Consider the following 133,967-nt stretch of genomic DNA (forward strand, 5'->3'; position numbering starts at 1 on the left):
AATAAAGTGAATCGAGCACTCGACTGGGCTGCACCACTTGTTGGGAGGTGAGACGTTCGCAACATGATCGTGAGCAGGGTTGAAAGCTCTGATGGAACGCTTCCAGCTGACACACAAAATAAAAACCTTTCCAACTCAGTAAAAAACTAACCAAAATAAACAACACATATTAAAACAGATAGATCAAAATCATCAGGAGCGAAAATAAAGAAGACATCACGGACGATGATGTTGAGTGGAGCAGTTTGGTGAAATGATGAAAGTCGATACACACACACACATGCACACACACCATCTGGGTAGTTGTCTGAAAGGTCACGGCAGCTCTGGCCCATCATGACCTTGTCAATACTGCTGCACTTATGTGTAATGGAGGACGCTCTGTGAGGCTGGCAGTCAGGTGGGGGGGGGGGGGGGGGGGGGGGGGGGGGGTCGAACACTAGGCACTATGAGGGAGTGTGTTTATGTATTTGTCTTCATGTGTGCTAGCGGTGACCGTGTCTGGATGATTGAAGTGTCATATGCGGGGATCACAGCCAGGACCGTGCCCTTGAAATGCTCGCCGGTCAAGGGTGCATCTGTCAGCTGTGTGCCGGCGTGAGTGTTTGCGGATAAGCATGTTTGTCACCTGGTTCTGCGAACCATTACGATCCTGTGTCTTTGACACTCGAAGTAACATGATGTACATAGGAGTAAAGGAGCCTATAAAAAGCCTTTGTTGAAATGAAAACAGGGCCGTCCTCGCTGTAGCTCGCTGCGATAGCGGCGTTGTTCCCGCGCTGGAGCCAGATAATAATGAAATGCTGGTGTCAGACAGGAGACAGGAGGGGAAAATCAGGCCTGTGGAACAGAGGGCTAATAATAGCAGCTGAAACTGTGCTATTCCCACCACTCGCTGAGGAACCATCATCACACTTCCACACACGCACACACACACACATACACACACACAGAGCCTCAGACAGACACACACCGGCTTGGCAAAGAGTTTGAACAGTAACCTGATCAAGTCACCGCAGAAACCAGAGCAATCAAGAATCAAAGCAAATCCAGTATGCGTACAGTACGCGCATGTGCCGCACAAATGTGAAGGGAAGAGGGTGTGTGTGTGTGTGTGTGTGTGTGTGTGTGCACAGGGAGTAAGGCAAGCGGGGCAAAGATAAATGGAAGCAGAGTTTGGTGGAAACCACTTTTCCCTCCATAAAGCGAAGGAGCGCATGTCTCTGATGTGCCCCACCAGAGAGGAGAGAGGGCCTTTCATTCAGCACGGGGAGATCTGTCTCCGAACCCCCGAACCCCCCCCCCCCTCCCCCCCCCACCTCTCGTCCTCACTCCTAGAGAGCATCTGAAGCCCATTCTCTCCCTCCGCTCCACCTCTCCATCACCCGCAAATATAACAAAATCTTTCCCCCCCCCGCGACAAGACGAAAGGCTTTCTGCTCCTAATTGCACCCAGCCGTCAGAGAGACGAAAGAGGTGAGGAGATCCGCGGAGGAGAGGAGCGAAGAAAAAGGAGCGCGAGAGGAGAGGAGAGGAGAAAGCGGCCGGGGCAGGGAAGAAGAGTATGTAGCAGGGGAGAAGAAAGAAAGAAATGAAAGATGTGTTTGTTCAGTACCACAGGCTGACACATCCCTCTTATCTCTTGCCCAGCCAAACCATATGCCCCCAGGCCACAGAGGGAGGGGGGGGGGCGAGGTGTAAGTATGTGAGGGGAGGGCGGGGGGATCTTATAGTATGTCTTTGCAGGATGTAGAAAATGGTAAAAGATGCACATGCCATGCATATAGCAGGTCAGAGTTATTCAAGGTCAGCCAGGGATCGAGACTGAATTACTAAAGATGAGCTGGAATGAGAGCGTGGCGACGAGCAGGCGGCCGGCAGATACATGCGGGACACTGACTTGAACCGAAGCGGCTCCTGCCTTGACCCGCGGCCCTCTGCCGCTCCCCCGCCGACTCCCGCTCGCCCGTTGACCACACACGCCGCCTGGCACGGCGAGGACGCCAACGCCGCACGACACGGAGTCGCCGTCAAAGCCTCAGACAGTCCAGCAGCAGGAGCCATCAGGCCTGGCGAAAAAAACATTTTTGATTATACACAGGCTCTCAATCTGCAAACAAAAAGTGGACAGAAATTGCGAACGTCAAACACCATCTTGCCTGCTACTGTCTTGGGGAACTGTTCTGTTTGGTTAGTGTTGCGTTACGGGCCACAGTCCAGAGCTCTCACACACATTAACACACAGCTCGAGGTTTGATTTGCTAAGCTGAATAGTGGGTTTAATGTATACAGTAGTATCTTGACTGGACGGCCGGGGCATTGCATACATGTGTGAGTGTGTGTTCACGTGTTTGACTGGCCCCACATGTTCAACTCCCACTGAACCGTGCGTCCGATTCTCCTGTTTATTGACTGGAAACTGATATCTTTAAGGGCTTCATTCATGCTACATTACGTGAGGTAAATTCAATAGCTCAGCCATCACAGTTGGGTCACTCGCCGTCTTGCCCAGGGTGATTTTTACATGCTGGATGTCTGACTCTGTCTGCGTTTTATTTCACAGGAGCCTTTGTGTTTGCCGGCGCTCTGCTGCTCAGCCTCATTTCTCAGCAACACCTCCGATTCGGGACACTATACGCGCCCCGAGGGCCGGTGAAGTTGCCTTTATTTTATTCGGTGCGAGTTTTATGCGCTTTTAATAGGGCCAGAAATTTATGCGCGTGGGGAATTTATCTGTTAGATACCCCGACGTGTGAGTCCACATTACTGGAGCACCATTAAATGTAAACTCCTGGAAAGCGCGCTGCTTCTAGGAATAGATCCAAGTGTGCGTGCATGTGTGTGTGACCAGCTATCTGCAGCTCATGGTGTGGATTTACAGCGTGCCTCCTGAGTATACTTCCAACTCATCTTACTCACATACACAAACATGCACACACACACACACACACTCCTGGTTGCGGAAGGTACGCTCTTTATCACTGTGACATTTCCATTTAACACGCAGCCCAAGAGCTCTTACATTTACATCCATGTTTCCTGTGCCCCCATACTGGGGCACAATACCAACCACTTAACATTTAGCAATGGCAGATCAGCTCCAAAATTCCTCCACTTCCCACTGCTTCCATGGGAAAGCTCATTATTTATCACTGATTTGGAGGTATGAAGGGACCACAGCCTGCTGCCACAACACAGAGGAAGCACGGGCTGACTGCTGGTTTATAGCACACACTTAGGAGCAATTGTATCGGTTCTGAACTGCACCATTTAGCTGCAATGGATGCGAGTTATGAGGGAAACACAAAAGGCATATGTGACGACTGCGGCGCTCAACCCTGAGGTCAGGAACCCTCAAGAGGCCCGAGGATAAATCTCTGAGCGTCTCAGGATGATTAAAAGAATATTGCATATAAAAATGTCACTTTTTTTTTTCAAGCTGCTATATTAATTAGGTGAGGCTGCTTTTACCTGTTCAGGGACCATATGGCGGTGAAGTGGTTTACACTGTTGCCTCACAGCAAGAGGGTTCCTGGTTTCGACCACCTGGTTGGTTAATCAAATATAAGACATGTATGCCAGGTTAAATATGTGACCCTAACTGTGAAGGCAGGAGTGTGTTATTGTGGTTTTCTGTGAACTCATGTGTTTCAGATATGATAAGTTCCAGAGAGGGTAAATAGATTAACTTTTGGTCTGTTTTTGCCTGAAATTAATCAAGATGAGAGTGACAACTTATTTTGTTTTAGTACGAGGGATTCAAACCAGTACAATGTGTGCCTTTTTATTTTAAAGAAGCAGAAGTTTCCAGCTGATATCCATGTTAAGAAGGACCATTTTCCTTTATAATTCTGTTGCATGTGACTTTACATGGCTGTCAGGCATCCAGTCCGCCGCCGGGATGTGAAGCGGAGGTATGCGGGACTCCTGTTCGTGACTGTATCTCACCTCTTCGCCTTAACGCAGAACAGATGTGACAGATGATGACTTTTCTCCTCTCTTTCATTTGCAAACGGACGGATGCTGACCCGGGGCGTCCCGGCCTGCCCGGGGGTCCCCGGCGGCCCGAGGGACGCTGAGCTCCGGCGCTGGACGCGGTGATTAATCACCGGCGGCGGCGGACGTGCTGGGCTCGACGCGGCCAACCGCCTCCATTAAAAGCCGGGGGAGCCCCGGCAGAGCCCCGGCACAGAGAGCACTTTGTGCGGGGAGAACACAGGTCATTGTCTGCCGCGACGCCCGGCCCGGTGGAGGGACGTGAAGGTGGACTTTGTGCGCGTGTTTTGACAACCTCGGCGCGGCTTCCGAAAGCCGCACGTGCGCTACATTTCCTCTTTCACATCCCGGTTTGGTTTGTTGGAAGCGGGGGATTATGGGATCAAAACAACACATCAAACTTTTATCCTTTCCTTTTTTTTTCTCTCGTCTTTTTTTCTTTAATTTTACATCCTATTGCAAATAATAAAGCAGCAAAACTTTGCAAGAAAATTTTTAAAAAAGTTTAAAATTTTAATTGAGATGACACTGTAGGTGAGAGGTCTACCTGCTCTTCTTTTCCTGCAGCCATGAAACTTTATTTGTACAGCAAAGAGGTGTCAAACACATTTTACTTCAGTTTGTCCTTCTCAAGTGGGCCAGACTGCTAAAACAGTTTCTTAATAACTTTTAAATATAAACTTTAAAGTTTTTCTTTGAGTATACGTGATGAAAATGTCTATATTAAATCAATTGTTGCCAAATATTACTATAATCTCAACTTAAAGTTAATTTTAATGATAATTTCTTGTGCAGAATACAGTAAAAATCATGAGGTGGCTCATTTATACCTCAGTAGGTCTCAGTGTTGTGTTGTGTCCACAACTCTTAAGACATTTATTGTAAAAATCAAAGTTTTCTTTGAAATTTTCACAATTTGCTTGGTGGTTCTGCGACCGGATTGGAGCCTCTTGCAGACCGGCTTTGGCCCATGAGCCTTATGTTTGACATCCCTGGCACATTGCTCTTTCAGCACTGTGTGCACCCTGACCTTAACTAAAACAAAAACACATTTGAATTGTTTTCCTGATTTATGTAAAAGTTTTAAACATAAAAGAATTCTGAATCATTTTCCTTCTTCAGTCACTTTGAGATCACTGTGACCACTCTTTCCCCAAAACTCCAACTAATATCCTCACATTTGTTGAACTTTGATTTATATATTATTTATTTGACTCGTTCTACTCAAGTGAAATCACAGGTTCAGGTATGTGCTTATCTACAAGATTTGAAAACTGTGCTGAAAATGATCATATCGTCTTTGTAGTTTTAGTCTCAAATAAATAAATACTTTCACAGTGAGACTGAAAACCAACATCAGTTCCTTTGCGCTTCCTTTCCTGTGATCTGAGAATACAGCTGGGATGTTGGTGTCTTTCAGATGGCTGGCTAGACAGCCTAATTAGAACAACAGCATCCTTCCTCCCAGAGGTTATCATCAACCTCTTTCTTCTAAAGGAGGACTCCAGAGAGAAATCATGTGTACCTGCTGCCCATTGATCTTCTGCACATTTATGCCCCTAAGTGGTCTCCATCGCCTCCTACAGATTGCATCGCTTTTCTGTCGCCACTTAAGTACAAATAATATTTTTTAATGTCACATATGAGAGATATAAGGTCTGTAAACAAAATAATTAATCAGAAAGTAGCCAATTCAGAGACTCTCCATTTTATTGTAACCTCACAGAGAGGATCCGAAAGTCGTCCCAATAGGAAACCAAGTGTTGTTTTTATGAGATGAGAGGTCGTTACCGCCAAAGGTCATTGTGTTGGTTTTAAATCTGTGAAATTATTTAATAGCTGCAGAGTAAATTAGACAAATAAAATTTTGCAAGCAAGACTAACAGTGCATAAGGCAACAGAAGCAATCTCTTACTTTACTCACATTGTCCTAAAACATGCATTTGAGGTTGACTGGTGACTTTATGAAATGAGACGCAGTAAAGCTGCAGTTCAAAACTGCAAACCAACCAGTCAGTGTTTGTCAATGCATTGTACAAAAATATGCAGAAGCATGTTCCCGTCATCTGAATATCCTGAGGACAAAAGAGATGAAGAAAAAGTAGTTGTGTGTTCTGCACATGTGCAGATATTTTTGGTTTTCCTTGAACAGATACTCACAGACTGCAGGCTGTTCTGTGCTGCAGTCGACCTTCTTCTGATGCCTCAGTAATGTCAGTATTTGTCATGGATGTACTGATGTGGTCAATGCACAGAAAATTGATAACTGGCAGAACTAATGCTCCGGGAGCCGGGCCGATCAAGAGAGCTGTCAGAGAGGCTTTTCACCGGCGCAGCGTGAAGCCGAGCAGCAGCGTCCCCCTGCGAGGGCTCACCGGCCTGGCAGACATACAGGCGGGCAGAGCCGGGCGAGCCACTTGGCAATGGAAGTGGAGCCGGCATTCTGGTGGAGCGGTGCCTGGCACCAGGAGCAAGCTGGCCTCTCCCGTGGCAAAGAGGAAGATCACACACACACACACACACAGAGCCACACTCCTGCTGAGGAGCAAACAGAGGCTGGCAGGGAGGGCTGCTCTTCAAAAGCTGCTGTTGTCTGGAGATGGCTTTCATGTGAATGGGCGCCTTAATAGGCGTTGTGTGACGGCTCTCATTGCACGCTGGGCACCGAGTGATCCTCTTCTGTTGGGTTTTAATTAATAAGCAATGTTTGAAGGCTACAATGCACTTGGAGGGACAACACAGTGACTTCTTGGTGGCCTGGATGCTGTTTGTTTTTCAGTTGTACTCGAACTCCCACAGAGGTAACCACTTAAGCTGAGAGGTGCTGACATTTTTCATAAACCACTTTCACTCCATGTCTAAAAAAAATATGGTTATGATGCTTAAAATATGTATTGAATAAACCCCGTAAGTTTACTCAAAGCAGGTAATTGTTGCCATAAAATAGTACTCGTCTGAAAGTGTTGGTGGTAAAATTTAATAAGGCTGTGACGGGTTGAGAGTGTTCGTCTGTGCACTCTTCCTTTTACCTTGGGATCTTTTAGAGAATGAACCGAGATGATCTGCAGATCTGAGGTTTAAATCCCAGTTCACAGGTTACTGCTAAAAAAGCCCTTTGACCCCAACCACCCCTGGAAATTGGATGACTTAAATGAGAAATATGTTCCCTAAAAGGGGCCATTGAAGTTCACCAAAGCACTATAGCTTTACACCAATAGCATCAGTCTGTTCAGTTAAGTTGAAAAAAGTTCAAGCGCCCATGTATACACAGTATGGTGGACGTCATGCAGAACCAGCGGCTCAAACGCACATTAAATATCTAAACATAAATAGGTATATGAACACCTAACCAAAAAACAGTTTTACCATTAGGACCGCAAAAGTACAAGTGAAGAAATGCCCCAGACGGGCAAAGAGCTCATAGACCGAGGGCACCACCTGGTGGATCCAACTGACCTCCGCAACTTACAAAAATCAACACAAAATTGAAATGAACTCACACAGATAAGGCCAATTTGCAAACACTCAACCTTTTTGACTCCGTTTGAGGTGTTAAACCCGCAGTTTGACCACATAAAGCTGGGTTTCAGGTGTCAAAAGTTCTTTTCACAGGCTGCTCTTTGGTACTTTTTTAACACAACGGTGAAACTATTCCGAATCCATCTGGACTGTTCAAAGACAAAGGATTCCCCTCATGCAAGGAACCAGGAAAAAAACAGAGTTATCAAGACAAAAGGTAGTAGGACATATTACAGCAAAGATCATTTTAATGGTCCCAAATATTCTGAACAACTAAGTGTACACTCATGTAAAAGGAAAAAAAAAAAGAGAGAGAGAGAGAGAGAGAGAGAGAGAAGATATGACAAAATTCATCACATCTAGAATTCCACTCAATCTTTAATCAAGACGGGATTACAAATTCTCCAAAAAATCTGCAGTTTCAAAGGGCAAAAAGGGTAAAACTAGCTCACCTACTGAGGTCTTTAAAAACCTGTTCAAGTGTGACTGAAAACGTCCTGAACATTTAAAGGCAGGTCTTTTTTGTTGTCATTTACAAAAAAAACAGGAGAAAGATTTGAGACAATTCCGAGAACAAAACAAAGAAAACAATGAAGAAACTGCTGGCTTTTTTTTTTCTCTTCAGAGAAAGAACGACACTGATGACATCATCAAAGAACAACAAGGACAGCTCTTTGCAACATGCTGCCTCCCATCTGGTCCTATATACTAACTTAAACAGGGACAGAAAGCAACGGGGGGAGGAGGGGCCGAGAAAAGAAGAAGAAAGGAACAGGAAGTGGATTCTGAGGGGGAGGAGGAGGGGGTTGGGGGGAGGGGGAGTGAGTGGTGGTTCTGGGTCTGAATTGGCCGACCCGCGTGGGCCGCTGCGATGTCCTTTCCCTGAGTGGGGGGTGGGTGGAGGGGGGGTCGGTGGGGCGAGGAGGAGGAGGGGGGCAGTGGGTTATGGTCCGAGCCCGTGAGCTCTCTGGGATTTCAGTCTGCGCGTACGTGTTTTTAGGATGTGGTCTCTTCCTCCACCGTACTCCAGCGCATCTGACACGGTCCGAGTTCGCCGAGGAGCTTTTTTTTCCTCCCCCCAGTGAAATCTCTTTCCCCCCCCCAACTTTCAGTCATCTTGTGGCGCTGTCGCTCCTGGTCTGGATTGGCACTTGTATGAATTGGGCGAGTCTGAGGAGGCTTTTGTATCCGCTCCCAGTCGGCTCCTTGTTTTGGCCACCCGCTGACAGCGAGGGGCGATTTCATTCATCAGGTTTGTTTACAAGTTCGATCATTCCTTTGTTAAGTCTCAGCGCTGAAACTGAGCAGGGCACGAGCCGAGACGGCATTGTTTCTTTTAGGAGCTCAGCTTGGACTTCTTCGAGGGTGGCAGAGGGTCCTCTTTACTTTCCCCGTCGTCTTCCTCGTCATCCTCTTCGTCGTCGTCGTCTGGGTAATCCACCAGGCCCACTAAACCACCCTGCAGGAGAAGAGAGACACGTCTGATAACCCATCTGTCACTCAGATCAAGGAAGACGTAGGTTACAGAAACCTTCAGGCTGGTGATGCTGACCTTTGTGGTGACAGCCGTGGCGGAGGGTGAGCTCCGTGCGCCCGAGCCCGGAGAGCCCGGCGATCCCGGAGAGCCCGGGTTTAACGAGGCAGACGAGGGAGGACTGGAGAGGCCGGTTTTAGTTGAACCGGAGAAAGAAAGCTTGAAGCTGGGATTCTGCCTGCCCGACAGGCTCGACTTGCCCAACACTTCTTTGTCCTCTGCCGAGTCTTTCACTGGTGGTTGAGAAGGCGAGGAAATGAAATCATCAGACGTTCACATTTTCAATACCTTCACATCCCTTTAAAGACCAACATGACACTTAATTCTAGATCACCCCAGAAACTTCTCAAAGTGATACATTTGTCATTTTTAAAGCAACCATACGTACATTTCTTTCTCTCCATGAACTTGCTGATGGGCTCCATGAGGTCTTCCTCGCTCTTCATCTTATCAGAGGGAGGAACCACTGCTTCACCGTCCTCAAGGTCGTCTTCGTCTGTGTTGAACCACATCTCCTCTTCATCCTCCAGCGTCCGAGCGTCCCGACGGAAGCGGTGATTCCTCAGAATGGAGCGCATGCTGCACAAGGAAACACTGAGCTCAATGACGAACCAAACCACAAGATCAACACAAAACCCAAAAATGTACAATTTGGGGAAAAAAATCAATCTTTTTGAAAGAGGACGACTAATAAGACAGTAATACTTATTACATCTTTTTTTTTTATTGAATCTGCCACATTTAACTGAAGATTAAACAGTCTTAGTCCATCTCTGGGGTAGTATATGGTCAAAAGTACAATGTTAGTCATTAACGGTCACAATTTGCACTGCTTAAAAGAAAAAAATCTCCTGCACATCTCTGATAGTACTGCAAAGATGAAACAAGAGAAATAGGCACCACTTAAAACGCAATTTTACATTCATTTGACAAAAATGGCCATGTAAACAAAATCCAAAATCATTTTTGAGAATAAGAAGCCAATTGTCAGTTGTGAATATCTCACAGATCTTCATTTAAAGTCACATCGTCACAGTCCTCTCACAGGCAGAAATCAATATAGTCAACAACCGTTCAGTAATACACAGTACTGTGTCCTTGGTTTCCCCACCTGTCCAGCTTGGGGTTGTCTTGCCTCTCCCGCTGCTGCTCATATCTGAGCTTCAGGCCTTTGAATGTCTGGACGTAGTCCACGTCCTCCAGGGCCTTCCAGTAGTTCTCCACTATGTGAGCTGTGAGAGACTTCACATCCTCCTGGGAGCAATGGGAGGTGAGAGTGGAGGCGATAGACGGGAGGAAAAAGAGGGAAGAGGATGGAGAGAAAAAGAACGGGCAGTTTGGGACAGAGGTGAAGAGGAGGCATGGGTGAAAGGAGGCACAGCGAAGGAGAGAAGCAAGGAGGGCAGATTACTATAAACAAGTCAAATCAAACAGCAAAACACATCAGAGCAAGTGTGGCTAAGTAATTTTCCACATAGAAAACGAGAAATACTGTGAATGGCAACGCAATAATCCACTGCTCTGCATCAGTAAAGGTTTTATATTCTCTTATGTGTTTAAGGAAGAGCACGGTGATAAAATCATTTGGCAAAATATTGAAGAGGTGACTGGTTTTAGCCAAGCTTCTGTCAGATGGGACTTATGTGGAGAAATACTTACCACACGGACGTACTCGAACATCTCAATAATGGCTGAGTTCATGAGATTGTAGCGCGAGCCGTTATTAAGAAAGGCTTTGATGACGGGCTCAAAGAGGAAGTTCCTCATGATGTAGCGATTGTAGAATTCATCCTTCAGTCCAATAATCCTCCGCATGAAGCGCAGGGCACCTGTGCATTTAGAAGTACACATGCATATTCAACAACAATTTAATTTTGTTTGTTTAAAAAACAGGAATTCAATTTTCTTATAGGGCATTGTCAAAGCAGACAGCAGGCATACGACTAGATACATTTGACTCACATAGTGCCAGGAAGGCATGCTGAGAGGCAGTGAGCACCAGTACCCTCCTGAGAATATCTTTGTTGATGATGTAGTTTTTGATGTGATACGTGTGATGCTCAACACAGAACGTAAGCAGCTCCAAAATCAATGCCAGCAACTGCGATGTCTGAAAATCATCTGTGGTGGAGGAGGAGGACAGTAAACATTAGAAAGTGTTGACTGCGCTCCTTATGGATGAGCAGCAGCAGCTCTTGCACACACCCACAAACACACGCGTCTTTCGTACCTTTGCTAGGTTTTTCTTCTGTGGTGTTCGCCAGTAGTGGAGCTGACAGGACGTGCATACAGTGCTTGTAAAAGAAGCTCAGGAACTCAGTCTTTTCTGTTTTCTGGGGTGAAAAAGAAAAAAAACTAAAATCAAACAATATTTATGCAACAATATTTTTCATATTCCCAGCATTTAAAATCCTGACTGAAGGGACTGGCCTAACCTCATAAACTGAACAGCTAGTGTAGGATGTTCTTTTTAATTCAGATTTAACTAAAAATGCTAAATCCTGTTATATCACATAGCCATAAAGTGATGTTTAAAGAGGCCGCTTTCAAACTCACATTTGCAGTAGCCAACATGTTCTCTGGATCCACGAGGGTCCGCAGCAGCCCCATTAGCTGCACTGCTCCACCAAGCTCTGGGTCTGTGTCACAGATCATGTGCTCGATGATCAGGTTGATCAAGAGGATGTCCTGAAACGTCAGTATTCATGAGTTTGCATCCAACGGTACGATGAGCCTGTAAATGAACCTCCACTGATTTCAGACTGTTCGGTACAGATCATATACTCACGTCGTCATTCTGCTGAGATTCCTGCATGACAAACTCTCGTACCATGGAGGGGTTGTACTCCACCAGATAGGAGAAGATATCTGTGGCTGCCCCTCGCACCTGAACATCATCCATTCCCTGTTTCAAACACATTTTATTGTCATTTTTTAAATTCTCTTCAAAGATAGTCAATATCAAACAGTGTGATGATTCAAACATTAAATTAAACAGGCTCAATTCACATTTAGTCTCTTGTTAGTTAAAGATGATGAAAAACAGTAGGAACTATTTGATAATTCTCAATTATTTATAGAAAAATCTGCAGACACACCACGTCTATTGAGAACATATCACCATATGCCTGTGAGTGGGTGAGTTAGGCAATTTTAGTGATAGACTGCTTTTCACTGGAAGCTACAATAAAAGAAAAATACAATTTACACAACGCGACCTTGACTAGAGATTGGAAATCCTGTTATCTTTTTGGAGCGCAATGGCTATTTGGGTGTCTGATCTCTCTTCTTGTATCATATTAGCTCTAATTGGTTGTTTCCTACAGATGTTTGTGTAAAAAAAGGAAAAAGAAATATCTTACAAGGACGAGTAAAGACTCAATACAAAAACCGTTCACTTTAAAAAGTTAAAAAATTAGGAAATTTTCAGATATCTCCACATGTCATGACAATATTCTGAGTTTTTTTGTATTTCAGTAAATCACTGTTATGTTTTCATGTGCAATCAGGATAATAGGGAAAAAAGGTCTTCAGTCAAATTATATAACTGCATTATTTATGAATGGACATATGAGAAACACTGCATGTAAAAGCCTCTCCCTTTTTCCAGCAACAGAATCCCTGCCTCATGAGCACAAACACCAAAAAAATAAAATAAAATAAAATAAAAATAAAATAATCCAACTGTCTGAGCATCTTATGTCTTTTCTGTATGTACAGAATGGGCCTGCCACTCACCACCATGACTGAATCTATATAACAGATATTAAGCGTGACAAGGCCAGTTCTGAATGTACACAATAAGTCTAACTGAACCAATACTTGACCTTCAAGGCAAATTATAAAATTCTATCATTAGTTGTTCTTGTTCCAACGTATCTGACAAGACTCAGGAGGAGAATAAGCTGCTCCACAACCTAATAATACACGATGCTGCGCGGTTTACTTAATGACAGAAGCAACACGGTTCTTGTGTGTCCTTGAGCTCTGTGCATGTATTCAATAGTAAATCTTCTGTGCTTCATGCAAGTTCTTTTAAATTTGATTTGTTCATGTAATTCTGAGTCTTTGCACACATGCAAAGCCAAAACAGACAATACTGAAGCACTCTCGACCTAGCATTAAAACATTACATCCCACAAAACAACACAGATGAACAAAGACAAGGCAAGAAATAAAACTGTCATAAATCACAGCTTATTGTAGTGAAAACATTATTTGTATCATAAGCGCCACTCTGCTTCCTCAAGGTGTTCTTGTGGTGTAGTAAAATCCTTGGAAACCAAACAGTGTTGCTCAGCTGAGCTTGGTAATGAATACATAAACTGATAATACTCTCTTGGTTTTAGCCACATGTCTCTTGAATCAGCAAACAGGAGGAACATTTCAGTCTTCACACCATAATCAAAGCAACTGAAACCAAGCGCCAAATGTTTTCTGTGTCTGAGCAAACGCTGACGCCATCTTCTCAGCTCTGCTGTTCGACAGTGTCGCTGCACTCACCAGTATGACCTCCAGTGCAGGTAGAATGCCCATGTTTGACAATGTCTTGAAGAAGGCGTCTCTGTTTTGAGGTTGTAACGTTTGTGAGAATGCACAGAATTCTTTTAGGAAGTTAACCTGCAATACACAAACACACACACAACTCCATGAAACAAGTGCAGCGATGTAAAAAAGAAGTCATTGAATTTCTGAATGAATTGCAACGTACCAGTTCATGCCTTTTGTCATCCTCTGTAGCCTCATCTGTTAACTGTGCAAAGAGGTCTGTCAGGAACTTTTCATCATCCTGACGTCAAAAAGGGGAAGGTGAAACACAAAAAAGAGACGGATGTGACTTAAATCAGTCAATTAGGTGAGCACTGGCCTTCACAATTTCAACTATATGTCCACCGAGTTTGCTGAAGCTGAAAATGTGTAATACAAACTGAAAATGCTAATTTATAAATCTTGATAAGTATGACTCTTCCACATCTATTGATTCAATCTACAACCAGAAGTCAATAGTTAATAGTAATACTAATTCCCTCAGCTTAGTCTGAAGGAGTCTTTGATCACAAAACATATCAATAAAGTTTGTGTATAAAACGTTTGAGTTGCATACTGGGATTCCCAGTGATATCAACTCATAGTCAAAATAAAAAAACAGTAAGTGCAAAGAAAAAAAGTGCGTAAAGGAGTACGAATCCATGGTGTCACAATATAGTCTTTCAGAGTCAACAGCGTGCCCATTTCAGTTTGCCCCGAGTGCGGTCTAACTGATTTACACAACACGTCTCTATCTCTATGGAGACAACCATACATAAACTCTGCTGAGTTGACACAGCACCAAAACACAAAGGTCACATGACCATAAACTACTAACAGTATCAGCCAAGATAAGAGGACAGTCAAACAAAAAGCACAATCAATGCAGATGGCTCACAATTCATTCACTGAATGAAACTGTTATCTTATATGTGTGTGGATTTATTCAGGACACATATGTGCATCTTAATTTAGACAAGAGCATGTCTTTAAAAAAAAAACGACTAATAACATCAACATGTCTGCAGATCATACCTGTAGCATGCCCACAATCTCCACCTTGTTGAAAAAGATGAAGGAGTGCAGGGTGGACAGCATGTTCTCCTCGAAAACAGAGGGTGTGGGCAGCACCATATCCTGAATATACTGCACCCGGTACGTCTGGTGTATTTTCTGACGCAGTTCAGGGTCAGAAATGGGGATCACCTCCTTAAAGCGTGCTGTCTTAGTGAGAAACTCCCGATGCCGCCGTGGCTGAGGGAGCGCTGGATCAAACTCCAGACAGCCGATGATGTCCATGATGCACTCGTCAGAGAACATAACCTCAAACAGTGCAGTACGATTCAGCAGGAAGATGCCTTTAATTATCTCGTACAGGTGGTGTAGTCCCTCTCTGTTCTCCAAATCCTCGCAGACTCGAAACAGTTCCAGGAGCTTGCGGATATAGCCTTCGTTCTCCACTGCCAGTGCAAGTTTCTCACGACGCAGCGGTGATGGGAGTGAAGAGGCCACCAGCTCTGCCAGATCCTCTAAGCGATTCAGTTCACATGGCGGTAACTCCAGACCGGGTGATGACATGTCATCAAAGCGCTCCTCCTCAGACTCGTCCACAACATCCTGAGTGATGTCCACCGAAGGGTCCTTTCCCTGCACCTTAAAAATAACAGCAACACGTAACAGATCAGCATGAAAACAGCAGATAAATGCATGCACGGTTTGAGCAGACAAACACACACCCACACAAATACAAGTTCTATTACCTGGCATATTTTTTCCCAGATTTCATCACAGCCAGCCTTCTCCTGGAAGCTGAGCGCCAGATCATAGTTTTCAGCTTCCGACCAGACTATCAACGTATCCTTTAAGTAAGATAAACAATGTATATTTAAAAGCTGTGCACAATAGAAAGGAAATCCTTTTTCTGCCCGAGCATACTATGGCACGTTATATACAGACCTGTTGTTTCTGGTAGGCGGTGTTTGGGTTGATCTTGGACTCAAGCAGTAGGGAACCTGTCAAGTTGAGGGGAAAAAAAAAAATCACAATTAAGCCAGGTCAAAAAACTACAAAAATATGAACATACAAAGTTGTATTTCCATCGATTGAGCTTTATAATGACAAGTAAACACAGTAGATTATGTTAATATGTCTGTCAATAAAATTGCAAGAATTCCCAGATCACTGGTGTGGGGCTTTGATTGTTTACTTACCATCACTCTCTGCTCGCACCAGTAGAGACGTGCCTTTTAGGCGCTCCACATAGCCTGAGGAGACGTGCCCTGTCCCACGGTCATCCCACTGTCTGTCCTCATTGAGGGTGTAGACTTTGACTCGTCGACGAGTGTCCGTCATCCTGGCAGGTGCTTTCAACCAGTTTCCCCCTCTACCACTGTGCCCTCCTCACCCAGTAACGCTACAAGCGACAATTTACACCTGGTCACTTGTCCTGTATTGACTTAACTTTTTCTTATCAGGTGTGGAGTTTACATCTGGAGAATAACAACTCTTTGAATAAGCTTAAAATCGGAACCTCTAGATGTGCATCCAGTAGGTTCAGCAGTTTATTACGAGCTGCCTCGACACTTAACTACACGGCAATGTAAGCAAAGCGCCACGCAGAATTCGCGTACAGCTCATTGTAGCAAGCTAATGCTAGCCTAATTTACAGAGCGGAGAACGCGACAAAACAAGCGCTGACAGACATCGCAAAGTTGCTGCGTACAGCTGAGGGAGGACTGTACATAATAAGTCCGAGTGTTGGGAGCATTTGGTTAGTTTAACAGTCTCACGGCTTGTTAGTACAGTCTGTACGCAAGCCAAATACGTTCGAACCCAACGAGCCAACCAGCTAGCGGCAAGCTAACTGTCTAAGCGTCACATATCCAAACTCTCGCTATATTTTTAGGCAAATTTACAAGAGTGGTGCACCGATAACATTATTCCACACTTGCGATCGACAGACAACGTTTTCGGCCCTGGAATAATGTTGCTATTATCTTTAAATAATACGTCAGCTACCTAGCTTTAGCTGCTATTTCTTCCCCAAGTGTTCCGCCATGTTCTGGCTCGGGGCCGCGGAGAGACCACTCTCTCCTTAGTCTTATTCATGCATCCCAAAAACAATGCAAACCAACAAACTGGAGTCGTGTATTTACTTCGAGGTTACGGTTCACATTATACTGCTATTCGCCATTCATTCTCGACGTCTTGCTCAGATAACTGCTAAGTGCCCCCCGTGAGTATTCAGCCATCTTGGGTCCCTTCAGAGTCAGTACGGGGTTTCCAGCACGGCAACAACAGGGCAGCCCGCCACATTTAAAGAGACAGTACACCATTACAGCGTGGAGTGGCAGTTTACCGCACAATAAAGGCACTTCAGTAAAGTGGGTTAACCTCAATAATATGGTACGATTAATTATATGGAAGTATACAGATACCGCCTTAAAATTACCATCGCGTGGGGAGCTGTGCTCTCAAAGTTAGCAGAGTTTCAATTTTCTCAGGCAATCCCACAGCCAACAGGTTACCATGGCGACCCCTGACCCCCATCAGGTTAAGTACAGAGGAGGAATTTCCAAGGGGATTAATAGAGTATGTTTTTTTCAGCTTGATAATCTATTTTTTGAGTGGCTATAATACTGAGATGTCTTGATGTACTTTTATCCTGAAAAATTGCTTGATGCCACCAATGTTCCCAAAAATTAAATCATCCCCAAAAATGCTGATGTGAAGAGGCATGGATGCCTAATATGCACAATATATTGTACATATTTCCCAGTAACCTATCTACTGACCACTCTATTCAGTCAGACTTACCCTATATGAGGTTTTTGTCACATGACTATCTATAAACACCAGTCTGGCAGAAAACAATTGGTGCTTTTCCATATCAAACTTTAATGCAAGGGAAGCCAAAAGAAACTAATGTAACTTTTCCATGTGCACAGTTATGCTTTAAATACAAGGAATTGTCATTACAAAAAAGAAAAAAAACTTAAACAGAAATCCTTACCCCAAAGTGTTTCTCTCAAGAAATCAACAGTGGAGATCAGTCAGAAAACAATTCTTTATTGTGTTACCAAAGAAAACAGACCAAAATTGGGAGAATTTCAAAACAAGAATTGACAATCCACATTAAGAAAAGCAGGCAAAATGAAAAATAATAAAATGTGAACTTTTTGGGGTGAATTTAAGGTCTGCAAGATGGAGCAGAAGGCGGTGCTCTTGCCTCGCAGCGATGGTTTGAATACCAGCCAGTCTTTCAGCATTTGTACATTCACCCCATGTGTGTAGATTTCCTAACATGCACGAGAGGCTAATTGGTGACCCCTAAGTGTGAACGTTGTCTACGTTTGCCTTGTGATGGGCTGCAGATGTGTCCAGGGTATATCCTGTCATTTGCCCATAATTAGCTGGAATTGGCTCTTGTGCTCCACAAACCTCAACAGGATAAAGCAATGAGAAGATGGATGGATCGGCATTACTTAAAAAAAAAAAAAAGGAAATATCAGTCTACCCACAGTCACATTCAACAAACACCAGGCTGCAGTCAAAAGGTGAATTCTCAGCAAAAGTACTTTTTAATAGATATATAAAAAGACATCACATAACTTTTAGAGAACCTGAAAACTAACCAACAAAAAGACTGGAGGACTTCTCTAAACAGTGATCTCATACACGCAATCACTCTCAGCTATTTGCCCTCTTCTTGTTTAACCATAACAAATTGGAAACACTCCTTGATAAAGATGTCATTTCTTAATCTCACCAAATTTTCGAAACCCCTGCTTTACCCAAAGATATTACAAAATGAAAAATTCCCCACATGTTGTCTTCAACGTAAATTCTTCTGAACTGCATGTTGCAGGAGAACCTGTTACCAGTCTTTAGGACTTGGAGGCTTGCTGAGCCTGGCGCCGCAACAGCACATATATTTTCTCCTTTATCCAGTCTTTGTTGTATGGTTGGTATGTTTGCGTGTCGGACCTATACCTGAAAGAAAAAGAAAAATAAGTTTTAATTGAAAAGGTTGAAAACATAACTTTGCAGTGCACGGAGGAAAATCTTACACAAGACAGCTCAGATCTGCCAGGTCGTCAATGAAGTCAAACAGTTGACTGATGTCGTAAGTGATGGATGGACTGTTTGGATTCATCCTCTTTAAATGCTCTTCGTACATCTTACAGACACCTGGAACAGAGGTTTACAACATAGTGGCATAAGAAAAAAAAAGCTGAAATGCTACACAAATGATAAACAACTCATTTGGCATGTAAAAGAATGCAACAATCAAACCAAAAAAACAGGACATTTATAAAACGCTGAAAGTTTCTGGTGAATCTGACGAATGACAATCACTTAAGTGACAATTTATTTTGCTAATTACATTTAAAAATAAGAGGAAAAGTATACTGAACTGCAGCAGACTGCAAAAATCATTAGCAATGAAATAGAACATTTTTTTATTTATAGAAAAAAAACGTGGCAATATCCAATGACAATAAAACAATGCCTCAGATGCAACCTTTACCTCATATGATAATTTTTATTTTTTAACTTTTGAGGATGTAATCCATTTCAGAGACATTTAAAAACAACTTTCTTTATTGCACTTTCTCCACTCAAAACGTTAAAGGGAGGAGACATTCAGTTTAAGAAAAACCACGTTTTGGATATATATTGTTAGTTTGTCTTTTTTAGGGTGTTGATTTGGTAATTTATAGATCCTGTTTAAAATACACGAGCACCACGAAACACAGGTTTAAGTGTATATAGTTACATTAGAAATCTGGATCGCCTCACCTTCCATACATTCATTCACCGACTCGTAGTCGGCATACGTGCGGCCCTCGGGTCTCTTGGTTGGCTGGACAAGCAAAATTGTGTGCGACTGCAACGTGACCAATAATGTTTAGTAAACACAATTATGCATTTTAAAGGTGACAAACTACATAAGTAATACGTAACAAAGGGACAGTTGGTGGGATTTTCTTAAACAACTGATGCAAAGCATAAAACGCTGTAGTCAAGAAAAAAACCTTTACATCATGAAAACGTTATTTTAACTATTAATCCTCACTAATGAGTGCTTATTTTATATATATTATGAACGAGAACTATAACTACTGCCTTTGGTAACAGAAAGTGTATGAAATTCGTATTTAGCAGGAGGCGTGAATGCTAACCGAGCAGCCTTGTTAGCTTAGCAATCGATTAATACAAGTTAGCGTGCTTAAAATTGGCTGATATCTCACTTTAAAGAAAAACAAAACACGCTTTACCATGTTTGGGATCACCGGAGACTCCTTAGATGTATCTATGAAGCAAAACTAGCAAATAATTGCCTGCTAAACTCTTCTCGGAGAGCCGTGCGATGAGACTGCCGGAGCTACAACGTTTACCGGAAGTGAAACAACGCCACTTCCGGTTTCCCGAATGTCCTTTAGATTTTTAAGCGTTCCTGCTCTGTGTAAATAATAACTGAATTTCGATAAATATTTGCAAAGATTATTATGGCTGAAATGCTCTGGAATTTAATGATACGAAAATACATTCCAGTTTGAAAAGTCTGTTTTAATAAACTGGAAAAAGTTTTCATCGAAACGCACAACTTTAAAACTTAAAAAAAAAACACACACACACACACACACACACACACACACACACACACACACACACACACACACACACACACACACACACACACACACACACACCTCCAGCAAGACCAAATAAAGAAACTTGACAGCAGTTTTCACAGATCCCAGATAGACATTTTTATTTTTGTGAAGGTACATGTTTTATCAAAATTTAATGAACATATGAAAATTCATAACAGGGTTACTTATTAGATTAAAATACTCAAAAGAATACAACGAACATCAAAAAAGAGATTTGAAAGATCAAATTAGTACACTCAAATTCAAGCCATCAATCATCATGATCTCTATAAGTTTATTGGAAAAGCAGATGCTAAAATAAATCATGTTTATAGGCTATCCCATGTTTTGGAGTTATTAGCAGAAGATATGCTTAGGCTCTTGCTGCCCGGCCTCTCCTTGGTGTCACTCTCCTTGGGGTGCCTCTACTGGGCGTTGCTGCAGGCCGGCCCCTCACCACATCCCCACACTCTGCCTGGCATGCTGTCAGGGTCTCAAAGTTATTGGCATTTCCCTGGCAGCCTCCATACCAGAACTGAGTACATTTCCTAGTGCCTGAGTCATAATAGAACCGGACTTTCCAAGTGTCACAGGGGCCGTCATCGCGCGACAGGGAGCAAACATCCCCGGGAAAGGAGGGTGAGTGAGATGATGTGGATGAGGTAGATGATGGGAGCTGCTGAGTTGGAACAAACAAAAGAGTGAAACAGTAAATATTTGTGGGTGTTTGATAAATCTAGCAGTTGCAATTCCAAGATACTGGACATCTTACTAGTTATAGACAAAAGCAAAAATGCTGAGCATGTATCAAGCTGTTTTTCTGCTTTGATAGCTCAGAAGTATGCAATTTCTTCCAATAATGTATCTCAATAAAGATTCTCACTTACTGGAATGCACACACATCCCTAAAACCCTGCATCTCAATTTATTATTTTGTTTTAATATGTACTGCCGTGACTCACTGTCAATTTGTGTATATTCTAATATGCCGAAGAGCATCTACATGCGTGTAAAATCCATCAGTGATGTATAGGTTTCATCTTTTAATGAATTAAAAATATAGAAGCATTTCACCTACCACAGCTGTCTGAAACTCAGGACATCCAACTCTGCCAAATCCTCGAGCCACTGTCACCCCATCCAAGCAACATCCATACCTAAGAGTGAAAAGAGAATGAGGTAAATCAATGCATGTCTTGAGTTTATTTTAAGCCATTAGATGGGACTGAGTAACAGGTGTAACCTGGTGCGAATGCAATCAGTCTGTGAGCAGCCTTCATTCCTGGGTCCAGTTGCGGAGGTGTGTCCATCAGGGCAGCAGCCATACGTGGACTGTGTGCAGTGAACGTACTGCTCATTTCCATTGTTTGTATCTGGCCTCGACACTAAAGAATATCAAGGTGGGGGTGAGGGGTGGGGGGTTTTGAAAGCATTATTTGTCATTTATTCCTTATAATGCACAAGTGTCAGCACCTGCACCTAACTGCTTAACCATGCATCATTTCTAAAATTACTGGTTTCCGAGTGTTACAGCTGTTTACCTGGCACATGAGGGACATATCCCCTCACTGAGTTCCCAGTTGCTGTTGGGTTCTGCACACTTGGGACCACTAGAGAGAAACAATGTTTAAGATAAAAAATGTGCAAATAGTAAAAGAGCTTGCTGCTTGTTTGGATTATGCTCACATTGTGGTTGAGTGCAGGGCTGTGAATTGCATGCCTCCACAGAAATGGGCCTGTTGGCTGATGCACACTGGGCTTCTGGATAAAGATTCAAATTTGAATCAGAACAGGAAACCCTCCTCTCCCTCACGCCACCGCCACAGCTTCTAGTGCACTGCAGAGACAGGAGAGGACAGTGACGTGGAGATACAGCAGAACGCATTTTTAGCAGTCAAGAGGACTTTCCACTCTTCGCTTACCAGTCCGTACTCCGTCGCATGCCAGGATATGTGCGTGTGACAGGCAGGTCTGCGGCAGGTCTGCACTGAAGCAGGTCGCACCTGTCCGCTGCAGGCGTGGTCAGACAGGCGTTCGCCTCCTGATCCCACACAGAACACCTCCCTGGTCTGCTGCCCTTCCCCACAGGTAACTGAACACTGACCAACACACATGTTTGAATCTCATGAGCTCATAAAATCTTCATAATCTCCTAAAAATGGAACATACTAACTCAACATCTGTATTATTATTATTAAAAATCTCTGGTGTCGGATACAAACCACGCTGAAGCTGGAGACGCTGTACTCTGCAGGACATGCATGCATGTTGCAAGCCTGCTGACTCTGTGGCCTCTGCAGGTGTTGAGAAATGCAGTGCGTCTCATCCACCACGCGGGGGTTGGAGGGGTCCTGCACCCAGCACGTCACGCTGCGATACTGCATGCCCCCGTTGCAAGCGGCAGAGCACTGGCCGTAAACACCGATTTTGTAGAAGTATGTGTGATGCTCTCTGGGGCGAGGAGCGACGGCAACGGGGGCAGGGGACTGCACAGAGTTATTGTCTTCATCCAAACCCATGAATTCAGCATGGGTCAGTGTCTGAAAAGAGACAATGTTGGTATACAGAAGGAAAACAAGACGAGTTTATTCATGAAGCATCCCGATAGGTAATTCAAGGTACTCTACAAGAAGCTAGAAATGCACTGAAATGAAGCACTAACATCACATATATGACATCCTAAAACATAAAAACTAGATTTTGTAAATGCGTAGTATTTAGTGTGAACCCCAGGCCTCACCCTGCAGACGCCGTCCACACAGATATCACTGCGGCCAACGTAGCACTTTGTTCCATCCACTACTGCAGGCCTGTGTCTGTAGAAGAAGTTTTGTCCACTTGGGACGCAGTTCAGCTCACACGGGTTGGTCGCTAAAGAAGTAAAGGCACATAAATCACAGTTTTTATTGAATGAGTAAAGACTGACACCTCTTGCCCATGAAAGTTTATGTCTTCATACAGTCAATCAGTAAACACACCTCCATAATAAGGCACCCACGTTTGGTGTTTTCCTTGAAACAGGACACTGTTAAACTGGGAGCACTGCTCCTCCCTAAAATCCTTCGATCCCGCTGGGCACGCCTACCAGGACAGAAAATAATTATGTGTGTGCAACAAAGGATATGTGAAGAGCATTAAAAAAAAATATTCAAGTGTGTTCTTGCCTGTGTGTTGCAGGTTCGGAAAGATTTGGAGGATCCTAAGCAGTTGTGTCCTCCATCGGTCCTGCAGGACAAAATGAAGAATTCCACTTATATGTGAAAAAGACATTCTGTATTGTTATTGATGCATTTGGTTCCTGATATTTCAGCATCTTTTTGTCTTACCTCGAGGTGATGCATTTCCTGGTTCTCATTGCCACTCCGGTGCCACAGGTGCGACTGCAGGGCCCATAAGCCCCAAACTCCCCCCAGTAGTCATGGGTTGGCAGCGTCTTAAAAATAAAAAAAGGAGAAAAACAGTGTGACATCCGCTGGTTCAGCCCCTGGAACATATAGTTCTCACAGAAAAACCCCATCACAGCCCACCACGAACCACTAACACATACTAAGGGCTTGCTGGAGACGCCAAAATTGGAAGCGGAACATTTAACCGCAAAACCATCTTCCATATGTTGCATAATGTCTGGAAAAGGCTCCTCTGTGATCAACAAACAACTTCTCTTATGGTATATTTCAGACAGCAAATATTTGTTTGGGTGCTTTGCATTTGAAATCGAGTGTGTGTGTGTATCAGTGTGTGTAATTACTAAACAACATATTCAGACATGGATATGGTTCAGTTCCACAAATGAAGTTTAAAGTGAGACTCACGGTAAGAGCAGGTACAGCCAGCAGCTGCAGGAGCCCCAGGAGATGTAGCGAGTTCATGATGATCAGAAGGTAATGCTGAGAAAGTGGAAAGTAACTGAATAATTAGAACATCACTTCTGCTTAATGCAATCAATAAAATTGGAATAATAAGTCAAATCCCGCAGTGGCTTCTCTTTAACATGATGTATTTCATCACGTATACTTGCCAACGCATTCATATAACAGAGGCTTCATTAAAGTCTTACCTTCTCAGAGCTGGTCGTCCTGCAGCCCAGAGGGATCTGCTCCTCAGTGGGAAATGTAGGCGCGAACACCCAGCTTTCTACCTTCTCACCCCCTCTGCTCTCCAACACCACATCCCAGAAAGAGTCAGATTTCAACCACAAAGAAAAACACACAGAGAAAGCTTTCTCTTTTTTTCCCCCTGAAAAAATGCTTTTAATACTCTTCTGTTTTTGACCCTAAATATATTATGGGAATTTTACAGTTTGGGACAGGATGTATAAAAATGGGATGCACACATGTTTAGAACATGAAGTTATTTCCATGGCAAAACTGTTTTCTCACTTAACAGAAAATATCTCATTTCCACTTAGATTAAAAATGTTTGCTGTTGACGATGTTACATCTAAATAAGCTGAGAGGTGAACAATTCTAATGTAACTATATATTTATGAAGATTAAAATAATTCCATTAAATTGAGATTAGGGTGGAAAACTTCTTGTCCTGGTTGATCTTTTCTTGTCACGTTTAAAGCCATATGGTCTGTTTTCACCACAGAATATGGAGCCATAAGTCACCACGGTGGAGGCAACTGAAGGTAAACATTGCTTTAAGGGTCTATTTAGTTTTATTTTGGTAAGAAACCTCAGTGAGACATGGCCGGGACATGGGGGACATTCCAGTAGAAATCAATGAAGAGCAGAGTTTGCGTGCAGGAGCAGGAGGAGCCATCCTGGCTGTCAGGGATGAAATATATACTTACTATCACCACAGAATGCCTGGGCGTAGGAAAAAATAACTGATGTGTATGGTGACTGTATGTCTGTATGTCTGTGTGTGGTAGAGAGAAAATTATGACAGCAGGGGTGATAAATCTGTAGTTAACGCGCTGCATAGGCTGAAGGAAGGCTCCTGTCATCACCTCCGAGACATGCACGTGGAAATTTACATGAAAGAAACGCAGCAAATTACAGCCTTCTTGAGTTCATAATGTTCTAGTTTTATTAGAATGATACCAGCAAGGTGATGATTCAGCTATGCAGTGATTTTATTTAAGACTTGTGCTTTAATGCATGACATTCATTGGTTAAATTTAGGGACACGAGTTCAGTGTTATTACAGGTTTTAAAAGTGGTTGTTTGAAAAAAACACAAGCTGCAGCACAAAAGGTTAACATGATTCCAATGAAAAATCTCAAGAAAACATTTTCATGAAATTCACTCCCATCTTTCATGCAACACTTTTATCTTCATCTGACAATCACACAACCACTCAGTCTTGATTCCATCCCCGATCAGAAGAAAAGTCTGCCGCAAAGTCTTCCTGCTCCTCAAAGCTGCCGGTTCAGTTTCTGCGCCTGCTTCTCTTTGGCTTCAAAAGCACTCTTGGTGTTGAACAGATCGTCCACCGAGTCCATGATCTCCTGCATTTCCCGGGAGAGCTCGCTGAAGCTCTCCTTCAGACCCTCCTGCTGCTGCCTCAGCTCCACGGCCGCCCGCATCAGCTCGGTGGCCTGGTGGCTGCAGTGGCCCCGCAGCTCCTCCACGTCCGACAGCAGCACCTGCATGCTTTTCATGAGCTGGTCCAACCTGTCCGCGGTCACCTCGAACCCCGACTCGTTCCTGTTGCTGTCCCGGTTGTTGTCGGGCTCCTGAGCCTCGGCCTCCGGCTTTAGATGTGTCTCCATCCTGCTGACAGCCACCTAATGCTCAGAGTTCAGTCAGACAAATATCTGGAAGGAAGCACAGTCATTTAGCCGTGATCAAAGAATGTAAAAAAAATCCAAGGGATGAGAAGGAACAGAGAAATGACTGATAGAAATCGCAGGTATGGAGCTGCTCCTGCACGCTTTCAGCTGGTAAAGAGTTTAAGCTCCTTGCAGCGGGGAGGAAAATGCACTTCTGACTAATCTGCTTTTCTTGTGTACCTGAGTTGTGAACTGTCTGTGTGTGCAGGTGCCCTTTCACTGACATGTGCAGTCTTGTAATCCAGTTAGGGCATCTATTGCAAGCAGCACCCTCCCCGGTCCAGACCGAGCAGCAGGCGGGACACCAGATTACATGGCTCCTTCCCTCCTCCAAAACACTGCCCTGTCTGAGTAGACGGATTACCGTAACCTTGTCTCTGTAACCTCTGTTGGTGGCCTTTACGCGTACGCGCACAGCCGCACACACACTCATATAGGCCCACTATAATCTCTCCTCTCCTGTGTGCAGAGGTGAGTGTGTGGAGGAATTATGTACGATGGCACCAGTGGGTTTTAGTGTGGTGTTTGAACGAAAAGCTCATGTCCAGGTCTGACCCCACGTCCAGTCGCAGCTATCATCAACTTAAAGAAAAGCCCAAAGCATTTAAACTGAACCAGTAACCTCCGCCTGGTGAATGTGGAGTGAGTTTTAGGAAAATATTCTAAGCTGACGCCCGCCAACAGCTGTAAAGCATCCTCTTTCAGTGAGAAAACACAGTGAAACAAGGAAATATCACAGTTAAGAACAGAGCGATGCTCTGTTGTTATGTTGTATATTGACTTATGCGATAAAAGATGGAAACTCGTCAATAAAACATTGATTCAATAAAGAAAATTGACTGCTTGTTGAACGTATTTTATATGGATTGATGGGTTACAAGTTGAATGGGTGGAATAATGGTTTGTAATGTTGCATCAAATTATTTGGGTTTTAATGAGTTTTTGTCTCTCCAATAGCCAGCACTACACAAATTAAGCAGTCGCTCTAAATAGATTGTGAATGTGAATCCATGTGTGAGTTGTTAATTTGCTCCTTTGTTTAGGAATTGAAAAAGACTGACAACATGTCCAGGATGTGTTCCGTCTGGCATCTGCTGATAGGTGGACTACTGCTCCTCTGTGTTCGATAAAATCATGTTTAGAAAGTGGATGACAGTGGAGTAATGTATCATCATGTAGCCAGCGTTCACTTCTTTTGCCATTTATTTGACATGTGGTCATTTTTTCTAGAATCTCCCAAACCAACAGCAACATGATGACAGATGCAAAACACATTGAAACCAGTCAGCATTAAACCCGAGACTGGTGCCTCTCCTACCCTTGATACATCTGTAACTCCAGACTTAATCATAAAGATACTGCAGACATACAGCTGGAGACCACAATGTATATATATTTTTAAAGATTTCCATCAGTGTCCTTTATATTCTCACAGCAGAGAGACAAAAAACTGAGAAAACAATAACAAAAGCGATAAAACGCCACGTGGCTCAGAGCCGGCGAGGCACCAGCCCTTTAAATGGCTGTGAAGATAAGGGAGCTGACGGGGTGACCTCAACACCCATCATCGCTTATCTGAACCAGACAACTTGTTTCATGGAGGCCAATGTCAAGGGGAAGCTCATCTCACTCCGAGACAGGCTTCAAATGCTGCGATGCAAATGTGAGAAACTGAGAGGAAATATTCACTTTGGGCTTATGGAGCCGAGCTGCAAACATAAAACCTGCTAGAAAAGCAGATGGGTTAATCAGATGCACTGTCAATGCTGTTTTATATTTCATTATGTGAAAATATGAATGTAGTTTTTTTTTCCATCTCATAACAACAACCTATACTGTACATCACTATCAGCAATTAATTATGTGTTTTAAAATATTTTCAAAGTGTAAAAAAATAAAAGCTTTAAACAAAATAAAATGCCATAAAAAGCTGCCATGTTTTTTAAATTAGTAAAAAAAAAAAAAAAAAAAAAACTTTCCTGGAGAGAAATTTTGCCTCACATTAGATAATTTTGAAAATAAAAGTATACAGTTGATTAAGACCAAAACTGAAACAAAAGAGAAACCCAGAACAGTTAATTTATAGCTAAAAAAACAAAACAAAAAAAACATATTCTGAACTCCTTCCATAGCTGTTATATCACAATAATCAACACATGAACTGTTCCTGATAAAATAGCAAAAGTTATTATTAAAAGAAGACTGTCTTACGTGTTTGTTTCTTATTTGTTGTGGTAATTCTGTCTGATCATCCGGGAAGTTTCACCATGCAAGCTGAAGATGAGCAGGACCGTGTGAGACGCCTGCCTGCTGTCAGAGCTCGGTGGGTCTGCCCTCCTCACTGCAGTCATGCCCACTGAGGTGGAGGTCTGCTCTGTCAGCAAGTTAACTTATAAATCAAACTGCTGCTTTGTAGGAAGACATATACACATGCATTCAAATTGTTTTGCTGTACTTTATATTTTGGAATAAAATAATTTTCATGTGTAGATTTTTTTTTTTTTTTTTTTTTTTTTTTTGCTAAAGCTAATTTGTGGTTTGACCTTCACAAACCCAAAATCACTAAACAATGAGAAGTTACAAATGAATTGCCTCTTGTAGGATAGATGAAGTTGTCGAAACGGAACTGAAATATATATTAAAACAAAGATTTTTTTTTTAAAGTTGAATGAAAAAAATCCTTATACTTTGAAATGTTTCACTTTTATAGAAATTGGTAGTAAAATCTTTCTGGTTCCGGTTGTGATGAAACACGTTGTTGGAGTTTCAGCCAATATCTTGCTTCTATTTTAACTCTGGGTGGTATCGTACACCAGAGGGCAGCATGATGCTTCCTGTGTGGAATATGCAGGGATCCTGGGCTTTTCTTCAGGTGGAGGGTGTATAGATGAATGTGTTCCAGGACTAACAGCGATCAAGAAGGACACCTGTATATACCGATATTCTTCTGCCTGTTGCTGCTGTTCACAGTTACACAAGTTAGACTTGTACAGCTTGGTTGAGTTTGTTTACCAATTGGCAGAGTGAGATGAAACGTTGATAAATGTTTGTTGGCAATATTTTTTGGGTGTTACAAAAGGGAAGTGGTGCCACACTGTACTGTACATGTCTGTCATTTTCTTTGTGTGTATAGAGTATTCTTGATGAGCTCCCTTTCAGGATGGTTCGGGCTGCAGCTATAAGGGCATCCTACCATGCTTCATGTAAGACTGAAGCCAAATGTCTTGATTTTCTTAATTCTTTTTTGGTGATAGTTTGTGGAGTGTTGGATAAAGTTTGTGTATTTCTCAAATGCCTCCACGTGGGGGCAGCATCACAATTCCAAGTTTTCAGCCGTCTTGGGGGACCCATTCAGCTTCTGTGTCCCCTTTAGGTATGGATCCCTTTCCCTGCGGCTGTCTTTGCTTTTGTATTCTATATGTTTCTTTTAAGCATGTCATTTATCACCATTCAGTTCAGGTCTAGTAGCTGCAAGTTGTGAATTCTGCTGAGATGTCGTGTGTGTGTCTGTGAGTGTGTGTTTCAGTGAAATCCAACATGTGTGAGTATTTAAGTGGCAACATGTGTATTCATGTGAGTTTCTGTGTGTGTGTGTGTGTGTGTGTGTGTGTGTGTGTGTGCCGGGTGGGGGTTCAGAGGTATGGATTATTTCACCCTGGGCCGTATTCAGAGAGGTCAGCCGAGCGTGAGGCGGAGAGGAGAAAGGCAGCATTGTTGCGGTCCAGATGAGTGTCAGAGGTGCCTCGGAAAAGAGATTCACTCGCAGAGGGTTAAGCAGAGACAGGCCAGCCGGGCCCTTCAGACGATACTGCCGTGCTGGAACCCGTCTTACAACAGTGAATAAATGTATCAGTTCGCTTGGCCTGGCAGTTATATTGGTGCACTAATTAGCAGGGTTGCAACGTAAAATAAAAGAGAAGAACATGTAGCTCATGAAGGCTGATTTAGTTTTATTTAAAGCAACAGTCGGTTTATTAAATGAAGTTTCACTCCTTGTTTCTCTCACCTTCTCAATCCCACAATACAGACCAATGCTTGACCACTTTTCTGGTCTTGCTGGTTTGTGTAAACGGACAATAACTTGAAAGTTCATCTGTGTTCTTATCTGGGTTCTTCTTTTTTTTTTTTTTGACTCACACAAACAAGCTCCACCCAAACATGGTTTTTGTCAGACAACCCAGCAATGCTGCAGCTCATAACTGAAGAAAAAAGTTCACGGCACTGTTTCTCTTTCATGATTTACTCTCAGTGAGCGCATAATGAAGCTCTGTGTCACTGTAGGAACGGGAGAGTTATGGACCAGCGGCTCACATGCCGCCCGGGTCCCCGGGCCCTCGGGGGACCGGGGGGACCTGCCACAACGTTGTTACTCTCAGAACTGTTTGACTATTTATGGACTCTCCTGGGTGCACATGGGCTCGAGATTTATCGCTCTTCATCTGGGGTTGCGGGGGCATTGTTGTTGACACTTGAGACGCAGAGCTTTACATGGAGTCTTTCTGGTCATGGGAGGAATCATGGGGGATCCGCAGGCGGTTAAAGGGAGCAGAATGTATGAGGGATACAAAAAGGGGATTATGAGTTTGAATATTGAAGCAGTGCATTGAATCGAAGGACATGTGTGAGAAAAAAAACTCTTTTTTTAACGAAATTAATATATTTATATATGTATGCATGGATATATTTAACCATCAGTTATTATGTAAAGTAGTAATTTCATTGTTTTTGTCTATTACTACGAGTTGCAGAAATAGACTCACATCCATTTGAAGCCTCAGTTAATCTTGAACTTGTTTTTTTTTCAATGAAAATTATTGCTTGAAGAACCCATTGCTTCTGGAAAATACCAATTCATGCATAGGAAGAACATGCAAACACAACAAAATCCCACTCAACTGCAGTCAACCTGAAGATATTTTTTGCTTACTGCGAAGCCGCAATAACCCAGACTCATGTTAGGCTATATTAACAAACTATAAAGTCATATTTAGTTATTTTTAGCCATAAGGGAACCGAGTAAAACAAAAACCCATTCTTCAAATTCTATTTTCTCTTCTTCTTGCTGCCTCAAAGGAACATGTCTTTCAGAGGAAAGCATTGAAGAGATATCCCCACAGGTACTCACTTTTATAAAAAAAAGATAGAGAAAGTGAAGGAGCTGAGCGGAGCTCCACCCAGATCACTCAGATCTGGATCAGTTTCAGTAAGCTGTTGCCTTTTCTGGTAAATAGGTGGGATTCCCTGTCCCGTCCCTCCAGGGGAGTCCAAGTTGCATGAATAGCTAATGTTCCAATCAAAGCGCCCCCACTTTCATTCCTTTCCAGAGAATTTCCTCTCCCGCTGTCAGTAAAACAACAATGCGATGTCTCTCCTGTGTATCATTCAGAAACCTGATACTTAAAAGCTGTCTGAGTGCAGAACCTTTAAGTATGTTTCCAGAACAGACCCAGGTTGTGGAAAATGGGCGATTTCTGCTAAAACTGGCAGCTCTTGAAGTGGATGAAAAATGAGTCATCTCACCGGTATGTTGTCGGTTGTTGCAGCGGGACGGTTTGCCATAAATAGGAGCCATAAAACTGCCTCCCGCCATGTGACTCGATCAGTGGACCGTGCCAGAAGAAATCAGGCCAAACGGTGGTGATCCTGATCGGAGACCTTGGAAGATAAACAGGAGTATCCTTGTCAAATTGCAGGGATGTAATTTAAAGTGGAATGCATCAAGTTGACCTTCTCGTGACACGCGGCCATTATGCATGTCTAATGTGTCCAGAGTGTCTGTCGAGTGAAGCATTTGGGCCTGTTTCATGATAAGTGATACATCTGACACTGATCTGCTCACCGGCCCAGAGCACTCCATTGTTGGACTCTGCTGCACCTGATGTGAAATGCCTGCCAGCACTGCACTCCCCTAAACAAAGCTTTTATTGTTTTATATTCCTTCCACATTCTTGGAGTCTCGGTCTTGCCTCAGCGTACACTCACACACACACACACACACACACACACACACACACACACACACACACACACACACACACGTGTTCACAAACACAGTTACACACTGAACACAGACCACTCATCCTATTTGATGTTCTTCTTCTGTCGATGAAGTGTTACGCTTGGCTGACATTACTGAAAAATACAAGTGTGTGGGAATGTGGCTTTTCCACAGACCTTTAAGTTGATCCATGTTTAATCTGAGAAAAGTTGAGCTAAAAGGTTGGTTTAGGAAACAGATCTGATCTAAAACGCCAGTTCACTTGAATCTAATGAGACAAATTTCCAATCACACAGCGAGCTTTGGTTTTTTACAGACAGACTAGTGCAAAAAGTGCAAAGGTTGCAGAGCTATAAAGATTTATCTGACTTTTAACTGCGACAGGCTCGAGCAGGGATTTCACAGCTCATCATTTTATCTCAACAGATTTTACACCTACAGTAAAAACAAAGGTGTTCCACAGCCAAGCACGGTCTAACTTTGCCAATTTTTTAGCTCATCAATTTATTCCACAAAGCCTCGATTCAGACATTATCCACCAATATGCAGGAAAATATAAACAAAAAAAAACAACTGAAAAAAGTCATTTAAAGAAACAAATAAATACCTTTTATTGTCAAAACAATTATTCAATTTGCCACTGACTAGGTGCTATGATATATTTTTATCTCATCAGAAATAAGTTCAAATTTCCAACAACATTACTCGTGACTAAAGCACAGTTGCACATTCCTCTCTCTTTCTATTTTATTTCTTGTTACATGACGCCGTCTCTGCCAGGACCTCATTTACTTTTATCCAGGCTGGGAAACGGGTTTTGGTCACCGGGGAAATCTGGAGTGCCTCTGCTCCGCTCCGCTCGCTGCTAATTAGCGTCTGAACTAATTGCGCGGCTAACTTTAGCAAGGCGACAGCCTAGTTCCGTCTGTCCGCTCTCGATAAAGGAGGGACGCGGATTCAGTCGGGCCTACTGGTGACACCTTGGTGTCTTTTAGCATTTTCTAACCAGAAGTTTCTAAAATATTAGCAGCTTCTGAGATCCATAGGCAATCGGAAACATTATAATATGTTGTGTCTAGTAGGTCCTTGTATATAGTCTGCTACTGTTGTTACACTGACTTTTTAATGCATCTTTTATAACTTTATGTAAACTTTAATTAAACTTACAATAAACTAGGTGGTAAAACACTGGGAGGGCATCGCCTTGACTGCTGTATTTCCTCTGCCACTTCTGATCATCAGATCACACATTCTTATTTCACCAGTCTGATAATAACTCTTCCTGTTCAAATCAACAGATACTACTTTCTTTGTTGCGAACAAAACCCCAAGTTTATGTGAGATTCTTGCAGTTTGACGACAACAGACGCCAAATTCTGACAGACCGCCCCCCCCTCCCCCTCACCTGCCGCTCTCCCTCCTGCTGCTGAGAGGGTCTTGACAGCCAGAGTGCATGTGTTGAAGTCCGGAGGTGTGCTGGACTGACGACCATGATCTGCAATGCAACCAACATGAAGGGGGATGACAGGGGAGGGACAGGTGAAGCAGTGTTGTGAGTGATAGATGTAAAGTCAAGGTTTACAGGGTCCAGTGGATCAGATTTCTGACAACTGGACCACCAGGCCATTTAAAGGGTGGTTACTTGAAAAAAGACGAAAAGAACTACAGTGGGCTCCCGGATTGAACTACTTAGTCTATTAAAGTGAACATGGGAGTATAGAAGGAGAAAGTTGGCTGAAATATCCAAACCAAGTGTTAATAATGGCTTTTAAAGGAAGATCAGATGAGAAAAAATGTTGTTATTAATGAGACAAAGAGACAAACGGAACAAAAGATAAATTGCAGGACTCTCCAGAACTTTGTCTTTAAAAGCTCCTAATGGTGAACGAAGAGTCACAACAGGATGTCACTTTCAGAATCAATGACAAAATGTGCAGCAGCGTTTTGCTGTAAATGTTTTCTGTTGAATCGTCTTAGCAGTTATTGAATTTGTTTTTATATTTTGGTAAGTCTTAGATTTGATCTTTTCAGTGCCATACATGACTTTACCCACATGACTTCATCAGCTCCGGACAATTTGACACCAGGTAGTGAAGTAATGAAAAAGACAAAAATAAAAGACAGGGAGGGACACCTCACTTGATCCACTTCCCCTCTGTGAGCCGGCAGTGATTTATAGAAAAGGTGTTCTTGTGAAGGTCAGACGCTGAGGGATTGTGTGACTGCGGGTGTGTCCCTGCTCCCGTCATCCGGACAACCTTTACATAACATCCCACCAACCACAATCCAGTTTTCCTGATACAACCGGCACAAAAATATAATTAACACCTGATTGAATGAAAATGTGATGGAAAGTTCTGGATCATCAGGAAGGAAAAACTGACTAGAGAAATTGCTAAAACATGTTTTGAGTATTATCTGATCTACAGTGAAATCCAGTTCATCACGGGGTGGAGTGTTTCCTCAAACACCTGCCTCTCCACTGACTGGAGCCTTTCACAGTTTGCCTACCATGAAGAAAATACGTCTATTTCCATTCAGTGAACTTCATAAGATAATAAAATGTAGATAGGAAGAACTTCCTGAGAATTTTGTAGGAGCTCAAAGGTGGCAATGAGAGATGAGCCTACATTTATTCACTGGCTGATTAGATAAGAACGTGATGAGTTCTGCTCACGGTATTCATTTTGCTGATGAGTTCAAGTGGCAGGGTCAGACTGTAAGGAGCTATTAAAACGCATGAAATTGGGACTTAATAAAACCAATACTTCAAACGCATATTTTGGGATTTTGGAGTACCCATGGAGAACTCATGACGGCCCAGTTAGAACATGCAAACTCCAAACAAGAAAGGCCCCTAAGCCCAAAAATAATTCAGCTGGCTGTCTTAAATTAGCAACAATGCATTTTCTGAAATATCTCACATTTCTCAGTATATTTAGCATCCCTTTTATGTAGCAAAAGCACAAAAGCCCCCCAGTATTTTCCCACTGCATAATGAGCGTGCCACACGGGCAGCGATCAGAGATGGCATTACACACCCTCTGAGGCATTTCCTGCGGCGCTTCCTGTTCTCTTCATGACTTCATGTGCTAATGTCCATTAATCCTGGCAACTCGACAGCTTTTTCTGTCTCAGCGTCTAATATCACAAAAGGCGCTTTCTCTCTTTCTCGCGTTCCCACTTTCTTTCCGTCTCACAGCCGCCTGTGTGAGCACAGAGCGGCAGAGCGGGGCTCCTGGCATTTCACAGCCGATGGTGGAGATAAGATTTCTCCTGTGTGTGTGTGTGTGTGTAGGTGTACATGCACCCATGGCCTGTGTGTGCATGCGTGACAGGAAAAACAGTGTATACAGCTTGGCCCTGGGGAAAAACATCGTCTGGGAACTGTAAAACTGAGGCCGGGCCGTCTTGCCTCGGTGTCAAAAATGTGTGCAAAAAAGTAGTAATCAAATAGGAAGTAATAAAGTTTAAGATACAGGGTGTTGATCTGAGTACAGTGCTGAAACATGGGACTTATACTTAGTGTATTGTTGTGTCTAACACTGGATGAAAAGTTTTTTTGTTGAGCTATTGGATGTGTCATCTAATCACACAGCCTCAGAATGATCCATTATGGGTTTTATTATGACTGCTCTCATCTTTCTTTTAGTTACAGCCGCTATTGTCTGTGGGAGAGAAAAATCATCAAACCTATTTTTGGCTCCTCATCTGTCATATTGGCCTCCGACACCATAAACATCAGACATCATTTATCTCAGCGTGACTCAGATCGACAGCAGTTCTCGCCACAGTTCCTCCACAGTCTGCCGCAGATAAGCTTTAGCTAAACCTTCTCACGACAGACAGCAAGGGCGGGCAAATCGTTTTCTTGAGGGCGGCCATATGAGAAACTTTACTCAAGCCTGTTGATATGAATGTATTGTATGACATTGAAGTAAAAAGGAATATGTGTCATGATTGATCATTTCTAGCTTCTCGTCTGGTTCAGTCAAGGGATTTGAATTGTAATCTTTCTAAACAGTTCAGAGGGGGACAGAAAACTAAGTGCACATGGCCTGCAGGCATTGCTTTGGTCTTATTCAGAAAATTACATGAGTGAGCGGCAGCCGTGTGCGCAGTGGCTGAAACTCTTTAGTCATACAAAGAATTTATTCTTTTGAAGAACAAAAATCTGACAGTAAATGGCATATATTACACTGAGCTCAAACTTTCACCACTTCCTTTGGAGCAGTTTCGATCGAACGTGATTCATGCTTTTGTGTGTTTTTGTCTTCAGCAGAACATTCTAAGTGAAGAATTTACAAGAAGTCGTAAAAAAACTGCAAAAATAAAAAAAAATACAATGAACACTATTTCTGGAAATGATTTTAAAGTAAAAGTAATATATGCACATAATGGGACCTGCATAAACATAGTTAAACGCAGGAAATCTTTATCTGCAGGACAGGAAGTTATTTTGAGCACGGCCCGAGTCATCTGAGATAAATTGGTCATTTTGAAAAGCACAAAATTTCCTGGCACAGCAGACAGGCACATGATACCTCTGAAAACTCTAAGATGGCACAAAATAGGAAGTAATTTCATTTAATCAGACCCCACAATCTACTCTTAAAACCTTTTTTGTTTCCCCAAACTTTAGTAAACACCGTTGGTTTAAATTGTTTTCAGGTTTTTGCAGTAGTTGACTTCATGATGGAAAACTATTGGGACTATGGGCCTTCCACCACACTGACAGTGGTCCGGCAGGCCTCAACACGCACAGGGAAAAACTGTTATTAGCCAACAATAATTTCTTTCTCTGAAAACTCGGCTCTGACATGTTGAGAGGACAACGACAGCTCGGGCATTGTTTGTCTGTTGGGCTGCTACCTGAGGGGAAATCGTTATCGCTCTCAGGATTTCAGGGGTTTCGGTTGACAATGAAGTCATCCCACTGCGAGAAAGATGATATTATATAGAGAGGCTCTGAGGCTCAGCCGATCCCCTGTGGGATAATCAGTCAGCCCATGAGCTCATCGGCACGGAAGGCATAAATCGAAATGTGAAGGAAGGATTATTTCTAATCACAATAATGGTGCTTGGCTCTGAGTAAAACACAGCTACAAAACAGTGAGTGACATCCTCATTACTGTCTTCTTTGAAAAGAAAAAAGATGAACTATTCAACCCTGAGTATTGTATGGAGACAGTTTGACTATGGAGAAGAAAGAAACTAAAACAGCATCCATTCAGTCATCACAGACACGTCCTTCCCCTTCACTCTATTTTTATGGCCACATATTAAAGTTTTAATGCAGGAGAGAGGACAGGGGTTGGTTTAGGGTTTCCTTTACACTGGCTTTGCAGACACGGAGGTTATGGAGTCACGCAGGTCAAACTAACTGTAACTGAGAGAGTTCAAACTGTCGGGCAAGGTCTTCAATGACATTTAAAGCAGTAATATGGATGCATTTTTTTTTTCAACTTAACATTTCTGTGTTGTGTGATTTCTGGGACACATCATGGCTTAAAATGTGCAAACAAAACAAACCGTTTGATTTCCATGAAACTTCAAACCATGGGTCTCTATAGGTTTTAAAAAGTTACACACAATAAACCAAAATAGTGAAAAATTATTATATTGTGCACATTTCCTTCAAGGTCAAACCGGTGACCTTTCATAAATGAGAACAACAAGATCTCACCTTCGTATCACAGCTAATAAAAGTTCCTTCAGGGTTGTGAATTCCTCAAACTTTACCGGGAACACTTCAGGGAAGGTAAAGTTTTCTTACTCTGCAGAAAAAGTAAACAGTGAAGATGAAAGATTGTTAAACACATTAAATCATTGTTTGACAGAGTCTAAATAAATTCAGTCTCCGTCATCTTGCCAGTGTTGTGGTTTCTCTTCAAATTGCACAGCCAATTTTGGATTTTGATTTTGATTTTACATCAAGGGTCATTTATGTACATTATAATATGGTTGCGATATCGTAGGGGTCTAATAACACATAGTAGAGATTAAGTATGGGAGAAATGAAGTATTTGCCATTTTAGTCACTTCAATGCTTTTCCAAACTTTAATTGCACATGAGTGACACTTAAGTGCATTGATGACATTGTTTCAATACTCCAGGGTTTGAATTTGCAATTTTTCAGCCCAGTATATAAACCAGTGCCTTATAAAGGCTTAAAGGAATTAAAATAAATAGAAGAAGAAAAATCAACTGAACTCAATAAAGGTGTTTGCTGTGCTGAAACGCAAAGGTCTCACTTTCCAATTACCCCTGAACGCACCACATAAAAAATAATTGGATTAAATTATCGAATATTTATATTGAACGTTTTATGGCGGGTGTTTAATGCGAAATAACAGAGAACCACAATAGATGGATTATAATTAAAAAAAAACTTCACAAAACAAATTAGCTCAGGTGAGCTGAGAAAGAAGGTGAAATAAATCACCTGTGATGTCGCGGAGGTTTCTTCTTCAGTCGCGTGAACTACGGCGGAGCGAACGAACGTGATATCAATCACATCACGTGTTTAACTTATCCAAGAAGATTATTTGCAGCGTTGTGGAATTGGAGAGAGTCGACCCCTCCTGGTTTCTGCAGTTCCATCTTCAAAGAAAAACCGTGAGTGGAAAGTGCGTAATTGCGCGTTTTGGAGCAGGCCTCTGCTGATCCTCTTCTGCTTGGATTGTTAATTTGCGTTTCGGCAGAGTTTTTCCTCCTTTTTTTCCAGGTTCTCTCTGCCTGATAGTGTTCCTAGAAATAGGTGCGCTGTGCGGGTTTACTGTTAAATTGATGACAAATGGTTAAATGGAGAAAGTGATGGTGGAGCAGGTTGCGTCAGGGACGCTCACTCTTCACTCCTGATGGGTTTTGATGGACAGAAAGAACATGCGGTCACGCTTTCATTGGTGTTGTGCTACCGTGAGGAAACATGATTAACTCCGACACCAGGCCTCGTGAAATTGAGATTATATAACTGGAAATTTACGCACAAACTGACGGGTGTCTCTCTTTTTCTCTTCACCCAGTTATTATTTCTTTTCAAGTGGACCCAGACTGGAGACTTTTAGAAAGCAGCAGCAGATGGATGAGGATAGGTCTGCAGTGTTTTCACACTGACTCACATTATAAGTAATGATTTCTACTGAGCGTCACCTCCATTCACATATTAGTTTGATTTACAAGGTCCTTCCATCATCTTTCCAACCTGTTCTGCTGCAGCACGCCGAGCTAAACTGATGGTTAGATAAGAAAAACTGCTCCTGCTGCTGACATGTGTGGTTATGCCAGCACAGCCAGTTTTATTTTACAACAAAAAATGGCAATATGTGAGCAGCCAGAGGAGAATCCAGTGAGAAATGAGCCTAAAATATTGCTTTTATAAAAGAAGTAGTTGCATCTAAAAGAAATGGAATATCATGAAAGTGTTTGTTTTGTCATACTTGAGAGGCAAATTTCAACCATATTGGGTTAGAAAAGCTGAGAGGTCTGTCAAAAACATGCACAGGGAGGACATGCAAACTCTGCAAAGGAAAAACTCCCACATCTGGACTTGGACCAGTGTTATTCATCCAGTAAACTGAGAATATCTCTCATCAATATTGAAATAAAAAAATTAAACGTTTGAGCATTTTCAAATATTTCTTATATATTTTACAATATGGTAGATTGGATTTGCAGGACTTGTGAGCTAAAATGATTAAGAAAGAAACAAACTAGACATAATTATGAAAAACATGGAAAATATTGCTGTTTGACGTCGCTGTCTTGTGATTGACAAACATTCAGGGTCAAACTGATTCAAATTTGGTTCCTCCTCTCTTAAACTAATCTCTGCACTTTGTGCATGAATTTCAGGACATGAAGTCATTTGTAGTGTGGTTCTAGAAGAAGGTGTAGATTAGAACTAGATCTTTTATAATTATGGTGTATGGAAAATGTTTTTAAAGATCAACAGGGACAATTTGGCAGCAAAGCGTAATGTACCGTTTAACTTCAGTGTTGATTTAGCAATATTAAGATTAGAGATGTGTTTCTGGAGGTGAGTTATGTCCCATGAAGTCTTTCAAAGCTCACCGACTGCAGATGTATGCCTGCCAAATGGAACGATTTCACTCTTTAAATTCCACCGCTTAGTTTTGCATAGTCATGTTTAAATATTAGGCCAAGCTTTGTGTGTTGACCCTTTCTCACAGTTGGAGGAGACCGGCAGGTGCTGCGCTATTCTAAATCTCGTGAGAATGTAATCTGAGCTTGGACGACCTCGGTGCCTTCGCTGCCCCCCCTCGTGTGCCACTGTGTAATGTTAAACTGGGGACTGATCAGACGCCGTCTTCTCGTGTCCTGTCAGTAGTTTGGTCCCGGTGATTTACTGTCTTCCGCTTGTCTCCTGCGCACATTCTGACTTTGGGATTATATAGAGCAAAGTCAGTAAAGGCTCTGGTCACACTGGGGAGCGTTTTACTTGAAATAAACTGTGTATGCGCTAATTGGCAGAAAACTGCAATCAGAATCAGAAATTTTATAAAAGAAGAAAGTAGATGATGTACAGAATTTCATTTACATTGAATCCTGTTGAATTTCAGGTGCATTTCTCCCACGGTCATCTTTTTCTCGCAGCGTTTTTGTGGTTCTCCTGTGCGTCTGTTTGTCACGTGGAAACAAAACTCAAGCAGTGACTGTTGCAAAGTCACGTTTATTATGAGCCGCACCTGTCAAGTTTCTGCATCCGTGCTTGTCCTGATTGATGTTTTCAGTGGAGGAGCGTTCAGACAGATGGCTCCACAGGATGCCTTTGGTCTCAGGCCGTATCGCATTTCCCTCTCCTGGAGAATATCTTAAATCACTCCTCAACTTGTCCTTTTCATATTGAGGTCCAGGTGGCATGTGCCTGTTTGCAATGACCAATAGTTTATTGGACCAAAACCAGTTATTTTTCATTTTGTGTGTGTTTCCATGTCGGTGTTGAATGAAAACATGCACGTCTCCTTGATGTCCGCTGTAATGCTGCACTTTTATCTCCCGATATAGCATATAGAGTTCAAACACACTGCATGAGGAAAAAGCCCCGACTGTGCCTGCCTTGATAGCAGGCCTGGCCCATATTTAGAGTTTTTTTTTTTTTTTTTTTTTTTTTTTTTGAAGATAAAGCACTTTTTGGGAAGCTGATGCTGCAAACTGTGGATCGGAGTCGATAAGAAAATCCTGAATTATCAGATTTATTTTTAGAGAGGAACAGGAAATGTCCTGTTTTGGCCACTGTTTCCACGTCGCTTCCTCTGCTGCAGTTCACGGCAGGCTTGACATTAAAAGCACTTTCAGCAGTCAAAATTGCTGAGTTGTATTTGTGTTCTCAAGGCGATCTTTGTTAGTATTCTAAAATCTTTCCTGCTAAACCCTCCCGTCGGTGTAACCTCTGCTGCAGGCTGAGCTGGAGCCGAGGAGGACAGCCAGTCTTTGTGTTGAGGGGTCAGGATCTTTCACCTGTCGGTGGCGGCCCTCCCTGCCGAGAGGTCACATTTAGGCGCTCAGGCGTGAAGGAGCTGACAAGAGAGGGAGGAGCAGGGATGATGGGCAATAGGAGGCGGGGAAACAAAGATGGCAGAGGTTGAAGTTGACGGAAAAAGACAAAGAGTTCACCTCGGTTGCTCTTTCGCTGTGTTCCCTGTCAGGTCATGGATACATTTAGTTGTTTACCGTTCGGTGCATGGGTGGGTCAGTGCTGGCCCATAAGTTAGGGAAGCAAGGTTGTGACCAGAAGTTCATTGTTTGAACCGGGGTCACCGCTGTGTGATCCTGAGACATGTCCTTAACCCCGACTGCTCCGGCCGCCTCAGGAAGAGCATCCGGCGTGAAAGTAGCGCCAGAGTTGTGCAGCTCACGAACGTGAAAAGATGTCGCTGAAAAATAAAGATTTGCTACTTTTAGCATGTTTATGTTCCATACGCTGTCATATAAGTTGGACTTTTCACCCGAAATGGAAGCAGATGTGTTTATCAGCAGTGCAAGCCAAAGAAGACATTTCCTGCTTCCATCGTCACGTTGCTTTGTCTGGCACAACGAACCTCGGCTGCGCAGCTGAGTGACCTTTCTTGCTTGTCGCACAGGAAAAGGAAGAGAGCTGTGCTAACAAGCATCCCGATTTAAATTTAGCTTTTTCACAGATACACACTGCAAACCCCCTGCTCAAAATCCTGACGCTGTGCAAAGACTTTTTATTGAATGTTGTGACCTTTGGTGATGAAGCTTTAACTGCACTGCTGTTGTAAGCGTTTCATTTTATGGTGCTTAATGACGGGTAATGCAAAAAGTGTGTGGAAGCCACACATCTACTGGCTGGCACAGGCAGAATGATGCTCAATCTGTGAAAAGAGCTTTTAATACAGCAGGCATCTTGTGGTCTCCAGGCATGCTGGTTTATTTAGGTTATGATTACCTCTGTGCACATTTGTTTGATGAAATCTTAGTTGCCCTGAATGCTGCTTCCTGTTATATTTTTCAACATGTCTGTCGTTGCTTGTACGTCTGTGTGAATACTTGTCAGAGCACAAAAGCCTGATGGATATCGCCATGTGTTATCTGTTGGACTCAGGTGTGTAAATGTGTGTGCGTGTGTCTTTGCGGTTGCCGATTTGTCTCCACACACACAGCCCCTGTTTCTGCAGAGCGAAACTGGAGCAGCGGCCGGTAGCTACATGTAGAGACCTGCTTTCTGCTGAACGGGGATATTTTTGGACTGTTGTGCGTTACCGTGCGACAGGCTGCCAAGAAACTTCCTTTTCAAAAGCAAATGATTTTTTTTTCCCAGCTGTGGGTGGCTGGACTTTCTGTTTACTACCAGATTGATAACGTCTTTCTATTCACAATGGCGGACTTTGCATATTGCACACGTTGAGGGGAATAAGAATGACAAGGTGTTTACATGCAACACCTGCAGGAAGAGCGATCACGCCACACTGGAGATTGGATGATGGAAAATACTCTGGAATGAAAAGGACACTGGCCTCTGTCGAGGCACGATCCAGATTTATGGCTTGACCTAAACTTCTTATGTTCTCGCTAAATACAGATCACCCACATACACAACTATGCAATGTATAGAGCACAAACACACTCAGATCAAGCGCTCACTTTCCCAAGAGGCCATCAATTGAGTCATGTGTTTCGCACATTTAAAGACTTTTATTCATTGTAAGAAGAACAGAATGGTGTTGTCCGCACACGGCGTGCTTCCTCAGCACATGCTGAATGAAATGTTTGCAGGCATATTGACATGCACGCAGTGTGTCACAACCCACTCTGCGCATCAGATGACACACACCGGTGTCTATATTTGCTTAGTAGGAGAAGACATTCCAGGAGACATACCTCCAGGCTGTGATTTAAGTGCATGTGTCTGCTTGAAGGTTTTTTTTTTTTCTATACTGCAAACCACTATTTAAAGTACTTTACAGATCTGCTGTAAAAACATGTTTCACCTAATTACAAGGTTAGTGGCAGGGAGAGGGAAAGTTCAGCCCTCTGACATTCACATTGGGTGTCAGGTACACACACGGTAACCTGGGAAAAGTCTTTAATGTGCGCCTTCAGCGCTGCTCACAGGAGCTGCTCTTCACAGACAGATTACCAGGAATGTTGTTACACATGTAGTCGGAGGCCAGACGTCAGTGTTTTACACAGTGTCAGAATTCCCAGAATGTGGCTGGAATAATGTTTGTAGATATTAGGGCTGAACCCGAATATCCGAGCAGCGCTCCTCTCACTTCTTAACTTTCACTTTACTCTGAAATGGACCTGCTGCCTCTCCAGGGTGGAAACAAAACTATGACAGCCTCTCTGAACTTGGTGTTCCAAAGATATTCGATTAAATACCACAGACAAGGCAAAAAGTGTATCATTTATGACAGACTGCCTTCAGAATGATTCATAGTCACATATTCAGTAACTACATCCTCACATGATACACTTTGAATGACATGCTAGTGTGTGTGAAAAGTCCCTGGTTCCTGAAAACGCACAGACAGCAGTGGTTTGCCCATGCACTTGTCCGCCCCAGCCTGCTGCTCCCTGCAGGTCCTCGCTGTGTAATCTAAAGGCTAAAAGGTTACAGGTCAGGTGCAGGGTGAGACTGAAATACTTCGGGTCTAAAAGCAGTCGGCTAATTCCAGATTGCATGAAAGGAATCCTAACAGTAGTGTCTATATATGGGAATGCAGCTCTGTCGACCTGTTGGCTCATTGTACCGTGGTTTCAACCCACTCGGGGTCAATAAATATGATCGAGGGCTGAAATTGGTGCAATGCGTTTTGATGAGGCTGTCAATTGGTATCGGTGACCTCGTCTGCTCTCAATATGCGATTATGGAGAGTTAATGGTGCCTGATGACATATAAACGGGGAGAGAGAGACGGCACTTTGTTCTCTGTGTTCTTTACCCTGTTTGTTCAAGGTCCGTTTTATTTCCTGATACCAATGTGGAAACTACGTCATTGATATGATTTACCAACACATTGCACAACAGGTGTTTCAGATTAATATGCATCAATAAAAGATGTTCCACAATTAGGGCAGTTGTACTTTCACTGTGAACCAATTTGTTTTTATGAGAATTATCATATTGAAAAGTTCATTATCTTCAGTTGAATAGAGGTTGTCCAAAGGAAAAGTCATCCTTATGTAAAGTACAGATAAATTTATAAACAAAAGATGTTGTTATTGACTATGTTTTATCATTTACTCATTCCTAGCGTTGTTTTTTTTATGTGATATTATCCTACAATTTGAAAAAAAGAATTCAATGAAGTGATATTTTGGACCAAAATACTGGTGATTGCATGTAGAATTTAGTATTTTAAGGTTGTAACATCCCTTCATTCGAGATTAAAAAAAATTCTACATAAGTGACAGAATTATCTTTAATGTCCCTGCCTGTATTGATTTTGGACATTAGAAACTAATGTTGTGAACTCCTTGCTGGGAGTGGGTGTAACGAATGACCGCCTACCTTAGTATTCCTCCAGACTTCTTTCTGAGCTTTTTCATTCCAATGCCAACATTTTTGATTCGGTGAAATCAACAGTTTGTGTGACGGAACAGCGTTCGGCCAAGTTCCCATGCTCCACAGTGAGAAGACACCCTCATGGGGCTTTATCCTCTTACTTCATCAAGTTCATCTGTAAAGCGGTCCTGTAACCATCCATCGGATGTTTCCTGCTGGGGCAGACACAGAAGGGAGAGAGGGAGAGAATGCCCCGATGGGTCAGAGGTCGCCGGCCCACCAGACCCACAGAAAGTCCCATGACAGCCCGTTTTTATGCCAGTAACGCAGAGTCTTTGCTGAACTATCAGCTTGGCAAACTCTGAGGTGGGAAACTATTTGGTGATTAATCATGCGGTAGAAAATAAATCCTGTAGTTTTATTTAAATGCCCCCTGAGCCCCGGATTGGCAGTGAGAACCCGTTTATGAGGGATAAGCTGGAGAGGAAGGGAAGACCGACTCCCCTGAGGTCCGAGTTTTTGGTTTCGTGAAACCAAGTAACAGCGGACGTGATCAAGTTAAGCATGCAAAGAAATGTGCAACATGCAGCCATCAGCCTCGCTCTTACAATGTGAACTCAGATCCTTAAGATTGACCTGAAAATGCAACAGTTGGCAATAATTTTGTGGTTAATAGCTGTAAATTAGACATTTATGTCTTTCGGAATTATTTTCTCTTCTTTACTTCCTCATCTTTAACTGTAGGACTCAGTTTTCCTCTAATTTGCTGTCGTCTTTTTACACCTTCTACCTGAAAATAATAGAATTACTTGTTAATTCCCACAACTTCCCAGCGCTGAGGGCCGATCAGTCGGTGTTTTGCTTCTGAGCTCAGATGTCATCAGGTAAGAATTAAAAAGATTGCTATGCGATGACAGGATGTAAAACTATGCACGCTCCAGAGAGCGTTTCGATGAGAAAATTATGCTTTCTGTTTCACTAGTTTCCAACTGTCAAAATGAAAACTGGTCTTTTCTTGTAATTCATGATGTAACACAGTGATTAGATTTCCCAGAAGCACGCCACTCATTACATTAACTGCTTTTACTCGAGCCCAGATCCAAGAACTCGGCCGTTTAATTGCAAATAAATCACAAGAATATTTATCTGATCATTTTTATGAGAACATCAGTCTTCATGTAAATGGTATATTTACAGTAATTAAATACTGTATTGATATTTTTCTCCGATCCATTCATGAATGATGAAGTGTCTGATCATCAGGAAAAAATCTGATGTGTGAAAACGTGTGTGGCACTGGTAAAGGATGCAAGATAAACTTTGAAAAAATATTCAGACTGCTTATTCTCAGAATTGAGAAGTAATTATGGTAATTTAGAAGTAGGTGCAAGGATTAAGAGAAGAAAAAACTACATGACATTCAATAAATGAGTCGCCCATTAGGTGTTTATTGGATGTAACACGGTCTATTTAAAGGAGCTTTTTGAATTCAGGTTTTGGAGAAAAAGTATTTTATGTATTGGTTCCTTTTTCTTCCTTTTTGAGCCACACTGAAATCTTCATACCAGACTTTTTTTCCCCTTACATCTGCACAGTAATGAGGCCTCCTAAAAGGTGCAGGTTGAACCAGAATGTGAATATGTGCCATTGTTGGCCCGCGTGCTGTATTGCCCGAGGCGCTTTATATGTGGCTGCCTTCTTTCCTCTCTAATTTTGTTATGTCTAAACCCCCCCCAAAAAAAAAAAACAAAAAAAAAACTGCACTATTTCTGTCCTCATTCATTTGAATGTACTAGAGAAAAGCCCTGTCCAGGAAACAGGCCTGAGATCTGATCCGAGCAGCTTGTTAACAAGGACAAACACTTATAGCGATGAGGGTGTTGGACAATCAACAGTCTTTTTTTTGGGGGGGGGTGGGGGGGGGTTTGGAAGTAAAAGACATGACAGAAGGATGATTTTGCTTTTCCTAATCTATTCCTGAGAGTTGTTCTTTAGTAGTTGTTATAGCACCTGCTATCGAAAAGGGTAAAGGGCGACTGCTGACGGCAGCAGAAGAACCAAATAATCAGTAAATACAATGCAATAAATGTTTTATGTAATTTTATTAAGGGGTTGCTTAATTAATTTTTTTTAATGCAGTGGTAGTAGCAGGGTGAATAACAGGGTGCTTGATAAAATGTTTAAAAATCAAAAGCAATCTTCCTTATAGAAGGCAAAATTGAAATTTTGTTGTGTAGTGTTATCTTTATATGTGGAAGCCACCGAATAGTCTCGTAAAGGATTCATAGTTAATGAATTTTTATGATGGCACAGGAAAAGTTTCATCAGCGGTGTGGAAAAATCTCAGAAAAAGAAATATAACATATAATGTGAGTCCTTTTAACGTGTGGAATTGAACCAATCAATAAGTAGAAGGTTGTGGAAAATATTCCCACACTTTGATCTGCAAACCTCCAACCTCCCATGTGAGGGTGGAGAATGATCACTCTAGATTTTATTCACTGCAGCTGCTTGTTTCAGGTTTACAGTAATTAAAGGTTAAGCTGTGGTTCCATAATCGGCTTATTGCATCATTATTGACAATCTGTATCGGTTCGTTGGTCGATTCCATTGATTGAAACTCTTGGAAATCAAAATGATGAAACTGAGTCAAAAGATGATTAAAAACTTTTAAAGTTATAAATGTACAGTTACACATGCAGTTTAAGTCTGTGCTCTTCAATAATTTATCCTTGATATAAAACAAGGTGAAAGTTTTAATCCTGCCCTGTTGAGCCTTGTCCTGCACGCAACGAACACACACCTGGTCAACCTCCGGTTCTCAGCTTCACAGCAGCTTCTAGTCGTCGCCTCCATCGCTGTTTTTAGCAGGTCTGTCACCGCTTTACAAGTTCCACCACAGAACCTCCCAGAGACGGAGGTACGAGGGCGCCGCTGTGAAGCGGAACAGGAGCCGGCGCCCACTCCCAAGGCCGAGATGCATCTGTTAATACGCTGGACTTTTCATGCTGATTCAGTGTTCTGGGGGGAACAGTGTAGCTATACACTTTGGTCTTTGTGTACTTGTCAATTTGTGTATGTATGAAGAGAGCTGAGGGGGGCCGTGAAGTGTAGGGTGAAGGCGGGGGGGCCTCGCCCTAACGATAGCATGGCCTGAACAGGCTGCACACATAAAAGTAATTTATTTCACTGACAGAGAAAAGAGAGAAGTCCACCCCCCTTCCTCCAGCTTTCTTTTTCTCCTGTGCTCCCCCTCCATCCTGCTCACCCACTCAGCAGCTGTTCCTCTCACTTTCCGCCCTCCCTCCTCGCCACCCCCCCCCATCCCCTCGTCCTTGCCCCCCTCTCCTGCCGCAGTGTGATGGCTTTGTTTTATTGTTGAGCGGCGTTTGGCAGGGAAACCCCCGTCTGGCGGTGGGGCAGGGGTCCGACTCCCCGCGAGCGCCGGGGTGCCGCTGTGTGGATGCCCAGATCAGCAGAGGATTAGAGGGGACCGTTGGGCATTTGCTTTCTAAATGAGCTTTTTGATGATTTTAAGCTGTTAGTTTTGGCTCTTGCCTTTGTAACACCTGTTTCAGATCTGAAGTTAAACCCAAAGCTCATCTCAAGTGCGTTTTCTTTGGTTACAATGCGGATCTGCTGGTTTTCAATGCTTCCATTTGAATGTAGAGCTTCCGTGTTGATATATTTGAACTATACTCTTTAATACTCTGATGTTTAGCACTTCAGTATCTTCCGGACTGGTTGGTTTCTGCTGCTGATGGAGCATGTTGGGCATTTCCTCTAAATAAAAGCACTTTTCTCTGTTTTTATGGTTTCTTTGTTTAGAAAACCACATATTGTGCCAGCTGTGCTCCAGGATCCAACATATATAAAATAGTCTCCAAACAGACCAAAACCCCCCTGTCAACGACAGGAAGCAAACGGCGTTTATTTGCAGTGTTGACAAACGAGTTTCCTGTATGGAGGAGAAAATTAGGTAGACCAAGCCAAGAAAACAAACCAAGAAGAAGAAAAAAAATCTGCTCCTGTTGTGCGAGCTGTAAAGAACAGCATGAAAACATGTAGGATGTGTTTATTCTCTAACCCCCAATCATCCAGACTGCTGTCCTCTGGGACCAGGAAGAGCCCAAGGGTGTGTTTATGTGTATGTGAATGTTGTTGTTTTTGGGGTTTTTTTCTGACAGCCATTTGATTCGTATCTGTGTTTTGCTGCTGTTGTAAATCAGAGATTGATTGTCTTACATTAACTTCTTCGGTAATGTTTGAGTATATATTTGAAGATGATGGTCTTGTTTGTTTTCTAATAATTTTTTTCCCTTCACATTTCAGTAAATCATTTTAGAAGCACACTTCTAATTCCTGTTTCAGTGATCAAATATGCAAACCGTGTGAATTACCTTGGATTCCAGGTTTTTACTGTGTCCCTGGATCATGGTCCCTGGTGGGATGGTCGGTTTGTGGTTTGGACGTCGGCCCATCGTGGTTTCCTGAACCCCTGCTCCCTCCGACCGCGCTACCCCTGTGACTTGCTTGTTGGAGAGTCTTGGAGATAATGATCTGAGCTGTTTGTCCTACAGAGGCCAACTTAGGAAATAACCCACTGAAAGAGACTGCCAGGATTTTATAATTATTACACACGTGATGTATTTCCTCTTCTTTTGGAGCCTCTGTATTAATCCTCGACCAGATCTGTGCAGCTCCCAGACTTGCTGTCTGTCTGTGCATGTGGTTCTCTGTTTGACTCTTCAGCTGCTGTTATGAGTTGACAGCCTCTGGGCTGGAGAGGTTATGAGCTGTCCAGTGGGTTTTTTTTTTTTAAAGCCTGTGACTGACTTCCTGTTGTATTAAAGCTGACATGAAACAGACAGACTGTAATGAGCTGTCATCTCCAGCACTTAGCCAAATGTCCAACTGTGCCAGTAGGACTCACGGGCCGCGTGTGCCTGGTTTGCGCGCTGGAATGTGTGAATTAATGCAATGTTCGGATGTGACTTTGTTGGTTTGCGAGCTCGTGCGTGTATTTGTATGTGTGAGTGCAGGAATGTCTGCCTAACAGGTGGCATCGGCTTCTGCAGTTTGTCACTCGAATGCAGAACAAAAGCTGTAGATAACTCTGAATGCTGCCCTGTGTCTGGCTGCTGCCTTGCTCTTTGTGCTCCGTGTGCGCGAGCGTGCGCGAGCGTGTGTTTGTGTGTGTGCGTGCGTGCATGTATGTGTGTGGTCAGCTACATATATGGACTGCCCATTGTGCCCTTGGACCTCAGCAGATGTGGTCTGAACAATGAGCTGGGTAAATAAAAGGAAGTGGTGTATAAATAGGCTCTTACGTCTGCATGAGTGGAGATCATGAGTGTGTGTGTGTGTGTGTGTGTGTGTGTGATCCTGTTTGATGTGAAAGAATTGTACTTTAGGAAGTTACACTGTCTAACATTGTGTACTGTAAGAAAAAAAAATTAAAACCTTCTCAGTCCTTCAGAAGCACCTGCAGGCAGCTCTTAATGAGCCGAGCAGCTCGGTTTGAAACCCGTCTCTAAATCACATCCCTGTGATGAGTGCTCATGGGGACCACTGCTAAAAATAAAGGCGCCTCCTCCCGCTTCCATCTCTTTCTCTCCTTGGTGGCTCTCTTGTATCCAGGCCACACGGAGACCAGCGCTACTCTGGAGGTCATCTCACATATGTGCATACAACCTCTGTTTTCTTGCTCAGTCATTTTTCTTCCTTCTCATATCTGCCATGTGAGGATCGACTCGGCCACTGATGTGATTTAACTGTGCCCAGTAATAATGTGTCTTCCTGCAGATGTTATTTTCCTGTTTATTTATTTGCCTTGCATGTAATGCAGAGGGGTAAATGATTAAAAACAGCTGTATTTGGAAGAATTTTGAGAAAATAAAATTTACTGTAACATCACCTGAAAACAGGTTTGTTAGTGTATTTTAAGTAGGTCCAATAATCTGAAAGGTTTGTTAGTCAACAAAGACATAATGTTCTCATGTAATGCTATTTTAGACATGATGCTGCATTTTGAAATGTCAGTTTTCATGTAATTTCTTTCTGATGATTTCAGTTCAGCCATTCTCTCTCTCTCGCTCTCGTCCTAGATCCTCAGTTCTGTTACAGCTCCACAGGGATGTGTTTGTGGGTGTGTTTCTTGCAGACGGGGGCTCCGGCCTGGACTCGGGTGGCTGGGTGTTGTCATTGAAGTCGCTGATGGCCTATATTAGCAGCACACTTCACCGAAACACAATCCAGGTGGAGACCGCCGCAGCGAACCTCGAGACTGATAACAACAGAAAGAGGGCTGCGGAGAATTAAAGGTCGAGTTACAGCGACAAACCGAGACAAAACGGGGTGAAATCTCTTCAAGTATCTCACTGCAAGTTTATCATCATAATCTGTGACCTGGGTTTGAATACTGCTATGAGATAGCATCACATTTTTGGCATCAATTCGTAGAATTGTCTTTTTTTTTTTTCCAGTAAGTTTTCCCTTTTAATGTAGCGCAGACATATTATTTTCCAGTGTGTTGGCACAGAGGGAGTACTTGTGTATATCAGGTTCGGCTGCTTGCTCTGACCTCATGATAGCATCTTTCTGGATTTTATTGTGAACTCTCACAATACCAGTAAAACATAGGAGTTCCTCATGCAAGTTGATAAAAACCGGTAATGGAGTTTAACCTTTTCACTTGGTTAAGTTCCAGGTGTGCTCTCGCACTAAACATACACTCTAAATGGAAACGCTTTACAATACTGGACAGCATATGATTAGTGTAAGAGAAATTCCACACAGTGTCAGTCACATCTCCTGACCTCACCTGAAAACATGTTCAGCGAATGCTCCTTCGTATTTGTTTTGGGGGAAAAAAAACAAATCCTTTTTGTGCACTTTCTCAAGCTTAAAACCACAATTTTTCCTGTTTATTTGTGACTGTCTGCTGTGACATTTAAAAAACGCTCCAGTCATTATTGAAGTGGCCACGTCTGTCCTCAGCCGCTCGTCTCCCTCGTTTCTTCAGGGTGCAGAAAGTGCTGCGTGAGGATGTGTGTGGGTGCCGCCGTGTTTATGCGGCCCATCTTCCTTTCAGCCACATCTGGCTCCAGTTAAGACATGTCACTAAACATCTGTCCTCACTGTAAACACGCGGATTTTTCTGGCTCGCCAGCACTTTGAAAGCATTTTTCTCCACTGAACTGTGTGACACAGTTCTGGCCCGAGCGTTGAGCTGTTATTAGAGCCACACGTGAGCTCGTATTTCTTCATGTCAGCATGACGGCCGGTGACATTAAACTATCAGCTGGACTGTAATTTACAGCTCATACAGTAGTTTACAATAAACAGACTACAGCCACTTGGATGCCATAGCTATTGTTGCTGATCTTGAAATTTATTGTTATCTATCTCATGGTTAAAGTGCCACATTTCCTGCAGCATCTTTTTGAATGTTTTCACAGTTGTAGATGAGTTTTGGTAAGAGGCTGTCATGAAAGGCTTGTATTCATTTTTACCCAAGTTTCTCCTCTTAGAGGGACTTATTTGATCTGCATGGATTTTTTTCTGTCTGTTTTGAATGGCTCAGTAAAGATTGGCGAGGCCTTGGTTTGGGGCTTATCCCTAATTTTGGACTTACTGGTATCAGAACCCCACAATTTACGTCAGTCTGGTGGGAGGCAGGAGGGTCATGAAGAGGGAGCGACGGACATGGCTGAGTAAAGTTAAGGCAGTGAAAGAGAAAATTAAAGAAACGGAGTGGGAAAGGGTCAAACAGGGGAAGCATTACAAGGAAGCAGACGGCTGACGCTCGGAGTAGGGAAGGGGGGGGGGTTTCTGTTCAGGAGAAGAGCGATTTTCTTTTGGTACTGTAAATAATAGCCCCTGCTTGAGTTGGACGGCTTTCATGGCTCCTTTTGTGCATGGTGACATCTTAGGTTCCCTAAGAGAGGCGAGGGCTGGAGAGGGCTCGGCTTCCAGGGTTTTCACTGGCATGGGAAAGGCAGAGTATTAGCACAATATGAATATGAGGGAAAATAAAGCCTCCGCAGGTCAAAGGGAACCTGCCAACACGCACTCCTGGATCTTTATCCCCCTCAGACCCACATAAGCACACATGCAGGCACACACACACACATAGCCATAGAGTGTGAGGCGCCTGCACACACACCAGCACTTCCCCATCTAGTAGAGTCGAATGCAGACAGCATTACTCCCTCACTTTATCTCCGTCCGAGCAGTAATGCGCTTTGGCTCCTGCTTCTGAGGAGAGCAGTCCATGCAGCCTCTTCTTCTCCTGGTCTTACTGTAAAGGTTTCAATCCCGATGCCAGGCACATGCACTAAACCGCTCCATTCATGTTTATAGCAGGGCTGCTCGTATCAGTTACATGTTTTAAAGCTGCACCAAGAAATCATTTTTCAATCAAAGTGGTTCAGAACATTTCTTTGAAGCTGATAAGATTTTGTTTCTTCATTGATATTCCAACATTTTGATGTTTGCAGACAGCCGGGCATGCCAAGTATAACCTTCAATTGTAGGTAATCACTTTTCTAGAATGAGTGTTCGTTATATGTGATGAGCCAGTCTCTCAGGTCTAACAAATATTTTTGTGGAATTATGTCTTCGCGAGCCGGTGCATCTGGTTACCATGGTACCGGCCGGGGGGTCATGTGATGAGCGCTGAGGAAAAAAGTAGGGAACTGCGTGTCTGAATCGCCAGCAGATTCAGGGCACTATAAAGTTTAGCACTTTATAGGGCATAGTGTGGACATTTGGACACGCCCATGTCTCTCTGCTTCAACACACCTGAATCTCATGAAGATTAATGGCCAAGTCCAGCAGAAAGCCTGATAACGAGCCTCGTTGCAGTCAGCTGTCATGAGAAAAAAGCATCGTCATTGCAACAGATGAAATGGTGGATTAATGACATATTGTAAATAAACAATACAAAAAATATAGTCTATAAGTCTATACAGTCTATTTTTTTTATCATGTGAGAGCATTTACAGAATTTAAATGCTTCAAAACATCAAAAAGAATTAACCATGACAGCAGTTCTGATATAAATTCTTTCTTTAGTCTTTACAAAAACATTTGATTATGTCAACATAATGAAAGATGTATTATTTTTGACTGTTTATTTTTGGTGTTGCAATATGAAGTTGACTGCATGAAATACAGTTTCTCGTAATCTATCTGACCCTCTCATGTAAATTCAGTGCCCAGAATACGACGGCATTTTTGAACAACAGGTTGTACAAGTGCACGTTAAATTAGTTGGTGGAACTTTACTTTAAACCACAATGCTAATGATTTGTTTTAAACAAATCATGATTGAGACCCTGAAGGTGTTTCAAGGCGACTTTGGCAGAACCTCAAAATTACATCAACGTCTGGTATATGATCCACTCATGAACATTTCCTCCATCAGTGAGTCAACCTCAGGAAATATCTGTATCACGGAGATAAAAGCGTAATTTTCAGTCACGCTGGTATGACAGATCCGTCACATGAGCATGATTCACCTTCAACCTGACATCACTTCCTGTTTGGTCCCGCGATTCGTAAACAAGTCTGTGTAGATAGACAGGAAATGATGCTGCGTCAAAAAAGGTGGGGTCTTTCCTGTTGTTCCACTTGTTCTGTCGTTTCCCTTCCAAACTTTTATTCGGCCGTTCTTTGCTTTGATGCCGAGGAGAACATCACGTCTGTCAACACTTAAATGACCTCTTTCCATTTCCAAGGCACTGCAGACCAAAACACGCTGGCTCTGAGCATTTCCGCATTGCACGCAGCCTTTTAGTTCAGTTATTTTGGCCTTTGTGGCCCACCACTCTCATTTATTTGGAAGGGGATGTGACTGGTTTCCTTTCAATAATCATACTGATGAATGTGGTTGACGTCAGAACTGGCTTTGACTTCACCTACATCCTTTGACAAATGTGTGGGACTCATTATTGTCATTGGTTGTTTATGCTTACTTTTGCATGAATTGCTGTTGTGTAGAACATTAAAGAAAATAGAGCTCGGATAACTATTACAAAAAATGTAATTTCAGTTAAATTAGTAATTTCAGTTAAATTAGAATAAAGAAATTTTTATATATATTTTTATATTTTTATATAAATATTGTGTATGTATGTATATATGTATTCATTTTCAGATATTAAGTTTAACATAGTCAGCAGCCACTTTGGGTTGGACCTCTTTTGAATTCAGACATCCTTCTTTTTTTTTGTGGTTTAAACAAAGTGCTGAAATATTCCTCAGATTTTACTCCAAGTCAACATTCCACATCGCTGCAGGTTTGCCAGGTATGCATCCATGATGTTATTGTGCTATTCCACGGTACTCCACAGGTCCTTTATTGGATTTATATTGAATTACTATGGAGGCCATTGGAGTAATGAGAGATGTTTTAGTTTTGTGACATGTTGCTTTATACTTCTGAAAGTATAGAAGTTCTGAAATCAGATACGCTATGGTCCAAAAGGATTGATCTCCAACAGTACTCGGGTCAGCCATAGCATTTAATCAATACTCCCAAATTATGCTAATAAAGTAGCTTTGATATTACACCACCATCAGCAGCCTCAAAGGCTGATACAAGATAGAATGGATCTAAACTGTCTTGTTGTTTACTCCAAATTCTGTCTCTCCCGTCTGAATATTGCAGCAGAACTCAGAACCCATCAGACCAGGCATCATTTTCCTCATCTTATAGTGTTGAATTCTGGTGAGCCTGTGTGAACTGGAGTCTGTTTCCTCTTCTTATCTGACAGCAGTGGCATACAGTGACCCTCAGATACTGCAGGCCATCAGCCTCAAGGTTCAACATTGTTGTTACTGCAGCCTTTCTATTGTTTCAAATCGGTATAGCCGTTCTCCTCTGACCTGTGGCATCAACGAGGCGTTTTCACCTAGAGAACCGCCGCTCATTGGATAATTTCTCTTTCTCAGACCACAGAGAGGATTGAAAGGAGGAAAATCCCAGAAGATCAGTAGTTAAAGAAATATTCAGACGAGCCTGCCAATGACGAAGAACCATGCCACGTTCAAGAAAGAAAAAATACTTAGAGAAATGTTTCTTTCTGCATTAAGTATCCTATTTCTAGAATGCGATGAGCTGCCGTGTTGTTGCTCCTGATGACGAGGGGTCAAGGGTCTTGGGAACCACCTGTCTATTGTGGGATTCAAACCTGAAAGCTTTCAGTCCAAAGTCCTTGGTTCAAGTTCTTGAACCTTTAGGCCACCACCACTGTCCCCCAAATTCACCCACTTTATTTCTCATTCCCATGATCAGTTTAGTGTTCAGCAGGTCATCCTGCACATAGTCGTAATATATCGAGTTTCTGGCATCTCATTGGCTGATGAGATGGTTGAATTGATAGACATACCTAATTTTATTTGTTCTCATTGATACTTGAACAATAAAATGAAACATTGTTTGGTTCTTAATTGCTTTTATTTTTTTTAATGCTTATGCAGATTCAATTCAGGAATATTTGAACCGACTCAATATTTCCCTCAAGTTGATGGTTTTTTCCTCATTTTCAATGAAGACAAAGCCGTAAAAGAACATTTAAAGCTGTCAGATTTTAGCAAGTTTACTCTTGACTCGACTCTGTTGACACTATTGCAGTGTTTCACCAGCTACCTGACACTTGGAGTAAACTCCACCCATCTTATCCTCCAACTAGAATAAGAACAGTGATAACAGTGAGCAGTTGGCAGGAGGTTATCAGCTCGTGTTTTTCTCAGACACTGCGCTATTGTCTGTCACCGGCTCTGCATGTTTTGAAGTGCAAAGTGTGGTGTTTGGTTACAAAGACCCAGCAGTGTGTGTGTAGGGTTTTCAGCTTTTGCACATTCGCAGCCCGTCACTGACCCGAATCAGCCCTGTGTGTGTGTGTGTGTGTGTGGTCACTGCTGCAGTGGGTCACAGACGGCCGAGAGTCGATTCCTGCATCAGAAAAATCTTTGCATGCTTTCTTGTGCGTTCACAAATCATGCGTGTGTTTAGGATGTGGGTCATTGGAGTTAAGTGTGTTTTAGTTGGTCGCTTATCAAAGGTCAGTGTTTGCCACTTTTGGTGCCATTACTCCAGGACCGCGTGCAGATGTGTTTTCCCTGGAAAAACGTCAAACCGGCCAAAACGTGGAAGTGAGAAAGTGTGTGTGCGCGCTGAAAGGGGTCATGAGCCGCTTTATCAATCCCAGGAAGTCTTGCTACCGGGAGGCAGGAACAGCAGCCACTGGCTCCGAGAGCCGGGACTTTCCTCCATCCTGCTCGCTTAGGATGCAGAACAATGACCGAACTGCTTACACAAAGTCAGTGAGCAATGGCTTGGATATTTGCAGCGTGCGCTCAAACGGAGCGGTTCGCAGCAGGTTGCACTCGGAGCTCCAGGACTTGAAATTACTGATGTCTTGAAAGGCCAGAGCTCTCACCAGCACCTCTGACATTATGAGCGACGCTCGGGAGTCGGGAGCAAAAGCAGAGGCGATGTGACCCACTTGCTGGTGTGTTTTTTGGGGTTAGATGGAGCTGCTCTCCTCCTGCTGTCCTCTTTCTTCATCTATATCGGCCCGTCACTTTATCTCTGACCCGCCCACACACTCCTTTCTCAGCTGTTTACCGTAAATCTGACACTCGGTATTGATCACTGTCGCTCTTCTCCTGTTCAGACTCAGTGACGGATCCTCTTGGCTTTTTTTTTTTTTTTTTTTTCCCCTCTCCATTGTAATTTCTGTCACTTGTGTCATCTGCAGCGCTGGCCGCTCTCCAGCTGCGAGTCCGCCCGGCAAAGTGAGCGAGGGCCCAGCGGAGAGAGGGAGAGAGACTAGTCTTGCAGCAGTAATTGGTCAGGAAGTGGGCTGCTTACTTGATGTGCGAGCGCTTCTCTGGCTGTCTCTCTCCCCTCACCCTCCCTCCCCTCCCCTCCCCTCCCACTGGGCAGTCAGTTCCGTTGCGTTTGGCTTCCATCTGTTCCCCGTTTGCCTTCTCCCTCGCCTGTCTCAGTGCCTCTTCCTCTCTGAACTGACCTCGCACCGCGGAGGTGTGGACCGCGGACCAAGGCCATCAAGCCGTCTCTCTTTTTCCAAGAGAGTGTGAAACTCTCTCCGATCGCCTGGACATGGATCTAACCTGTAAAAGAAGGATATTGGGAAAGCGGGAGCTGAGGAAAGGCTGATCGTGGGAATGGTCTCTCGGAGGTGAGTGACAGGTTGTCATTGTCTTTGTGTGAAGCTGGAAGCTGCCAGAAGCCGGACCGTGGCCTCAATACAAACTACTGTAAAGGGGGGATTACCTCGGAGTGTCTGCTCTCACTGAACGCTCCTACATTACAGTGCAGACATTTTTTTTTCCCCCTCTTTAAAGACCAGGTCTTTATTTAATCGTAATTGCAGAGGTGGCTCCCGCCAAACCGAGTGCGACCCACAATTACGCCGCCCAGAGTTTCAATTCAGCGTGACTCTAATGGCAACTTTGCCCACTTGTCTCATCAGACAGTGTGACAGTCTGCTCTGGTTCGTTTCTCTTTAAGCTGGGAGACGCTGACGACTTCTTTTAGTTGATTACTGTGTGTGTTGTTTAAGTGTGTGTGTGTCTGTGGTGAATAGTGGACATCAGAGTAATTATGCTTTCACCTTGTGCGTCTTTTAAAAGCCTGTAGGTATGGATATATATAATTCGAAGATGATGGCTGAAAATACATGATTTTGACTTTGCGACAGCTCAATGGACATAGACTCGGTTTCATTTTAGGCCTAACATAGAAGACATTTTTCATTTCACACCTAAATCACTTTAGGAGTAGCTCTAATAAACACAAGCTGACTCTCATACCAAAGTCTGTCTCTGTGTATTTACACACACACACACACATGCACACACACACATGCACGGGTTGTCCTTTGTGGTGTGTCCTCGTTCGAGTGCTCCTAAGTGGAGCACCCAGCTTCAGAGGGGACACGGATATATAGATAATTATGGGATAGCCCTCCCAGGTTTATCATTGTGACTTTGCTTTTCTGACATGTTTTTTTTTTTTTTTGTGAATTAATGACGCATTGTTTATTTTCACTGAAGAGTTTGCTGCTTGAAATTCGTCTATGGTGTCTGTTTTTAGTTTGATGTCTATTTTTTTAATGTTTGAGTCATTCCTTAAGAAACCACAACCCAGAGTGTAAACTCAGGATGTTTCACTGCTTTAAAATCAGTGTAAAACACACCAGCATGCCAAATACTGAGGTCACACACATTTTTAACATCTCTATTTAAAAAAATTCTAAATTGAACTTTTTTTTCCACAACATTTGTGTAAAATATCAACTACATGCTCGTGAGTACCACTATCGGACCATATAATGTGTAAATAAACCCAAAAAGGGGATTTTTCTCTAGTTCACTCAGATTCCAATTGGAGATATTAAGCAAGAATGGAGCTTGAAAAATCTTTAAAAACTTGTTTTTCATGTTTTACCTTGATCTTATTGTATTGGATGCAAATGATCTGTCGAAAGCTGATTCTTGTTTTTCTCTACTTTGAAAAAGCCCTTGTGTCTCCAACTCCCTGCATTAATGAATTGTCATTAAAAGCAATAATTACTCTTAAAAAAAAAAAAAAAAACTTGTCAAACTTAGCTATGAAAGCATCAGGCAAGTCTTCAAAAACTTTAACTACTTTTGAGTATATAAAATGTTTTGGCAGGCGCATTTTTGTTGAGTTCATTTACTGCATTCTCAAGTTAAATGACGGGAAGGAAAAGACGCTTTGCCAGAACAAGAGTGCAAAACCTTGCAGAGGCAGATTAATCATGTGTAATACGGCTGTCATCACTGACAATTATTAGTCTGAAAGAAACATGAAAACACATGTACAGATGGCCAAATATGGCCGCAGGCCTGATGGAGGGTTTAAAAGGTGTTGATGAGACTGGAAGACAGTTCTGTAATAATTATAAGGGTCCAGTTATGAAACATGACTTTACTCAATCATGCAATCAGCTTTCACTTCTTGGATCAAGTGTTTTTATGGATATTTCATGTTAGGAAACCAAGTTTTGGCTATCAAACTGAATATATGAAAAGAATCAGTGTATTTTTTATGGGGTGTACGATCTGATAAGCGTGGTGTTTCTTTAATGGGGGAAAAAAGTCCCCGTCTCGTCTGTCTTCCTGGAGCGGGACCCCTGTCTTGCATTTTAATCTGAGGCCAAACACAGCTTCCTCCACACATCCGCCACTCAAGCTCGCATACTCACTCAGCACACAATGACCCCGTATGGATTCACTCACACACACACACACACACACACACACACATTAAAGCCCTGCGGGATGCCTTCTTTTTCAGCTTCGGAGCTTCGGTAATGTAACAGTTTGTTTTTTTTTCGGCGGCTGACATTTGCGACGTAATACCGGTACATCAAGTAGCGTTTAAACATTAAAAGAAAAAAAAAAAAAGAACTGGTCTGTTCACCACTCAACGCAAAATATTCAGTTATATAAAATGATAGTTACAAAACCTGAAGGCCACCTGTTTTTCTGCTCCTTCACAGCCTCTCCTCCTCCTCCTCCTCCTCCTCCTCAGCTGGCTTCTCGTCAGTATGCCGCCTCTGTCAATGTTGGAATCAGAAACTGACATTCTCTCCTACAGTAAATACTCTCGAAGACCTGCAGTGGCTCCAGCAGCATCTTTATCTGCGCTGGTCGGCATGAGCGTTGTTGATGCAGCAGCTGTGATTATTTTTCGTGCCGCCGCTGTTGTTTAAACTCCTGGAGAGGCGAGGACGCTCTCTCCAGCTCCTGTGGCCTGTTCTGAGGGAATCCTGTTCTTATATAAGCTTGAACCAGTGCCTCAGTCAGATTTCCTGGCCGCCAACACTCTGAAATTCCTGGACTTGTCCTGGCACTGCTGCGGCCCGAGGGAATATCGTCCGGGAATCTGGAAAACTCATAAATCTCTTGAAAGCTGGAGAAATCAATATAACATAATGAAGTTCATCAGGATTTTAGATTTAACTCCAGCACTTTGTGAAATGAGTCTCTGTGCTGTGGAGGTAAGAAATCTCCTGTCAAAGGTCTGCTGATGAATTATGGACTTTAATGAAGAAAAGGACAGACGGGGACTGTTTCTCCAGGTGCTGCACTGCATCACTTATATAGATGTGGATATTGGCTCCTTGTTTGTGTGACATGAGTCTCAGTCACCTGCAGGCGGCTCAGTTAAAATGCAAACTCATGTGTTTCAGCCACTTTTTAACTTTTAAATCAGTCGAAGAGGTGACCTCTATTTAATGAAACTTTAACTCAGTAATATTTAAAAGTGTGCAGTTTGTATTGTGTAGAATATTGATTGTCATCAACAATTGAAAATACAGTTGACCAGTCAGTGCTTTAAGGTGGAATTCAAAGTACTGCCTTTTTTCCACAGATGGCTCCAGAAAATAACACGTCAACAGAATTGTAAATATGTATGAAAATGATGCAGCGGTTCAAGTTGCCTGTAGTTGATTGACAGCTGGACAGTTCTGAACCCTGTGTGAGCTTCTGTTCATTCATGGGCCGATATGACTGTTGTTGGTTATATGTGACTCTTATTTTGCTCATATGTGTGAACGTGAATAAGTGTCATGACCTATTTCAGGTTTATCCTGCCAACAGCCAGACACAAGTTTCCAGACTGAGATGGAAAACTCTAAAATCGCTGTATGTGCAGGGAATAACTGCAACCTCCAAACAGAAAGGTCACAGAGCCCTGTGACATTCTAACCAGGATGAGACAGGAGCGCTAACTATTTAATTTTTTATGTTTTTATTTTAAATTTGCAATTAATAAATCAAAAATGATTTCAGCAGACTTCAAAAGTTGGGTGATAAAATGCAGAAAAATCAACTTTTGCTTTGTTTTAGACAAAATGTACTACAGTGATTTTGTAACAGTTGCTACTTTGGCCAGGACTGTCTTGCAGATTACCTTAATTATAACTGTCTTAAAGAAGTTAAACTTGGATTTAAATGCCTGCAACACTAGGTGAGGGAGCATGGAAAGTGGAGAACTGGCCAAATTTAATTTATCACAACATCAGCATACTCTGCTTGGGTAGCTTGAATACTCACATCATTTTCATGGTCATTAACAATTGTAGCTACAATCTCACACACACACGTTCACACACACACACACACACGCGTTTACATCTACAAACCATTTAGAACCACAAGTTGGGCTCAAATGTCATGTTTTTGGGCAGTGGAAAGAGACCAGAGTGCTTGGAGAAAGTCAATACATGCACTGAGCGAAGTGTAAACTCTGCACAGAAAGGCTGGAGATTCTTTCTGTGCAGAGCTGCAGGTTCAAAAACCCGGCAGTGCGGTGCAACACACCGCTTTGGGGCCTCCTGTATTTATTGCCAATAGGGAATTTCGAAGCCGAAGATGGAAAAAGTTGCATATGTAGCTTTACAATAAGACACAACAGTCAGTGCTTTATGACGACAATTGGAAGTTTCAGTTTTGACAACAGATTAGAGAAGAGAGACGTATCGTCAAACATTTAATTCCAAATTTTAGTTTAAGGTGTCACTTCTAATGAACAAATTCATTCCTTTAACGCTGCTTTCACACAACAAGGACCGTCTTATTTTCTAAGCTGTGGTATGCAGTAGTTTTGTGAAAGCTGTGACAAATGATGTGCTAAAGGGAGTATCGGATGAAGGCCGTTTCAAAGGCTGTCTGACAGCGTATGGGGCTTTCTCAACGTTCAGCCGGGAAATAGAGATCAAGCTGTCTGTTAAGGGGTTAATGAAGAGCTCAGGCGGGAAGAACAAAAGGTTTGAGTGTTGGTAACGCTGAATCTGTGTGAGGAGCGAGAGAGTCTGTATATCTGTATATCCATCTCAGCAGTGACAAAGACGGACTGGGTCACAGAGGGAGGGGGAAACTGTATATGAATGACCCCTCCACCCCACAAACTCCTGTCATTAGTCACACTCTCACTCTCTCTGAGTCCGTTTCTCTCCATATTCTCAGTTTACTCTGGTGTGTTACCACAGAAACACTCTGTCTTCTGCTGAAACTCTCAACAGCTGAGAAAATGAAGAAGCTGTCAGGCTGTCTGAGGTCTAGATGAGTCCTGATTTTACACACACACACACACACACACACACACACACACACACACACTCACTGACTGTCCCGCTGCAATAACAACCATTAAATTAGCTCTCCACCTCTTTCCGATCGCAACTCAACTCTTTGTAGAGCGACTTCAAGTGGTTTGTATTTCTGATTACACACACTCTTAACACACCAAAACATTCTCAAGAGGCTGCCGCCTATTATATTTGGAGTTTACGATGCCGTTGGAAAGCAAACGATTGTGTGTCTGCGTGTGCGTACGCGCTAGTAAACGTTGGGGAAAAAGCGTGCGTGAACTCCGTGACCCTCCCTCGCTGTTTGCACTGGCCGAGTGTTATGAGGAGTGGAGTGCTTTATTGACAATAAGCGTTTTCTTCCCCGGCTCGCTCCGTCTCCTCCGCTGCCTTTCCACATGCCACTTGGCCATGGAGATAAATGCCTCGCCGTTGTCATAGTGACCACTCGACCGCTGGCAAACTCACAAGCCATCAATTTTAACTCTTGGGCCAGTAGCGGGACGTTTGGGATGGGGTTTGTTTTTGCGTACCGTCCCGACTTTCACTGCTTGTCGTCAGCTTGGAAATCACTGAGAGGAGCGAGGATGGCCTGCTCAGAGGAAATGGTACTGGAGCTCAGCCAAGTGAGGGCCGCAGTGTGGAGAATGGAATCAGATATGCAGTGTTGACTGCTTTAACAACAGAGGAAAGTATTTAAATGATAGTAAATGAGCTAATTTTAATTTCTCTCAGATGAAATTTACTTTTACTCATCACAAAGTTTTTTTGTAAACTCAGTTTGAATATTTTCTAACTCACATCTGCATGTAGTGGAAATCACACCTAGTTGAAGAAGTCCAGTGTTGGTCGTGTCCTGCAGCGGTGGACCTGGAGGTCTGGGAGCACGCCGGGGCCATCAGATAAAAACCAACTGCTGCTGTAAGTTTCTGTCAACAGGTTGTGCTTGACTGATCCCACGAGTTTAGATGCTCCCTGTGTTTGCCAAGCTGGAGGCGCTCGTTACCGTGTGTGTGTTTGAAGGTTGGGGTGGCGGGTGGGCAGTTAGGAGTCAGAGTAGCCCCCAGAGGGGGCTTCATGGGTCAGTGGGCCCTCCGACCATTAGAGAGAGGGGCAGTGCTTCTCGGGCCTTATGTTGTCCAGGGGGTCTCTATTATTGCAGCATTGGGGGGGGGGGGCTGCATTAGCTGGACCTCATGCTGCTGGGACCAGTCCTTGTCTTTAAAGAACGACGACAAATAGTCGACACCTTGGCTTTAGTGCGTGAAACTGCGGGTTCACTGTGTCACGTGTTCTGCGCTGATGGGATTCGTGCTCTGTGATTATACTTATAATTATATGATGTGAATATGAGGCTCACTAAGAAGGCTTTAAAAGGAAAAAGTCTTTTTGTGTTCATTCAGCCTTCAAGTTAGCGTTCAATTAATCCTCATTACTATTTATACAGGTCACCTGAGTTTATTTTGATATTTTAGCTGCATCTTTTTTTTTTATAAATGTATGATTAGTGAGCTTATCAGCCTCTTTTCCAACCTTCTTTTTACTGTCAGTATCCGGCAGTTCTGTAGATCAATTTTTTCCTTTCACGTCCCTAAAATGTGTCTTGACTGATCATATGGTCAGTCTGCAGTAATCCTTGGGGCCACCATAATGACTAGTAGTGTATGAACACAATCGCACAAAGCTCGTCTCCTCCGCCTAGTCGAGTTTAAATGTTTGATGGACAACCTCATGAAATGAATTCACTAATTTTAAAGGATCCAAATACAAACACACACAACACAAGACATACAAACATTTGAAGGTAAATGTGTCACTTTAATTGTCAGGATAATGAAATAATTATCACATCTCTTGATTACTTTGGTCTTTTGGACGCGTTGCATTTGGGATGTCAAATATGGATCGATCCAGTCCAGCCGCTGGATTACCAAAAATGACAAAGAAAATGTTAACATGAAATTTGAAAGAGTATCTTCCATTTGACATTTGGTTTGAAAGAATTCACAGTAGACTGCAAGTATCCTGGACTTGTCTCAGGTCTGAGCTGAGAAGTCTCCTGTAGTCTGATGAGCAACGCAGATGACTTTATAGCAGCACGGCCGTCCACAACACAACAGGATTGTAGGGTGTATGCTGTGTTCAGTAAACTCGGTAAAAGAGGTTTTAATTGTGGCAAATAACAATCCAGCATTAATACGAAACCATTTTAGGTCTGTAACCACGTCACAAAGACACTTCGTGGGTCCTTATATCCAGAAATCATAGAAAAATGATGCTTGTATTACACACAAAAAAAAAGATAATTAAGGTTTCATCGGTTATATATAAAAAGAAACTAACATTTTTAAAACTGTATTCATAGTTTGTTGCACAGATCAACGCAAAGGACCATGAAGACGATGTAAACTTACTGAAGGTTTGGATTGATCAATAAAAAGAGACATTGACAAGCGATCTTTGCCACTTTGAGGAGAAATTTTAGTATCACCGTCTTCAATGCTGGTCATATAACGGCATGTAGCGGCATCTCTGTAGCAGCATGACGCTCCTCATCTGGATCATAACTTTACTAAATTTAGCCCGTCTTTATGAGTCCCTGTTTAGTGGTTTAGTAGAAACAAGGCTGTTTATATAATGGTGCTTCCATAAAACTGGAAAGCTTATTAGTGGCCAAGAAAAAAAACAAAGAGCATCATACAAATCAAAGCAAACAAACATTGTTACCGCAGCAAATCCTTGTTAATGAACCCCAAAAAGAGTTTTGTTTTGGAAAAGCTCCCCGAGAGACATGCTAGTAAAAGTTCTGTATTAAGAGTTTTAACTTTCCTGCACTGTTTTAATAAATATACACATAAGTTTGAGGCAGCGTTCCAAATTAGATACAGTAATGGTGCCAACCGATAAATCTGAAGCGCCGTCTCTAAATGCTTCTAAAATTTCATCCCTCTTTCATGTTCACTCAATTCTTTGCACTTTGCATTCTTTTTTCCTTTCTTTTTGCATGTTCAGCCTGTCTCTAATCTGGGACACAATGGGCTGTGCAGTGTCTCGCAGTGGACGAGGAGCTTTTGTCTGAGTCGGCTCGCGGCCTATTGATCAGCTGTAACCCCCCTCTCCTCCTTGTAAAGTATGCGAGTGTGTGTGTGTGTGATCTCTGGAGCTGTGCGCTGCCAGCAGCGGTTCAGCTGCATGCTGAGCGTGCAGCAGACGCACACACACAAAAGGTGTCGCCTGTCCCGTGAAGCGTCGCACACCAACTCAGAACGTTTGATTTTGGAGTGTAAGACTGAGCCAAGAGAGGAGAGTAAAAGCAGAAAAAGCAGAAAAAGACGGAGGGGGAAAAAATTGGAGAAGAAGTTTTTTAATGTGGAACTCCCTGTGTCTTGTAATTTGCTGCTGGAGAGAGGGAGGAGGAGTCAGGGGGAGGGGAATACTCAGCAGGGAGGGAGCAGGACCGAGCAGAGGCCATTCAGTCTGAATCACACACACATATACACACACACTCTCGTGCAAAACACACACATGAACACTATAGACACACACACACGCACACAGTGGATGTGTTGCCTCTGGAGCAAACGAGCGAGAGGCGTTCACAGAGCGGAGCAGATCCTCAGCAATCTGAAGTGAGAGAAAGAAAAGAGCAGATCAGAGGGAGGCAGAGTGTTTTCATCAGCATGTTTTGAAGAAGCAGACTTCACTACATCTCCGAAGAGAGAACATTCAGAATGACTAGAAGACTCTGAATTTAATGGACTTTATTTTTTTGTATTCTTGACTTTGCTGGGACTGCTGCTGGGAATACTCTGGATATGTGACTCTCTGGAAAGCTTTGTTTCAAACCTGCTCGCCACTTTTTAAAGCTGTTATTTCCTTGTACTGAAGAGGATCCCAGCTGCAATGCCTACTGGTAAGCTTTCATTCATTGAACTGTTTCTCCAAACTTTTCAGTGATGCTTCACAGAATGTAAAGATTCCACTTAAAGCTGCTGCATGAGAGAAAATAAATCCATAACTTCAGTGGAGTGGAATAATAGCTTTACAGAGTATTTTTGGTCTTGGAAATTGATCCTAACAGAGATTTAATTTATTAATCATTTCCAAAATGATCGAGAAAAAAAAAAAAAACTCAGTTGTTTTCAAGTGGCAACTGGTCAAACATCAGACAGCTCACTCGTCTTTCATGGTTTAGCTGTTTACCCTGTCGGCTCTTTTGTACGGCGTGTGATATTTTTTTTCCTCAGCTGACAGCGCCGTGTGAAGTGGCTTGGCTGCGTCCGTCTCTCGGCACTGCCGTTGTATGAACAGCGTCCCTCTGCTTGTTTTCTCACCCCCGGAGCTGAATGGGGTGTGTTTGCTTTCTCGTGGACGGTCCCGGGTTAAATTCCCAGTGATGCCGAGCTGATGGTGCGCTCAGCCCATTGCTGCCCTTTTACAGTGGATATAAATCTGACTTTGTTGGCGGTTGCAGACTCTGGAGCGTGGTGATAAAAGCAGGCGATGCATGAAGACTACCAAACTTAAGACATGTGTCTGTGTTTATTCAGTGATTTAAACTGTGTTGCTTTTCAAAATCTTTGCTTTAGATCAGATTCTTATTTATATGAATCCAGGAAATATTGGCTTTTACATATTTTAAGAAATTTCTCCTCTGTTTTTCTTGACTTTTCACTTGTACTTCATGAATTCCAGACATGTGTCAGTTACCTCTGTCTGGGGGTGGGTTCCGCTGAGTGTTGGGATGCCATTCTGCAGGCTGTGACCCAAATTAGAACCTGGAGGGCAGCAGTTGGGGGGGGCTGGCTACAAATGGGAATAGAGGAGAGAAGAGTGGAGGTGGAGGGGGGGAATAATTACTGTTTAGAGCAAACTCTTTGGTTAAGAGGTGCAGGAGACAATAGATCCCTCCGTCTTCCTCCTCCCACCCAGCTTGTCCAGTCTTATGGGAGGACATCTGCCCCCCGTCCCGAGCGCTCACGTGCGAGAAACTGCAGCCGCACAGAGGCTGCATGGATAGAAGGAGGGTGGGGGAGGTTCTTGCAGAGACTCTTTGACAAATTAAAAAAAACAAAAAAGTCCATTTCAGGGTTACACCTCATCTGGTGTTGGGTGTTTCTGGACCAGGAAGAAGCCCTCAGACAGTGAACCTTTCCAGAAAGTGACCGAGATGCATGCAGATAGTTCAGCAGTGAAGTTTTTCTGCGGGCTGAAATCCAGGCAGGTCAGAGAACGAGGCTAGTGTGTCACGCTGCGAGGAGGAGGCAGGGGTGTGTGCACGGCAAGGGCTGCACGGGTCTCCCAGGGGTGGGAGCCGGACTGTGTCTGAAAATAGGGACGTTTGCGTGGTGGACGCTTAACGCCGGTGCTGTCGGCTGCAAGCGTGCTGCTCATTCACACGTGCACGAATGGAAAAACCTCTGCTATGGAATTGGCTGCGGTCTCCATTTATAAACTCAACTGAAAGATAAGAGGTGTTAATCTGAACACACATGGGTGAATTGTGTCTTATTGAGTGAGTAAAGCCATTAGTTGGTAATTAGCCTTCCATCCGTGTGAGTTTATTTGCCCGTGCTTCGTGAGGCCATGATCACCCAGCAGAGATGTTTGGAGACATGCAGCTCGTTCTGCAACGGCACGTTCGCGAAGGAAGACTTGCCTTCTCTTTCCCGTCTTCTGAAGCCATTCATCCATCTGAATGTGTGCATTATGATGTTATGGGGCCGTGAAAGCGCTACGCTGGACAGTTGTTGAGAGGAAGCCGCTCTGTCTCCCCTGCTTCGCCCCCGACTACCCCACCTCTGCCCCCTCTCTTCTTCTTCTTCTTCTTCTGCTGCTGCTCTCCATGTGTGTTGGGCCGCACTGTGAAATCCAGAGTGACACTCGGAGGTCCTTAGCGTCAGTTGAGATCAGGCCTGTGTCTCTATCAGAAGCAGGAACTGACCTGAAGTGGACACAGTGGAAGACGATGGTGGACTTTGCAGCCCTGTGTTCAGTCCACCTGCAGGAAAGAGTCACTGTAAAAACAAAAGTGATGTTTTTCAAGCTCAAGCCCAAGGTTTGATGGGAGAGTTTGATATTAGGAGAATTGTAAGTGGTGAAATGGTACAAAAGACTGAATTTCAAATGAGACAGACCGAGCGGGAATTGGAAAAGAGAGAGGGGGAAAAAAAAAAAGCAAAAGGAGTGGGTGGTGTTTGACCTTTAGCCTTGCTTCTCATCTTTTCTTCCTACTTTCATTCCTCTGGGGTCTCTCCTCCTCATTTCTCACTCTCCCACTGACACGCACGTCCCTTCCAGCTTCAAATGTTTGCAAAGATGCCTGGGCTGTAAGTCACGGGCTGCTCTCGCTTCTGTTTCGCACTCGGATGAAAACAATGCATCCTCACTTATGTCACTCTCATGGAAACACACCCTGGCCGCAACCTGCGCGGCGCTGCGCTCAGTTGCTTATTGCAGGATCAACGAGAACACACATGTACAAAACAGCTTTGTCTTCTGGATCATGGATCATCCCCACGAGGAACGCTGCGAGCAGTTGAGCAGCAGTTGGTGTTTCCAACATGTTCACTGTATAGTGAACATTATGAACTGAACATGCACTCCATCCCTGCTAATGTGGGCCCCGGTGGTCCGACCATACGCCGTATACAGGCTGGTCAGTGTGTATTTTTATATAGTAAAGTATATGCTTGCGGAGGAACAGACTGAGCCCAAAGGAATGTCCTGTGGAGCTCATATATACACACAGGGATGTTGGCAGAGATACTTTTGCCAAATGTACGTTTATGAGAGTTGGATGCAAAATAGGAAGAGGAGGGAGAGAAAGAATGACAGGAAGGGAGGAAAGAAAAAAGGCCGGAAACATTTCAGTGGCAGGAACATTGTGAGAATTTGATGGAATTGACATTGATTTAAAAAAAATAAAGAAACGAATGGTGAGGTAGTGGAAGTTATAAAAACTGAATAGAAGAGGAAGAAAATATGTTGATGAAAGAAAGACAGGAAGAGAAATGATGGAAAGGTTTCGGTCTTCCATCTTAAAAAAATAAACCCTTTCCCCATATACTTAGTCTACTCCTGCTTTTAACCTTTGTCTTTGTGACATTTTTGCTGTTTATACAATATATTGGCAATTTCTTGGCGGCTACAGCTCAAACACAGTTGTGATCTTTTTGGGGGAAACCAATGTACCCTGCAGGGGGAAATAATAACATTCCTGCACAGGGAGAACATGCAAACTCCTCATAGAAAGTGTTTTCAAAACCGTCTCACCAGTTGTCGGCAAATTACTTTCTAATCTGTTTGCTTTGTTCTTGACGTATTGTTTCAGAATGTGCCCGTTTTTGTATCGCTTTTTGTTGCCTGAAGTCATACGAACCTGTTAGTCACATCCATGCAAGTCAGTACGAGGTATTGGAGATTTTTTTAAATCAATAGCCAAAAGTTACATATCAAGTCAAAATATGGCTCAGAATTCACGTCACCTTGTTTTTAATTCATGGAAAATAAAGATTATATTGATCAAATGAAACCTTGTTTTGAAGAGATAAGATTAAAAAACCGTGAGGTGTTTTTACTTAAGGTAATTACACCTGTGCGCCTATACATGAGGCCAGTTTTTCTTTTTTCATATTTATGTTTCTGTGAGAAGGATCACAGAGGATCAGTGCTTCAGAGGATCAGGGTTTTTTCCTAAAGCCCTGCTTCAAACCTGCGTTTCTTTTTAGAGATTCTTGTCCCTGTATCTGTTTGTTTAAATTGTGCATAAAACCCATACAGAAGATGAATGACTGGCTTTTGTCTTCATATGCTCGAAGGTGACTGATTTCTATGAAGCTTAAAATTATCGATCTGTACAATACAGACATTTAATGTGCATAAAGATACTGTAAAACATAAAGTAAGTGGATGGATTGATGTTCGATGCCAGTGTGGCCTAATTAATCATGTCTGCATCTTCACTGGTTATTCATTGCTCCTCTCTACCCTGCTCCATAAATAATTCCTCCCTGTACACCCCAGTCCTCTTCATGAGGGCAAAAAGCCTTTTAAAGTTCAGCCAAGTCTAATACCAGCCTGGGCAAGCCAGACCAAGTGGGTATTTTCCAGCTTTTTCCAGGATGAAATTCTGTTCTGATATTCTCAGCTTGGCGGTTTGCTGCTGAGGGATACTCCCTGGAAGCCGAATGTCGGTTTCATTGCTTAAACCACCGTCCTACACATTGTCAGTTTATTGCCCTTGTTCAAACCCAGTGATTAAGTACGCCACTCTGCTTAAAATAAACAGGATTGTTTTGCAGCTGTTCAACATGCAACAACTGCAGTGACATAACTTTTTGAAATATTTTGAACATGTTCGACGTTTGAATGTCTGCTTGGGGATTGCCACATGTCGATTACAGAGCTCCTTGTGAGGATCTCCAGGCCCGTTTAAAAAAAAAAAAAAAAAAAAAGACGAGGGTGCTCACGGCTGTTTGCTGACCACTCCACAGCAAAGTGCACTTCAGGTGGTCATAAAGTGAGGAACTGAAGTGGACCGACTGAGTTAGCATGAGTCATTAAGCCTGGCCCGTCTGGTGTTTGAGCTTATCGGACTGAGGGCATCAGTGGAGCTGAATCACCAAACCATGCAGGCCGTGACGTTCACGGTGATTTATGCTGCCCGTTAAAAGAAGCTCACACCGAAAACTGTGACCTTAATGGAGATTGAATGGTCTACATGGCTGTCGTGTCCCCGTCATTCTCATGTAGATCTTTAACTTTTTTTCAGTTATCAGTGAAGCACAGTTACTTTTCTGCTTTGTGATCAATACATCAGTGCGAGTTACTATGAAGAGTGGCCTGCTCTGAAAATGTTTCTTGTTTGAAGTGAAGAGAAAAATGTAAATATGATCCAGATGAACCGCTCTGCATCAGAAACCATGTTTAAAGCACAGATTGTTTTAATATTGACTTTGTCATCCTTGTATTTTTTTTTCTTTGAAACCCAATACTTAATAATTCCAAAGAAAACCCACATGTAGTGTTCTTTAGTCTAAAAATGAAGCGGAAGAAGTGTGTTTACTTACCATAACCACTACACAGCGCTGGACTTACAGGACTGCACCAGGGTTTTGCATTGTTTTCTTTCTATGCCCAGCCTCTAGCCTGGTTTCTCTTTGTGATTTCCAGACAGGCCTGATGTTCAACATATTAAACTGGGCCGAATAGCAAAGTAGCCCGGCTCTTTGTCTTTTTCCTGTTAAATGAAAGCCAGAGATTGAAGCCAGGTTGCTCAGGCACTCGCTGAATCACTGCCTCTTTCTCTCCCCACTGGCAGGACACACAGCGCTCACACACTATCCTAATCCTCTCTCACGCATGTGCATGTGTGCGTACACGCACGTGCACGCACATGCAAGAAACAGTCTCAACCTGCATGCTCGGGACCATAATTAGAGATAATTTACAAGGATCAAGTTGAACATAATCTGGAGAGGAGGTAACTAAAGTCTGGACATCGCTGCTTTCTATCAGCGTGTGTTGAAATGGGGGCTGGTAGTGTGTATTGTCTGTGTGTTTGTATTTGTGTGCATGAAAGAAATAGAGGGGGTTAAAAAAAAAAAAGGCCTGTTCACCCAGGAAACAGGCAGGGTGTGCCCAAAACATGAGTCTGGAAGGAAGGGCTTGGCAAACACAAGATGGGGCAATCCTTCCGTGGTGTTTGGGTTTCACTGCAGGCATGCCGTCTATGTGTTTACTCTCCTTGTAACTGTGTATGTATGTATGTGTGTGTGTGTGTGTGTGTGTGTGTGTGTGTGTGTGCACTTGTGTGTATCTGATTGTGAGTCAACCATTAGGTTATTAGCAGTTATTCCTATCTGCACAGTGACAAACCCCAATGAAGTTTGTTTGAAGCTACTACACGACAGATATATACATGAATCACCTGCAGATGGACGTCATAAATTTGACAAAAAGCATATAAAATGGCCAGTCAGCCATTAATGTCAAGATCTGCATTAGACAACGCTTTATACATGTGCACAGTTGCTTAAAAGCGGCATGTTGCTTATGAAAAAGCCAGTGTGTTGTTTTTGCACGGCAGATCCGTCCTCCTTTCTGATCTTTAATTAGTTAAAAGTGGGTCAGCCCAGGAGAGCAGACATTGGGACGATCAGACGCTTGATGAATCGGTTCCAAACTTGTCTGAGGAAAATTCACTTTCGTGCCACATCAGTCTCTGGATGCTCTTCTTCCTTCATGTTCGTCTTGGCTCGGCGTTGAAGCAAAAATAAGCGATTCACCCACTGTGTTCATGCTTGTTGTTCACAGTTCGCTTTATCTTATGAGTAACGGTAAACAAGGGCTCCGTTGGCGTGCATGCTCTTCTAAAAGCCATGGTTTTGAATGGTGATAAGGAATAAACACGACAATCTGATGTTTCTGAAAGTCTGCATTTCACTTTGAGTTAATGGCTGAATCGATCAAAGGAAAATACCACATTTCAGTTCTGTTGGTCAAACAGACCTGAAAGGCCTCTTTCTTGGCTCAGTTGGTTTTTTGTTTTGTTTTTTTTTCCTCTCTCTGTAATGTTTGTTTTTAGACTGGGAAAGCAGCAGATTTCTCAAAAACAAGTGTGGATAAACAGGCAAAATGCAAGCTAGAAAGCAACAGTAATTGTAGAAGTGAATTTAACAGTTGAAGGTCCCCATCCCTTCATTGCTTAATCTAATTCTTGATTGTGGCTATGAGCAAAGGCAGGGTACATCCTGGACAAGCCGTCAGTCAATCCCAGCATTCATGCAGCTATTCTTCCTCTTTCTTGCAAAGCCAAACACGTCCCAGGATCAGCACATCACTTACAGTGTTGAGGCCAGCGCCATGTCAAATTTACCTTTACAGATAGTGACAGACAAGTTTCTAAGACTTGAACAGAAACAGAATAGATGGATAGTCCACAAAATTTTCAAGAAAAACAAAACAAAGAAAAAATGTCTGGAAGCCTACTGTCTGTTGTTGCTGCAAGATGTTAGAACATTTGCAGCGAATAAGGTTTTTGGTGGGCTGAAAACAGCCAGAGAATGAGAGCTTATATGATGCCATTTCCAGCCTCATGACTTTGGACCTGTTTTTTTTTTTTTTGTTTTTTATACATTCTGGGGGTGAAAAGAAACAGAATGAAACACAAGACACTCATATGGCAATTCATAAAATGATGTGGAAATGCAAAATGTGTTCACTGGAGCTAAAAAAAAGAACTTAAAAAACAAAAATTCAAAGAATGAACATGCAGTCTGAGTATCTGAATTTGGTATCGATGTAGTCGTACTATCCCAAGCTGCTGGGTTGCGCCTTTACCAAAAAAAAAAAAAAAAGATCTCCAAGGTCCCCGTTTGAAAGGAGAGAGAGAGTGGGCATGTACCTGGATTCTTTGAGTTTGTTCTCAGTTTCACGTTTCATGCTTTTGAACCTGAACCTGTGATCTCTAAATGCTTTGAAGTGAGACGGTCCTGGGCTGTGCTGGCGCTGCTGGCAGTGAGAGAGCCACGCTGTTATAGGGCACTGAATATCGGTGTTGCCACAACATGGCAGCTACCGGTTCACTGATGCGTCCTGCTTTGATGGTGAAGATTCTTGTCGAACTCCCACTGAGCTGGTATGGGGCTCTCTCTCATGTTGTCCTTCCTTTGCTTCATCACTCTGTTGTTCCCATCAAAGCGTTTCTGTGAGGGCAAGACCTTGAGAAGTCTTGAGGGAGACCAGCGATATGCAGCATATGTGTGGCTGTGGCTTCAGCTGGTCTGACTGTGGGGTCTCAGGAGCCAGTAATCATATGCTAACAAGGTTTTGAGTCAGTCGGGCCTGGGCCGGACGCCAGATAAACTCCACTAGGTGCATGCACACACTGTCTCCTGCAGAAATAGACCTCTCATTCATAACAGTCTGAAACTACGTATTTAATCTTATTATAATGGGGCTTGAATGTCCTCACACACTAAATTGCAGGAATTGATGCCACTGTGCTTTGAGAGGTTTTTGGTGGAGGTAAATACTGCTGCATCTTTTTGGACAGAAGCTGAAAATGAGTGCGGAGGCGCGGGTGGTCAGTTAGACTGTGGCCAGCAGGAATGTCAGGAATCGGTATGACGAACAGATACAGACTGTAAGGATATGAAAGTGGTGTTGTAAGTGCGAGGAGGCGGACACAGAGAGGCTTTTTACGTCTCAAGAGGAAAGCAGAGAGTGGCTGGATGTGTCAGTTGCTTAATGGTGTTTTCAGTGTCAATCTCGGTCGTTACTATTAAAGTTTTAGATTCCTTACAAAAGTCAAGCTATGATTCCTTGTTTATATAATGTTATAGTTTCAAAAAGGGCCGTTTCATTCCGTTAAGTGCATGCCATTCCTCTTGATTATGTTTTTTGGATTCTGTTCCTACACTACAGTATTTTGAAGAAAGGTCCTGATTCCAGTTTATGGTTTCACCAGTTTGTCTTACACTAAGTCCTTCAGTTAATTTTATTCAATTGAGTGTTTAAGAAAACATAATTTGACAATGATCACGAAACTCTTTACATTTCATGCTAGACTTTATTCAGTTGGTTCATGAGTACGAAGAAACCTGATTTATTTAAAATGGGGAGAGGTCTTTATGTTCAATTAAATCCAAATCTTGATGACCTTTATTCCATAGTTTGACAGGAAAACACTCATCAGTTGCAAAATCACAGCATTTTAAATCCTTTTATTGTGTTTGGAGTCATTTAACTGAGGCGACAGCAGTAGCATGAGCCTGATGGTAGTGCAGGAGGCCCGGTCGTCCTGCTGTTGTGGTGACCTGCTGCTGCAGATGAGTCAAAGTTGAAATGATTGAGCTTGAATATGTCAAAGGAAGTTCTCGTTTGACCCAGAATAAATTGTGAGTACAGTGGTTAAGCAACATATGCTGGGATTTTTCAACTTTGGAAGGTTGTTTTGGCAACAACCAAACGTTAATATCTGAATCCCTCTAAAGTAAACAGAAAGTCAGACCAATACTTAGAGGTTCGTTCTCTCTCTCTCTTTTTTGTAATGAGGCATTCCACCATTTGCCGCACCATGTTGGCCAACACACTGCAACTCAACTAGAGCCATGAATTCCTCCTTGCTAGACTCTTTGGAGCCCTCTGCAGCCGTCCAAACCAGAGTTCGTGTGTCTGTGTTCAATGCTGGAAATCTGACAACCCCTGCAAAATCTGAAAGCTTTAATATATGCTGGAAAAGAAAAAAGCTAAATGAAAATAAAATGATTGGTAATTTTCTTTCATCACTGTTTTTCTCTCTTCAGACGATTATAGCTACCTGCCGGATGCGCTGCCTCCTCTTCCTGAAGTCCCGGACTCCGGCCCTGTCCTGAGCTCCGTTGACCTTCCGGCTCGCTGTCTCCGCAACCCGGCCTTCCGTCACGCCTCGTCGCGCTACTGCTCCGCCATCAGCATGGACTCCTCTCCGGACAGCGCCGAGAGGCCCATCAGCTACAGCTCCACGTCCTCCTCCGCCTCCTCCCGGGACAGCCACTGCTCGCTGGGCAGCCGCTCCACCCTCGTCGCCGCCCCTCACTGTAACGCCGTGACCCCGGACCGGGACTCTGGGGCGATCCGGCTGGAGCTCGTCCCCGCCAGGCAGCTGGGGTGTGGAGAGGAGGAAGACGGGAAAGACGAAGGGATCCATCTGGGGAGGGGGCAGAACAGCGGACAGACCGCAGCAGAACACTCGGAGGCCGAGCTGACCCCCGACGGAGGGCAGAGGATGAGTGAGGGGCAGGGACCCCGGACGTACGTGGACCGGGTGGTGCAGGAAATACTGGACACGGAGAGAACCTACGTGCAGGATTTGCGCAGCATTGTGGAGGTAAGGAAAAGTGATCTCTCCTGCATAATGCAGCTGTATCATTTAAGACAATGTGAGGAAGAAGTTGAGAGTAGAAGGATTCCACGTATGTCCTGGACTTCAAAGATGTATGAACGCATGAGCAGAGGGTGTCCTTGAAGTAATCTTTGTTCTGCTGCTGTGCGACTTCTCACTTTTCATTTCAGACATGTGCGTTAAAATAGAATGTATAAAGACTCAAGGCAGGATTATCTTTTCACTAATAACCTCCAAGTTGTCAGTTCAGTGAGTGCAGGTGAATGCAAAACTTTAACCCACGAGCGAACACACCCTTTATTTCCTGGTGGTTTTTTTCTCACACGTGATGTTCAGTGCCTGCTGCTTTTAATACAATAAGGTCACCTGCACTTGTTGCAGGCAAGGGTTTGGCCAGGTTACACGACACCCAGTGCCTTTGTGCTGACATACACACACACAGACACACACACACACAGACACACACACACACACACTGTTTTGTGATATTGGCTTTGAACTCTGAAGACACACATTGCCTGTCGTCGGTGTTTGAGTGGCTTTGTTAAGGATTGGGTGTAGTGGTTTGTATCAAAGGTTAACCTGCTTTCTCTGTCTGTTCTCTAATCAGCTCTTTCAACGTGTGTTTGGGGAAGTTTAAGATGCATTGTGCTAACATACACTGGATCAGGTGTGGTGTGATTTGCATATTTCAAGTTGATTTCAATTGATGATGTTGTGAAACGATTGAATATTATTATATGGAAACTTGTATTTGCATGTTTTGGAGGTTGGGCTACCTTTCCCACATCCTCATCATTAACATTGTTTCCTTCCTCACTCCAGGCTATTGCATTATGACCCATGTCAGTGTGTTTTGTTCTGTTATTTAGGGCCAACATTCATGGTAAAAAAAGGCAAAAGAGAATAACAGTGGCTGTGGTGGAAAAAAGATAAGGTTTTTGACATGTAATTGCTCTTCATCAGTGCACCGTCCCTCTCCTGAACCTCCTTCCTGACCTTCCACGCATTATGTAGGTGAGAAAAATAGCACAGAAGAAGAAAAGTAGGACAAGGGATTTAGTTAAAATAACAGTGTCCAGAGTAAATAAGGAGAACACTGAACAGAGCTTAGGAGCTGCACTTAATGAGCTCTGTTCTTCATCTGCTGAGCAGATCGCCCATTGCCATCAGTGGATCGGACCACCCAGCCCTGGACAGCACTCGCTGCAGAATGGCTCATTCTTCATGAGCACTTTGGGAAAGACACATGCACTTAGCTTTTCTTCACCCTCTTTAATGACAGTTGGGGTGAGTGCATGGATTCGGATGGATTGCACTGATTGTACCTGTGTGAATGGAGCTTTGAACAGGACAGTTTGCCTATTGAGGAAACCACAGGGGACGGGAGCACAGGCGCAGCATCGACTCATCTATTACCAGTACTGTCCCATGCAAGCTGTCCTGCAACCCCGTTTCACTAATCCCTCGGCCTATGCTGCTTCCTGCAAGAGAGCAGGGTGTGACAACATTTGCCCAAATATTTACCCAGACTCCCGTGGCCTCACCTGTGTTTCATCTGTCAGCAAGAGCATTGTGGGGGTTTTTTCTCACTTTGCAATATCTGTTTTTTTTTCTAAATTCCACACATTTGTGGGTAAAAACTTCAGTTTTCTGTATTTGCAACACTTCTGAGCTTTCAGAGCCACCATACATTTCTGTACTTGAACGTTATTTGATGTTTATTGGTTTTGCGCGGCCATCCCTTCTTGGCTTGATCAGTGTGTGTAATGAGCCCAATCCGTCATCTGAAAAAACAATGTCAAAAAGAAAGCTCTGATCTTGCTTTTCGCTTGTGCTTTATTTTATTTTTTTCCCCCTCAGACCTGGAACGCATGACCAGGCCATTTGAAGTCGGGCAAGAATTTGGAAATAACGAGAAAACATCACTTGGCGTGCAGCAATGCTCTCGCACACAGATTTGATTGTTTGCACTATGCATTGTCTGGAGTAATGGCTTCCTGCTGCGGGGCACGGCGAGGGTAGTGTTTAGTGTTTTGGAGAGAAGTGTGCACTCGAGGAGGCTAATGGTTAAACAAGAAAGTATCAAGTTTGTACATGTTATGTCTGACGCTTGGTAGGGAGTGAATCTTCTCCTGTGTGTGTGTGTGTGTGTGTGTGCGCGCTGATCTGAACGCTCCCCTTTGTTGAGCTCGCTGAGGCTTTCATGATGAGTGAACAGGTCAGATCTTTGACCCTGTAGCTAATAAAGCATCACCTTACATATTACTGCTGATAGTCCACAGAATCTAAACATGACCTCCTGATGTGACCCTCAACACATGCCCATGAGCAGGATTTCTATTATTTCCTCCTGTAACTCAAATCCTTTAAACAAAACATTTGCCCGAAGCTCGTCTTTAACCTTTGAACTTTTTACACCTTTTCAATCTAATCTGCCTGACATCCCATCCATATTCCAGGCTAACCAGTTTCTTCTGTTTTCCTTTCTTTTCTTGACCAAACACAATTTAATAGACCGCTACTCAGGCTCAGCTATTATCCCAACAATAACAATGACTGATCACATAAAATGGTATGTTTAAACAGAAATTGAGGCAGCTGACTGGAAATGACACAAACAGACTGAAGGGAGTGAACAGAGATACTCGTCCTCCCGCCCTCTCCTTTTGGCTCTTAAAAACTGGTGCATGCACTGAAATGATCATTGGGTGTGTTTGTGCATGTCGAGGGCAGCCTGGTACTTTTGTTGGTGTTGTAAAGTCTTAATTGCTCAGTTTTAGACCGTGGTAGACTTTAAATGGCGTTACCAAATCCAACACAAGAGAACTTTCTCCTTCCAGAACATTTGTCCCTCATGACTGAAGATCTCGGCATGCGTGGCTGCCGTCGTCGATGCGCTCCTCTGCTGTGTGTTGGGTTGCTGTCAGGTTGGCAACATTTACCTGCCCGCAGGAGCAGATACTATCAGAGCTGAACTCATCTGTGCAGAAGATGCGTCAGAGCCAGGAGGGTGTGTCTTTCATGTCTCGGGTATATATTTTTCTTATCAACCTGCAGTGGTAGATTTACAGTCTCGTCTGTCTCATGACAGTTGTTGAGCAATACTGCAGGGGTTATTAATTTACAGAGAAATTCAGTCTCTTCATCCAACTCAAACTTGGAGATGGCTGAAGCTGATCTCAGCTGATTATTGGTCAAAGTAGAGAAACTTTGCACAGGGCACCAGTCCATGATGGGGCAAGCAAATAACGGAGTATGCACTCATGAAGTAGAGTAGAAGTAAAATAATCCCCACTGGGATTCTAACTGGAGCCCTTCTCTCCACAACTCTGTTTACACCACAACATTTCAAGTGAAAATCCATCGGTTTTGCACTTTTTGTTTCAGAAAAGGTTCTTGTTTACATTCTGAAACCAATGCAATTTTCATGTTTGTCCATTAGTGGGTGCCGTTTGTTTTTAAAGAAACACACATGTGGGCAGACAACAATACTATAAACATTAACGGTGTCAAGTACACTTGACATTTGTATGGAGAGATGATGACGTTGCATCGCAATTACAGGTGACTCAGCTATAAAACTACCAAGTCCCAGGAGAACGTGGACTGGGCGTCGTGCTGCACTGGAGTCCGCCGTGTTTATTGTCCCTCTACTCGCACATGTGCTGGACTATTTACTATGGCCATGGGCCTGAACATTTCCAGAAAGTTGAATTTTCCTCTGTTTACAAAACGTTTTGAAAAGTTCCACCTTGGGGGTCATTCATTCGCCAAATCTTGAGTTGCCAGTGGCTCCAAACACCGTTGTCGTGTATTCAGACATCCAAAATGTAATGAAATGGGACCTATGGGTGCTTACTGTTCCACCACTGTGGGTATAAAGGAAAAATTAAAATAAACTTTATTCAAAAATGATAGTCGATGATACATCTACAGTTTCTCCAACAGATTAACAAGAGGATCCTCAGTCCTCTCCTGTTGGATTCTGCCACAAACTGCTCGATCCGTCCTTTCAATTTCACTACGCCTCTGACTTTGTTTGTACAGGACGGACGAGAAACAGGCCTTTAATTACAGTCTTATCAGCAGTCGTCACTCACAGCGATGATGGAAGCAGCGATAAAAGCCACAGGGTTGAATCATCCTGAGAACATCCTGTAGATATGCCTGCTTCTTGACAAGGACTCTCTGTTAAACCCGTTTTCTCACAACAGTCTGGGTTTTTTTTTTTAATGACAAACCTGATGAGCTGCAGTATAATCTTCTCACGCTGTTTACACTAAACAACAGTTCTGTGTCTGGTGTTCAGAGCAGGGACTTACAGGAGAAACACAGTAAAACCTCTACATGATGGTTTGATCCATTTTAGAGATGCTGTATTTGTAGTTGGGTTGATCACGGTTTTATATTGTGACTCATCATTGTTGGTATCTACTAAAGTATTATGATATAAAGTTTTCCTTCTGGGCTTTTCAGTGTTTGGGTATCTGAAGTGTTAATCGGTAGTAGCGTGTTTCTGTTTAGTCCTGAATTGGAAACGTATTTGACATTTTCAACAATTTCTTTGATTTTACAGTGTCTGACTTATTTAGTGAGGGTGTTTGAAAGCTACAGTAACCAAGTCTTTTGAAGTATCCATTCTTGGCCTGCATACAGTAAATTATGCTGATAAACTACCACTGTAATGACCCTCTAACATGAGCAGTCTTTCTCTTTGCAGGACTACTTGGAGTGCATCAGCAACCAGTCTCGACTGGCCTTGAGCTCTGAGGATAAAGGCTCGCTGTTCGGCAACATCAAGGACATCTACCACTTTAACAGGTACACACATCTCAAACACAGCTCAGCGAGTGCAGGCGTAGGGAGTGGTTCTCTGGTCCAGATCAAAGTTTTTAAAAAAAGAAAGGCTCATACTCGAATGTCAACAAACACATGCTGGAATTTTGATGTATTTTCTATCACTTAAATTCCCAGACAATCCTCTGTGCTGAGCTAAATGCAATAGTTTTTTTTTTTTAACTAGCTATGTACTCGCTGACAAAAGTTAACATCATTACAATACAATAGACGTAACCACAGAAAGTATCCACACTTCCAGTGAGTGAGGATATTTTAGGGGGAGGTGAAGGACTTTAAACTTGAGCCATAAATGAAAAAGCATTCCAAATATTCTCGGTCACCTACAAATACACGGACGTGTTATTGTCTCTCCTGGCTCCACAAACAAAGTCCGGCTAACATTGACACCGGGCTCAGCCACCTGTTTATTCCTGGGAAGGGCGTTGCTGCGACAGACAGGTGTGTGTGTGTGAGTGTTTGGGAGTGTGTGCAATTAATTTCCGTCTGCATATTTGTCTCCTCCAACACTGCTCAGAACTATGTGTGTGTGCGTGTGAGTTCCGTGTCCAGACGAAATGGCCGGGTGAGCATCAGCCGTGGTGGTCTGGAGACACAAACAAGCTCTCCCACCTATTCATTTCTCAGCTGCCGCACACAGACGAGTCGGCCAGTAAAAGGAAGCCTGAGAGCGGTTTAAAGTGGTCGTGGTGACCTCATCCTGCAACCACGAAACAATAACTTCAGCAGTGACCATTTCTTTTTTTCCCCCCCTAAAGTGGTTGCTCACACAGCCGCACACAGGAGCCCGGTGTTTGAATTCATGGAAGTTTATTTGTTCAGAGTTGGATGACCTTAGGCCTAATTCCAGTGCTAAAGAGGTCACTCTTTCTTCTGAAAATCACTGCAGTTGTTCGCAACAATAAATCTCATGAGTAATTTATGTTTAAGTGTGTTGGGAGTAATGGGAAGAGAGTACATGTATGTTGAAAATCTCAGAAAATGGCTGATAATTTTGTTTCAGGGACCTCCTTCATGATCTGGAGAAGTGTAATGCAGACCCTGTGGCCATTGCGGAGTGCTTCGTATCAAAGGTAAAAGTGGTCACTCTCCTTCCCTTACTTCTTCTGTAACTTCTCACACTGTCCATTTCACCATCTTCAGACAAAATTCACACACACACAGACACACCGACATGCGCAGCACACATTTTGACTTCTGACATGACTTGTTGAGTGCAAACAGGTCACTTCAGGCCACAGACTGCTCACACTGGAGTCTGAAGGCAGCTGTGTTGAAATGATAATTTGAACAACCGCCTTCAGAACCTGGCATGTTGGATCATGTGAGGTTATATAAGTGCCTGTGAGAAGTGAGCAGCTCACGCCAGGAAAGATATCATTAATGTTGAAAAATAAACACACAGGTTAATGAGCTGGATATGTGAGGTTTGTTTACTGCTGTGCAAAAAAAATACTTGTACTGTTTAAAGTTTTCAGTATTTATTCTGCAGTGTGTATCTTTTCTCTACCTCTGCCTCTTGAAAAGGAAATATAAGCGATACTCTGTAATGCTGACAGCATCCAAAGATCAGATGAGGACGCTAAAGTAAACTCCTTTGGACGTTTATTGATGTTAGTCGTGTTGTTTTGGTCGTGGGAATGTCAGTTTTAGCTGTGCAATACGGGCATGGTGGAGCATAAACAGTGTCCAAATGTGCAACCGCGTATTTACAGATGGGAGATAATAGCTGTGCCTCATCAAGAAAAACTGGACTCAGCAGCTTGGCTCAAAGCATCAGTGCCCATCAGGCTGTGCGGTTTAGCTCCTGCCCTTCGCCCATCTATGCCTCTCGAAATGCATGCATGATTATGCCCCTGCGATAACGTGCTTGCATTCCAGCACTTCCTCTAAAACACTTTACATTCCCTCCCTACCCAGATGTAATTACACACACTACCACAGAGCAACTGTCTGACCATGTATATAAACAGAAAAAAAAAAGTTAGTCAGCGTCACAGACTCTCTAAATACAGCAGCTGTTGTTGAGGGGAATTGGTTTTATGGCAGCCCGCAGCATCGCTCCGCTTAATTAAGTGAGATCTATAAATGACCCAGCATGGCAGCGCCTTGTAACAGACTGATAAATGCTGTGGAAAATATCTGTCGTATGAAAAAGAGGCTTGTGGCTGATATTTTGGTTTCATGGACGGAGTACAATGTGGCAGTGACATATTGTCTGCAGTGAGTGTGATATTGATCATAAAAGCAGTGAGGAATCCTTTTGGTATTGACTGTGTGGTTTGGCAGGGGGTGAGACTGGGACGGAGCCAGCTGAATGTAAAGGGTCCGCTCGCTCAGAACACGTCCTGTCTGGAGATTCCTTCCTCTGATAGCTTCTGTCTGATGAGGCTTGTACAGCACATGTAGATTAAAACAAACAAAGTCCTCTTTTTTTTTTCTTCTTTTTGTACTGCTGGTGCGATGCGGTTGATTGCTCATGCAGTTTGTCAAATTTTTCTTGGCTACTATCCTGCATGTTTTCTTGCTCCTGCACACCTGAATGCATCATAATCAAGCTCTGCAGGAAACCTGTTAACCTGTCTGTGTTAGTCAGATGTATTTGACACCAATGAGTTGGTGCATAAGGGAGTCAAGAGTTCCCCCCCCCCCCACCCCCACCCCCCCCACCCATAAAACCCCAAGTGAGGCTTGAGTGCAGCCCAGGAGGCAGACCAGTACCTGGAAGGCTTCCTCAGCTTTTGACCTGTGTGTCTGCATTTATTGCTGTTTTAGGGGCCTCATCTGTTTTCACCCACGCATTGCAGGGATTTGTCATCCTCACAGGGGCAAAAATCAAGTTTATAATCGGAGTTTTACTTTGGTTAAGGTCAAGGGAAGTGTAAAAAGGAAGTAAGTTGTGTGGTTAAAGATGGCGAGTTTAAATGGTGTGTGTAGCTTCATGATTTCACAGGCTGACTTCTGGCAAAAGGGTAATATCCAGAGTTCCTTTGTGCTGCAGAGGGTTTAGTCATGGTTGCTAAGAAGTGGAATACCACAAAACATCTCTTTCACTATCTCTCTCTCTCTCTCACACACACACACACACACACACACACACACACACACACACACACACACACACACACACACACACACACACTTGTTACCAATGCTCATCTAGCCTTGTCAGCCAAGAATCCCAGCCTGGCACAGAGTGTTGATAGGAGATGGATGTTATTGTAAATCTCTATTCCTCCCTCAGATAATTGGCGATCATTCCTCTGCTCTAAATCACTTCTTTTTGTTGGGTAAGATGGGAAAGCATTTTATGAGTTGCTGCTTGCTGAGTTCAGCACAAAAAGCATTATGACACCAGAATTTAACTTTCTTTTCCCTTTTTCACTGTAACACCTTATGATCTTTTATAACTATCAGCCATATTGTTATGGCCACCTGACCAATAACCTCTTTTCTAAACAGCCTTGCCCACTGAAAAAAGGATTCTGCTAGCCTTCTATTGAAGCCAACATTAATTTATTAACCATTTGAGTAAGTCGGCCTATTTTCAGAGCCACCTTTGCTTACATTTCAATTTTGATAGGTACTGAACACTGCAGATATGAAACATCCCACAGCAGCTGCAGTTATGGAAATAATGTTCTAAACTTCAAATCAGCTCTAATACTGAGTGACGCTTGTTCACTTGCAGCCACAAATACGACACCTGCTCACGAGCGCAATGATGGTTAACCTGAGTTACTCACTCCGCCGGTCAGTGGTCACAATGTAATGGCTGATTGATGTTTGTTCACTGCCGTCCTGCTCAGTCACTGTGACCAGCTCATATTCATGGATCATGGAACAACAAAACTGCCTGATTGCTTTGTCATTAAAGTGATGAGAGGCTGCAGAGCCATCTTGAATCTTGTTTTTTAGTCTGTAGTGATTAGTGGCCAGAACTCAAATCTTTCCGTATAATTTGTGTCTTGATACGACGGAACGGGATATTTAAAATTTTCATCACATATAGCTTCCAGCTGCTCAAAGTCCCAAACTCTCAGAAGCAGGATGGGGATACGATGATTATATGATCGAGCTTGTATATATTTCCAGAAGGGATGTGTATTATGGATGTGAGTTGTTTTAAGGTCTGCTGGTTTCCTGGGGAGGTTCAAAGAGCGTGCACAGCACTGTGTGTGTGTGTGTGTGTGTGTGTGTGTGTGTCTGTGTGTGTGTGTGTCTGTGTGTGTGTCTGTGTGTGTGTCTGTGTGTATGTCTGTGTCTGTGTGTGTGTGTCTGTGTGTGTGTGTCTGTGTGTGCATGTACTCATGCTCGCTCTGCAAAATTTGTATTCCATAGAAGCCTTTATGTACTTTGTGGTCTTGTGCTCGTGGAGCAGAGGGATATTAAGAGTGTGTATTAGGGCTCGCGCTGGCGTGTGTCATCAGAAATCGACGGTGGCACATCTGGTAGCGTTTAGGCCTGGTCTGTGGCAGCAGACTGCTGGAGACGAGGAGGAGAGCTCTGCTCTTCAATTTAGGAAGGTTCCCACGGAGCACCTCAGGCTAACAAATCATCACCGTCTGCCTGCGTCTGCCTTTGTGTGTGTTCTTATTCTCAGTATATTTTGCTGGGACACGTTGTTTGTAGGATGCCGGCCGAACTGTTTGCTTTGGGCTGAGTTGAAGTTATATTTACGTGCAGGAAAAACTCATGGCTTTCAGACACGATCTGTCAGTGAATGCTGGGAGTTTAACGTGAGTCACATGTTAACGTCCGCCTCGCTCTGCCTGTATACACTGGTGTATGTACGCAAATGTGTGTGTGTACATTATGACCCGGTACACACTTCTGTCCTCATTTGCTTCCTGAAAACTGAATGCATCCTGCAACTCCAGTGGTGTTTATGGACACAAATCAAGTTTAACCAAACTCATATTATGCAACAGCAGAGGGGTTCAAGTCGGGGTCTTGAGGAGAGCATGATATGGAGAGTGATGCAAAGAAAGGCTTGCAGGAAGGAAGCCTGTATTTGAATTATATCAAAGTGTTTATCAACAATTCATTAAAAAAATATACATTACCAGAAATCAGAAATAGCTTTTCTCTTTAGACATTATTTTGTCTGCATCTCTTTTTTTCCTTTAATCCAAAAAATGTTCTGTATTGGCCATTTTTCCTCATCTTTACATAATAGGACATCTGCGAGCTTTATGGAAATTAGCTGCTTAACATTTAGTACTGTTTTTTTACTCCAATGTAAATCCGTTCATATATTTATACATTCCATTCTTATAGATTGAAGCGTTCATCCAGATTATCAGAGCTTTTCCTTTAGCTTTGATAATTTGTGCTCTCTCTCCGGCGGCTTTGATGTTCAGAGAGGTATGCAAGGTGGGAAAAGTCTTAGTTAAAGGGGCGGCGAAGGGCTATGAGGGGATATTTCATCTGAGTGCTCAGATGTTTGGGATAAACAGAGAATTAGAGGCCGGGACTCGGGCTAATCACAAGCTACAGGGATGAGGTTCAATCGGGATCAGCGAGCGAAGGAGAGTGGATGCTTTGTGTGTGTGTTCAGGGCTTGTAGATCCATCAACACGAAATTAAAGCAAGCGAATAATGATGTGGACACATCTTGACCTTTTGAGGGATATAAAATACCTGTTCTGCAAGATTTGTGTACTTTTGATTAAAATTGGACTAATAGGCTGATAGTAGTGGTATTTAAAATGACTTTTTGTTTCATTTCTTATAATCCCAAGCTTAATAAATGCATCAATGGATTTGTCCTTGTGTTTGTTTACAGAGCGAAGACTTCCACATTTACACCCAGTACTGTACGAACTACCCGAGGTAAGAAAGCCCTCTTTTGTGTGTGAGCGCTCGCGTCTGAGACGGTCCTGTTCAGCAGCGTACTGTACTGTTATCCCATCCCGATCTCACCTCCGCATGCCGTCTTCCCAGCGTCTCACATGGCTCCATTGTGCATGTCGCTCAATGCTTTACCTTTTCTCCCCGCCTGATGGACTGACACGCTCTATAGACGTCTCCTCGGCAGGAGTCAAAGTGTCTACCGTCAGCCGCGCCTCAGGCTCTCTCAACCGCCCTCCCTGCTTCGTGTGTCTGGTTTTTTTTTTCTTTCTTCTTTCATTCTTTTATTTGTGACCCAATGACAGAGTTACAGCTTCCACCCTGACGGACGGGGTATTAAGGTTGTCACCTTATCATGCGGAACACTTGATAATGTTTTTATTCCTCTCTGTGTGTGTCCTGTGCTGCCATGGGACACCTGTGTGGAGTTATGTGCAGTATTTCCTTATTGTGTTTGAGTTTATCCTCTGAAACGTGAGGCAATTCTTCATCCTGCGGTTCTCTTCACCTTCGCAAACACACCTTCTCCTTTGCATATCATTTTTCTTCCGTAGTGTTTGATAAGAAATGCACGTGAGGAAGAAAGTATTTACAAGCTCGTGATGATTAATTGAAGGCTTATTATGTGTATATATTTGTATAAGTGTGTGTGTGTGTGTGTGTGTGTGCGCGCCACGCTGCTGGTCAGCTGTTTGAAATAGTTCTTCTCCCACATCCGCATCACAGCTGGTGACCCCCACCAAGGTCACACACGACACACACACACACAGAGGGACACTTCCACACAGATGCAAGCAGGCGTGCGCACACACACACACACACACACACACACACAGGCTGGAGATATATCATGGTTATACTGAGCTCTAAGGTCGGGTTTCCTCCAGAACAATGTGAGGCCTGTGTGGAGCTGCGCTGGAATTTAGATATGCAGACATCCACATGCAAGCGAACACACACACACACACACACTTACACACGCACACGCATGACACAGAAGAAAGAGACAAGTTCACAACTGTCTCTCTCTTTTTCCACCGTGCACGTGTGCACGCGCACAGACATTCGGCCTCTGTTTGGTAGTGAAAAGCTCTTTATTCCTCACTGGGTCACACAGCAAGTAGACGTTCAACAGTTGCTTTGGTTCTTTAACTTATTTAGTTCTGCATTTTTTTTCATGAAACATTTAAAATACACACCTGACTCTGAAATAGTGCAATATGATTGGTTAAATGATTTGCTTTGTAGGCCAAGTTTTGGTTCTATAAATGTAATTTAAAAATGGGATGTTTGTCAGAGGATTAAACTTACACAAACGAAAGTGACTAAGACATGTGATGTTATGCACAATGACAAAACTGATGATAAATGTGCGTGTGCACAGTTCATATGACGTACAGGCTGAAATCTTTCACGTGTGGCTGAGTAAAAAGCTTGCTTATTATAAAAGGACCATCATACTAACGCTTGTCATTGCTGTCAGATGATGGTTTACTGCTCGTCCCTGACGTCCCGTTTGCTGTGTTTCGTCTCCACAGGTCGGTGGCTGTGCTCACCGAATGCATGAGGAACAAGGTGTTGGCAAAGTTCTTCCGCGAGCGCCAGGAATCTCTGAAGCACTCGTTGCCTCTGGGCTCCTACCTGCTCAAGCCGGTGCAGAGGATCCTCAAGTACCACTTACTGTTGCACGTATGTCTACCGTCGATATTACAAGATATTCAAACAGTTATCCTTCATCCACAGAATTGTGCAGGTCCAGTTGTATCACCGTGCACTGTTTTCATTTCTACAAATGCAAACGCATGTGTTTGGTTAGGCGTCATTTTGATCCAGCAGAGTTCTGCTGGAGACGCCAAATGTTTGAACATATGGTGCTTAGCATGCATGTTTCTGTGCCAGCGTTAGAACAAGTATTGTTTTTGCACATACTTAATCATGATGGATTTTCTGTGTGTGTGCAGGAGATAGCCAATCACATGGAGAAAGACACAGAAACGTACGAGGTTGTGCAGGAGGCCATAGACACCATGCAGAGAGTGGCCTGGCACATCAATGACATGAAGAGGAAGCATGAGCATGCTGTGAGATTGCAGGTATGAGAAGCACGCAGACACACACACACACACACACACACACACACACACACACACACACACACACACACACACACACACACACACACACACACACACACACACACACACACACACACACACACACACACACACACACAGAAAGCAGTTCCAAGTCTATCTAGGTGCTCATTCTTTTGTTCTGCAGCACAGTTATGTGAACTCGAGGTTTGAACTAGCCAAGGCCTCCATCCTGCCCACATCTTACACAAATCACTGCATTTTCCACTGGACTAATGATGGCCTTGCATCAGGAACACACATAAAAGAGGAGCTTTTTTCTTTTATCTGCCGGGAGACGGAGTGGTCATATGAATGCAGGATTGCGTGGAAACATTCGCTCAGACGCTGGAGAACATTTTGGCTCGATAACAAAATGCTCAGTCTTCAGTTGTTTTTCATTTTATCCCCTCTTGACCATAATGCATTAAAATTTTATTCAAATGCAGCCATAAATCTGTTCTTTTATTCCCTAATGAAACAGACATCCTCTACTCTGGTCTGTCACATTTCCAATTTAAGATTTACTTCAAGCAGCTTTTAACTGGATAAGTGTTCACTTGGATGTTTAGTCGTTATTAGGTATATTTAATTTTATTGTACTTAACTTGACGTTAAGTCAGACTTTTTATCTTTTGTTTATTTAAACCTCCCCTTGTCACTGCGGTGTTATGATTGTTGCTGTTCAGTTATCCTGCTCCCCTCATGCAGTGATTCTGTGCTTGCTTCAGGAAATCCAGAGTCTTCTGACTAACTGGAAAGGCCCTGATCTGATCGGTTACGGAGAGTTGGTCCTTGAAGGAACGTTTCGTCTGCAGCGTGCCAAAAATGAGAGAACACTCTTTTTGTTTGACAAACTGCTGCTGATTTCCAAGAAACGCGAAGAGTCCTACACATACAAGGCTCACATCCTGGTTAGTCGTACAAATTGATTGCATGCCCTTAAAAAAAAAAGTACACTTAACATGTGAGTGTTTCTGCTCACCGCTGGTATATTTTTACTTGTCTCCTGCAGTGCTGCAACCTGATGCTGGTGGAAGTTATTCCAAAAGAGCCACTGAGTTTCAGTGTGTTTCACTACAAGAATCCCAAACTACAGCACACAGTCCAGGTATAGCCTCTTATTGCATAAGAGGGCGCACCTTTTTTCTTTTTTTTTTTTTGGAACATAATCACATGTTTGAAAATATAGATAACTCATAGAATTGTGCAAGATAACATGTGAAAAGCGTGACAATTATCTACAGGTGCCTACTTCTTTTGTAGAGCATCCAGGCTGAGCTCAGTGAGCTGCTCAGACACGTTTAAGGTTTAACAGCTAATGCCGCTCACTGTTGTTATCTAACAACCGCATGCTGTGAAAAAGAGAAACTGTCGTGCGTGATGCAAGAAAGGATTTATCTCTGCATCTCTGTCAGCTGCCCTGAGGGCATACATGACATTATGTTCCCTCTGATGTTTTGTGCTCTGTCTTTAGGCCAAATCGCAGCAAGACAAGCGCATGTGGATCTTACACCTGAAGAGGCTTATACTGGAAAACCATCCTGCCAAAATCCCTGCGAAGGTAAGAGCTGCTCCTCTCTGACAGCTCACTCAGTGATCACAGAAAGTGCAAATAGACTTTGTGTGGAAAGTCTTTAAAATGTCATCCCACTTGACAGCTTTTCCTTCTATCCTTGTTTTCCTCAGCCTTTCTATTTTATCCTTGCGTTCATGCATCTTTTAAAAAGGACTGTAGTGTGGCGCCACCTAGTGTAAAACCATTCATCCGTGATGTGCACAGTACAACTTTTTTTATTTTCAGAATAGTAAATGTATTTTTATAGTGTGCTCAGTTTATCATCAGTCAAATAATTTGTGTGCATACATTTTAAAAAGTGACTAAACACTGTCTTATCAATTTAATACGTCATATATTCCTATTTAGCAGATTTCAGTAGTTATGGCCGAGCCCCCAGAGTAGTATTTGCTTTTAATTTGCCCACTCCTGAACTAATCTGTGAAATTCACCTTCTTTTTGTCAATTTGGTTCTAGGCTAAACAAGCTATTTTGGAGATGGATGCCATGCGTAAGTGCATTATTTTATCCCTGTTTTAAAAATGATGCAGTTCGATTGCTCTGATGATTAGATTCATAACTGGTTATAAGTTTGAATTTTACTTTAGTGACTGTATAGCAAATTGGATGAAATGAATTATCATATTAATGTTATGTGTTATGTTTTTTGTCATTTACTTTCCTATCTCCAGATCATCCTGGGTTTCATTACAGCCCTGACGGTGAGAAGAAGGATTCCCCTCAAACCAAGGAAGGTCCCACTCCTCGCAGAGGACGCAGAAAAGGTGTGAATCCTTTGACTCAAATTGCAAGAAATCGACCCCCAGTTGCTATTTACCTAACTCGGAATGTATTAAAATGTCATAAATACAGAAAGTGATCCCGATTTGTTTCATTCCTCAGAACCCCTTTCCAAATTACTGAAGAATGCAAAGCAAAATATTGCTCACACTGACGGTGAAAAGGTGAACCTTTAATGTCTGTATGAAGCCCACAAGAACAGAGAGACTTGCTCTTCGTTCCAGGACTGAGAGAAATTGAGTCTTGACATGGATGTTATGTTGCGTTATGGCTCAAACGTCCTGCATTTGAGTTTCTATGAACTTTGAAATGTTGTATCTTGAACAGAATTCACTTTCACTTACAATCTCAAAAAAAATAAAAAGCAAGCAAGTCTCTCAGTTCTTGTGGACAATGTATTTCAACAAGTACCCAGTCATAAATACAGATCTTGTTGTATTTAACCTCTAACTTGCTCCTCTTTCTCCTTTCAGAGAACAAGCCTGGGTGCCACATTGCTTTCTCCAGTGTCCCAGCTGGCTCTGGGCACAATCGGTCGCAGTCGCAGTCTCATCAACCAGTCACAAGAGTCCCTGGATCCTGGCGATCACTATGACCACAGTGACAGAGAGGAAGGCGAAGAGTCGCATCAACAGGATGCTGACGATGAGGACGACAGCGGTCTGGTGAGTTACTGCAGGAAATGAACTGCTGTGATCATTCTGTGTTCACCTCTAGTTCTTCCAACATGCTGTTAATGCTGAAATCTCTGCACTCAGGGAGGGGGAAAGAGACTGCGAGTTCCTGGCAAGAGCAGTAGGAAGAGGCTGAACCCCCAAGCGTCTGTTGACAGCATAGAACAGTGGAAAACCTTTAACATGAGCCCCTCTGACCTGCAGGTATGAGTTTGTTGCTGCTTTCAATTCACACAGGATGGGAATGAGTTGGCGTAACATCTTAAGTTTAATCGAAGCCACATGTCAAACAGATATTTTCTGCTTTTTCTTCAAACCAGAGAGCCAGAGAATCCTTGGTAAGAGAAGGAAGTCACCACCCGCCTCTGCTCAGGACGCCACATGTGACAGAGGAACCGCCAGACTCCCCCATTCCCTCGGTCATCGTCACAGACAGTGAGCCCTCTGTCAGAAACATTTGGGCAGACCATTGGGCTCGCAGGGCCATGTTCCCCACCCGCCAGAGGACCATGCAGCCCGATGACGAGGACGAGGACATCTACCAGATGTTTGTTCCCACGGAGCCGAGCGGTCCAGAGCCGGAGGCGCCCACGGAGCGGCCCGAGGTGCCCTCGTCACCCAGAGCAGCTCGGCCCTGCAGCTGGCATGTTGAAAAGGTGCCGACGGTGCAGGTCGATCCTCCGCCTGATGGGAGCAGGGTTCTGCGGAGGGCGAGCAGTGCAGGAGAGAAAGTCACGGAGGCCCGGGAGAGTCCTGAAGATGAGCAAGGAGGACACACCGGCCTGGAAGTGATCCACACCGAATCCTCCAGCAATGATTTGTCTGGATCGTCCTCGGCTGAGCAGCTGACGATAGACGATATTGAAAATGTGTATGACAACATCAGCTACGAGGACCTGAAGAGTATGGGCCTCATCAGAAGGGACCCCGAAGAAAGCCAATCAAAGAAAGCCACTCCCACAGGCGTGCAGGGCTCCCAGGGTCAGGCAGCAAATGCTTTGGGTGCTCCCGGGGTCGTAGGGACTATAATTGAACCGGACGATTCGTCAGAGAGCAACCGCTCCTCCACACAGGAGGGGAAGTCGTTTGGGACCTGTGAGCTCAAGATAGTGGAGGAAAACATCTATGACACCATCGTTTTTAGAGAGCCTCCATCCACCGAACAGAAAGAAATGAGTGACGACAGTAAACTGAAACAAGAGAGGGACAGTCTGCTGGCTTCAGAGCAGGACCTGGCCGAAAGTCTGGGAGGGTTTGTCTCTGAAGAGAGCCTCCACTTTGGAGATGAAGGTCCAGAGGCCTCCTCCTCTCTTGTCCGGTGTTCTTCTGAGCCAGATTATTCATCGTCTTCTGCTTCCGAGACATTTTCCCAGCGCTCGCAGAAAGGAGACAAGATGTCGGAACATGTTGATGAGATCTGGAACGACTTGGAAAACTACATCAAAAACAACGAGAAGAAGGCTGACAGACTCCCCGCTGCGTTCCCAGTGAGTGCCAACGAGTCGCCGAAGAAAACATCGTCTGTCAAAAACAGTCCCACGAAGAGCTGCCCTGTAATTAGCTCCCAACCCGCCGGCAGTCCCACCAAGACTCCTCCAGCACATCAGTCGAAGCCCCCACCCATTACCTCCACACCATCATTTACCATCCCAGTTATCAACCTCCCTGATCTTCAAAGTGAAGGAACCGCTGAAGAAGAAAACCACAGCTCTGTTCCCACATCTCGCCCCCTACCTGTCACCCCGGAGCCCCTCCCTGGCACAGTGAGGAGCATCCGCAACAGACTGGCGCGTCTCAGCAGTGGCAGTTTCCGCTTGGAGGACGACGACCTGATTGAGCTTCCTCAGCGAAACGCCCCTCAGAGGGACGACGCCCTCAAAGACTTGCATAGTTTGTTCCCAGGGGAGCTGGCGGGTCTGGACTCACCCCTGGCTTCCTCCTCCCTCCTCCTGGGCGAGTCTGTGGACTTTCCGCTGGAGCTGATGGACAAGACGAAGAGCCGCGTTTTCCTAATGGCACGGCAATACAGCCAGAAGATCAAAAAAGCCAACCAGCTGCTGCGCATGAGGAGCATGGACCCTGGAGACTGTTCTCGGGCCAGAGCAGAGAGGAAACAGAAGGACCTTGCTGCCATCTTAGAAGAGAAAAAGCAAGGCGGAGCCGCCATAGGTAAAATATACACGTTAACTATCAAGGCCTTGGGTAATTAATTTAAGATGATCAGAACACTGTTCTGTACTTGAGGCTGCTTTGTGCCTTGTGTAAAGTTATAAACTGTCTCCTTGTAGATATAGATTATTTTACATGCTCTTATTTAGCCATGTGGATCAGGCAGCTCCTGTTTTTCAATGTAAATGAGCAAATTCTTCACCTAAAACGTTAAAAATTTGAGATGGAAAATTCAAACTTCCTGTTATGAAACAGTTAAATTGTAATTTCTCTGTGTCTCCACCAGGTGCACGGATAGCAGAGTACTCCCAGCTCTACGACCAGGTGATGTTCAGGGATCCTCCAGGTCAGACGTCTGCTGCTCCCCATCACACCCACCCAGGGCTGTCGTCCTCGCCGTCCATGCCCGAGACCTCGCTGGAGGAAGACTGGCTGCACTCCACCTACAGTAACGGAGAGCTGGCCAGCTTTGTGTCTTCATCCAAGGAGGCGGGGGGCACTCGGGCATCTTCTACCCCTCAGCACAGGCTCACCTCTGCGTGCTCCATCCCATCCCTCAAAACGTCCCCTTCCTCTCCAACCACTCCACCGACACAGAGGTGGAGCTCGTGCATATCGGCGCCAAGCGAGGAGGAGGAGCACGTGTACAGTTCCATCAAGAGACGTCCTTCCTTCAAGTCCTCGACGTCTGCCCCCTCTGGCCACTGCCAGTCAGCCGGCTCTCTGACCAATCCGCCGCAGGAGATGACTCACCAGTCGGGTCTCAGGTGTAACGGACCTGCAGCGGACCGATCCGCTGACAGACTGCATGGCTCCGGCCTGGCCCGGGTGGGTCGGCAGAGCAGTCTTCCCGAGCGACCCACGCAGGCGCAGTCGGACCTCACTCTGCACGACGGCCAGCAGGTGGTGGTGCTGAATCGGGCTTCCGCACTGAGCATACTCACCGCCACCCAGAACTACCTGGCGAACTTTAAGGACAACGAGGACGATGACGATGACTATGTGGAGATCCGCTCAGAGGACGAAAGCGAGCACGAGCGGGACAGGTTAACGCAGAGAAATGGCAGCTCGGCGGCCCTCTCCGGTCAGAACCGAGTCCTTGTCCAGTCTCAGAGTCTGCCCTCCACTCCACTTCACTCCTGTCACCCGCTGAGGTCTCTCGACCAAGAGCATCTGGAAAAGTACCTGTGGAGCGAGCCGCAGCAGAACCAACCCAACATCGTCCAGTCTCTGAGGGAAAAGTTTCAGTGTCTGAGCTCCAGCAGCTTCGCCTGAAGCTGGCTGACTGACGACTAAAAGCCAAAAATATACCGAGACACAGCATATAGCAACAAAAGGGACACTGCTGCTTTGCCTTGAATGCCGTACATCTACATGATGAACCACAACCAAAAGCAAATATTACACAAGTTTTGCATCAGAAGCAGTTTATTTGCAGCCAGATGTGCAGTGACATGTGAATGCCTATGCTTTCTGTTACAGTGCTTCACACTATAGGTTACTGTTGTTAATGGTTCACATTTTGCATCAATTCCTGTCTGTGAGCTGCCTCAGTACTTCCAGGGATGTTGTCAAATGAAACTTTCCAGTTCATGGAAGGGATTCAGGGTGACTGAACGGATTTTAACACCAACAGAAGTTCAGACCTCTTGATTGCTTTGAATAGAGGTAGTTTGGATTGTTTTTGCAGGACTGCTGCCAGTAAACTGTTGCACAGATATAGTCATCTTACTGATAAAACAGTCCTTTTCTGTGCTCAGTATCTCACAACCAAGTATCAAACATCTGATCTTTAGCAGGACCAGTCTCCACATTTCAGAATTACATCTCAAGTTAACAAACTCTGCCTTTTATTGTAGTCCTTAAGGTTATTTCACCTGCACTTTCAGCTCCAGTTCATCTTAACCTGGTAAGAGGAACAGCCATCATTAGTGTTATTAATTGTGCTTTCTCTATCAAATTCTTGTGAACAAAGATTTACAACATCGAATTTACTTTCTTCGGAGTTGCTTCTCAGGCTCGTCTGTCACCTATAGGAGTGAATTATAACAAACTGTTGGCTTGTACAAGATCTAATAGGTAAGTGCTGAAGTTGCTGTGCGTGATGCTACCTGCCACATGTGTCACCTTCAGGGTGCCGTGCTTTAAAAACCAAGGAATCGCTGAAATTTTAGTTTGTAAGAAACCATAGGATTTGGTATTTATTTTGATTCTGTGAGCAAATCACAATGTTTTGAGTAATAGTATGGGGGCATCAATCTCGTACATGAAAATGTTCATCTTAAATAGATGGTTTTCTTTTTATTTCTTTTATTTTTTTAAGTCATGCTCATTTTAACCTTTGTTTATAAGAGGGACCACAAAGGAGAGCATTAAGGAGAGTTAAGTACAAGACTCAAGTACTGTATTTGGTGTACATTTCATTTTTGTTTGTTTTGTTTTGTTCTTTACTCAAATTAATAGTCAACTGTTTGTTTACAAAACTACTGATGTTACATCGATGCTCACATAAAGAATCACTCCATACAGGTTCATACAACACATTTGGATTTTTTTTTTTAATCCCATAAACCAAATCAGATACGTCCTACACACTTGTTGAATTTCGTTTAAAATCTTCAAAAATAAAGTCACAAATCTATGTCCTATTTATTTTGGAGGATCCCTCTGTGTTTCTGCCCCCCATCACTGTTGTTGCAAGCTGCAGGCTGGTTGTACATGAAAGTAAATATATTTATTTAAAGCTGACTTTATTACAGTTTTAGGGAGTCACAAAATTTTAATAAAATACTGTGAATATTATCATATAATGGTAGTTTTTTTTTTTCCTATCACGCACTGCTTAATACTTAAATAATGAATCACAAAACCACACTACAAGTTGAAAAAGCACATCAAGGTTCATATCAAAAGATTTTCATCAAACACAAGTTAGGAATATGAAGTATGTTTTTTATTTCTTATTGTATATGTTGGCCCTCTATTTCACTGGTGGGGATTGTCGGTCTTTGACTTTTTTTGTTGCACTTTTCTGTCTTTTATTTTTTACATTCTATTTGTAAACACTTTGTAAAGATGTACATTTTAGGAAAGTTATTCTTGTATGCCCATAGGTATGCTTTATAATGCTCTTTGTGTTTAAGTTAAGCGTATTTTTTTAACTGCCTAGATGTCAGCGCTCAGCCGAACAGTGTACTGGAGGTAATAAATACTATTAAAATCCATTGTTGTGTTTTTGTGGTTACTTGTGAATTGCAATGTCATCTTACTCTTCGACTTATAAAATGGAGTATACTTAGATCTACTTTAAAATAGAAAAGTATTTTGATCATTTACTTCAATAGATATAATATGAACACTGGATGAAGTTTTTTTTTTTTGTTTTTTTTTAAAGTAAAGTTTATCTTTTTCTAACAAAATCTAGTTTCTTTTTTGGAAGCATCAACTGCCCATCGCCTCCCGCCTGGAACTGTGGTCAGACTGCTGTGACTCCCTCCTCTTCAGCCTCCCTCAGCAGTTCGTTCTTGATCTCCAGCTGGTTCAGAACTCTTCTGCACACACCATCACTAAAACTCCCTTGTTGGCCGGCAATACTGCCTTGATTCTTTGTTTTCATGTCTCTTTCTTAAATCTGCCTCTCATAATTAATTTTGCAACAAATGCTGCCCCCAGGACTGAAACTGCTGCCAGCCCCACAAAAGGCCAGATCATTACTCCTGGTCCTATTCCTGCAAGTGCCAGGCACCCTACCCCTAATGCTACTACCATCACTGTCACTATACCCATCTCCATTTTTATCTCTGTTTCTTTCCCTATCCCGGCCCCAGGGACAGAGCGTGATCTGTGGTTGATGAATCTCTTCACCGTTGTGTATCAAGGAATGAACTAGGATTGTTCAGACAGTCCGTTCTTCAGCTAGGAAAAGCCTGTTCTGTTCAGAAGCAAAGACAACAAGTGACATTACGTTACATCACACTCGGGAGATTTAGAGTTTTAGTTTTAGGAGTGCTGAGCACCTGGAGGGCACAGCTTGGTGGGCAGTTTATTGGAAAAAGCAGGGGACATTTTTGGATATTCAAAACAAGCTATAAACCACTTTTTCGCTTATCTATTTATTATTTCTTAGTATTTATTATTTTTTGATGCATCGGTTTATTATTTCACACCAGTATATCTATCATTTTATGGTCTTGAATGCGTACTCACATTCACCTTCAGGGTTCAGTTACACGGTTGCTTGTTGACGCAGCAACTCTTCAGATCTGGGAAAAGTCAGTGTTGGATTATGCCACTCAGGTGTTGCAGTGATCATGTTTCAGCACAAAAAGCAGAAAAATGACCTAGTTTACAGCGCAGGTTGCAGTGACTTTTTGCCCCAGAAATGTTATACATAATACAGTACTTTAAGTTCTGTATTAGATTTTTTTACACCTCAGGAGGCTGGGTTAAGAGCCTGTGTGGTGTTGTACAGCAGGGGCGCTGCAGACAAAGGGATTTGTTATTTTGCTTTTCGAGCAGCAGCTTGTCATTCCAGGTAAATCATCTTCTCCAGAGTCAGATGAGAGGAGTAACTTAGCACAAATCCAGGAAATGGGCAAACGGGTAGCTTTACTCATTCAGATCGTCCAGCTTTAAGCTCCAGAGTCTTTTATTTGTATGAAGTAGCTTTAAAACCCAAAACCTCTGGGTTGTGTTTCTCCGTGTGTTCAGTGTGACTCTGGGCAGGCGATGAGAAGCAGCACACACACACCTAAACTGCTGGGCACACACCGCTCCCCCAACATTTTCATTCTTGCACATTATAGCTGATAGAAGCAGAACATGATTGAACAGTACATGGAAGCTTTTTATTGCTATTATATGAATGTACTTGTTGCTTTGGGACAGGTGGGTGTTTTCCATCCGGAAGCTGATTTTGTACTAAACCATGAGAACGTTTCCATCATGTAATATAATAGCTTTGGGAAAGTCATGATTCTCACCGGGCCCATCGGCCATCATGGCTTGTGGAAGAGGATCACCAGCATCATTGGCGGACCGCCTGTCAACCAGGTGGGCAGCAATCCTGGAGTTCCAGTGGCTGTACAAGAAGTGGAGGTCAATGTTAATGTACAACTGCATCAGACTGCAGAGAGGAGGAACATTAATGAGCATAACTGAGGTATCTGCAGCTGGACTCCAAAAAGGCATTATCATATGTAGACGTTCACACTGGTGCCGTCTTCTTGATCTATATCAAATTGCATCCATTCAGTGATTATTTCATTTTTCAGTAGTGACGTCCATTACATACTGTGATATGGCTCTATTCAAATGAGAACAATAGGGTGCTTATTTGAACGTGCTGCTTGAAGCTCTGGTTGTTGTTTTACAACAAACTTAATTTACATTCATTATGCATTTTGGATGGATTGAAACAGCCAATGAAGTCAAACTGGGTCAAAGTTTACAGTTGAGAGAAATCAGAAAAAAATAAGTTTATAAATTAAAACATGTATTCTCAAATGGTTTTCTTTTAAGTCCTTTGGTTAAAAAAATGTGGCCAGAATGAAGGAAAAACACAGACTGACCCTGCACCTGTATCCATTCAGAGGACTGGTGAGCTCCACTTTCAGAGTTTGTGTCATGAAGTATGCATGCTTCTCTATTAGAAAATCCTGCTTCAAATGTGTGTTGAAGCTAGTTTTTGTATTGATTTTATTATAATTACATTGTAAAAACCTGTATATAGTAATGCAGTAGTTAATAATATAATAATGCAATAGCAACATGACAGACTTGAGAGGATTTCTGAGGACTTTTCTCATCTCAGCTGCTCCAGCGGAGCCCTCAGTGGTTGTCCGCCAACTTCTTCTATAATGTTCAGTTTAAGTGAACAACAAGTCAGAATGCAATAAAACTCAAATTCATAACTTAAATTTAAATAACATTAAAAGTGGGCTGTACCTGGTCGTGCACCAGTCACTTCAAGTGGCTCCCCTGTGGCCTGTGACTCCATAGTGTGATCTTTGTGAGGATGAAAGTAAATACCAGAATCACCGGCAGTCCGACACCATGTGGTTTTCAAGGTTCATCCCTAAACCAAATCACAAAGCCACAACAAAATTATTATCTCACACCAAACTTAAAATACAAGATAATATATTCTTCATAAATATTCTTCACTCCCTTCGGTATTGTATAACGGTAATAAATGCAACTCTTCAAATTCGACACCAGGGGGCGCGTGCATGCCGACTAACTGCATGCTGGGAAATGTAGTCTTTCCTTAACATAGTTTTAATATAACAACTGGTTGTAGATTAACTTTAATTTGGGGTGTTGAATTTAAGTTCCATTGCACAAATAATAATTATTATACAGCAAAGTCAAAGATTTTTTTAAAAAAAATCCGTTTTCTTTCTCGAAGCTTCTGCTGCACACCGGTTTACCCACAGTGCACCGCGCCTGCTCCTTTCTTCTCGGTTGTGTGGTGGTCCAAGATGTCGCTGCTGGATGGCCCGTTAAATGTGCTCGGCCAGAGGACGACTGGCGAGTCTGTCCGGACTCAGAATGGTGAGTCGCGATGCCTCTTAGCGTCGAGTGCCGGATAAACCTTGCCGCGCCGCTCGAGCGTCTTTACAGGCCGGAAAGAGATAGCTCATGCTGCACGAAGCGCACGTGCGGCTAATGTGCTAATGCTTGCTGAGTTCATTGTAACTTCGCGGCTTCCTCTAAAGCGGAATTACCCAGTCCAGAATCAAACCTTCCGATTTGAAACGATGTCAGCCCCATTTCAGTACCTTCCACTCACCGTGACTGGACGGCTATGCTAATGGGGCAGAATAACACTGTCATGATCTGAAGGTGTGGCTGGCTGACTGTGCGCCCCACTCAATGAAATGACAATACATCTATCGAGGATGCAGACATGCGTCGTCTGTGCGCATAGCCACGGTTAAAGAAGAATGCTTTATTCTCGTTGTTTGCAGTCATGGCAGCGGCATCCATCGCCAACATCGTCAAGAGCTCCCTCGGACCCGTTGGCCTCGACAAGATGCTGGTGGACGACATCGGGGTTTGTTTCTCCTTACTGCTTGTATCGCTGCAGCCTCAAAGCAAATGATCTCTCTGGGAAATTGCTGCTGCCTTTTATGATTATGCGTCATGGGTGGTTCACTGTAGCTACATCCTCCTGTGAAATTTATAATCTGTTAGACCTGGCAGTTTAAACCTTTTCCCATCATCAAATCCATCTTTTGAGTTGTTTTGACCTTATTTTCCACAGTTCAGGGTATAATGTACTTGTTTATACACTAATTGCTTCCTTACGTTTCATGTCTGGCAGGATGTGACCATCACCAATGACGGAGCGACCATCCTGAAGCTGCTGGAGGTGGAGCACCCAGCGGCCAAGGTCCTGTGTGAGCTGGCCGATCTTCAAGACAAGGAGGTCGGAGACGGGACGACGTCTGTGGTGAGTGACATGTTGCTGTGCAACTCTTCGTCAGATCACACAGGGAATGAGGTAACTGTCAGCTCTGTGGCAGATACATTTTATGACCTGAATATTATGATGTGGTTCAGAATTGCTGTTTAAATCCCTGAGCTGCACTTGTGGTTCTGCTGAGGCCATTTCCAGAAACATTCTATAAAGACGCCAGTTTGTTTGCCATCACCTGGACTGTAACTGCATCTGAACAATTATACTAGATGGTAGGTTGACTGATTCAATAAACTAAAGCTTTTGCGGTCACGTGATCTCGCTGTCTGAAATTGCAATTTCGATCAGAAAACGATAAATTGTTCAGCCCTTGTGAAACGATCCTGTTTTAGTACTATACATCTGCCTCTTGTCCCAGATGTGTGGCTATGCTAACAGGAAAAAGAAACTGTCCATCACAGTCTGAAGGTGTGCAGCAGCCTCATTCCTGCTACTCCTAATGAAGTGATGGGACACTGTGTGATCATAACAATGTCTCTGTGGCAGAAACTGAAGCAGGCCCCTGATTTTTTTTTCTGTCATACTGTACTTTTAACTTTAGGTGATAATCGCAGCAGAATTGCTGAAAAGTGCCGACGAGCTGGTGAAGCAGAGGATTCACCCCACCTCTGTCATCAGCGGATACCGCCTGGCATGCAAGTAAGATCATTTCAGCCCTGAGCAGAGTCTAATGCACAGCTGGAGAATAGGATGTTGATTTGTCCATTCTTCTGGTTAATTTGTCTTGCAGAGAAGCAGTGCGCTACATCAATGAGAATCTCACCATTGGGACAGATGACTTGGGGAGGGAGTGCCTCATCAACGCAGCCAAGACTTCCATGTCATCCAAAATCATCGGAGTGTATCCTGACTGTGTGTTTTTTGGACATTATCCTGGGCTCTCATTTCATTCGTGTGCAGAATGGTGTCGGTGTTATCTCCTGCATGTTTCTGCCTTGACCCGAGTTCCTCAGTGACGCAGATTTCTTCGCTGACATGGTGGTGGATGCCGCCATGGCCGTTAAGTTTGTAGACAGCAAGGGTGTCGCCAAATATCCCATCAACTCGGTGAACGTGCTGAAGGCTCATGGACGCAGCCAGAAGGAGAGTTTCCTGGTCAACGGATATGCGCTGAACTGCACAGTTGGCTCCCAAGGTGCGTGTGTGTGTCTGTGGTCACAGAAACAACTGCTTTGCACCAGTCGGTCTGCTGCCCATCACACTCCCATTTAAATTTGCTGCTATGTCTCGCTTCGTGGTGTATGCAGTGATACGCGTGGGAGACATTAATCTGGCTTTGAAAGGAAATGATTGTCATAGTTTCTACTATGGCACTTCTTTGGGCCAGACATTAAACTCATAACTCAAATGTAGAAATTCTGTGTTGTTGTTTTCCCTTATCCTCTGGGCAGTTATTTATGTATTTCTCCTTTTCTGGTGTTTTTAAGGCATGGTGAAACGTATTGTGAACGCTAAGATTGCTTGCCTGGACTTCAGCCTGCAGAAGACCAAAATGAAAATGGGAGTTCAGGTCATAATCAGTGACCCGGAGAAGCTCGACCAGATCAGACAGAGGTGGGTCAAGCAGAATCTTTGTTGTTCCACGTTTCGCCTCCATCCCATTTAAATTTGCTGTGGTTCGGAACCAGTCGTTCACACAGTGATACGCGTGGGAGAAAACAAAAGCAGCCACGTGTCAGGCAGCAGCTCCCAGTGAGCTGCAGGACCACTGTTGTTGGCTGGACATGAGCAATCTGCGAAGTGTGTGTGTGTGTGTGTGTGTGTGCTGGAGCTGGCTGATAGTTTTAGCAGAGGTTGTTATGACTGTTATTTATCTCTGTGTATTCTGTCAGTACTTTTCCCCCTCCTCAGATAGTCCTACAGTGTATTTATTCTTTGGGTTTGTCGGTTCCAGGGAATCTGATATCACCAAGGAGAGGATCCAAAAGATTTTGGCTGCAGGTGCGAATGTCATCCTGACCACCGGTGGCATCGACGACATGTGTCTGAAGTATTTTGTCGACGTGGGAGCAATGGCAGTCCGACGGGTGCTGAAGAGAGACCTCAAGCGGATCGCCAAGGCAACAGGAGGTAGGAAAGAAGTCTTTGTACCTTTTCTGCTTTGGTTTATTTCTGTCTTCATTTTAGAGTTTGCACCGATGCAAACATTTGACTGGAGCTGCTCTGTTTTGTTCTCAGCAACCGTCTGCCCATCCCTGACCAACCTGGAGGGAGAGGAGTCGTTTGAGGCCACGATGCTCGGTCAGGCGGAGGAGGTGGTGCAGGAGCGCGTCTGTGACGACGAGCTCATGCTCGTCAAGAAGTAAGAGATATAAAGGCTGCTTTGTTTTCCTTTAACTGTTAGTGAAGCAGAAATCACCCAAGTTTAGCCTAAAGTCCTTCATGTTTCAATGCGTTGCCAAGTTACTGTTTCCACACACTGAAACGGTTGATGTGCGCAGCACCAAAGCACGAACATCAGCCTCCATCATCCTGCGCGGAGCCAATGACTTCATGTGTGACGAGATGGAGCGTTCGCTGCACGACGCTCTGTGTGTGGTGAAGAGGGTGCTGGAGTCGAAGTCGGTGGTGCCTGGAGGAGGCGCTGTGGAGGCGGCCCTGTCCATCTACCTGGAGAACTACGCCACCAGCATGGTGAGGCCCTCTGCAGGGAAAACATCAGGCGTGCTGCTGATGGGGTTCTGGTTTGTTACTGATCAGCAATGCCTCTGCAGGGCTCCAGAGAGCAGCTGGCCATTGCCGAGTTCGCCCGATCCCTCCTCGTCATCCCCAAGACGCTGGCCGTGAACGCAGCACAGGACTCCACTGACCTGGTGGCCAAGCTCCGGGCTTTCCACAACGAGGCTCAGGTCAATCCTGAGCGCAAGAACCTCAAGTGGTGAGTTTGAGTTTGTCACTACACATGCAACATGGATTTGACTGCTCAGCTGACTTCTACTGTTGCATTTCTGTGTAGTTACAGTGCTGCGGTCACGTGTAGCATGAGTTTATATAAATTTCTCACTCGTGTTCTGTAGGATTGGTCTGGACTTGGTGAACGGCAAGCCCAGAGACAACCGTCAGGCCGGCGTGTACGAGCCCACCATGGTCAAGACGAAGAGCCTGAAGTTTGCCACTGAGGCCGCCATCACCATCCTCCGCATCGACGACCTGATCAAGCTGTTCCCGGAGCAGAAGGAGGGCGGCCAGTCGTACCAGGACGCCGTGCACTCCGGCTCTCTGGAGGGTTAGGAGTCTGCCTTCGCGTCCGGTTAGGTTCAACGTCTGTATTTATACATATGGAGCGCTTCGTGGCTGCCGCTCTAGTGTAGGCTGCGCACTTTGCCTGTTTACTTCTCTCCTGCTTCAAGAGGATCTGTACGTGACTGTTTTTCTTTTGGACACTTAAATAAACCTCCAATGGTTGTAAATGACCGTTGATTTGTTAATTCAAACCGGTTACCTGTAGTCGTCTTTATTTAAGATAATGAGAATCTGTTCACAACACTGGATTATAAGTCTTTATTACATCCAAGAGATTCCAGGAAAATGTTTTCAACATTCAGACTCGTACAGGAAGCACTACATTAGAGAAGGCTGGCATGTTTAACTGTAAGCACTGAGCTGCAGACTGAGGCACGATCAGAAGGAAGGTACAGTCATTTCTGATGGGGACTGAAAGGAATGTTTAAGTTAAAATTTTATCCAAACTGTATCATAAGTTGAAGTATGCACACATACATTTCAAGTTTCTCATTAAAAGCAGCTGATTTCATAAGACAACCATCCATATTGTTTGTAGTGTGACACTAGTACAGTAGATCTAAGCTTTTACACATTAGCTGCTAAGCTAAGACACTGAAATGTTAACGATGCTCATGACAACGCTGAATTGACAAGGAGTTCACAGTGAGATTGGCAAGCTTCCATTGGTTAGGATCATACCAGACAGTGACTGAGAAGCCAGGTAAACGTTGCATTACTGAGATTTCACCCTGAAGTGTAAACAAATTTAATTATCCCTTATTCATTGAAAAAAAAAAAAATACTAGTGCAATCTGTTCAGCAGCATGAGGTATTCGTCTCAAACCCTCTCCACACACATGGCGATGCCCATCCCTCCTCCGATACAGAGCGCCGCCACGCCTTTCCGTCCTCCGGTCCTCTGCAGGGCGTGCAGCAGGGTCACCAACACCCTGCAGCCAGACATACCGAGGGGGTGACCCAGAGAAATGGCACCGCCGCTCACGTTGACCTGAGGGGGAGTTAAAGGACAAACATCAGTTTCCAATGCAGAGAATTCCATGACATTAGGATTAAAATGTCAGTGTTATCATGTGAAGGAGATACCTTGTCTCCATCCAGGCCGAGCTCTTTCACTATAGCAATAGCCACTGCCGCGAATGCTTCATTGATCTCGAACAGGTCCACCTGGTCCAGCTGCCAGCCGGCTTTCTCAACCTGAGCAAGACAGTGAAATGCTTCAAACACAAGTTAAAAGGGAAAAAAGTTTTCCCTTCAGTCCAAAAATATATATGAGGACATCACTGGGGACAGAAAAAGGATGATTGGATGGATTTAATATCTCACTGCGCTCCTGATGGCTGGGATTGGCCCGGTCCCCATGATGGCAGGGTCGAGGCCGGCTTGAGCCCACGATACGATCTTTGCCATTGGTTTTAAACCGCGCCTCGCCGCCTCCGACTGGCTCATGAGGACGGTCGCTGCGGCTCCGTCATTGATACCTGAAAGAGGACCAAAGCGGTTTGAATGTGTAGAGTTGAGCCAAACGGGACTTCGCCCTGCGGTTCGTGAGCGGCTCTGGAACCTGAGGCGTTTCCGGCCGTGACGGTGCCGCTGCTGTCCTTGATGAAGCACGGCTTGAGTTTGGACATGCTGTCCAGGTTGCTTCCATGGCGAGGAAACTCATCCGTCTTCACCTCCATGGGACCTGAAGGTAAGACAAATGTTCTGAGACTATTAGCAGGTGAAAGACAGCCTGATCGTGACATCTTAAGAGGCTAAACCTTCAGTCTTACCCTTTCTGGAAGGTACCATAATGGGGACAATCTCCTGATCAAAATGTCCCGCCTTCTGCGACGCCTCCGCCCTGTTCTGAGACTGCACTGCCAACCGGTCCTGCTCCTCCCGACTGATGTCCCACTGCTTGGCCACATTCTCAGCTGGTGAAATGTGGCAAGACCGTCGTGAGAAGTGCGATCATCACAGCTGACTGATGTACGAAACTATGGAAGAGACGCAGACCTGTGATTCCCATGTGGTAGCCATGGAAAGCGTCAATCAGGCCGTCGGCCACTATCGAGTCCTGCAGGGAAGCGTCGCCCATCTTCACGCCAGCTCTCATGTGCACGGTATGAGGTGCCTGAGACACAGAAGCAATGGTTCACACCCATGAAATATCTGAACACATCAGTCAAAAAAAAAGCATGTCATGATTTCAAGCGTACAGCCAAAGACTGCTTCATTCCCTACCCGGCTCATGCTCTCCATGCCCCCGGCGACCACCACAGTGGACTCCCCCATGAGGATGGACTGAGCTCCCAGACACAGAGCCTTCAGCCCCGAGCCGCACACCATCTGGCAGCTCCACGCCGGGACAGGGTAGGGAATTCCTGCCCCAACGCTGGCCTGACGCGCTGGATTCTGCCCCTGACCTAAAGGACAAGACCAGTCAGCTTTTAAAAATAAGGGATAATAATCCATATAGACTTATAGATAATACTTTATTAAACCTGAAGAAATTTAATATTTTCTCCCACTTATAGAACAATCAATAATGAAAACAGATGTAGTTACACATTAGGTCTGCACTGTTTGTTTACTGGAATAATAATGAAAAAGAAAAAGTAGAATCAAGACCCAGGTTGATGAACTTTTACCTGCAGTGAGGACATGTCCCATGATAACCTCAGAAACCTCTTCAGGCTTCACTTTGGCACGATTCAAAACGTCCTTGATCACCGCTGAGCACAGGTCATGAAGAGGCACGGTGGACAGAGCGCCGTTCAATGACCCTGTGGAAAAATTATATCATTTGATAAATCAAGTGTCAACTCTTTGATATTTTGTTGAGTAAAAAGACATGGACCGCTGTTAGAAGATGAAACAACCAGATACTGTTGCTTTGTTGAGTAGCAATTCCTTCAACACTGACATTTCAATGTATCTTATCCCACAGCCTCTCATACACTATGTGCTGTACTCAGATGAGAGACAATGACTCAATATAGTAAAAAAAAGTTACATTTTATGACCCAAGATGTCCCATAAGACAAATCCTTTACAAATCTTTTAATTTCAAGTTAGATTTGTTGCGGTGATTGGCAAAAGTTTTGATGAAACTCCAGTGTTTAATCCAACAAACTCAATCATCCGAGGTGTGGAAACACACGGACATGTTGCAGACAGCCAATAGCAGCGGACTCGTGCTCCGTGGCACTATGACCTCTCAGCCAATCAGCGGCCGGAGAACGCTTCAGGACACTAAACGGACCAATCACAGCCCTGCATGATCCCGACGTGCCTAATGAAGGACGTCGACCACTTTGCTAAATTAAAAATGAGAAAAATTGCAAGTAAATAGAGTTTCTCTGTCAAGAACTATGTCCAAGAAAAAAATAAAACAGCTACTGCGATTCTTCATTGTCAATACATCGTTGTTGGCGTGCCAAGAGCAGCCGTAGAGAATCGATGTTAGAAAAAACGTGTTTTAATGAATGGACGGAAGAAGTCTTTAACTTTACCGATCGGTGTCCGGGCAGCGGAGACGATGACAACTCGCTCAGGGTTCATCTTGAAGACACGGGTGAGTGGAGCCTGCTTCTAGCCGTTTGTTTCCCTCCTGACTGTCCCAAACTGACGGGCTGTGTGACAGCGCGGCCGTGTTGACACTGCCTCTTCGACACGGGACGGCTCAGTCCGCCCAACACACAGCTGCAGGGAACCACAGCGCCACCGCGTGTCCCGGAAGAAGAACAACAACGCCTTCATGTCGAGAGTTAAACCAACAGTAATGTGAACTCACACAATTCATCATCATCACTTTTATTTTGATTGCACTTTAGCTTTTTTTCTTCGTTTATCACAAATCTTTTTTTTTGTGATAATTCCTGCTTATGCAGGTATATACTCCACCCTCTCCATGCTTCAGGATTGATATCTATTTTGTAGATTATCCATCATGTTTTACTGAAAGGAATTTTATAAAATGAGTGGTAATAGTATTTTATTGGGTTTATGCTGTGTTCACTTCAGCAATTTTTTGGAGATTCTACAGTAGAAAGAGTGTATTGGTGCCTAGCAAAAATAGGTTTCTCTCTCTAGCATTAAAAATCTTTATTGGTATTTGGTCAGTACATGAAAAGGACTGAAGTCAGAATATGAACATCGCATATGAACTTACAATTCAACAATTTTTTTTTCAAACAAATTGCCAATGAAAAACAAAATTAAAATTGCACTAATAAAACAAAAAGGCCCACATCTAATAAAAAAAAAAAAAAAAACTTCAATTTTTTGGAGCTAATTTAGTGAATTTTACTGACTTTTGACGATGAGTTACAACACCAGATGCCAAATCTTCAGTGTCAAGCACTCAAACAAGAACAGCATAGACGTGCTCAAAGAAACATCAGAATGAAACGTACTAGTTTTAAATCAGACATCCACGCAATTTAACTCTAACATTAACCCATTCTTGTTATTTCCCTGTTTAGCAACACAAGTGTGACAAAGGCATCACGATAGGCAGGGGGAAAAGGGTGAAAACAAACATCTTGAAGAGCAGTGCTATGTTACAGACTATGCAATTGTTGCCTTGTTTGTATACTGTATAAAAAAAAAGAAAAAGAAAGGAGGACAGTACATGTCAAAGTACATTACAAAACTCCACTGTCGCCTGTGCTGGAGTCCAGGCCGTTCTGAGCGTGCCGTGACCTTGCAGTCCTGGTGCCCTTGCTCACCAGGGCGGCCTTGTCCTCGTGGGGGTCGGTGGTGGAGTCCGTGTCATTCGAGTGCTGAGTCAATGACGTCTCGCTGCCCGTCGGCGAGTCCACGCTCTCGTACCCGGCGCTCAGCTGGTTCCCGAAACCCGCGGGTCCTCCGACCCTCCCGGCAGCAGTCTGACCCCCCGGCGCCTCCTCCGAGTGGTTGGACAGTTTGGTCTCGGCTTCGCCGGGGCTGGACACCATGGGGGACATGGGGAAGTCCTCCTCGGTGCTGCTGACCTCCCGGTACAGGCTGGGCGTGGTGGTCTCGCTTCTCTGGGACGAGTTGCCGTTGCTTGGCCCGTTGGAGACCCTTCCATAGTCTTTGCCCTGGTGTTCGGACGGCGCGCCGGCCTGCTCGGGCTGGGCGGGCGGCTCGGCGGACGAGCCCGGGGCGGCGGGCGAAGTCCTACTGGGTCCTGCACCGGATGGACCCCCCTGAGGCTGAGACAGCTGCTGCCGGGTCTCCTTCAGCTGCTGCTGCAGAACCAGGATGGTGCTCTGCATCCCCTCCACCTCCTCATCCAGCTGGATGATGAAGTCATTCAGCTCTGTGGGGCATCACACACAAAATAAAAGCCAAAAATTTAATCCGGTCACTGGATCAGATGCGTGCGAGTGACATGCATTCACACTTGACCAAGCTGTGTGTTTTTTTTTCAAGCTCACCATCTTGACTGCTCTTGAGCTCCTCGCTGTACTTCTTCTGCAGGGCCAGCTCGGCCTCCAGCTGTGCGATGCGGCCCTGGGACAGCTGCCGGCCCAGCTCCTGGTTTTCCTGAATCAGCATTCGGCACTTGGCCATCAGCTTTTTCCCCGTTTGGCTGGAAGGGAAACGAGTCTCACATCACACAGTGAACCACGAGGCAAACAGAGCTGGCAAAGAAACACAACTGGTCCACTCCAGTTGTCTCACCGCATTCCCATTTTGGAAAAAAAGTTAACACAGACTGCTCCACCTGGTCAGCCCTAAACAACTGTTGCCACAGTGCTTGTGTCAATCAAGACTGCAACAGCGATAAGATGATTAGGAACTCACACCATTCAGTCAAACCCTGTGCAAATACACATCAAGAGTTTCTTCTTAAATATTTTAAGTACAAATAAGACTTTTCCATGGAAGAAGTGGAATTTAAGTCCACATGAGGATTAAAAGACAGCAGTCCTCAGTATTGATGAACTCCAATCAAATCTGCACCATCATGTCTACAGGCGTTAATGTATCTGGTGTTACTCCACCACATCCTGTATTTTTTTTTTTCTTTGAATCAAATGAGCAATGAGCTTGTCACTGCTAAATATTTCATCTCAAATCCCCTTGCTACACCACTGGGTGTGAAGAACAAGCAGAATGAAACATGTGACAGAAGCATGACTTGCTACAGGAAAGAAAGAAAAAACCAAAAAAATAAAAACCTCAATACTTGACTATGATGGGAAAAAAGACAATGCTTCAGGCTCGGTCATCACTTTCAATACATCAAGAGGAAGTGTTTGAACAGTGAAGTCAAACTGTCGATGGTTCTACCTCCATCCAGCACACCTGTCCATTTTACATTCCCACTTTAAAAAGCCACAAATGGATGATTTTTTTTTTTTTTAACAACAGTTTTATAACTGTCAGCATTTAGTCTATGACCCTGATGGAAATCATCCTGCTGGAGGACATTGAAAACTTTAACATTAGAGGAGAATAACTCAGTAATTGAACCCTATAAAGGCAAAAAATGGCTGAAGTTCTTACAGTAGCTCAGAAACATGATCAAAATTATACCTGGACATTTACATAAAAGCCTATTAACCAATAACTTATCAAGTGCTTCCAGCACTGTGCTCTCGTAATGACACTACCTGTTCTAATCTTTAGTGTCAAATCTGAGGTTAAATCAGGAAATCAGAACAGATTCAATGAGGATGTGAACAGTGAAGAGCTGTGCTTTACAGTTGAACAGTGAGTAACCAGCTACTGGTGTAAAGGGCTGAGGGAGAAATTGGTCAATGACAAAATTACACACAAATACAAAAAAATACAAAGTCATCAACCCAGAACGCGACTTGTAAAAAGACATTTTCATACACAACTCATAAAAAACAGGATTTGGTGCACCTACAGCGGTGTGTTTCAAAATCTGAGAAGTTAAGCAAGAATTAAATCATTGTAAAAACTTGTGCAAATGTTTGCACAGGAAAATACAGTGAAGGCCAACGAGGCGTATTGATTTACTCACTCACACACACATGCACACACGCACATACACACCCACACTCTGTAGTCAGTGTTTGTTTCAGAGAAACAAGCCAGAAATCAAATTAAATTCCAATGAAAATAAACAAGTCACAAAATAAAACATGTAAATACACTCTACCGTGTGCAGGCCCGTGCTCAGAGGCACAGGCGACCGGACCCTCGTGCCTCTGTGGACCATGGATATGGCTCCGCTCACAGTCTTAATCAGTCATTTCTAGTGGCTCTTCCCTCCCCGAGAGTCTTACTTTTAGATCCTAGACACTTTCCTCATGTTACTGGGATGAATCTAGACTGTCCAAAAGGTCTTTACAGTTTTCAGGCAGACTAGCCGGTATTTGTGTGGCGTGATCCACAGTTAAAGTGTCTTTAAAACGCAAGTATGGGGATTGTCTTTAAAACGTTCAATTGCTGTTTTAGGCTAGGGATGCTCCCTGCCTGACTCAAAGCTCCACCATAACCCCCCTCTATCATATCTGTGAGCTGCTTGCTTTGAGCTGGGGGGGGCCGGGGGGCGGGCGGGGAGGGCACATCCACGTCGGGAAGTGGGTGACCACCTCTTCGGGAACAGTCCGGACTCCTTCAGGCCCTTGGACGGTGAGGGGGACACGAGGGGGAGAGCTGAAACACAAGTGTCACCTGACCATACTGTCTTTTTTTTTTCTTTAGATTATGTGATATGTAGCTGGCACGGTGCGAGAGTACAAAAACAGTTTTGTTCTGCAGTGACTGGCTTTCTGTCAAGTCTGAGTTGCATGGTGAATACAGCATTTGTCAGCCTTTCCCCCCCACCATTGTTCCTGCATGCCTGCAGTGAGAGTGAGGGTGGAGGGGGGCGTGAGGAAGTCTTGACTTTTTTTTGAAGGGGGGGAGTTATTTTGATCGTCTTTACCTATCAGGTGTAAATTTCCAGGCACTCAGTTCATTTTGGGCCTGCTCCAGTTTGTCTTTAGTCTGTTCCAGTTCAGCCTTCATTTTGAGGAAAAACAAGTTGATGGCCGGGTCCACCATGGATGACCGCAGTTGGGCTGCACTCGGCTGCTGGACTTGCTTGAGGTACTGGATCTGGGTCTGCAGCGTTGAAGAAAATACACATTAGTGACGGGGGAACGTTTCTTCTGAAGAACACAGTTGAATAAACATGCTAAAAGTGAAACCATCATGCTGTGACAGCCAATCAAATCTGAACGTTTGCAAGGTTTCTCTCTCCAAATTCGAATGGCAGAAAGTGAATAGTTTAAGGACATTGCTAATGTTACACTCAGCTCCTAAAGGCTGCTGAACAGAAAGGTCAATCCAGGTCGTCACTGGTCCAACTTATGTGATCCAACTTTTAATCCTTGCTGTTCAGATGAGACCAAAACAAAGGCAATCCATGCATGCTGTGCTTTCTATGTTTATAGTCAATAAATTTTGAGCAGTTCCTACAATTAAATCCAGATAATCTCAAGACAAATTACTTGGATCTATGAATAATTATATTAAATGTTTGAAATTTTACAATGACAAGTATATCAGAATAGTCCAAACCAAACTGAACTCATCTGTTAGACAGTATTGGAAAAAGGTACAGCTAATATGACACCAGAGCAAACAGTTCAGTATTTAAACTACTCCGTTGGAACAGGTTTTACAATTCGGTTGTTAAAACCAACAAGGGTTCAAGAGGATTAAATTCTGTCCGCGTGGACTGAACTCATCTTAGCTGTTCTTTAAGAATGGCATGTGCTGCTATAAAGCCACTACTGATCCACCGAGCTGTCAATCTGATAAGAGCGCGGAATGCCCTGCTTGACACACTTTACCTTTAGCCTACTTTCCATGATCCTGGATGACTACAAGGTGCAGTGCAGGGCTGCATCAGTGTCAATTAACAACCTGGCAAATAATTAGAGGATACCAGTCCAGACATGACACTAGTAATATCAGTGAAAACACTACTTTATTCAATGGCTGTTGTTTCTTGTTGAGTACTGTTGCTTATCTTTGTTTATAGCAATTCTTTAACAACTAGTCTGCGGCTGATTTCATGCATAATGATCACTGTCTGCAGCACACTGCTAATAGATAATGTGAAGGAGACAGCAGGTCATGATCTCAGAATGTTTATTTTTACTCATCAACCTTTCTGCTAGAGGAGATCAATAATAATTTATTGATTACTTTAAGTACTCCCACTTTGAGGCTTAGTATAGGCCGGATAGCCGGAGCAGACACGATACGTACTGTGCACTCTTGCATCTCCTGCTCCTTTGTGGCAAGTCTCATGACCAAGATGTTCTCCCTGCGCGCAGACTCCTGCTGTTGCTGCTTGAGTTTCTCCTCCGACTCCTTCAGCCCCGGCACATCGTTGGCTGAGGCAGCAAAGAGAACAAGAAAAACAAATCAGATGAAAGCTCCCCGGTAAAATACGAAGTCAGAATACCCAAATTAATATTTCCACTGCATGTATTTTATAGGGATACTTACAACACAGTTCTGAATACTTGGCCTCCAGGACCTGGACATACGCTTCATGCTGTTTCCATCTGAAAAGAGTAGAGTGTGTGTGAACAGCAGAACCAAAATAGACCCGTGTACCCCCCCTCAGTTTGACAACAGAGCTGTTATCTACCTGGTACAGAGCTCCTCTCTGGTCAGGGTCTTCATGTCAGACTCACTGAGGCGAACCTGGAGAAAAGAAGCACATTAAACACAGCAGTAGCCGAGGAGATCACACACTGCCTGAACTGGATATCACTCTCACCTTCTTGGGCAGAGGCTCCTCGTTGGTCATGGTGAACACTAGGAGTGGAAAAAAAAGTACAAATTCATCAGTGCTTGCTGGTGTTGTGCGTGTCGTGAAGGCAGCGCCGCATCAAATGAAGCGCTGCGTGCACGCAGCAAAAAAAAAAAAAAAAAGAAAGAAAAAAAGAAAAAAAAAAACAGCTAAATGCTAGACTTTCAAATGAAAACAATACAGGCCAACTATGTACCAGAGTGAGAAAATATGCACATTAGTGGTTAGTAGGAGGTGTGGAGCTGCTGTTAGCTGGTTGACGGTTATGTGAAGAAAACAAGCTAACAGGGCTTCACAGCTGCTCCTAACATTTAGCATCCGCGGGATAAATATATACGGACAATGAAAATGTGGGCTGAAGCGACAATAATTCCTCCGCGTTCAGCCTGGCAGCGTGCAATTCTTGGCTGTGTTTTCGGCTCCTTGTTATCACAAAATGGCGGTGAAGGAAACGACTCCCTCCCTTGCGCTCCTTTTCCTGAAACTAGCGGGCTCTGGGGCTGCAGGTTTCGGGCCTGCTGCCGCGGGGTAACACGTACCAGAGCCGGTTCTTTCGACGTTTCTGGAACCTCTCGGCTTAACCGGCTGATTCGGAGCGATCGATGTGCAGCAGCGTTGGATATTAGCCGTGGATTTAGATGTGGCAGACTCTCCTCGGCGTGGTGACCATCCTCTTCCTCTCCGATGGCAGCGCAGAGCAGAATGATCTGACTGGATGATCCGCTGCGCCGCAGAGCGCCGCCACAGAGACAGGAGGGTGGACAGACCTCTCACTCCTCCCCGGTCTGCTGCCCCTCCACAGAGGAAGGAGGACGGAAAGACCTCTCACTTCGCAGCACTTTCTGGATCCCAAACAAATGTAGGAGAGAGTTCTTAATCATATCCTCAACTTTTTTCTGCAGATCTGCGACCATCCCCTTTTTGATGTTTTGTTTGCATTTCAAGGGAGTGTGCAGGAGAAAAAAAAAAAAACATCCCTCCAAAATAATATTTGTACTTGATAATATAATGTCTATAATATGAATAATATTCCTTAATTTAATTTAATTTAATTTAATTTAATTTAATTTAATTTAATTTAATTTAATTTAATTTAATTTAATTTAATTTAATTCTGAACAAAACACAAAATAAAAAAAATTGTCAAATTTTTTTAACACAGCTTCCAGTTGTTACACATCTGGAGTGAAAGTCACTTTTTTCATTCTTAGAGATCACACAAGCAACACATAAAAAGGCCAATTCCCATCTAACTTTGGGTGACTGCAGGGTGTGCCCTGGGCAGGTCACCAGTCCATCACAGGACAAACACAGAGAGACAAACAATCACACTCACATAGTCATTCACACCAGTTACCTCTCTGAGGAACCCCACACACACACCCAGACAACAAACTTGAAACCGAAAGACTTGGTTATTTGAACTCACATGCTTCTTGCTGTGAGGTGAGAGAGCATTAACCACTAGAACTCATTCAAAGTATCAGATTTTAATTTATTAGTGGTTATTGTCTATGAGACAGTGAATTGAATAGAGAAACTGAGACACTAAAAAAGCTACTTCACCAAATACATGCAGTGATCTGTCCTTATTTATTAGTTTGTTGTCTTGGGAAAAAAAACACTGTTAATTCCTGCATATAAATGGTGTATTTGAAGAACTTCTTTGACCAAGCAATGTTCAAGTTTTAGCTCTCTGCTGAGTCCGTTGAAAAGTTTGGGAAAAGTGTGCTAAAGTGACAGTGACATAAGTTGAACCTAAAATGATGGATGTTACTTTCTGTGGTGTCTGCTTGAACTTTATCATTTATGTTTATGTTTAGCTAGTCCATTTCACTTGCACTTTTTTTAAACTCCCGTGGAAATGCATGAGTGGAAAATTTGAATGGGCAATGACCAAAGTGGAATGTTACTTTAATCATATTAAAAATGTAAATGTTTGTGTGTCCTTGTCCAAATAGCTCTTGAACTTCCTGGGCGCCCCTTTTCACTGAAGTATCTTAACCATATCGTCGCAGTTGATTTTTAAACTAACATATGGATAAAATAATAAAATTCCCCTTCCAATGCCTTACAAACGTCACCATAACATAAAAAAAGTTGAAAATATTTAACGTGTACTACTCCAACAATGCATACTGTGAAGATTAATTTAAATTCAATCCACCTGCAAAAGGTTGAAATGACAGTTAAAGAACTTTTACTAAACAAGAAAAGCCTGGAGCAGGGAGATTTTCAAAATGATTCTGAAGAGGGGTGGAAATTAAACATGCAAGGAATCATTTAAATAAATCAAGATAATGAAATGTCTTAATGGCAAATTTTGTAGTACAACCAGATATTTTTAATGGTGTATAAATAAATGTCTTTGTTGCTTTCCTGGATATTTATTTTTATCGTGTCACATTTAAATGAACACCCCTATTTAAGCGAATATGGTACGGCCGCCTGCTCCGTCAACTTGAAATTGCACATTTCAAGGGCAGCCAACACCAGCGTGTTTCCATCGAACCTTCTCAACTATGAGCATGCTGTGCAGAGTGAGCCAAATCCGCAGGTAAAGTGGACATTAACAGTCTGTGCGCTGTTTAAAATAGCCAGGAGGAAGACGCTTGATTTATGTTATTGGAAGTTGTTGGTGAACTTGATGCAGTTGTCTTTTTCAGAGCTAACAGTCAGCTAGCCAGAATGCTAACATAGTTTAGCAGCTCAGCTAGGTTAGCGTGCTGTGGCGCACCAAATAAATGGATTTATTTAATCACCACATGGTCATGTGTTAATAAGCTTCCGTGTCAAGTTAAAAACGCACTCGTGCAATATGTGGACACATTGGCGTTTATTTAGTTTGCCTTGTCGACTTTAAAATACACACACATGCCAGGTAAATACTGAATCAACACCAAACACTGAGGTCACGTCCAGTCAGCTGCTAAACGCTTATCAAATTGTTGAAACTCTGACTACAAAACCTAGCTGAATCTGGCCATTGTGTTCTGATAAGCCACTCAGCAACAAGGGTTTTAAAAAGGGATCACTCCTCTGCTTGTCTAAAACCTGTGGACCTGCCTGTCAGGCATCTGACCAGTTCATCTCATTTGTGCCCTTTCAGGTGTGCAGCCAGCCTCAGCCAAGCTGTTAACCAGGTGGCTGCGTCGAGGCAGAAGCACACCCTCCCAGATTTGACCTACGACTATGGAGCCCTGGAGCCCCACATCTGTGCCGAGATCATGCAGCTGCACCACAGCAAACATCATGCCACTTATGTCAACAACCTCAACGTCACAGAGGAGAAATATCAGGAGGCACTTGCAAAAGGTATACATGCATTCATAAGAAGAACTTGGCTTTACCCAACTCCAACTATATCACAGTCTCCCAAGCCAATGCATCCTGAATGTGGCTATTGTAGACATTAAAACTTTTAATACAAGATGTGTCGGAACCAATATAACTAAGTACAATACAACAGCACACAGTATACCAGCAAGCAAAGTTAAGATGAACAAGGACATGTGCATTTTCTATTTGTACATTTTATTGCTATATTTCATGGACGGCTGTGGTTTGACAGTTTAGCTTGTTGGACTGGTTTGGATGTGTGTTGATGAGAGATATGAGAATAAAGGATGTTGGAAGTAGAGCTGTTAGATAAAGAGGATGACTTGAGAGAAGATATGTAGTGATGTAGGAAATGCTTGGTTTACAGTTGAAGTTGCATGAGTTAGGGTGACATGGGGCTAAATGTTCTGCTGTGGACCCTGACAGGAGATAAAGTTCCAGACTTTTAATACCAGATTTTAGAATTTGACTCTTTCTGAATTGATGTTTTTGACTTGTTTTGTAGGAGATGTAACGGCTCAGGTCGCCCTTCAACCTGCTCTGAAGTTTAATGGCGGTGGCCACATCAATCACACGATCTTCTGGACTAACCTGTGTCCAAATGGAGGGGGAGAGCCTCAAGGTAAGAAGCATCTGCATTGAGCTGAATGTTTATCCAAATTCTGCCAGTACATTTGAACTTTAGGTGCATGAGTGTTGAATTTCATCAGGAATACAAATTACTGTTAATGCTGATGTCAGCAATGTCACATGTTAAACACAGGTTCATGTTTGTCTAAACCATTTACTAAGTATGTGCATCAGTCAGTGATATTTTTTTACAAACACAGTTTGAAGTGTTTTTGTGCCCTCTAGTGGTGAGTACCATAATAGGCTACCATGAATGATGCAAGCTTAGACAAATCCTCACTATTATTCAAGTGTGTAGACATGCTCCTGCCTCCTGACTTTAAAATAAGTTAAACCTGGAAGGTCCAATCTATGTCATATGTTGCAGGTGAGCTGATGGAGGCCATCAAGCGGGACTTTGGTTCTTTCCAGAAGATGAAAGACAAGATGTCTGCAGCCACAGTGGCAGTGCAGGGCTCAGGCTGGGGCTGGCTGGGTTACGATAAGGAGAGTGGAAGACTTCGAATTGCGGCTTGTGCAAACCAAGATCCCCTGCAGGGGACAACAGGTCAGTTCAGCTCTGGATTACAAATTACTTTTGACTTTCTACCTATGTATTTGTTTGGTCATCAATGATGGATGATATTATTGACACATTATAAACACAAATCCAACCCAACTTTTAATCTAGAAATTTTATGGCCATGCATTAGTTTTTCAGCTTTACCCTCCCATCTTTTTATTTTTATCGTGTTTTCAGTTTCGTCCCCATGGACTACTTGTAGTGTCTTTTCTCCTCATTGCATTTCTGTCAAATTTGTTACTTTAAAAGTACCTGTTCATGAATAACAAACTGCTCATGTTTTGTTCAACATTACTTTGGGTGCATTTGTTTCAACACATAACATGATAATAAGAGCTTTTGTTTGTAATCTGAGTACTGGGTGGGGTTCATTGTGAACATTTAAGGAGCAGGGTCAGTTTGAAAACATCCGAAATGCCAGCGCAGTAGAGTCAGACCTGCCTATAACATTACTTTTTGTAGGTCTTCTTTAATTTTTTGACATTGCCCTTAAAAGTACACCTCTTGAAGTTTCTTTGACCGTCAATTGTTTTTCTCTCTCTCAGGTCTCGTCCCTCTCCTCGGTATTGATGTGTGGGAGCACGCTTATTACCTCCAATACAAGAACGTGCGCCCCGACTACGTCAAAGCCATCTGGAATGTTATCAATTGGGAGAATGTTAGCGAGCGACTTCAGACTGCCAAAAAGTAAAAATAATGCTCAGACACCCCCAAAAAACCTTTTTCTCCTTGACCTTGGTTAAATAGTAATTGCAAATAATTTACAGTTTAACCTCACTCGAGTATCTGGTTGGTGACATTAATTGTAATCGTACTTCTAACAGTTCCAAACTGGGAAGGTTGGTGCTGCCGTAGTCTCTGAAACAATCTTTCTGGTGGACACACACATTAAACCAAGTATGGACATTATTTGCAAGTACTTTTTCATCTCGGGTCATTTCAGCGCACAACAGATCACCTTCAGCCTCAAGGCTTGCTTCTGTCACCCACATCCTAAAACATGGGTGGCTAAATTAGGTGTTAAATAATCAATATGCATCTTTAGTGAGCTGTTTGTCAGGTTATGTTGCACTAAAATGGGACATTGTATTTGCAGTCCATGTTTTTGATGTATTATAATAAAATTTATTGAATTTCAGATGTGCCAGCTTTCATTTGTTCCAGAAAATTAGTTATTAAATACAGTCATTACTTACCCGTTTTGGTAAATTACATTGACTTCAAAAGTTGCTCCCAACAGTAACTAGCTTATTTTTTTGGTGTGTGTGAGGTTGGCTGTTTTCAAAATGAGTTTGTGTGGATTAATGTAAATTCTACCAATTGGGTGATGTTCTAAAATCTGAATTTTATTAGCTTTTCAGTGAAACTGATCCAGTAAGTAATTGGAATGAGAAGAAGCAGAAGCCCGAACCGCTACCAACTTTAGGACATTCTTCAAAACAGTTCATATTTAGGCCGAGGTTTAGATTAATGTCACAATTAATACATGTAGATGGTAATGTCACTGATACATCTTTCATACTGCTGTCAGGACTGACTTCAGTGTTGAGGAGTTTGGATGTAGTTTGAAGAGTTTGATTACAGGGATGTTAAATAGCACACATAGTCTTGAAACAGATTTTTTTTTTGAAAATAATAGCATTAAAATCAAATGATTCTCGGAGGTATTAAAAGTTTCTGTGATTTCAGTCTCTTGCAAAAATACAAACCTGTTTCCTTTGAAGTTCAGTCAGCGCATTTACAGTGTAGCATTAATGGTGTTAAAAAGCATTACATTTTACCTAATGATTCTATAGAAACCCTGAAAATAGAGTATATTTGTGTTACTTGGCTACAAGAGTAGTACATGGGAAAGAAGTGGCTGTAGAATTACATATTCCAAGTTGTTACAGCATGTGAATGTATTAAAAGGAAGTCTGTTGATGCTGGTGGCCGTGGAGTGCCCAAGTTTACTCTTAAGCTTTCACCAAATTTGGAGAGGAAAGCAAGTTAATTAGAAGCTGAGTCAACTTCAAGAAGTTCTTTCTGGCTGCAGTTTCAGCTTTCATCTAACATGGTAGAATTGATGGATATCACTTGTTTATCTGAAGTTTTTTTCCCTTTTGTTAAGGGTTTCTTCTTTAAACCTCTGCCAAGATGGCCTCAGTCCACTCATGATCTCTGCAGGTAACTGGTGCCCTCTGTAGAATCACATTCTTTCGGGTAAAGTGAAATCACCTCTGTTAGATGAGGACTTGAAAGCAACAGCTGTGATTTATTTTATCCAGAAGAGGGCAGTATTTCTCCAGGTTTTCTCTTGAGCGTCCTGTGTTTCTTTGCCTTTTAATCAAATGCGTTTACCTACAAATAGAAAAAGAATTGTACAAATATGGTAATGACTCCAAGACTCCTTAATTTATAAACAGAGCAGTATTTTAAAGTGAACCTGTGTATGACACTTAAAGTTCAACAATGGAGGTTGATGTGAGCACACTATCAAGGACAAGTGTACTGCAACCTCACAAATCACTCCCAGCTGCTCCATCCCTCCTCCAGGTGTCTCTCCTCTTCCTGTATGGAATCACCACTGATCAGTCTGAAGGCCACAGTTCAGAGACCTTTTCATTTTCCTGATGACGGTGTCGTGATGTTAAGGTGAGCTGGTTTTCCGGATCTCTGTGAATTTAGCCACATGGTGACCAGACTCGTTGCACACTCGCACGGTGTATAATTGGGCAGCAAAGTTGAAGTACTGTGAAAAGAAAGGAAAGACGTGGTCAAGTGTGCCTTGATTAGCGTCAATGTCTGGCTGTAAAAACTGTTCCTGAGTCTGTCTGTAACCTCAGTGCCCTGCGCCTCCTCCAATAAGAATAAATACATAATTTAATGTTGTCTTTGCAAATGCACTGCTGATTAATAGGCTTGGATTGACTCCAGTGTTCCAAATACAACAAGATCCAAATGTACTCCACAGGCCCTCCAAGGCCTTAAAGGCCCTAAATATTACAGTAGGACTCATTCAGCCATGAACAGCAAAGACTGCCTTCAATTTTTTTTCAGCACAACAAACTCAGGTATTAGCGTTTGCGAGACGTCGCCTGCTTTTATAAACAGAAGTTTCCCCATTTATCAGGTGATGAATTTTTTAAACGTGGCCTACTTTTGCTTTGCCTCGTCTACAACTCATAAAAAAAGATGGAAGTCGCTCAGGATGTAGTTTCTTTAACCTTTGGAAGAGAAGAGAGGAAAATATTGGGCAAATGTTAAACACCTGTTTTAAAGATCTGTCTTTATTCCTTATTCACTGACTTTTTCGAGTTGTGGTGCCTTTTCTTAGAAAACCGAGGCTGAAATCCCCGTCACAGCAAAGCCCTGAAAGTGACACCCTGTCTAAACTGTATTGCCATGTAATTCCAGTGGTTGCTCCTGTTTGGTATGACGGGGAAAGAGACGTAGATGTGCACAGTCTAACTGGGAATTTTCATGCTTTTATTAAAATGTCTTGAAATACGTAGATCCACGCCAATGCAAAATTGCACTGTTAGCTATTTAATAGGATGGATTGATTGTGGAGAGTTAATTCCCCCTGGAAAAGAGTCTTCACTGTTTTATTACCTTCATTCACTTACAAAACACCGGAGACGATGTCCCAGCTTTTACAGTTTTTATGTCTTCCAGGTCAGAGGTTGGTGGTTGGATCCCTCTTCTTGTCTTCTTCCATGTTTACAAGTGTCCTTGATCAAGACACTGAACCCTATAAACTGCTCCCAATGCTCAAGCTGAGATCGGGTTCCCTGTGAGACGGCCAACACGCTGGTGGGAATGTGGACAACACTGCTTTGAGACTGCCGAGGCAGTGAAAATATGCTGTATAAAGTGAAATCCATTGGTAACATATTTTTCTGCATGCCACACGTTCGGAGTGAAAATCTGGGTGGTCAAGAGAGAGAAGAAAAAAAAAATCCTTGAAATCTTTAATAAAAGAAGAAGGTCTGACTTTACTCTGCTTGTTTGACCATGTAGTGTTTTGAACCCAAAAATGTTAAGCGCTGACAGATGTGCAGCTGGTTGTGTGGATGTAAGGAGCAGAGTTCCTTTAAATCAGGGAAATATCAATACTTGTTATTAAATTCAGAAGGAAGTCTGATAATTGGGCTGCGCAGGCTTGTCACATCGCATCATCTTTAATCTGTTTGCTGCCTTTCAGGCTCTTTCGGCCCGAGCATCACGTCTAGACTCCTCCAGACGACCCCCAGCCCCCCCCCCCCCCCCCCCCCCCCCCCCCCCCCAGATCGTCCACTCTTTTATTATTCTTTTATTATTTCTTTTGTGGGAGCTCTGTGTGCCGTTTGTCCTGCACAAGCTGTCATTGTCCCCGTCCGGACTGGAAAAGTGAAGTGTCAAGGTTAGGGAGGTAAAAGTTTCCACAGTCCGCAGAGCGTTGTTCCTGGCAGGGAGGGTGGCGGAGCTGAATCCAGGGCACCCGTTTGGGTCTGGGCCCGAGTCTGAGAGCTTTGAAGACGGACCTCCCTCCACCAGGTGCAGGGGGGGGTAGGGAGGAGGGGAGACGGGGGCCACGAGCCAGACGCTTCAGCTGGGCTCTGTTCGAAGCTTTGATATGTCAGAGATTGATTCATCATGGCTTCTGAAAAGGCAGAAGACACAGAAACCTCCGGAGCTCGAAGACAGCAAACTGTATGCAGATATTCAATTTCTTTCATCAGCTCTGCATGGGGCGGCCTCTTCAGTCGCTTTCAACATTTCATCTCGACTGTTACAATTTCCATACCTGAAAAGCTCTCCGGGAGAAAGTCTGCGGAGAAGAGAAGAAGAGATTGTTTCTTTGAGAGGGAGGGAGGGAGGGACTGTGCATGGCTAATTCACGGCTGTTATGTAACGGTCACTTGCACCAGTGAGTCAAAGAGCTTGTGGACATCCTTCAGGCAGCAGAGTGTGATAAATCATTGCAGGCCCGGGGTCATCTGGGTTTATGTTGGATTGATCCAAGCTTGACGAATCCACATGGAGATCACTGGGTTTTTTTTCTTCCAAAAAAGAAAGAAAGAAAAAAAAAAGACTGACCTCTCAGCCAAATGTAACTCAGAGAAGGATAACCATGAACTGAAAACCTTTGTATCCATAAAATTACTAATAATTACATCAGTTCGTGACTGATTTTACAGGCTACGGTGCGTTCTTTCATTCTTGAACATAAAAAAGCTTTATAAGCCAGACACCCTGTTAAACGCTGTTTGGAAATTATTTTTGCTGTATATTTTCCCTGTCAGTATCTGTCATTTCTGGCACCGCTTATCCTCTTTCTCTACTGTTCGCATTAGCAATTAGACCTGTTGGATTATGGTTCAGTAATCCCCCTGGATTTAATCAAGAGTGTTTAGTTTTTTTTCAGTCAAAACGTGGCCTCCGTCCCTCTTCGTTTGCCGAGAGTCAGCAGACCCTTTAAAGCAGACGACTCAGGATGTCAGACGGGAGGAGACGAAAGAGAAGCAAACTGGACGATGCCCAAAGGTCAGAGGATAATGTAACACAATGGAGGGCGTGCATGTGCAGCAGACTTCACTCACTTCCAGGGATGATTGTTTAGAATTAACCCTATTTCATCTATATAAATCTATTCAGGTGGCCTTTTCATATCAACTAAAAGCTGATTGAAAGAAAATGGGAATCAACAGCTGCTTTTCCAAAGTCAGTGATTTGAGAGAGATATCCACTGCATGAGTTTGGAAGGAAGAATTGTGTCTGTCTACATCTGAGCAAGACCCGAGCGTATAGAATACATTTAACAAGAGTGAGTTTATTTTGTCCTTTACGTCATTTTTCGCTCATTGCATTCTGTGTTTATGGCACGTCTGCTCCATGGTGAGTCTGTAAAGTGCAGTCTTTGGTTTTTTTTGGCTCCAGAGGTCTAAATATCACTTATATGAACATGTTGAGCTCTCAGAAATAATGGGATGTTTATGGGGTTTTTTTCATACCAGCAGTCAGTAAAGAGTGTCTGTTAAGAAAGTTCAAGGATTGAAGTGACGGATTTGATGATGTGCGGACACGACCGGGCCCAAAGCATAGCATAAACATGAAAAGCAGTAATAAGGAGCTGAATATCATTAATAACTTTAAAAAATGTCGAGTGGAAATCTTCAATCTAACTCATAGCCCCTCACAGAAACACTTTCAGATCTCTGTTTCTCACGCACTCACCACATATTAAAAGTACAAAAAGGTTCAACAAAAAATATTGTAACATTTGCGGTGGTAGCTGTTAAAGATCAAACAATCGAGCCTGGAGCCCAGCCCGTGGCCTCCCTGTGAAATGTGGATGATAATGCCGACACATGAGATGAAACATAAATTACTCTGGCAGTTCAACACGAGCCAACAAATGAGCTGCGTTTGCAAGTTTTCCTTAACCTTTACCAGCGCAGTGTGGAAAGCTGGCTATGTTAACAGCAGGCCCTTTTTTCTGTCCTGGTAGGTAGAGTTAAGGAGAATATGAATATCCGTGTTCTATTCTGGAGGAAAACAGGCCGTCTGACAGATTTGCACAGAGCATTGAGGATGTAATGTGGGCTGAGGCTTCCTGGACGTATCTGCTCACAACAGTAGCTGATTTTTAACTTCCTAACAGTGCTGGGAGAAGCTTTGGATCATTCAATTTGCATTTTCTTTACAAAGTCGAAACCGTTGTCAGAATTTTGTTCACAACTGGGTAAAAGTTTTTTTTTCCATGACAAACTGTGGGAGAAGTTAATCCCATCTCTGAGATACACAGTAGATGTCTGGTAAACATGTTTTACTGCGATTCAGCAGGCGTCATAAATACTGTGGATTATTGAAATCTTGACAGTAGTTGAAGTCATATTTGAACTCACTCTCAGTCTGACACTTTAGCCAGGAACAATTTTGAGACACTTTAATGCCAGATGGTTGAAGGTTGTGTGGCAGGTAGCAGCGCAAGCATAAAACAACAAATCCAGTGGGGATTTCTTTCTGTGTGCAGTTTCCACTTTCTCCTTTCCTGACACCACAATGTGTGAGTGTGTGTTTGTCTGTGTTTTGTAAAGCACTGCAGACAGATGGACGGAGGAGTGATTGATCGGTAATCAGAAACAGCTGAGGTGGGTGTGGCGGCTGGACGGTTTCATGCTTGAAGTATGGCTGAAACGAGAAACACCTTCAAGGAATCCATACGAAACCGTGGAAGAACCATCTTATTGTTGTACTGAAGATGGATATGGTGGATATGAATCAGAAAACTGAAATTGTGAGAGTCTTATGGACTGAACAGTCTTTGTGTTGGCTCAGAAGCTCGAGCTGCATTCAGGTCAGATTTCTTCATATATATATGTCACAATTTGCTCGCTTAGTGTGTTTCCATCCCCTTTTGTTGTTGTTGCTTCAACGTTTCCACTTCATCCTCAAAACGTTTGACTATTTTTATCTTTTTTCCGGTGTTTCTAGGCTTTTTATGCGCGGCGATGGATGGAAACACTCCGCAGCTATTGGCCAAAACACCCACAGTCTGACTGAGGTAAGAGAGTTTCTCGCTCGCTCTCCCTCTACTCTTTCACTTTTAATTCCTAACAAATGCACTCTGAAGCAATAGAAGTGCCGCAGAAAACATTTAGCTGCTAATTCATTACCTGATCCGTTGATGAATGGCAGGCGATTAAGGCGAACTGCTTTAATCTGCGAAAGTGGTCTCAGCTGACTTCATGAGGTCATGCTGGACACAAGCGTTGTCTGTAGTTTTGAAACAATCCATCAGAATCCATTCATCATTCTGCTCTGTTATATTTCATTGTCTGTCTAAACACATCTCCACATGGAAAAACTGGGAGCACAGACCAGCATGGAAAAAATGACTGGGTCACAACAGAAGGTATTTTGAAAAGAGAAGGAAAAAAAAAAAAAACTGGAGGTCAAAGCTCCTTCGAATGTTGCAATGGCAGATTTTTCACCGCTTGTCCAGGAAGTTTGAAAAAAAAAAAAAAAAGGAAAAGGAGGATAATTTTCACATCAAGGTATCAGCAGTGAGACTCAGAGGGGAGCTTTCTGGGGAGCTTTTTCACTCATTTCCTCCCCTCATCTTGCTTTTCCTGCCACCGGCCCTCACAAGTCTGAATGGTGACTAAACAAGTTATAAAGGTTTGACTGCAGCTCTAAAAACAAGAGCCAGCTTTTGATTGTGCGGCAGTTTCAAACTTTTGAGTGTGGCATGATTTATTGTTCGATGGGGGGGGGGGGGGAGAAAGAGGCATGCGCTGTCAGAGGGGACGAGTCTGGATCAAATCAAACCATGTGATCGGGCAACCCTGGAGGGAGCAGAGGTCAAAGACATAATCTGTGATATAAGGCCGCACAAAGTAGATAAGGAGAGTGCTGGACCACTGTGCGTGTGCGTGTGTGTGTGTGTGTGATGCAGAGATTCGCCCTGCCAGGGGATTTTCCATAGTCACCGCTGTGTTCAGAAACAGATGCAATACTGGCAGTCGGGGCGGTAGTCAGGGAGAGATCCCTAGAAAAATAAGAGCTCAAAGCATTCTTCCTGCTATCCAGGCTAATTTCACACTCATCAGCTTTCTCCCTGCCATCCCCGCTATTAGTGCAACCTTCTTGGCTCTTGTCGGCTCTCTGTTTGACTCTGGGCTTGTTTAATTCCTCGCAGTCGCTTTTTCTCTCTGAATTAAGCTTTCCCCTCTCTGTCGGGCTCAAAACAAATACATCACCCACGGACTGCCTGATAGACGAGCACCTTTCCTCCTGTGGCTTTGGAACGAAAACATTTTCGGTTAAGACGGGACAGATTACACTAACAAGTAATTCACTCAGCTGCCTTTCTTGTGCGCCGTCTGTTTCTTTCACTATCCCCCCCGCCCCCCCCACCCTCCTCCCTCCTCACACCCCTCCTTCTGCAGCTCTCCGTCCATGTGAGGTTATTCAGCGTCAGTGTAAGTCTTTAATGCAGCACGTGAGTGGCCTCACCCTCACACAGCTGCCAGAGTTTTACCCTCCGGGGTGCCATGAAGGGTCCCAGCGCTCTGCGGGGGATATTATCAGCACATGTGTAGGATGGATGGATACTTTCTCTTTCACTTTATGAAATCTTTCCCCATTTTTATTTATTTTTTTTTTTTTTTTGCATCTTTGCGTGCCTTCCCTCCATTAAGACCAATGTCACCCTCTATTGATGGGACAGTAATACAGAAAATATGCTCCAATTGTGTAACAATTAGTTCATGTAATGCAAGACAGATGGAAAGTCCTGAAAAAAACTGCATGAAAGCCCTAACTCAGTGGAAAAGACCGGCGGATGAAACTTGACCTTGGAGGGCAGGCAGCCATTGTATGTGACGGGTTCTGTTCAGATGGGTTCTGTTGAATAGCATAGCCCATGAACCACTCCAAAAACATCTGTAATAGAAAAGACTACATTTCAAATCGCATTGTTTCAATTATAATGTTAGGAAAAAGACATTATGTAATTGAAATCTGTTAAGTAATGTACACTCAACGGAAGAGGTCTTGTGTAAACTGCAGATTTTATAGTTCGGCTTCAAAGCTGCGTCAAGAGATTTTTGTTGGTCATTTGGTGGCTGTGAAACAAGCAAGTATGTAAACACAGTATTGCCGTATTCTCAGTCTATAAAGTAGTGTGAAATCGTTAAACAATTGCCCTTTACTTAACCAACCCGGCAGGGAGAAAAACATTAGCCCTCGCTGAGCCTTGTCTCACATCACCTCATTAATGTCAGGCAAGTATTTTGTCTTGTTTCGGCTGTGGTGTGCTTTAAATGCTCTGCTGAGATCACCGGCTGATCACTTGGGCTCTTTTCACAGTTTCACTATTCCCCTGTACAGGAAAAAAAAAACAACAGAAAATAAAGAACAGAATGATGCAGAATGATGGGCTTTCTTAATTCCTTATTGCTTTGTGGCGAATAGATGTTGCAGATGGAGCTGCAGGCAGGAAGAGAAGAGAAAGACCTCAGAAAAGATTGATGGATGTAGTTAGGAAGGACATGGACACGGTCAGTTTAACAGAAGAGGGAGCAGGTGATACGATGAGCGGGAGGCAGGTCGTCCTCTGTGGCGTTCTCTAACAGAAAGCAGCTGAAACACAAAGAACCACTGTGGTTCTGTGGTTCACTGGTCAAGAAGTAATGGTGCTGGTTTGCTGTGTTGCCCATGTGCGTACTTCACAGGTTCACACTGTCAGCTATGAATGCTGGGTGAGGATTATCGCATGAAGTCTGTCTATTTAACATTTCAGATGTGATTCCTTTTTATGAGTGACATAAAAAAGTTACAGGTGCAGCTTTAAATGTATTTGCAGTTGTCAGGATTACCTTTCCGCGTGCTAAAGCATCCGTTAAGCAAGCATAAAGTATCACTGTTCAGTTGAAGCTAGAATATCCAAAAACACCAAAGGTTCCTGCTGCTGCTGCTTCCGTCTGCTTCTGTCTGCTGGACGTGGTTGGGTTGCCTCATCCTCCCACCCGGCCAGGCAGCTCCTGCTGTTACGGGACTCCTTCCTTCCAGAGCCGCGGCCTGAGAAGACGTCGACTCGCCCGTTCACAGCGTCTCCTGCCTCCGCCGCCGAGGATGTTTTTTAATGCGGAGTGATTAATAACGCATAATGTAAATTATTGCCCTGGATTCCTCTTCAGGAAAGAGCATTCTTAAATTTTCCATGTATGACTTCTTTGTGGGGTGAGATGACTTTTCAAGATGGGATGTTTTTCCCCCTGTTTTTCTTTCTTTCTTTTTTTTTTTTTTTTAAATTTAGATTTAGAGGTATGTTTCACTTGCCAAGAGGGGAGGACTGTAAATGTGTACTTTGCAGTTCCACATTGGACATGCAGATTAAGATTTATTTTATCACAGTTTGAATGTAGTAATGTTTGGACTTCCTTGTGTATTTATGTGTGGGTGTGTGTTGCTTGTGTGTATGTGATATCTCTCTGGAGGCGTATGGACAGCGTATGCCTGCACACACACACACACACACACACACACGGAAGTACTTGTGTTTCTGTTTATTCCACATCTGTCAGTGTCTTTCTGTGTGTAAATAAATCCTGTCCCTGAAGTACTTTCCAATGACGGCTAGTAGATAAGTAGCATCGTGAGCGCAAGGATCACATGATTTATTTGTCACTACTCTGTTGTGTGTCTGTGTGTCCCAGCAGAGGGGTGTAACTTTTACAAGCTTGAAAAGTCTGACGAAGTAGACTTGTATGCATCACAAATGTGCCGTGAGTGAAACAGTCCAGCATGTTCTTCACTGTCTGACTCACCCCATCTCCGCATCTCTGCTGTCCCACCTGCGAGGCCATTAAAAAAAAGGCCTGACTGATTATTTGCAGCGACTGCATTTACCAAAAGCCAGACGGCTGACGCTCGCCGAATCTGAGCGATCGCAGCAGCCGAAACACACTGTTCAGCAACGCAGCCACATGTGGGGATGGATTCCAACCGAGCAACACACTTATTCCACCTCCGTCTAACGCATGGCAGAGAGGAATAAGTCAGCTTGTCAGATTTTATCAGGTCTATAAATGAGCTGAGAGAGAGAAACATAATAAACCCAAACAGTTCCTATGCTATACTTGCATGCTGGGATATATGTCTGCTTGATATTGTGCAACTGCAAGCCAGGCCCATCTTCATCGTTTTCATGGAATCTGAAGACATGAAAGGTGTGTGTGCATGAGTTGTGAGTGGCTAACTAAACAGTTTCTCCATCCAGTTCTATTGAAGTTCTTGCACTTTAATCCTACTCTTTCCAGATGGGGAAAAAAATAAAATACCACTGCCCTGATAACTTTCCAGAATAGTCCAAAATTCTGGCTTCAAAGGCGCGTAAACCACGGTGCAGCATCCTGGCATCCGAGGAGTGAAACCGAATTTTCTGGTGTGTATTTTATCTTGTCAGATGTATGAACCAGACAATCTTTAAAAAAACCCAAACTTCTGAAAATGTTCCACTAGTTATAGTTTCTTTTCATACTGGCGAGACTCTCTTAAATACTCTTTTTATTCACAGATAATTCAAAATGAAATATACTTCCCCAACCTTTAATTGCAACTGTCCCAACTTTTTTTAAAGATGTATTACAATTGAATAAAAAGGAATCAATGCCTTTTCCTGCAGCAAAATGTCTCATTTTAAAGTTTCAACATCCCATATGTTTTATTGTGACTATTGATTTAACAGGAATTTTGCTCTCAGTTGTCATGAATATTTTACAGATTGTCAAAACAATTCTTCATCTTGAGTCTGAGTTCATTTCTGTGGCACTTCTTGCACCTAAAAGGTGTTTTCGAGTGATAAAGTGCTCTTCGAAAATTGTAATGACCGGGCAAATTATGATTAAATCATATCTTTGGACTCCACAACAGAGGAGTCCCGTGTTGGAAAGTTAACACGGAGACAAAGTGCTTTCAGAACAATAAAGTTGTCAGAGGTGAAACAGCCCTGCCAACTCTGTGTTTTGATTTGCTATGAAAAGCCACTTCTGGCTTTTGCCTCCGCTGGCATGGACTTTTCCAGTGACGTATTTGTATCTGCTGCAGAGGTGCAGCAAAATAATGAAGTAATAGAAAACTTGAGCAACTTGGCATTTGACGGGTTTAATTAGCCTGCAATGCCCAAGGTCGGGAAAACGGCGTCAGATGAGCTCAGAATCAGATAAGTGGCTCTATTGTGATGCGAGTGTCATCTCATCCGCTTTCAGACGCCAGTGGTTCCGTTATACCCTCAAACACACTTAACTTTTTACATGGATTTGTTTTATCTCAACTTCTGTTGAAATAATTCATGAAGATTGTCGTGTCTGATGAGTATATATATATATATATATATATATATATATATACATACATATATATATATGTATATATATATATATGTGTGTGTGTGTGTGTGTGTGTGTATATAGATAAGCTATAGATATAAAAATGCTACATTATACATTATGATTTAAAGAGAAACTCAAAAAATATATGCAAATATAAATATAGATGTATATATGAGACATTAATATTGAAAGAGATGAAGATTTTCTGTTTATTGCAGATGAAACGAAAAGTTTGATAGTTCAATATGAGCTCATTATGCCTCAAGACTGATCCCAGTTTATTGCAATGTGGGTCTAATTTGGCACAAAAGTGTAAACCTCAGCGAGTGAACACACCCAGCAAGTATGTAACAACCATTTTTTTCTTGGTGCACGCAGCCCTGGAAAGTGTGGCAGATCACGACTGCAGAAGATTGGTCAGTAAACTTTGATCAATATTTACCACGAGAGAGTTTGAATTCAGATTTCTCCACCAGACTGTATATGCACATCCACGGAGGTCAGGCTCTCGGCATTTTCGAAAAAAAGAAAACATATCATTATGCTGTGACAGGACTGTATTTTTGATGAGTTTAAGACGCAGATGCCTTCAAAGACCCTGCAGCAGCTGTCCTGGCGCTGCTCGTGTTCAGAGAATCTATAATCAATCACAGTATGTAACACTGACCTCAACTCTGACTGCAAAGGCAATCAAGCCTCTTCATTGCCTTTTTATCACATGTATATAATCTAAATGTGTAAGACAGGTGACATAGTGGTTTTAAGGAGCCAACAAACCAAAGTCATGGGAGTAATTAGCTACAGTCCTTCACCCTGTTTCTGTTTAATGAGCCAATTAAAGGATATCTAAGCTGTTGAGTTACATGGGATTTGTTTACATAATCTCATGAGCTGCAGCAACATCATCGCTCGCTTTATGTTTATTTACGCACCTGCAGTTGCCTGTGATCAGCATGCACGTGTTGGCATGCTTCATCGCCAG

The 133,967-nt window shown here is 43.3% G+C and overlaps 8 protein-coding genes, 1 long non-coding RNA gene and 1 other non-coding gene across 12 annotated transcripts; 4 read left to right on the forward strand and 6 right to left on the reverse strand.

The window, feature by feature from the left end:
- Positions 1 to 7,875: 7,875 nt before the first annotated feature.
- smek1 (SMEK homolog 1, suppressor of mek1 (Dictyostelium)) lies at positions 7,876 to 16,848 on the reverse strand. 2 transcript variants are annotated; one of them, XM_030110070.1, is made up of 15 exons: positions 15,787 to 16,848; positions 15,533 to 15,588; positions 15,337 to 15,435; positions 14,612 to 15,229; positions 13,761 to 13,838; positions 13,553 to 13,669; positions 11,838 to 11,954; positions 11,606 to 11,737; positions 11,280 to 11,382; positions 11,012 to 11,170; positions 10,709 to 10,878; positions 10,161 to 10,300; positions 9,438 to 9,628; positions 9,068 to 9,282; positions 7,876 to 8,974 (listed from the first exon to the last, which is right to left on the reverse strand). In XM_030110070.1, the coding sequence occupies exons 1-15, from the start codon at positions 15,926 to 15,928 to the stop codon at positions 8,852 to 8,854; spliced, it is 2,460 nt and encodes an 819-aa protein (XP_029965930.1). In that variant the 5' UTR covers positions 15,929 to 16,848; the 3' UTR covers positions 7,876 to 8,851. The 2 variants fall into 2 exon arrangements, with proteins under 2 accessions (XP_029965930.1, XP_029965929.1); XM_030110069.1 differs by having other exon boundaries at positions 10,161 to 10,303.
- Positions 16,849 to 17,623: 775 nt separating this feature from the next.
- Positions 17,624 to 20,010, reverse strand: erh (ERH mRNA splicing and mitosis factor). Its single transcript, XM_030110099.1, has 4 exons — positions 19,858 to 20,010; positions 19,379 to 19,466; positions 18,646 to 18,766; positions 17,624 to 18,568 (listed from the first exon to the last, which is right to left on the reverse strand). The coding sequence occupies exons 1-4, from the start codon at positions 19,858 to 19,860 to the stop codon at positions 18,463 to 18,465; spliced, it is 318 nt and encodes a 105-aa protein (XP_029965959.1). The 5' UTR covers positions 19,861 to 20,010; the 3' UTR covers positions 17,624 to 18,462.
- Positions 20,011 to 20,465: 455 nt separating this feature from the next.
- paplnb (papilin b, proteoglycan-like sulfated glycoprotein) lies at positions 20,466 to 24,104 on the reverse strand. The gene is made up of 12 exons (XM_030110831.1): positions 24,048 to 24,104; positions 23,562 to 23,668; positions 23,400 to 23,460; positions 23,214 to 23,316; positions 22,976 to 23,106; positions 22,458 to 22,775; positions 22,158 to 22,334; positions 21,922 to 22,072; positions 21,777 to 21,845; positions 21,479 to 21,620; positions 21,314 to 21,392; positions 20,466 to 20,914 (listed from the first exon to the last, which is right to left on the reverse strand). Exons 1-12 carry the CDS (start codon positions 24,102 to 24,104, stop codon positions 20,609 to 20,611), a joined length of 1,701 nt encoding a protein of 566 aa, XP_029966691.1. The 3' UTR covers positions 20,466 to 20,608.
- A 7,441-nt stretch (positions 24,105 to 31,545) lies between these two features.
- On the reverse strand, positions 31,546 to 35,191 carry LOC115401374 (uncharacterized). Its single transcript, XR_003932947.1, has 3 exons — positions 35,057 to 35,191; positions 33,421 to 33,510; positions 31,546 to 31,672 (listed from the first exon to the last, which is right to left on the reverse strand). It is a non-coding gene; the product is annotated as an uncharacterized LOC115401374 (long non-coding RNA).
- A 22,767-nt stretch (positions 35,192 to 57,958) lies between these two features.
- LOC115401563 (pleckstrin homology domain-containing family G member 1) lies at positions 57,959 to 98,326 on the forward strand. Of its 2 annotated transcripts, none has more exons than XM_030109827.1 (17): positions 57,959 to 58,223; positions 76,478 to 77,040; positions 81,779 to 81,879; positions 82,919 to 82,988; positions 87,704 to 87,750; positions 89,307 to 89,457; positions 89,730 to 89,861; positions 90,632 to 90,814; positions 90,916 to 91,011; positions 91,378 to 91,464; positions 91,936 to 91,969; positions 92,151 to 92,243; positions 92,362 to 92,423; positions 92,733 to 92,924; positions 93,018 to 93,137; positions 93,254 to 95,102; positions 95,389 to 96,377. In XM_030109827.1, the coding sequence occupies exons 2-17, from the start codon at positions 76,627 to 76,629 to the stop codon at positions 96,375 to 96,377; spliced, it is 4,620 nt and encodes a 1,539-aa protein (XP_029965687.1). In that variant the 5' UTR covers positions 57,959 to 58,223; positions 76,478 to 76,626. The 2 variants fall into 2 exon arrangements, with proteins under 2 accessions (XP_029965687.1, XP_029965686.1); XM_030109826.1 differs by lacking the exon at positions 57,959 to 58,223 and adding an exon at positions 66,671 to 67,080 and having other exon boundaries at positions 95,389 to 98,326.
- A 3,191-nt stretch (positions 98,327 to 101,517) lies between these two features.
- On the forward strand, positions 101,518 to 106,019 carry tcp1 (t-complex 1). The gene is made up of 12 exons (XM_030110183.1): positions 101,518 to 101,657; positions 102,074 to 102,159; positions 102,430 to 102,558; positions 103,127 to 103,224; positions 103,316 to 103,426; positions 103,539 to 103,720; positions 104,013 to 104,139; positions 104,480 to 104,655; positions 104,764 to 104,887; positions 105,027 to 105,219; positions 105,300 to 105,463; positions 105,603 to 106,019. Exons 1-12 carry the CDS (start codon positions 101,585 to 101,587, stop codon positions 105,814 to 105,816), a joined length of 1,677 nt encoding a protein of 558 aa, XP_029966043.1. The 5' UTR covers positions 101,518 to 101,584; the 3' UTR covers positions 105,817 to 106,019.
- Positions 101,869 to 102,001, forward strand: LOC115402549 (small nucleolar RNA SNORA29). The gene has a single exon (XR_003933144.1). It is a non-coding gene; the product is annotated as a small nucleolar RNA SNORA29 (small nucleolar RNA).
- Positions 106,020 to 106,083: 64 nt separating the features above from the next.
- Positions 106,084 to 109,513, reverse strand: acat2 (acetyl-CoA acetyltransferase 2). The gene is made up of 9 exons (XM_030110184.1): positions 109,329 to 109,513; positions 108,465 to 108,599; positions 108,058 to 108,239; positions 107,830 to 107,947; positions 107,604 to 107,747; positions 107,393 to 107,515; positions 107,155 to 107,309; positions 106,915 to 107,025; positions 106,084 to 106,819 (listed from the first exon to the last, which is right to left on the reverse strand). Exons 1-9 carry the CDS (start codon positions 109,375 to 109,377, stop codon positions 106,649 to 106,651), a joined length of 1,188 nt encoding a protein of 395 aa, XP_029966044.1. The 5' UTR covers positions 109,378 to 109,513; the 3' UTR covers positions 106,084 to 106,648.
- A 591-nt stretch (positions 109,514 to 110,104) lies between these two features.
- wtap (WT1 associated protein) lies at positions 110,105 to 116,329 on the reverse strand. Its single transcript, XM_030110165.1, has 8 exons — positions 116,134 to 116,329; positions 115,562 to 115,599; positions 115,430 to 115,485; positions 115,285 to 115,343; positions 115,042 to 115,169; positions 113,708 to 113,886; positions 111,240 to 111,394; positions 110,105 to 111,121 (listed from the first exon to the last, which is right to left on the reverse strand). The coding sequence occupies exons 2-8, from the start codon at positions 115,589 to 115,591 to the stop codon at positions 110,463 to 110,465; spliced, it is 1,266 nt and encodes a 421-aa protein (XP_029966025.1). The 5' UTR covers positions 115,592 to 115,599; positions 116,134 to 116,329; the 3' UTR covers positions 110,105 to 110,462.
- Positions 116,330 to 118,062: 1,733 nt separating this feature from the next.
- sod2 (superoxide dismutase 2, mitochondrial) lies at positions 118,063 to 121,263 on the forward strand (the record flags this gene model as incomplete). The annotated part of the gene is made up of 5 exons (XM_030110534.1): positions 118,063 to 118,151; positions 118,704 to 118,909; positions 119,439 to 119,555; positions 119,931 to 120,110; positions 120,671 to 121,263. Coding segments are annotated over 5 exons (738 nt in total), but the record flags the coding sequence as incomplete, so codon positions are not given.
- Between the last annotated feature and the right edge of the window lie 12,704 nt (positions 121,264 to 133,967).

This window comes from Salarias fasciatus, chromosome 15 (assembly GCF_902148845.1).
Source record: "Salarias fasciatus chromosome 15, fSalaFa1.1, whole genome shotgun sequence".
NCBI lineage: Eukaryota > Metazoa > Chordata > Actinopteri > Blenniiformes > Blenniidae > Salarias > Salarias fasciatus.

Bases quoted from the DNA above. Each gene is read 5' to 3' on its own strand.
- erh (XM_030110099.1), bottom strand. The intron at 18,767-19,378 runs GTGAGGCGATCC...CCTCTGTTCCAG, and splicing joins GGTGAATGAATGTATGGAAG to GTGTCTGTAAGATGTACGAA. The intron at 18,569-18,645 runs GTAAGATTTTCC...TTTTTCTTTCAG, and splicing joins GCAGATCTGAGCTGTCTTGT to GTATAGGTCCGACACGCAAA.
- LOC115401563 (XM_030109826.1), top strand. The intron at 82,989-87,703 runs GTAAAAGTGGTC...GTTTGTTTACAG, and splicing joins CGGAGTGCTTCGTATCAAAG to AGCGAAGACTTCCACATTTA. The intron at 89,862-90,631 runs GTATGAGAAGCA...TGCTTGCTTCAG, and splicing joins AGCATGCTGTGAGATTGCAG to GAAATCCAGAGTCTTCTGAC.
- tcp1 (XM_030110183.1), top strand. From the start codon at position 101,585: ATGTCGCTGCTGGATGGCCCGTTAAATGTGCTCGGCCAGAGGACGACT. The intron at 101,658-102,073 runs GTGAGTCGCGAT...CGTTGTTTGCAG, and splicing joins GTCTGTCCGGACTCAGAATG to TCATGGCAGCGGCATCCATC. The intron at 103,225-103,315 runs GTAAGATCATTT...TTTGTCTTGCAG, and splicing joins GGATACCGCCTGGCATGCAA to AGAAGCAGTGCGCTACATCA.
- smek1 (XM_030110069.1), bottom strand. From the start codon at position 15,928: ATGACGGACACTCGTCGACGAGTCAAAGTCTACACCCTCAATGAGGAC. The intron at 9,629-10,160 runs GTGGGGAAACCA...TTCCTTGTGCAG, and splicing joins GACAACCCCAAGCTGGACAG to CATGCGCTCCATTCTGAGGA. The intron at 8,975-9,067 runs GTCAGCATCACC...CTTCTCCTGCAG, and splicing joins CCACGGCTGTCACCACAAAG to GGTGGTTTAGTGGGCCTGGT.
- acat2 (XM_030110184.1), bottom strand. From the start codon at position 109,377: ATGAACCCTGAGCGAGTTGTCATCGTCTCCGCTGCCCGGACACCGATC. The intron at 107,026-107,154 runs GTGAGATATTAA...TGTCTTGCTCAG, and splicing joins TCCCAGCCATCAGGAGCGCA to GTTGAGAAAGCCGGCTGGCA. The intron at 106,820-106,914 runs GTATCTCCTTCA...ACTCCCCCTCAG, and splicing joins TCGGCCTGGATGGAGACAAG to GTCAACGTGAGCGGCGGTGC.
- wtap (XM_030110165.1), bottom strand. From the start codon at position 115,591: ATGACCAACGAGGAGCCTCTGCCCAAGAAG. The intron at 115,344-115,429 runs GTAGATAACAGC...TACTCTTTTCAG, and splicing joins AGAGAGGAGCTCTGTACCAG to ATGGAAACAGCATGAAGCGT. The intron at 111,122-111,239 runs GTGAGCTTGAAA...GATGCCCCACAG, and splicing joins GCTCAAGAGCAGTCAAGATG to AGCTGAATGACTTCATCATC.
- paplnb (XM_030110831.1), bottom strand. From the start codon at position 24,104: ATGAACTCGCTACATCTCCTGGGGCTCCTGCAGCTGCTGGCTGTACCT. The intron at 23,107-23,213 runs GTGTGTTTACTG...TTACTTCTTTAG, and splicing joins GTGGGTGCCTTATTATGGAG to CGACCAACCCGTGTGAGCTG. The intron at 21,846-21,921 runs GTGAGCATAATC...GTTTCTCTCTAG, and splicing joins GCCCTGCACTCAACCACAAT to TGGTCCCAAGTGTGCAGAAC.